Below are 111,249 nucleotides of genomic sequence, written 5' to 3' on the forward strand. Positions count from 1 at the left end.
TGAGGACCCTGACTCCCCACCCCAGCAGGTTCACGCACTGGTTATCGTCCCGCTCTGGGCCCTGTGCTGGTCAAAGGAGTTGGCCAGCCCTGAAGGTAACCCGCCCGAGGTACTCCCTGGAGTGCACAGACCCAGCCTGCTCACTGGTGCCCAGGGGGCTGTGACCTCTCCTTAGGAAGGATGTGGTATCTGACTCCAACTTGGGAGGCTGCTGGGGAGGAGCTGGTGTGGAGGCGCGGGTCTGCAGGGAGGACCATGGGGAGGGTGACGCAGGCTCACACCTGAGCTGGCATTTCCCCAGCCCCTGTCGTGGTCTCATGTGGAAGCATTTGGCAAAGGGTGTGTTTTGGTAACTGTCGCCTGACTTCTCTGTTCTATTTGAAAGGTTCTTATCTGGATAAAGTTGTCTTTTGAAATTCCATAATAGTTTTCTGCTTTGTTCGAGTCTCAGGGACCCCTCCTTATGTGCAGCTGTGGGGTGCAGGGCATCCTGGGGCAGCACCTGGGTTCCACCTCCAGACCTTTCTAGCAGGAGCCAAGGGAGGGAGTGCTGGAGCAGGAGAACCAGCAGGGGAGCTACACCGCAGCAGCCTGGGCCACACAGATGGAAACTCCTTGCCAGCTAGGGGGTCGGCCCTGCGGACTTGGGGGCGTCATGCCTCCCGGGTCTGTGTGCAGCGGAGGAGTCTCCAGTCCCATCCCAGTTTAGGGAGCGAGCATGCCAGCTGATCGTAAGAAGGTCTGAAGGCTTCACCTGTTTCACTGCTGGCCCCGAGCCTTGCTTTCAGCCTTATTTGTGCCCTTGGAAGTGAGAAGCAGGCTTGGGGTTTCTGGCTGGACCAAGGGCACCAGTTTTTCCTGCCTGGAAGACCTGCTGGAGTATGGGGTTTTTGGAGCTTCGCTCAAAGCTGGTGCCATTTAACAATGACAAGCCGCAGTCTGTCTTGCTGCCCAGCTCAGGCACTGTAACTGCTCCCCCAGCCAAGTGTGTGGGTCCCACCCCACCCCGGCCGGGCTCAGGATCCTTGGTGGGGGGTGGGCAGGGCTGTGTCGTGCGCCCGCAGGGAGGCCTGGCCTGGATAGCCGCCTCGGATTACAGCTGATCTGCAAGCGGAGCCCTAGATACTGTGCTAGGCCCGCACCGTTGCCCGCTCTAGCGCCCCGCTCCAGATTCTCCGCGCCGGCTCCGGGCTCCTCTGTGCCTCCTGGCACAGCCCGCCCTCCCGAGCGCACCAGTGGGGCACCAAGAAGCCGTAGCCAAAGGCTCCTGTCCTGGTGACCCCTGGGGCACTCCTCGCACCAGAAGCCACCTACATACACGAGTTGGGAGCGTTCAGTATCAAGGCACATGATGCTGTAGGAAAGCACAAGGCCGGAGGCACAGATAAGCACCTGCAGGGCCCGGGGAACCAGTGCAGAGGGGAGGCTACCCGTCTTCACGCGAGGGCTGCAGGCGGCTGTGTGGTCAGGGGTCCTTCGGCCAAGACAGCCCTGTGGTCACAAGGAGGTGCGTTTAGGCAGTCCTGGGGCGACGCGGTCCTGCAGCTGTGAGCTCATTGCTACATTAGCTGGCACAGGCTAGCGGTGGCCCCAGGTGGCCTAGTGTCCCCATGTTGCAGGGGTGTGGTGGGCAGCTGCTGAGGGACAGGCCAGGGGCGTGGATGACAGGAAGAGCAGGGACTGGATCCTGAGAAGGGGAAGGAAGGCTCTTGCTCTCCTCCGTCCCCCAGGTTTCTGCTGTGGGCATCCCAGCAGCCACCACCCTCCCGTGATGCACAGCACCGTGACGTCTGTGCAGGCCTGTGCGCTGACAGTCTGCACAGCCCAGCCACGGGCATGGGGAATGGACGCACAGACACGGTGGAGGCTGGGTCCCGGCTCTTCCCACACAGAACCGCCGTCTGGCCTCCCCGAGAGGCCACCAAAGAGACAGGGGCTTCAGGGCGTCCAGGGCCCAAAGAGGGGGCGTGCGGCAGTGGGTGCAGCGGCGGCCTGCAGTGGCAGAGGGGCAGTGCGGTGGGGGAGTGGGCTGGGCTGGGGCTTGGAAGGGCCCCGGCATAGAGCCCCCAGCTGCACGTGAAGCCGTTTGTCCTGTTTTTCTTTTATTTGCAGTTTCCCGAGACAGAACAAAATAATGATTTTTTACACTTACAAGGCTCAGAAAGAAAAGACAATGGAACTCAGCAAAAAGAGAGAAGGGGGGGCCGGCCAGCACTGCGGGCAGCTGGCCCTCCGCAGAGCGGCCACACCTCCGACATCTAGCTAGAAGAGCAGGTGTGGCCTGCCCGAGAGGGGTCATGCAAAAGAACTACCCCCGGAAAAATTCCCAATTATCCCAGACAGGCAGCTCCGTGGAAATAACAGGTGAGGGGAGGAGGGGAGGAGGCCCCCGGAGGTGAGGGTGGCCAGGCCACACGCTGTCCACGGTGAGCCTTGCTGCTGACCACGGCCCAGGGAGCCTGGCAGATGTTTACCCTGTGTCCATGGGTGGGGACAGCTGTCCTGAGCACAGCCGTGGACGGGCAGGTGAGTGTCCATTCGGAGTGTCTGCTGAGGGACAGTCCCCTTGGAGACCAGCGTCCTGTGTCCCGTTCCCCACTCTGTGCCCCTCCCGTGGCTTGATTTGTGGGGGAAGATAAAGAAAATCCTTGTTGAAAATGTGAATTAAGGGGCAGGTGTTGGAGTGGCAGGGTCCACAGCTTGGCGATCACAGCCGCTAACCAGCCCACCTGGCCAGCTGCCCTGGGCACACTCTGCTGCCGTCGGACCCCAGTGCCCACCAGCTCGCAGGTGCACATTGCGATGGGCCCAGCCTGTCTTCTCATCCCGGGGTCCCTATCACCCCCGCCTCCCCCACCCCCACAGCAGCCTGGAGAGGCCTACTGGGGGGTCCACCGCACCTTGCCCCTCAAGCCCAGGGTAGCCCTCCCTCCCTTGGCTCCGAGCCTAGACTCTGAAAGCGCCCTGTTCACAAACCCCTGCCGCGCCCGCCCCGGCCTGGGAGCGCAGGGTGCCACGCACCGCCTTCTGACCCCTCTCCTCCTCCTGCCTCTGGACAGGCAGGAGGGCCTGCCTAGGGCCCCTCTGTGGCTGCACCAGCTGGTGAGGGAGGTGGGCGGAGGGGAGCCACCCCAAACAGGAGGGAGGTGCTGTGGGAACCCAAGGGTTCCCCTCCCAACCGGGCTGCCACCAACAGCATCCTCTCGGCCAGACTCTGCCAGTTGGGAAGTCTGTACCTCCCCGGCCCTGGAGCGGCCAGAATGGGAGCCCCGGGCCCACGGGGGCTTCTCAGATGGCTCATCGGGCCCCCGGGGGCCGGCCCGGCCTCTGCACTGCTCATCCATGCTGGGGGCATGAGAGGAAGGGAGGGGAACATCCGTGCTCGGGTCCCCTTGGCCCCAGGTGGCCGACACTCCTGATGGCAGCCATGCACGGCGGGGGGGGGGGGGTATGCAGACCTAACAAACACCGTTCCTCGGCCCGGCCCCTGTGGACAAGGTCACTGCCCCACTGCTCCCTGAGGGGCCAGGAGTGACAGATACGTGGAGCGTGGGTGGGGGGTGCCCGGCGGTTCAAGGCCCCGCAGATGCCAGTGGTTTGTACAGCTTTTGCCTTTTTTTCTCCTGTTTCATCCAACATCAAATTTTTTTTTTTTTTTTTTTTTTTTTTTGGTGGTGGTGGTTGTCATCTTGTTGTTAAAAAGAAATCACATCCAGTCTTGGTTTTCTGCAGACACAGGCACCAGGGGAGGAACGAGGCAGACACAAACATGCGACAGGCAGGCCGCAGGAGGGCGGCCGGGCTCCAAACACTGAGTCTGTCCCACGAAGCCGGCCACAGCTCTGAAAGGTGGGGAGGGTAGGGGTCAAGGGGGAGGGCGCGGGGGGGTGGTGTCAGCTCTCATCTGTCCCCACCCAGGGAGAAGGGGTGGGCGGGGTGTCAGCTCTCAACTGCTCCCCCCCAGGGAGGTAAAGGTGGGGGGTCAGCTCTCGTCCACTCCCCCAGGGAGAAGGGGGAGAAGCAGGGATGGGGTGCTGCCTGCCTATAGTGCGGGGGCGGCTCTGCCCAGCGTCCCCGGCGCACCCCAGGAAAGGGCCCGTGCCGGCACCCACCTTCACTGCAGCGGCGCCACGGGCGCGCCCGAGCAGTGGAAGTGCACGTTCTGCCACTTGCCGTCACGGCGGTGCCACACGCGCGTCTCCTCGGACTGGCTGGTGCGGGGCCGGCCCTGTCCGTCGATGTACTGCGTCAGGCGGATGTAGGCGATGCACGCGGCGTCCTCCCCGATGACGTGCACGTGCGGGTTCAGGATGGTCGTGTGGATGGGCTTGCTGTTCTTGGCGAGCACTATGAGCAGAGGCAGGGGCTTGCTGGGCGCCCTGGGGAACCTCTGCCCAGGGAAGGGGAGCAGGGAGGCTACCTGGAGGCCCGGGGGCCCCGCTGTGCTGTCGGGGGCGACCCCCACGCCCAGCCCTGGCACTCACAGTTCTCGAAGTAGAATCTGTGGAAATCCATCCCTTCAACCAAGTTGCCCAGCGCTTCAGGCTCGAACGAGGTCAGGCCTGGGTCGCAGATTTTCCTGGGGGGCAGACCCAGGTGAGGAGAAGCCCCTGCTGCCTCCTGCCCTCCCTTCACTGCAGGGAAGCCCCCACTCCACCCCAGGCCCCCCCGAGACCCAGCCCAGATGCCCCGCTCACGCATAGGCCTCGAAGTCCCCATTGTTGACCGCCTCGATGAGCTGCTCGGTGATCTTGATGACTTCCTGCTTCCGTGCTGCGGGAACACAGCCGCCCAGTGACCAAGGACCACCCCGGGTGGCCCTGCAGAGGGCCTAGGGCAGAGCGTCCCCAGCCCCCACCCGCTCTCCTCCCCAGGAGGGACCCGATTGTCCAGCTCACACGGCTCCCTCCAAGGTCACCCACAGCCCCCACATTCCCAAGTCCATGGAGCCCTGTCTGTCTTACATAGAAGGTCTCCATGTGATAGAAATACCACGTCTGGAGAACGCAGAAAGGGGAAGCAAAGCCCGCCATGACTGTGGTCCCCAGTCCCTCCGGCCATGTCCCCTGGGACCTGCCCCCTGGCCTCTGCCCACCTAAACTTGGCTCCCAAGCCCCTGCCGCATCCAGCCCCTCTCCAGGAACATCTGGTAAGGGCTGGCTGTGAAGCGGGGAGGGCGAGGGGCAGTGTCTATGGGGCGAAGGCGGAGCAGAGGGCAGGGGACGGGGGACTCAGGAGTCTGTGGGTCTCTCCCTGGAAGCCCATAGCCAGCTGGCTGGCCTCCCACTTGCTTGGGTCTCTACCCGTGTGCAGTCCAGGGCTTGGGCGCCAGCCCCCCTCCATACCCCCCACCCCCAGCATCACCAGCCCACCTAGCACCCTCCGTCCTGGGGCTCTGGGCTTCTGCCCACTTGGCCTCTGCACTGGGACAGGCCTGGCCCCAGGGTGCTAACCTGCGGTCCCCGTTCTCTCTTTAATCACAACTTGTTTCAGAGAATAACGCAGCCGCAACCCACTGCGGATTCAAACCTGGATCACTTTCACGGCCACGGAGACTCTCATAGAAATAAACCAGGTAGAGCTGTGAGTGCCTGTGTTCCCCTAAATCTCGTGCTTCACTCCCCTCCCCAGAGGAGGACTACCCTCCGGTGGGTGCTTAACCGCCTCCATGAGGACATGTACACTCCCAAGTATGCACACACATCGCGTGTGCGCTCACACGGCTCCCAGGGACCTCGGAACTTACTGTGCTCCCCACAGTAAGCCTCAGACCCAGCCAGTGTGGGATCCCATGAGCTCCTCCCCACAGGCTCCCTGCCAGGTCACTGCGCTTCCAGCAGCTTCCCTGGCTCCCCAGTGGCTCTCTGTCCCTGCCACTGGGCATCTGTCTGTACTCCAGCCACCAGCACCCCTGCGAACAGCACCCCCGTATGCTGATGCGTGGGCTCCAGTCCCAGAGCACACACAGCAGGGTCTCCAGAGGGGGACTCCGCATTGGGAAGCATGTACCACCCTGGCATGGGGCTGCACCGGCTCCTCCCCACTTCCGGCACCCTTGGCTGCCTACGTGCCCCCTCCCACCAATGCCCACCTGAACTGTGGGCGCCACACAGTGCATGTGGGTCCAGGCGGGCCTTGTGTGCCGCATGGGGTCTGGAGAGTACGAGCAGCAGAAGCTCCGTGACACCCGAGGGCTCAGGTGCACGTGTGCGCTGGTGTTACAGGGGAGGGCAGGTGCCCGTTTGCACGTGGAGATTCCCGTGGGCATGGACCTGAGAGCTTCTCCAGTCTCGGAAACCCCTCCCTCTGGACCCAGCTGTGTTTGTGCAAAGGCCCCCTTTCCATTTCTCACCCAACTCTATGTCTGGACCGTGCCAGGGTCTGGGCTCCGGGCTGTCTCACGCAAGCCCAGGCCCCACTGTCTGGTCGGCCCTGGAAGCTGGTCCCCAGCACAGTGGGCTGCAGGCTCCAGGGAACCCATGTCCGCCCATATCCATCGGCAGAGCTCTGTCCCTGCACCCACCACACTCTACTCTTGGGCTTGGGACCCAAAGCAGGATGTCATCGGACATTTTGGGTCCCTCTGCATCCCCAGTGTGTGACCTCCCGGCAGCCTGCCCACCCCTCTACCCTCTGCCTGAGCATTTCTGCTTTGGGGATGCTCACCCACTCTCCCAGGTCCCTGTCCCCACTGCAGTCCAGCTTTTCCCAGGGGACCCCAAGCCAGGCCCCTCCTGCCCATGTAGGGGAGGGCAGTGCCTGTGTGTCCAACACCCAACACCGGTTGGGCCCCCTTTCCATATCAGCACCCCATGGGAGCCCTCAGCAACAGCCCTGTGACTGGAATGGAATGACATGTCCTGTGTCTCATGTCCCGTGCATCCCGTACTGTGGTAAGTCCCCAATCTTGCCCCTTAGTGAAGTCTTGTGGCGTGTTTCTAAGCCAATTGTAAGATAAAATGAGAGTAGAAAGTCAAAAGGAGGCATTGGGGTCACAGCACATATCGCCGAGTCCGGGGTTTGGGACCTGATGTCGCCGATCTGCAGACAAGGGCTGCTGCCTGGACCCACCCCTGCCCTGTGGAGCAGCCCTTCCTCTTCCAGAGGGAGTAGGGGCTCCCCGGGAGGTGAAGCCACCGGCTGTGACCTGCCATCAGCTCCCCCCTTCACCCCAGGCCCAGGCAGCTCTGCAGACTGACAGAGTCGTGTGGGCAAGGGTCTGGTGTGGGAGGGGTCCCAGCGGTGGACCGGAGCCCCTACATTCCCTCTCTTGGGACAAGCTAACAGGCTGGGAAAGGGTCTGGCGGGACCCCAGCGGCCCCAGGCTGGCCCTAATCCATGTCGCTTGGCAGCAGGGGCACCAGGAGCCCACAACCCCCGCAGGCAGGCAGCAGCAGATTGGGTGTAATCCCTGATTATGGGGAACACCGCCTGGGCCCGTGGACACCGACCCCATTTACACATGACGACAGCTGGCAGGCATATAACCCTGGCCCCAGAGGTGGAGACGGGGGTTGCCCGGGCTCTGACACCCATGACCGCGGATCTAGAGAGCCAAGTCCCCTCTCCCATCCCTCCCGGCAGACCCCCTGCTCTCAAAGGGGCTGCAGTGCTGGGGACTTGGGCAGGGGCACATGCCAGACCAAGGACGCCATCCCCCGGGGGCCTCAGCTCCCTAGGGCTCCCCACTCCCCTGCCGCTCCTGGCCCCCCAGCACCCCTCCCTTCAGTCCTGCTCAAGGCCCCTTCTTGTGGTCCTCACCTCTACAGCTTAGTTCAGGGCAGACCCCCAAGGTCAGCCCAGGATGCAGTGCTCACGGTATGCCCTGTCCTCAGAGCCCCTAACCCGGCCCGCGATGCAGACTGAGGGCAGCTCACAGTCCCGGGTGGGCAGCCCCCCAGGGGCATCTCTCCACATCCCAGCCTCCAGTTTCCTCATCTGTGAAACCAGGGCCAAGAGGGGCCAGGGAGACGGGCACACGGATGCTGCCAACCCCTCCCCAGGCTCCATTTGCACCCTCTCCCTCACCACAAGACCCCCTCCGCCCCAGCCCTGTGACCAGCCTCCGTTCCCGGGCCAAGGCGGCCAAGACACCTGCACCTGGCCTCGCCCCTCTGGCAGAGTATAGAGCACTTCTGTGGGGGTCCACTGCTATCTGGAGGCTGCCCCGTGCCCTCCTGGCCATTGGGGTGGGCACAGCTTCCCCACAGCCCCTATGCCCCCCACTGCTGGCGAGCTTCGCTCCCCCTGGTCCCTGCCCAGGCCTTCAGGCCCCGCACTCACCCAGCCACTCCCCAGCCATGCCCAGCCCCTGGCCCGCAGCCTCTCATCCAACCGCGCAGGCCTCCCTGCCTGGTGTCTCCTGGCAGGTGGGGGGGGGGCGCTGGGGGCGTGCTGCAGCCCTGGGGTGTCACCCATCCCTGTAAGCGATCCTGGCGGCAGTCGGCAGTCGGCAGACCGGCTGGCGCGACCGGCTCCTCCCTCTCTGCCTGGGGAGGGGCCGCAGCCCAGCGCCGGCCCCTTGCCCCCCCAAGCCCTCGCCCTGGGCCCCTGCAGCCAACACTGCGTCACACGGGCCACAGATCACAGGCGCGAGGCCTTCGTCTGGCCCGACCGCTTCTGATTCCTCCCTACAGGCATTCATGCGCCCCTCCTTAGCCACAAGCTCCTGTTCTGAAGCCAAATGACACCTTCGTGTCGAATTCCCTGTGCTCCCCTTTCCGCCCGCTGCCCCCCAAGCCGGCCCCTTCCCAGAGTGAGGGGGCAGCACACCACAGCCGGGGGTCTCCACACCTGTGAGCCCCCAAGGAGCAGCCAGGGGGCCCCTCAAGGTGCTACTTACACAGGGCGGGTGGGGGGCCTGGGAGACCTGGAGATAGGCAGGGTGGCGGGGCCCTGGGCTTCCAGAGCTGAGCCCCTCCTCACCGTGTTCAGGATGGCAGAGAGCCTGGGGGGTGGGGTGGAGCGGACCAGACAGGAACAGGAGGCTTGGGGGGCAGCACGGGAGACAGAGAAGCTACGGGCCTACGAGCTAAGCCAGAGGGACAAAGAGGCAGAGGAGAACACGGGCACAGGGAGGGCAGAGGGAGATGCTGGGGGGACACCGGGGACGGAGGGAGTGTGGGGGGATGAAGGTGGATGCGAGGACACGAGGAGGAATGTGGGGCCCAGAAAGGGATGTGAGGGACACGGGGGTGTGGCGGAGGGCACCAGGAGAAGTACAGGGGCACAGGGGGATGCAGGTGGACGTGTTGGGGGAAGGACGGGGGAAGTGGGGGACGGGGACGTGGGTGGATGTGGGGGATGAAGGGGGAGGGGGCGGACGGGTGGGACAGAGGGGGACGGGGACACAAGGAGGCACAAAGGGGATGTGGACGGACGGGGGGATGGGGAATGTGGGGGATGAAGGGGGACGGGAGGATGGGGGCACAGAGGAGGGGCTTCAGGAACGTGCGGGCAGCACGCTGTTCCATGGCCGTTCAGCTGCTATGGCAGAGGGTAACCCCCCCCATGGACAGAGGCAGCCCGGCGTGTGCAGAGCCCAGGGAGGACCCAGCTGGGCAGCAAGGCCAGGCCTCCCTCCTCTCGCCCGCAGCCATGGTCGGGAGAGGCTACGCCTCCGTAGGGCCCCATGGGGTGCTGCAACCGGGAAGGTCAGGCAGGCGGCGTGAGGGAGGCGAGACTCACGGAGACGCACCGTAGACCGCCCGGAGGGCCCTGCCCATGCCCAGGCCTGGGATACAGCGTTGGGGAGAGGCCTGGGGCGGCCTGCAGAGCTGGGGGAGGGAGAAGGAGGGGAGGGCGGCGGCTGGGAGTGCCCTGCGTGGGGAGTGCCAGGCGGTCAGCCCAGCCCAGGCCCTGAGCCTCGGGCAGCCCGGGGGCGGGGGCAGCTGAGGCCACACACAGCGGGCGCAGGAGCCACTCGGCAGCAGGGCAGCAGGCCCAGGGGCGCTACTTACACAGAGTGGGCAGGGGGCCCTCAGCATCCAGGGCTCCCAAGCCCCTCCCCACGGAGCTCAGGATGTCAGGGCCCCTGGGCACTGGGGTGGACAGGAGGCCGAGCGTGAGCGGCCCAGGGAAGCAGTACCATACTCGCTCCCGCCCAAGCAGCCCCTGGCCAGTGTCTGGAGTGGGGGGGGGGGGGGGCTCAGGCCGGTGGTGGGGGGAGGGGAGGAGGCCACCATGGGGGGTTGGGGACAGAAGGGCCGAGGCAGCCCTACAGAGACAGGCTGCTGCAGGGTCCTCCAGGCAGACCCCGCCCACAGCGGGGCCCCCCCGACCCACTGACTTACGCGGAGAGCACAGGGGGCTGGCGGGAGGTGGGCGTGAGGTAGGGGGTTGGCTTCAGAGCTCCAGGAGCCCCTCCTCACACAGCTCAGGGTGTCAGGGGCCCTGGGGGTTGGGGCAGACAGGTGAGACACTAACAGGAGACAGGAGGGGGCATGCGGGAGAGACAGGGACAGCACGAGGATGGGTGGGGTGGGGCTGGAGGACCTGAGACACAGCTCACAGTTGGGTCCAGGAGCGGGACACAGAGGACTGGAGACGGCAGGAGGGGCAGGCCTGGGCCCTTTAGGGCCCGCCCTGCTGCCCAAGGCTGCTCTCCCAGCCCGATGGCACACTGGGGTCTGGGCCGGAGCAGGCCGGCCAATGCTCCTGCAGCCTCCCACAGAGCCGGGATCAGGGCAGAACTGCAAAGACAGGGCCTCGGGGGGGCCTCCGTGCTGACAACAAGGGCTTGTATCGGTCTGTTCACGGAAACCACGTGAACATCCATTCTCCCTTCATCCAGGGGCCTGTGCTCACCTCTGTTTTGGCCCCTGACACCACTGTGTCCCCCAAACTTGCAGAATGGCTGGCCATCGGGCCCTGGGGCAGCGCTGCAGGCCTTCAAGGCCGAACTGTGACCATGTGGCCCAAAGGCTCCGGCGGGCCCACATGCCACCTGCCCTCCCAGGGGAGGTGGACAGAGCTGGGAGCAGAGGGGCCCTACTACACGGGTGCAGCCCACCCACCCTCAGGGGCCGTGGAAACACCCAGAACCCAGGCAAAGCCCCTTGCTGGCTGTTTCCTTAGTGGCTGCCAGCCAAGCAGGGTCACCAACTTCAGGAAGTTCAAGAGAAAAAAATCAAAGCAAATTCAACCATGAACTTGTTCCCCTGCAGGCTGGGAGCCGCCCCGCTGACCAGGGCACCGGTCTCTTGGCCCGCATGCACTAGGCAGGCCATGGGGGCTGTGGCCAAGCAGAGCCAGCGCCCCGTGGACACCCCTTGTCCGCATCCCAGACGCCACACCGTGCCATCTTCCAGATGTACCTTTCGTGTCCTCGTCCTCTATAGTGGTGTGAGTGCTGTCCGATGACTCCTGGGGGACACATGGAGACAGCGGGTCAGGATGAGGTCTCTGTCCCAGCCCGCCTCTGTGGGGCCTGGAGGTGCCCATCCCGGAACCCCACATGCGGTCACCCAGCCCCAGGCCTCAGCCGCTCACGTCCGCAATGGCCAGGGGCCCAGACGCGCCTTCTCCTGACCAGACACACTTGGAGGAGAGACTCCCTAAGGACTCTTCCGTAAGAGAGGAAAACGGGCTGTCTGGCACTCCCAGCGGAACGGGAAAGCTCCCCCAGCCTGTGCACTGTGGCAGACAGGACAGGAAGGCTCCAGGAGGGCCTCAAGAGACTGGCCGTATCCACAGCTCCTGCCCCAGCAGGGGCCGCCTGCCCCTCAGGCCTGGACTGTCCAGCCAAGCCCAGTTTCCCCGCTGTGAGGGCCTGTGAGAGTAGACCAGCAGCCCCAGCACCTCCGACCCCACTCTAAAATCAGCGGCCTGTCACCTGTCAAGGACTTCCCAGGAGGTCCGCCTGCTCCTGAGGTCCTCCAGGGCTCCTCCTATACCCGAGTGAACGCCCTGTGCTAGGCCCTGCCCAGCGATGGGGGTGGCCTGAAGCTTGTAGGATCGGGGCTCGTACCACAATCCCCCAAGGTTGTCTAGAGGCCCCTTGCAAGACAAACAGGAGCCTCACCCCAGACATAGGGCCCAAGGAATAGCTGCCCCGAGCCACAAGGCAGGAGGACACCCAGGCCCCTTCTGGTACGTTGCATCTATGCTGAGAGCCACTGGCCCCTGGTCCCGGCCTGCAGCCAGGATATGAGGGGCCCTTTGGGGAACTCGGGGTGAGTCCGACTGCAGGCTGGGGCGGGTGCCGATCCTAGAAACACAGCTTGGCGGCCCTCCGTCCCTCCCGCCACCCTGAGAGCCAGCCCCTTCTCTGGCCCCAGGTGTAGGCGCCCATGCAGCGGGAGATGCTGGGCGCGGAGCAGCGGCAGAGGCAGGCTGGCCCGGCTGGAAGCACTGGGGGTAGAGGTGAGTGATGGGGGCGGCCAGGGGCATCTGTGCTGCTCCTTCCTCCCGGCCCACGCCGGCTCTCCTCTCCTGGCACCCCAAGGCAGCCCTGCATGCCTGGCTCCCGGCTCTGCTGCGCCGGCCTGCAGATAGGGCTGGATGGACAGCACGGAGGTCCTGAGAAGCGGACCCTGCTCTGGGCCCCCACTGTTAACAGTGACTCGGTACAGCCACACCTAAGATGGCAGCGCCTGGGGCCTCATTCTGAGGGGGCGGCCATGGACCTGTGGAACTCTGTCCTGCCTCAACAAGGGTCCCTATACACCTGCCCCCCCAACTCTCAGTACAAGGGCTGCCCCGGGTCAGTGCCCCAGACCTGCCCCTGGCCAGGGGCCTGCCTCCTGCCTGGGCACAGGCTCCCAAGGGGGCCAGTGGGTGCAGTAGTACCTTGATCCCGTCCACGGGGTTATGAATGACGGTGGTTTGAGGCTCCTACAGAAGAAGGAAGCACAGAGGAAGGAAAGAGGAAGTGAGAGGAGAAGGTGGGTGGAGGGAGGAGGCAGCCGAGCGTGCATGGCAGGAAGGCAGAGCAGTTTGGGGAGGCCCAACAGCCAGGAAGGCCAGAGAGAAGCACGTGCGCCCACGGAGTGCAGCACAGAGCATGGGGGCGCTGGGCAGGGAACGAGGTCCTCCTGTCCACTTGTCTTGCCACCTGACCCTCTGCCCTGGGATGGCCGGCATGGTTTTGAAGATGTCATGGGAATGAGGGTGGCATATGGAATGGATGGGGTCTGAGATGGGGCTGGCTGTGTGGGACCCTCCCCTCTGGGGCTGAGGCTGCCCCCGCGTGCTGGACGGCCACTTGGCGAGCCCAGCCTTCCTGTGGGCATACAGGGCTGGGCTCCGCACGATCTCGAAACCTGGGCCCCGGGAAACCCCGATCTCTCGGGGCGGCCAGCCCTACACAGGCCGCCATGGGCACATAGCTTGCAACATCACAAGCCACGCCACCAGCTCGGGGGGGGGGGGGGCCCTGGCCAGGAGACATCCCCTGGCCTCCCGACAAGAGGGCCAGAGCCGGGCTCCTCTGAACTTGTGTCTGCCCACGCCTGCCCAGCCAGAAGCCCCAAGCCTCCTCCACCCCTGCTGGACAGCCACAGGCCAGCACAGCCACGGGGCTGTGTCTCCCGGCGGCTGGGGGCCTGCGGGGTACAGCTGCCCACAGGAAGCTGCCCTGGCTGCTGCTGGGTCATCACCAAGCCAACTGCCACAGCGGCTCGTCTCCCTCCAGATCACTGGGGGGCTCCACAGCTAAGACCAGCCCCACCCATGGTTCCTGGGAGACACCAGAGCCCTCAGCTCCAGGGTGGCGTGCCCCTGCAGCAGCCAGGAGGCGTCTCACCACCCAGCCAGGCCCCTGCAGGGTGGCCAGGCACAGACGCTCCGGGTGGGCCTGCTGAGGGCAGAGTTGCACAGGGCAGTGCTCCTGAATGCCTCTCAGAGCTGACCCACAGGTGGGACACTAGGCCAGGCCCCTGCGCAGCCCCGAGACCCCCCAAAAGGGGCTCGGCCCTAATTCCACACCCGAGAGCAAGGGGGAGCTGGAGGGCCAGGCACCGTCCATTGGAGGTAGCTGGGGCTGCACCCCACCGCACCCCAGGCCTGACAGGTGGCCACTGCACAGCCAGGCTGTGGTAGGGCCAGGGGGCAGGGGGCCAAGGAGCGCAGTACCAGGGCAGCCGGAGGAAGCGTCCCTTTCGGGCTGGTGGCAGCGGCGCTGTTCTTGGTGCTGTTTGTCTGGGGCTGTGGAGAGAGGAAGAAGTCAGGGGGGAAGGAGCCACACCCCTTCCCAGGGCCTGCCCGCCAGGGAGGGTGGGCAGCACGGCCACAGGTGGGCCCCAGGGCCAGGGCACTCACCTTCCCCGCGTCAGCCTTCTTGTTGAGTAAGCTCTTGGCTGCTGCATGGGGAGGAAACGGGCAACATGAGCAAAGCACCTGCAGCCCCCAACTACCCACCCCCTCGGGGTGAGCTGACCTCAGGGCTAGCTGGGCTCTGGGGATCCCCAAGAGCTAGGGGGCAGCCAGGGGACCCCAAGTCCCAAGGCAGGGTGGCATCTGTCCTCGGTGGAGGCTAAAGCAGGTCTGCCCAGTTCTGAGCCTGGCCATCCTGGAGAAGGCCCACAGGAGACCCAGTACAGCTCAAAGCTCTCAACGCCAGGACAGGCCCCTTCCCCCAGCCATTCTCCATGATCCTGCAGGACACCATGGTTTCCTGTCCCACACAGGCCCTGCAGCTTGTGGACAGTGTGTAGGCTCCACCAAGGAGGAGGCAGGTGCTCCCCCCACCCTGCACAGGAACATAGGATGGGGCACCAGGCTGGGGTGCTGGGCCATCTGCCTGTCACCTGCCTGTGTTCCCGGGCAGGGGCCGGCTGCAGCTGGCCACCCCCCCACGTAGGGAGGGGCTCATCCCAAGTGCGGATGGCTGCCTGCCATCAGCCTCCCACCCCGCTCCCTGGGCAAACAGGACTCAGCGCCCTGCCCACAGGCCCCCTGGCTCAGCACCCGGGGGCTGCCTTGTTCTTCAGGAACCAATCCTGGAAGTCCTGACCTTGGAGTCATTTCCTGGCCTTACCGGGGCAGCATCGGCCCCAACACAGGCCCCCCGGCCCACCCCTGAGGCCCTGGGGCTCTGATGGGCTCAACAAGGTGCCACCCATGGGGAAGGCTCCAGAGGGCCCCCTCACATCTCCGGCTGCCCACCACCTGTGGGACACCCCACCTGTGCAGACTCGCCCCAACACGACCACACAGAGGTCAGGGCAGCCCGCCACCCCCTCCAAGTCCCACAGCATCTGGGCCCTCCGCAGTGGACAGCGTTTGTAGAACAGCTGCCAAACCAAGGGAAGTCGGCTTACCTTCCAGGGAAGGAAAGGTGAGGAGGGAGGGAGATAGTAGTAGGGAAAGAAAGAAAACAAGATTCACGTGGTCAGGCAGGAGCGCAAGCGTGTGGCCCAGGACCCCGCCCGCCCCACCAGCACGCCGGGCCCAGCGCTGCCCCACCTGTGCAGGGCAGAGCGCCGCATCAGGGGCCGAGGCCGGGGGTGGGCCCCCAGGGCTGCTGCAGCCCCCCACCCTGCCGTGGGTCCCCAGCCTCCAGCTGGCCAGCCGTCCCTGCAGCCCACTGTGGTTCACGGGGGGCAGGGGGGGGGGGACTCTTGATGGCGGGAAACATCCCTGGAGGCCGTGGTGCCGGGCTGCTGTGCACACCGGGACCCAGGGAGAGCCGCAGTTCTTCACAAGGGGTCCCCACACTGGCAGCCTCAGCGGCAGCACCCAGACCCCCCCACACTTCCCAGGGGTAGTGGGGCCTCTGTTCTAGGGGGCTTTAATGCTGCTTCGGTTTGAGACCACCATCAGGGTCCCAATCCTCTGGACTGTGGCCCATCTTTCTCTCTGGGAAGGTCCCTTTGCCACCCTCCAGGCTCTGTGCAGGGACATGGGTGATGTGCTCGAGCAGAGAGCCCTGTGGGGCTGTCCAAGTGCCACCCCAGGGTCGGTCTCTCCCCACAATCTGTCCACTCTCTCAAAGGCTTCCCCACCAGGAACCATGGGGCTGCGTGTCACCAGAGACCTGCCTCTTGGCCCATGCCCCGGTCCTGCAGGCTTCCCCGCCACGAGAAGTATCACAGGATCCCAGTCAGTGCAGGGGTGACAGGGCCCCTCTCTGGCCCACCAGGCCTGCCCGCCCTGCAGCACACCCTCCCGGTCTGGCGAGGCTGGATCAGGACCGTATCCCAATGCCTGCAGGCCCAGACCCGTGAGCGTCCCAGGACCAAGACTGCCATCTCCCAAAGGGCCACTTCCCCTTGTGGGGACCCTGGAAACCACCAGAGGTCGGCTCCAACCCACCTTCCCATAACCCAGCATGGCGGGAGAGCCCAAACCTGTGGACATGGGAGCTTTTGCACCTAAACCCCGCTGACCTCAGTCCCCTGCTCCCTTCCCCAAGTCCAGCGCACAGGTAGGCCACCTCCCCCAACATGGGAGTCATGCTGAAGTCGCACAGCCCAGGGACCCCATCCTTGCTGGCTGACCAGCAGGGCCAGGGTCCTCCAGGGGCCCGGAGGAAAGAGGCGTCCAGCCCAGCATCCCAGAGCCATGCATCCCCACAGAACCCGCACAATAATGCAGAGCGTCCGAGCCGGCCCGGCGCACCGAGGAGACACAGCCTGCCCTGCCTGGCCTTCCTCTCGAACCGAGCCCTGGTGAGAAGCGGACGGAGACCCTGGGGCAGGCCTGGATCTCAAGAGAGTCCCCCTCAGTCCCTGACTCTCCAGACCCTGCTACCCGAGACGACAACACCCCAGCAGACTCAGACGGCTCCGGTGGGGCCCGGGCTCCAGAAAGCCTCACAGCAGACACCCAGCCCCTTAACCGATCCCCAAACACCTCCCCTGAGGAACTCCCTTGGACCAGTGGCTACAAGACACAGGACAGGCCCCTCCTGAAAGCAGCTCCTGGAAATTCCTTGCCTCCAGGGCCCTGTGGACCCCGTCTGTACTGGCAGTACAAAGCACAGGGCACTCCCTCCACGCTTTCTCAAGTCAGATGCGCGAGTTGGCAGCAGGTGCCCTGGGGGGGGTGGACTGAGCAGGTACCCCAGACCCGTGGTGGACAAGCAGAGACCTCAGGCCGGCCATGGCTGCCCTACAACCCCAGCTTGCCTGCCCCCTCTCGGGGAAGGCCGAGACGCTCTGACGACCTGCGGCATCCATCTCCACAGAGACCCCACAGGCTCCTCTGGCCAGGGCGCTGCATCACCCAGGAGGCTGTCCCCTATGGAGGAGCCGTGGCCTTGAAATGGAGAACCCCGCCCAGTGCCACTGGCTGAGGTGGGCTGACCTCAGCCCAAGGCCCAGCATCTGGCTCATCCCCTCGCCGGCGGCCCCAGACAGCCATGCTGGGCTCCGTCCGCATGCACTGACCGCCTCGGGGACCAAGCAGCCCCGGGCGCCCCGCAGGGCTGGGCATGCACGCGGCGCATGCATCCGCGGCGCATCCACGGTCCACGGCAGCTGGGCAGGCGCAGGCAGGGGCCCCGCCGGAGGGCAGCCCGGCGGCCTCGCTCACTGCACTGGGCAGCCGCGTTTCTCCAGGAGTGCCCAGGCACCCTGCCCTCCTCCCCGCCATGCGCTCCGGATGGCCCTCCGGGGGCTTTGCCTGCCGGACATGTCTGCTGGGCTCACAGAAGGGCACAGACCATCCTCCCAGAGGGTGGCCCTGCCCGGAGTATCCCCAGGAGGGGGCAGCTAAGGAATGCACCCCTGCAGGACCTTGAAGCAAGAAATGGGGTGGACGGCTGGCTGGGGCCAAAGCACAAGGCACCAGCAGAAAACCGGCCCCCGCGGCTCCGTCCAGGGAGCCCTGGGGTCGGCCCTGGGCTGCAACAGGCTCTGTGCGCCCTATGCCTGCACTGGCCTTGGCTCGGGCTGGGCTCCTGGCAGTTCCTGGGGTCTGCTAGCCCTCAGGGCTCTGGCCAGCTCACAGGGGGATGGGCAGGAGCTGGCCTGAGGCCCCTGGGAGGAGCAGGGTCCAGAGAAGCAGCCTCTCTGCTCATACATTTGGAAGGAGGCCGGGGGCCTCACAGGAAGACCCAACAGGACATTCTCTGGGGGCTGAGGCCCCCGTCCTGGAGCTCACAGGGCAGACATGTGCACCTCGGACCCACACAGACCTCCAGCTCCAAGCGAGTGACGGGAGCAGCATGGTGCAGGTGCTTGTGCACGGGGGCGGGCCAGGCGGGGAGTGCGGGGGGCTGGCAAGAGAGCTCTCATGGTGCAGGACCTCTGCCCCCAAGCCTTCTTCCCCAGAGCCCCCATTCAGGGTTCAGACCCAGCAGCAGCCCTGAGGCTTCCTACAGTTGGTCAAGGTCACTCTGAACGGGAGTCATGACAGACAAGCAGGGAGAGAGATCACAGAGCACAGGGCTCTGACCAGAGGGGTCTCCTGACCCCCAGACTCAGGGGCCAGGACCAAGGTCCAGTGAAAAGCATCTGGGGGGAGGCATGGCTCGGGTGTCCCCTAGCCTGAACCCTCCTTCAGTGCATGGGGTCTGAGGCTGCTGGGACAGCGGGGGCTGCCATGTGGGATCTGTCCCCGGCGGGAGCGGGGGCTCCCGGGGCCTCGGGGGCAGCTCCGGAGGCCCGGCCGGCAGCTGCGTGCAGCGAGGGGCTGCATGCCAACAGGCGGGACCCTGGGCAAGAGCATCTACCTTGTTCCACCAGCCCCATGGTGGTGCCGGAGGCCGCGGTGGACATTGTGGCCGGAGCGGTGGTCTGTCTGCCCACTGTTAGCACCGGGTTAGAGACGAGGGAGGGGCGGACACAGACGGGGCGGGCAGGGGAAGGGAGGGGAGAGACAAAGGAAGCAGAAGAAGATTAGAGTCCACAGTTGGGTGGCGGATGGTTCCAGAGTCCCATTCACAGGAGAGTGGGAACAGGACTGGGACTGACGGACAGCTGAAAAGGGTCTGCCTCCTTTCTCCTTAGAAAACCCCAGCGGGGGCTTCTCGCGCCCAGTGGGCATGCGCACAGGACAGGACCCGTTAGTGTTGGTGTGACACATGCCCCCCGGTCCCGGCAGCACAGTACCACAGCCAAAGGAACAGGATGGGGAGCTAGATGCAGACGAACAGGGATGGACCCCAGACGCTCCCGCACCCAGTGACGCGGGCGACACACAACCACAGGACAGCCAAGGGGCCACCTGCCCCGCGGGCGACGCTCTGCCCAGTGGGCCTGCCAGGGCCCCTGGCCTTGGGGTCGCTGACAGATGCCCCCGTAGCAGCCACACGCCCCCCCCCGCCCCGCCCACCCACAGCGCCAGGGCGGGTGGCCGCCAGTGAGTCCAGAGCTTGGTGGAGAAGTCCCGGGTCCTCCTCTCCCCTCCCACACACAGAACGAGTGCTCAGAGGGCTCAGGACAAGGCCATGGAGGTGGCGACCAACACCTGGACAGACACACAGGGCTGCGGCCCAGACGGCAGCGAGGACACAGACCCAACACGCAGGGACAGGGACGTGTGCCGGGCGGCCTCCCAGGCCGGGCTGGGTCGGGGTGGGGGCAGACCCTGGGGTGCTGCCCAGAGTCCAGGCCTCAAGGTCCTGAGCAGGCAGAAGGCCGCTGCGCCATGGGGAAGAAGGGCCGGGGGGAAAGGGGGCGTGAGAGGGGCGGGCTACCGGCAGCGGCTCCCTGGGAAGCCTTCCCCTCCGCGAGCTGACCGTTCTCACCTGAGAAATTTCTTGTGGCCAGCATGGTGGTGAGGATCGCACCCTGGGGAGAGACACGCAGCTGAGGCCAAGCTACCGCAGCCCAGACCTCAGCCCGGGGGCACCCGCAGGATCTGGGTCCCGGCCTGGCACCCCAAGAGTCTACCGGCTCTCCAGCTGCTCAGGGACCGGCCCCCACTTCCTGAGTGAAAACAGAGGCTGCCCGCTGAGCACAGCTTCCAGGGGCCTTCAGGACCCCCAGGGCTGCTGCGGCTGGCCTCCTCCTCCCCCTCCCCGCCCGGCCACCAGCGGCTCAGGCTGCTGTCCACACCAGGCCTGCCAGGGTCCGAGGCTGCCCACCCACTCTTGCTGGGGCACGGGGCAGCAACTGGGGGCACCTGCGCCTCCATAGCCCTGGGGGGTCCCCAAGCGCCGCTGCCATGCAGGGCTGGATCTGCCTGACCCATCTGCTCTGGGAGGGTGCCAGGATCGCCAGGACCCCGTGCCTTCCCTCACCCAGCCCGCCGGGACCCCTCTGGCCACTCCTGGCCTGGGGCCATCAAGTCACAGGCAAGCCCCCAGTGGACGAGCACGCGGACTGTGGGATAGGTGGGCTGGGCACTGAGGCCCAGGTCTTACCTTGAGCTTCCTTCGGGCGTTGAACTTTTTCAAGCACTCCACGGTCTCCTGCCTGTGCATCATGGAGGCCACCGTGGAGCGTTGCTGTGGGGAGAGGGGCCGTCACACCCTGCTAAAGGCTCCGAGAGGTCTTCGTCCCTCAGGGAGAGGGCTCAGGACAGCAGAGCTGTGCCACGGCCCTTGTGCCAAAGCCACCAGCCGCCCACTGCAGCCAGAGCTCAGCTGTCCCCCCCCACCGGCTGCCCAGCCCTGAGCCCACAGCCCCTTTCTACCTGGAACCCCCCCACCCTCCTGGCTCTCCCGACGGCCGTGTCTCCTACCCAGGCCGTCTGCCTCGACACTCCGTCCCCTCACACACAGGCCGGACCAGAGACGGAGGCCTTGACAGCCCGCAGTGGGTCCCAGACCCCTGAGGCGCACAGCCAGGAGACCCGGGATGTGCCAGCAGCGGGCGGAGGACCCCAGGGTCTGCGTGCGGGGACTTACGCAGACCCACGGGTGCTTCAGCGCCTCGTGGGCTGTGATGCGCTTGGCGGGGTTGATGGTCAGCATCTGGTTGATGAGGTTTTTGGCTTCAGGAGTGACTGTGTCCCACTCAGGAGATGGAAACTAGAAACGGAAGCGACAATGAGGGAGTGTGAAGCCCCCTCCCCAGACAGCAGCCAGGGTCCTCTGAGGTCTCTCACGTGGGCCTGCCTCCCCGAGCTGAGGAGGGGCAGAAAGGGTCCAGCACTCACGTCGTAGGCTCCCGCCTTGATCTGCTGGTACAGCTTGTGCTGGTCCTCGTCCCAGAAGGGCGGGTAGCCCACCAGCAGGATGTACAGTATCACCCCTGCGCAGAGCAGAGCGCTGGCCTCATGCACTGCCCTGCCCCCACCCCTCCCTCAAGTCTCCTCCCCAGCCCCCCACTCCCTGCCCCCTAACACCCCTCCACCCCCCTCTCTGCACCCCTCCCCCAGGCCTCCTCCCCAGACCCCCACCTCACCCCCAGCCCCCCACTCTCTGGATCCCCCTTGTAGGCTCCACCCCTAGCCCACCCCCATGCCCTCAGAACACAAGGGTCACGTCCAGGGCTCAGCTCCTGCAGCGACCCCACCACAGTGGTCTGCATGAGGTCCCCCACCCACCCCACGCTGTGCACTCCTTCTGGCCCAGACCTCTCTTCTGGGTGCAGGGCAGGCACTAGGGTGGTGGGCTTCAGCCAGGTGGGCCCCACCAGGGTCACATGAGCAATTCTAGTCTGGGTGGGGAGGGGGACTCCTGGCGGACAGCAACCCCGAGTCAGCCCAGGGGCAAGCCTGGGACGGGCGCAGGGCTCCCTCCACCGCGGCCCCGCGGCCCCACCCCACCTCCACAGAGGGCTCACCGCATGCCCAGATGTCCACTGGCTTGCCATAGGCCTCCTTGCGCAGGACCTCTGGGGACAGGTAGCCTGGCGTGCCGGCAAACCCTGGGGACAGGGCAGGGGCGGTGTGAAGGCCAAGAGGGCAGCAGACCACCACCCTCGGTCCAGGCGGCCAGGGGTCCCCACTCACCGAACCATGCCTGCTGGTCCCCCTGCACCTCAATGGCCAGGCCGAAGTCCGCCAGCTTCACGGCCGCCCCTTTGCACTTGCTGGCCAGGAGCAGGTTCTCGGGCTGCAGGGAAGACGACACGCCAGTATGCGTGAGGGTCACGCCACAGGGCACTGAGGGGAGGGGGCATAGCAGATGGGATGGTGGTCTGCAGGCTGACACCCTGCCCGGTGGGAGCTGCCCCAGCAGATTCCTTGTCACCCAAGGGGGCAGAGGGGAGCTGTCACACCCAGGCCGAAAACTCAGAAAGTGGCAGGCAGACTCTAGAGCCCCTCACTAGCCCGGCAGGCAGTACGCTTGCTGTGTCCCACATCTGGGTGCTCAGAGTCGGTGGGGGGCTGCCTGAGGAATGGCGCCCCCCCACCAGAGGACCAGAGTAAGGAAGCAGCGCAGAGCATCTGACCGCCCCATCCCTCAGCCTCGGGCCATCCAGCACCCCCAGTGGGAAAAGGCCCCTTACATGCCCCCGCCTCAGGAGCAGTGCGCTTGAGCAAGCTGAAGGGACTTCGTCCCCCATCCCACAGGAGCACCACAGGGCGCTCTGTGCCCTGTGCCCTGTCCCTGGGCTGCCCATCCTGGCCTGGCCGCCTTCAGCGGTCAGTGCAGAGCCCTCAGAGCTCTGGCCTCCAGCCTCCCTCGTCCCTGACCGCCAGGGGCCCTCAGCCCCCTCCCCAGGCCACCGTCCCAGCAGGCAGGCCATTGAGAGTACAGCCGTGGTGGTGCCCCAGGAAAGACCCTGTTAACAGTGCTGGGGACCCTGAGGTGGCAGAATGTGCCCATGGCCCCTGGAACCCATGAAGGATGCCAGCCCCGTGGCAGAGACCAGCGCTTCCCCGGGCTCCACACAGCTGGCCGGGCCCCATGTCCCCAGCACGTCATCTGTGTGAGATGTGCTGTGGACATGGGGTCCTGCTGCCCAGCACAGCCCAGAGGCCCCCACACGTCTTTGTTTGGTCAACGTGAGTGGGACTGGGGGGCCCCCAGTCCCCTGAGCCCCCACCTCCCCTCGCACCCACATCGAGGGGTCTGAAGTGGCCGGCAGGACTGCCATGGATGAGGGCTCAGCCCCAGAGAAGAGTGGGGGACCCCTGCTCCCTCCAGTTCCCTCACAACCCCCCAATGCGGTGCCAAATCCCTCTGCTCTCCCCACGCAGCACTCGGCTGAGCACAAACCCACCACGGGATGGCCTTGGGGGTCTGTCCCCATCAGGGGACAGGTGTCCTCTCTGGAAGAGGAGACACCATCTGCCCCCCACGCCCGGCAGGAGGCAGAAGGTCCACTGTCCTGCCCTTTTCTTCTTTTCATCAGGCTGGTGTGGCCCAGGACATGCCGGGGCCGGGGTGCGGGGGCGCACATATGTTCATGCCTCACGGGCTCCATGGCCATGGTGGGGGGCCCGCTGCCACGGGACGCAGCTTCAGACCAAATGTGGTGCCCGGCAATGAGGCCCACCGCCCGGGCACACAAAGCAGGCAAGGACACAGGACCATGTGGGACTTGCAGAGACAGACGGAAAGGGCATGGGAGGGGACCCTGGGCCTGCTCCTGGTGCGACACCATCCCTAGAGCAGCCCCTGCAAAGACCAGCACCATCCTCAGAACAGTCCCTGCAAAGATCAGGGGCCCAAGGGAGGTGTAACCCCATTCAGCCTGGGAAGGTCGGTCTCAAGTGCCACCTGGGGATTCTCGGCAGGAACGACAGACCCTTCCCCCAGAGCCCAGCCCAGAGGAAAGTCCACTTTGGAGACAATGAGAGGCAGGGAAGCTGGAGGGGGTGCTGCTCCCCCTGAGGCCACGCGGTGCCCTGCGGGGGAACAAACCGCTCTGCCTGGAGTGAGCCCAGGGCAGCAGACTCACAGGACAGGCTGGACACCGGCAGAGGCCAGCGGGGCCGCCCTCCCCAACCCTGCTCCCCTGGCATCTGCCCCACCTGTGTGCAGGTCACCTGTGTGCCACCCCCGCTGGGTCTGTGTTCCCCCCTGCAACCCAAACACCCCTAGTGGACACGCGCATATACACACACCCCTGCCTGTGCCCCCACACGTGCTCGTCCTCGCGCTCCGGGGGGGGGCCTTCTTGCAGGACGCGCAGCTGCCAGTGGCCAGCTGGCCCAGAGCAGGGTTGGGGACTCACCTTGAGGTCCCTGTGGACGACCCCCATCTGATGGCAGTGCAGAACCGCCTCCAGGATCTGCTGGATACAGTGACTGCAGCGAACAGCAGGCGTGTTAGTGAGGGTGGCCACGAGAGGCAGGGGTGGGGAATGGGGTGCTATGTGGCACTGGGCTCGCAGGAAAGCAGAGTCAAGGTGCCGCCTGCCGCACAGGGGAGGAGATGCCAGCTAGAAGGGGGTCCCCTGTGGCCAGCACAGGGCAGGGCCAGCCCCCACGCCCCACCTTCTCCTCTGACCAGGCCCACAGCAGCAGTACTCAGAGGACACACCCCTGTTCCCCCGGCTCAGGCCGCCCAGGCCTGACCCCGCACCAGACATCCTCTGGGAGGAGGACCAGGGCTGAGCCCACACCCCTCTGGGCAGGCCAGCCATGTGGAGCGGGGTGGCCACCAGAGGCCTGCGGTCCTGGCGCAGCGGCAATCCCACAGCTGGCCATACTGGCTGCTCGGCCCCGGGGCAGCCCCGTGGTCCTGAAGGCTTCCTGCCTCTGCCCCGAGTCCTGAGCCAGGGAGATGTAGGGGGCCTCCTGGGCACGCCTGGCTGCAGGGAGAGCTCAGAGCTGCCTTCGGGCTCCTTGCACACCTGCATATGCTCATCACTCACGCCCCAAGCCCCAAGGACACAACACCCTGGGGCCCGAGCCTGCCTCCTCCAGGTGCCCCGAGGGTGGCCACGGTCGCCGGCTGCCCCAGAGCCAGCCCTTGCCTCCTTGGGGTCCCAGCCACCCCTGCAGCATGGCCAGCCACAGGCCGCCAGGAGCCCCCTGCCCAGGACAGCACTCACAGCCCCTCGGGCGGGGGAGGGGGGGCGAGGCAGGGAGGCAGACTGCTTCAGGACCCCTCCCACCACGCCCGGACCTGGCAGGTGACTGAGGGTCAGCTGTTCTAACCTCGAACAGGGCATGGGGTGAGGGACCAGACTGGGTCCTCAGGTAGCTCTGGGCACAGCTGGGAGAGCACACACCTGAGGGACATCTACCCGTGGCACAGGAAGGAAACCCGAGCTTCCTCCTCACACAAGCCAGGACCTAGGAACCCTAATGACAACAGTGCCTGAGCTCTGCAGGGGGTCAGAAGGAGCGGGGCCCAGACCTGGGGGAGGCCACCTCTTGTCAGCGCCACCACGGGCTGGAACCACAGCCCCCTCATGCCCTAAATCTCAGGACCTGGGGTCTCCTGTTCTTGTGTACTGGCCTAACTCACCCTCAAAACCTGCCTCGTTCTTATGACTCCCACAAAGCCCTCATCTGCCTAGAACCATCCCCCATGGTCCTCATCCCCGTCCTGATGGCGCCAGCCCCCCGTTACGGTGGCCATGCGCTCAGCACCTGTGGGCTGACCCCCACGGCAAGCTCGCTGGGGGGACCACTCCACCGGGGGCCCTCCTCTAAGGTTGGGGTAGGACGTGGGGTGCAGGCAGGCCCGGGGTTGTCAGCGCTCATACCCGGAGCTCCGCCACCGGTCCCTGGGCCCACCTCGCACTGTGGCATTGGCAGGGAACTGGGGGTGATGGGGAGCCCTGGCTGACCAGCCCCCTCCAAAGCTGCTGCGGCTCGGTGCTGGCCCCACTGTCCCGTAGGAGCCTGCCCTGCCTGCACCAACAGGCCTCGTGGGCCACAGGGGGACATGGCCTGGGCCTCTGGCCGCTCTGGTGGGCCCTGGGGTCCCTGGCCTCTCGTCAGACCTGCTGAGCCTGCGGCACAACCTGCTTTGGCTCTGGGTCAAGCCCACCTTCCACCTGCCTGCCCCTCGAGACCCTTCCTTGGCTCTGAGCCCTGACAACACCCTCTGGGCCGCCCACCACAGTCCCACAGTCCCACAGCCTCTGCAACAGTCCCGACGGGGTTCTTTCCTCATGATAGGGCCGTGCCCAGCAGGGACAGGTTCCGAGAATGTCTGCCGGACCCACAGGTCCGTGCGCTGCAGGACAGACTGGGAATGTTGGCTCAGACTGGGGGCTGCACCACCGCTTTTCTCCTTGTCCCTTCCTGGGAACGCAGGGCCCAAAGCAGCACCAGAGACGTGAGCCCACACTCCCAGCCAGCGTGTCTCTCCGAGAGCACTGGGGGACCAAGGACAGACCCCACTCCAGGGCTTCACGGGCGCCAGGAGGGAGAAACCGGCGGGCAGGAGGGAGCTGCCTAAGCTGGGCTCCCCGCCAGCCACATGGTGGTGGGGGCCTGACACCGCAGCTTGCAGAAGCCCTTTCCAGGAGGCCCTGGCCTGGGGGGCTCCCGGGCACTTCTGGCCCCCTGCCCACTCCAGCCTGGGAGCACAGACTGGAGACCTGCCCACCTTCCCTCCTGCTCATACGGTGCCATCTTCCTGGTGGGGCCTTTTGGGGTCAGAGTTGTTGCCAAGAGCATTCCAGATGCTGACTGGGTCCTGGACACCATTCTCCTGGTACCAGGCTCTGGGGTCACCCCAGCTGCACCCCTGCCACCGCCTCCTCCTCGCTGGGGCAGTCGGATTCTCAGGGGCCCTTGAAACATCTCTCAAGCTTTCTAGGGTTCTAAAAAACTGGGTCATAAATATTTTGACCTTTCCCTGCTTTGGAAAAATACACTCCACGTTCCCCACAAACCACCACATTTCTCTGAAGTGGGATCAGGAAAGAGCTCAGAACAGCAGCGCCTGCCTTCCTCCCGCCCCCACCAGAGACTCGCCACGATGGCAGCCCCAGCACGCCCCGCCGCGAGCAGCACTGGCTCTGGCAGGCCCCAGGGCTGGATCTCCCTGCCTCCGCACAGGGCCAACGACCCCTCTCAGGGGCAGATCCCCAGAGCCAGGTAGCCCTCCCAGGATGGCAGTTAGCCTGGGCACCCCCGCCACGGTTCCTGACGATGCCCGTGGGCGAGTCTACGGCAGATGGTCAGGTCCTCCTGCCCGGAAACAAAGCACCAGCACAAAGGTCAAACGCAGGGCCAGAGCTCCAGGGACAAGAGGTGCCCAGAGGCACTCCCTGAGAGTCCTCTCGTCGCCTTCTCCACACTGGGCAATGAGCAAGGCAGGCTTCGTGGGAGAAAACGAGGCATTTGTGGGGAGAACCCCAGCTCTGTCTCCTCTGGGCCAGTTCCAAGGGGCCCCTAACACCAAGGGGGCCCTTCCCGACAGGGTCCCCAACAGGACTGGGGCCAGAGGGATCCCCGGGCATCAAGCAGCAGGGCCAGGGCCTGGAGGGGGTGTTGGAGACAAGGCCGAGACGCAGGCAGGAGGGGCAGGCAGGTGAGGGAGGAGCTCGGAGGCCACAGGTGTCAGGGAGCATAGGGTGTGTGCACGGCTGGGCGTGGGCGGGCCGGGGTGGGGAGCAGCACCCAGGGGCTCCCAGCCAAGAGGGAGTTGCAGCCATGGGCCTTAACACCCCTGAATTGGGAGCACCTGCTGCGGAATGCAGAGAAGGGGCCAGGCTCCAGGCAGTGAAGAGTGCTGAGGAAAAGGCCCCAGAGGCAGGGCGCTGCCGGTGGGGACACAGAGGGCCGAGAAGGCCCGCGGCCCGGATGCAGGCTGCCACGTGGCCATGGTGGCAGAACTGTAAGGCAGGCCTTCCTCATGCTGGCTTTGCCCTGGTGGTGGGCCCCGGGCCCTGCGCCAGCCAGCAGGACCCTGCCCACCTGGCCTCCCCAGAGCTCCTCCCACGCCGGAAGAGGTCAGGACAGCCCAGGCCTGGCAGGCAGGCGCCCACTCTGCGGACATCCCACCCTGGCCCCACCGAGCCTGGGCATGCGGCTCAGCTGCTCTCCCTACCTTTCTTAAAGGAGAAAATGAGGACCAATCTGCTCCCGAAGGGGACCGGCCACTCCCAGGTGAGCAGACGAAACAAAGGTCCTTCCTCGTGGAGCCTTGGGAAAGCAGCCCATGCCCCTGTGCCCTGTCCCTGACACCCCCCAACCCCGGCCCCAACCCCGGAGGACCCAGGAGGCCCTGAATGGGGACCCAGGCCGCTGCGGGACTCGCTCGGGCCGTTGCCAGCAGGCACAGTCGCCTGTGGGTAAAGAAACGAGTCACAAAAAGCTACTTTAAAAAATAGTATTCGGGGCACCTGGGTGACTCAGCCTCTGCCTTCGGCTCAGGTCATGGTCCCAGGGTCCTGGGATTGAGCCCCACATCGGGCTCTCTGCGCTGTAGGGAGCCTGCTTCCTCCTCTCTCTCTGCCTGCCTCTCTGCCTACTTGTGATCTCTGTCAGATAAATAAAGAAAAAATCTTAAAAAAAATAAAAATAAAAATAAAAAAAATAAAAAATAGTATTCAAGGGACACCTGGCGGCTCAGTCAGTGAAGCAAACACCTTCGGCTCAGCCTTGATCTCAGGGTCCCTGGACTGAGCCCTGTGTCTATGGGCCCCTTGCTCAGAGGGAAGCCTGCCTCTCCCTCTACCTCTGCTTCTCCCCACCCCGGCTCATTCTCTCTCTCAAATAGATAACATCTTTTTAAAAAAATTAAAATGAAATAATAATATTCGTTTTCTGGACTAGAAAAGGAATATATGCTCATTAATGAAATTTTTAGGAGCAAGTAACATGAAAAATTAAAAATAAAAAGCATCCATAGTGAACACCAGCACCTAGAGTGACCAGAGCAGCCTTCTGTCTTTGTCACAAGAGGGGTTCTGGGGCCCAGCTGTCCTCAGGCTGAGATGCATGGGCCACAGCTGCCAGCTGCCCGCCAATGGCATCCCTTCCAGGAAGGAGGGCCCTGTGTCCCCAACAGCAGGCTGCGGCAGCCCCCTGATGTCCCTGGGGCCCTCATCCCCTGGGATGGCTGACCCCAGGGGGAAGGGCTGTCCAGGGGCCCCCCACAGGAGCCTCAGCCAGAGGGAGCCTGAACCCCTCCATCACTCCACACAGGGCCCTGGCTTCCTGCCCACAATGGACAGGCTCTCCCTTCCTGTCTGCCCTTCCTGCCTCTGGCTCTGGAAAGACGGCACGGAAAGGGACCCCTGACCCATCTTCAGAAAAGCATTTGGAAACTGCCCATCTTCTCGAGGAAGGCCCTGCCAGGTGCCTGCTGTGGGCCACAGACAGATGTCCAAGGTGGGGGCGTGGGGAGCACCATGACTCCCCCTTCCACCGCCCACCCCCAGCGAAAAAGCCCCTCTCTGGGCCATCCCCACCCCAGGGAAGCAGAGCTGGCCCAGGCACTCCCTGACTCCGGCCGGCTCTGATCTGGGGGAGGACACAAAAGTGGCTACTCCTGGGACGTGCTCCAGGCTCCCAGCAGGAACGCCGCCTCCGGCCGGCAGACCGTCTGCCTCAGCTGTGTGAGCCGCTCTGCCCACAGGAGCACACGCGGGCCCTGGGGGCCGGTGGCGACCGAATGAGGCTGGGTTGGGAAGAGAAGGGAGCCGGAAGGACAGAGGCCTGCACACCCACCTGGCATCCGCCTCGCTGTAGTACTCTCGGGCCACGATATCCTCGAACAATTCCCCGCCCGTGACCCTGAAGACAAAGCACAGGTCACACATTCTGAGGACCCCATCGGCCTCATCACTCCATCCCTGTCGTCACTGCTGGCAACATCAACTCCTCCTCCTCCCCCTTCTCTACCGTATTCCCTATCGTCCTCATCTCCCAGGACTAACCACCGACTGAGTCCTTACACATGGTATCATTTCACATGTCCACTCTCACAGCTGCTCTGTGACACGGCACTGTCATGCTCAGAAAATGGGCTCTTGACAGGGTGGTGGCCAGAGTGGGCAGCACAGGAGTCTGACCCAGGCCTCTGCAGTGTTACCCAGGCTTTGTCATGCTAACACTGGGCCTGAAGAGATCTGGATCCCTCCTCATGACCCCTGGAACCAGAGCTGTGTCCCCGCACAGAGCAAGGGGCCAGAGAGCCAGTGCCCAGATCTGGCCTCCCTCGTAGGTGAGCCTGTGAGGTGTCCCAAGCCCCATCTAGGAGCAGGGAGGGATTTCTGTCTGCACACCCACTTGCCATGTGTCCCTGCTCAGTGAAGGCCTTACAATCAGAACGGTCGCCCAGACAGGAAACTGCCCGGAGGGCTTATGAGAAACCCGAGAGACTCCAGGCTACCCGGGGCCCTTTGAGTTGGAAAATAAGGATGGACAGAAAGGTAAAGACAACAGGGGTGAGGCACAGATGCAGGGGGAGCAGGGAGGAGCCCTCTCGGGGCCCTTCGCAGCCCCTCCCCCAGCTCCACAGGTTCTGGCCAGGCATCCCACCACTGAGACGGGCAGGCCGAGAGCTGCCTCCTTCTGCAGCCGTGCTGTCCCCAAGGGCTGCACCCTCTCCATCTGCATTTCTGTTCACGAAGGTAGGAATTGTGTGGGCCTCATTTCTGTGCCTCTGCTTGGGCAGGCTGGCTTGTGGCAGGGGCGACAGGCACCGGGCCTGCTTGAGTGGGCGCCCCTGGCGTGGGTCGATGCTCCCTAAAAGTCAGACGGCAAGACACACAGGACCTGTCAGAGCTCAGCATGCCCCTCTCTGGCAACACACCTGCTTCTGACGCCCCTGGACATGCCAAGCGCTTGGGAGAAAGGAGCTCTTGGCTTCTGACCTGCCACCAGAAGACCCCAAGGCTCAGAGCCAGCAACAGCCTAATGGAGGCTGAGCCTTGCGGGCATGTGCACATGTGTGCCTCGGCGTGTGTGTGTGTGCCAGCCTGTGCCACAGGCGCGTGCATGCACACCCGTGTGCACATGCACGCATGTGTGTGCCTGAGTGTGTGTGTCCATGTGCACACGTGTGTCCATGTGCACGTGTGTATCCATGCATGTGTGTGTGTCCATGTCCGTGTGTGTCCATGTGCATGTGTCCATGTGCGCGTGCGTGTGTCCACGTGCGCATGTGTATCCGTGTGTGCATGGAGCGAGGAGGTGCAGTCAGGGCTCCGCCCAGGAGAGGGGACTCACTGTTTACCTCCCCGCACCCGGACTCCCAGGCGAGGCTCTGCAGACCCTGAGTCCGAACCCAGGGAGCCCCCCCGGGAGCGAGACCTCGCCTGGGCTGGGGACAGGCCTGTGGGTCCCCGCACCTGGGCCATGCAGTCCAGAGCAGCAGGGCAGAGACTTGGCTGCTGGCAGGGGGAGGGTGACGTCTCATGCAGGCGAGAGGCAACCTGACCCAGAGGCCAACATCTCCTCCTGTTCCCCCCTGGCCCCAGAGGGACAACATGGCTGATGTGCAGCTGTCCCCAAGTCCTTGTGACATTCCCAGGGGTGGGAGTGGAGAAACATGTCAACTCCTGAGTCCACACTTTCCCCAAACTCGGGGCCTCTGGAAGGTGACATCAACCCAGGCAAGAAGTGGTTCCCCGGTTCTAGTGCCACATAGCGGGGGATGCTGCATGGCTGGAGGGGCTGTGGTGGGGCAGGGCCTATCCGACACTCCCCGCTCCCTCCCAGCCCACCCCAGAAGCAGCTGCTTGAGGCCCCGGGACAGAGGCCTCTGCAGGGTCAGGACCACCGCAGGCCTATGGGCCACAGAGGCTTTCAGGGAGGGCGTGCAGGGCCTGGGCCCTTCCCCTGCCCCGCCCCCCAGAAACACCGCCAAGTACTCCTCTCTGGGCTCCCCACACTTGCCTGTCATGTAGGCCAAGAAACATGAACCCACACATGTGCAGACACACACACAGTTACACACGTGCACCGCATGCAGGAACACACGAGCGTGCACACAACACCCACACCACGTTCCCTACCTCCTGTCTTCTGAATCACACCCACCCAGCTGTCTGCCACCAGGGCCCAGGCACAGCCGCCCTCTAGCCGCATGGCCGCTACACTCCCTGTGACACTGGGTGGGTCTAGGGGCACACGGGGTGGAGGGACAGCAAGCTTGTCCCCCTCTGCAGGGACCATGGGACAGACCTTTAGGGCACAGCCTCAGCCTGGCAGTGACAGCTGTGTCCCAGCACAGCCTGGGCTGCCTCAGAGCACGGTCTGGTGGGACACTGGGGGAATGAGAGAGGACCAAGCCCCTCCAGGGACAGTCCTGGCCCCTCTCGACCATGGGACCCAGAGGGCGCGGAGGGCTCTGTAGCTATGGCGGCATCTGTCCTAGAGGGAGGAGCAGCTGCCCCAGGCAGGTGTCCCATCACACAGGTGACAGCACCCTGGCCTTGTGGCCATCAAGAGGCCACTAGGGGCCGCCCGAAGCCCGTGGCCCCTGCCCACCCACTTCCAGGGCCCCAGCGGCAGTGACTCACGGGCAGCTAAATATAGCCGCACAGTGGGAGCGGCCAGGGACGGACAGGGATGAGCTCACTGCTCCTGAATCAGGCAGGAAGGAAGAGGCACCAAAGCCCGCACGTCGGACGCCACACACGCACACGCGTGGACACACAGACACACAGACACACATACGCGCACGCACCCCCAGAAACCGCACATGATCACGAGGACACACACACTCACGCCAGTCGGCTGTGATGAGGACCCCAGGGAACACCTGCAAAGGAAAGGCCACGACCACCCCTCGGGTCCTCCCCTCCCTCACCCCTGCGCCCCGCCCAAAGGACCCAGGGGCCAGCCCCAAGCTTGTGGGACTCCAGACACAGCCGGTGGGGAGGCTGTGCTGGTGAGCCTGGAAGGGAGGAGGCCTGGGAGGCAGGGGCTGTGGAAGCCTCGGATGCCCCCCTTTCCGCCCCTCCCCTGCCCACCCTCAGAGCCGTGCAGTGGAGCGTCCCCAGCTCAGACACTTACAGATCAAAGACCAGGTAGTGGAACCCTTCCTCAGAGATGCTGTCGTGCAGCCGCACTGTGGGGACAGAAGAGGCCGTGAGGGGCTGGCCCAGCCCAGGACCCGCCCTCTCCATGCAGCACCCCTCCTTCATGGAGGGGGCCCACCCATCCCGACAAGGGCCTGGGGCTCCCCACGGGAGGGGGGCACTGCAGGACAGAGCCCAACGGGAGAGCCGTGGGTCCCAGGCGGACATCCAGGGGGCTCCAGGTGTCCAAGGTCCTCTTTCCTCTGCCAAAGACTTGGGCCCCTCTCAGCCCCTCAGCCAGGGGACAGGGGGCCGCAGGCAAGGTGGGGCCCTAGGGTTGCGACTCGCTGGACCAGGCCCTGGAAAGGAGCCACTCACAGGACAGGAGCACCGTGGGGCCCTGTCATCTGCCTCTTGGGACAAGTGAAGGCCAACCAGTGTGCCACCACTTCCAAAAGTTCAGGCCCTGGGTTTGGGCCCCAGGTGCTCCCCAGCCTTGCTGGCCTGCTGTGCGCGTCCCTGAGCCTGGAGCAGCGCCCGGCCCAAGGGTGCCAGCTTGCATCCATGAGCCAGCAAGTGGAGAGCATACAAGGCCAGCACACGCCCGCCACCCCGTGGAGCCAGAGACACACCCCATGCCGAACAGCACGCATCTCTAGGAACGGATCACTCTGGATACTGCCCCCTGTGCCAGATCCTGCCTCCGGCAGATGCCGCCCTGAGCACCCCGCCTGCTCACCAGCATGCGAGGGGCCGTGCACACAGCGGAGAGGTGCGGTTCCCCGAAGACCAAGCCGTGTGCAGAGTGGGGGCTCAGAATCCCCAGGGCTGTGGCTCCTTGGGCCTCTCCCCGCAGGGCAGGCCGCCAGCACCAGGAGGGTTCGCCACAGCCCATTGCTTGCACCCTCCATGCTGCCCTTGTGGCCTGCCCTGTAGGCCTCCTACTTCCTCCCTCCATAACCTTCCCGGGAACCCGGCCGCCAGCATCTGCATGCCTGGAAGCACAGTCTGGCAGCAGCGGTGGCTGACCCAGGCCGAAGTCAGGCACCGAGAGCGGGCTCCTGCCCAAGCAGTCAGAGTGTCTGGTCACCGGGAAGGGGCACCCGTGCCAACTCCGGGGCCAGCTCCTCTGGCAGCTGCCCTCCCGTTTCTGGCTCTGTGGCTCTGCCTGCCGTCCAGCCTTGTCCTATTCGGCTTCACCTCTCCTGGCCCCATGATCGTGATGTGAGGTCTTCCCAGGTCCCCGGCCTCCGCCAGCTACCTGGGCTCCATCCCCTCTCCCAGGGATGTCACGGAGACTGCTGGGTGCGCAAAGCCGATACTGACCTCCCTCCTGCCCACTGATGCCCTCAGGCTGGCCTAATTCTCCCCAGCACCCAACAGAGCCCTGCCCACAGCACCCTCCTTCTAGGACTGTCTTGGAAATCAGTGCAGGGAACAGACGCTCACCCCCTCTAGGTGTTGCCTCCTCGGCCCAGACACCTGCCCTGGCACACCAAGCAAGGCAGGCCCAGGGTCCCCGGAGGGACATTCCTGGGGGCCTTCCTCGCCTTCCCTGGGGGATCCCCAGTGGTCCAGGAGGGCTGTGGGAGGCCCCGGCCTCCAGTGCTGGTGGGAGGGGGTCAGGCTCTTAGGCCTGCTGGCGGGTCCAACCGCCTCGCCTGGGAGACACAGGGCACCTGGGGGACGTGGAGGCTGTGTGCACTTGAACCCTTTTCTTTAAAAAAAAAAAAAAAAATTTTAACATTTAACAAGCAGTCGCACATTATTTTAACGGTTTAGAAGGAAAGCGATTTAGCACATCAGACTGATTCCTGACAGAGCCGAGGCTACCGAAAGTGACTTGTCGCAAAATCCGCCCAAGTAAAGCAGGACACTTGTGATACTGGGTAGGGCGCGCGGCTACGACACAGTCCTGTGCACTCCCAAGAGGCCAGCCCGGAAGCCCTGTGGGGCCGCCACACAGAGGGCACAGGGGTGTACCCAGGATGCTCCCCTTGCCATGGCCACAGCTCTTCCAGGGCCTGTCCCTGAGTCCCAGGCCAAGGCGTTCTCAGGGGGAGACCCTCCAACTCTCCCAGGCAGCCTCTGGACTGCCCTGGGGATGCCCTTGCTGCCTGCGGCAGGAGGGCCCGGCCCAGATGCATAACTTCACCAGCTGCGGGGCTGAGCAGCGGGAGACCGGAGACCCTTCTCCACTGCCCAGGCAGGAGGTCCCCCCATGGCATGTACTCCTTGGTGCCCACCTGCCCAGCTCAGGGGTGAACCACCCAGCAAAGAAGCCCACCCCAGAAACCAAAGGCAGAGACTTGCCATCACTGAGCCAGGTCCTGAAAATAAAAGGTCACTGCAGAGGCAGGCTGAGTGCAGGTTGTGAGGAGGCTGCTGGGAGACTGGGGAGAGGCTGGGATGAGACTGTGGGAAGCTGGAGGGGAGGCTGGGGAGGTTGAAGGGAGATCGGGAAGGCTGGGGGAGGTTGGAGGAGAACAGAGAGAGGCTAGAGGGAGGCTGGAGAGTGGGGGAGGCTGGGAGGTTGGGGGGAGAGTGGGGAAGGCTGGGGGGGTTGGAGGAGGCTGGGGGGACACTGGGTCAGGCATCCCAGACACCCATCCCTACTCCCGTCCCCACAAAAGGCACTGCTGAAACCAGGCCACACAGCTGCGTTCTCTGTGCAGCAGCCCCTTGTCTCTGAGGGAGAGCTCTGCCCGGATGGTGGGTGACAGGCAGCTGGTGATGGGCAGCTGGCCCCGTGAAGCCCGCTCCCAGCATGACAGGTCAACAGAGGCCTCAGGTGCCTGCGGCGGGGATGGGCCCCCGCTGCACGAACAGCATCGCTCCCTCCCCTCCCCTGCAGCAGGGCTGTGGCGCGGCCCCCCGAGGCTGGCTCGAGGAGCACGGTGGGCCTGCAGAGTGACCCCTGCTGACCGGCCGGTGACCAGCCATTCCACTGCTGCACGTGTCACCAAAGAGGGAGCACGGGAGCCACACGGGTGCCCAACCTCCGTGCGCGGCCGTGTCCACGGCAGCACCGTGTGCAAGGCCGACAGGGGGCAAGAAGCCACGGTTCCGCTGTCGGGTGAGCGGAAGCCAACCGCGCTCCGTCCACACGACCGGCTATGACGGAGCCTGGAAAAGCAAGGAAATCCCGTAACTTGCTTCAACAGGGACGGACGCTGAGGGCACGATGCCGAGCGGAACGAGCATGGCAAAGGGACCGATGTGTGATCCCACCGCCATGGGGGTCCTCATGGGACCGACCCACACACGCAGCGCGGGGCGGTTCCCCGGGCCTGGGCGGCCCAATGGGAGGTCATGTTCCCCAGGCGCAGACCCTCACCGGGACGATGAGAAGTGCGGACACAGGGAGCGGCAGTGACCACGCAACGCTGTGAACACACACACTGCCACCGAACCCCACGTTCAAAGGTGGTCAGAATTCTCGTTCTCCCTCCCTTACCCATCCGGCTCCCTCTGAATCCCTGTCATTACGCACTCTGGGGACCTCCTGCCACGTGCTAAAGACACGCACGTGGTCCTGATGAGACCCTGGCAACCATGGGAGCCACAGCCTGCAAGCAAACCCCAGACACGCAGGCAAACCTTCACAGACGCAGCTCAGGCTGGTGTCCACACTGCATAGGAGCCCTGGAGGAGCCGCCTGGGCCCAGGCCCAGGCCCAGGCCCGTCCTCCTTTTCGAGCCCAGCACAGCCATTCTGCACGGATCCCGCAGGCTGCGTACCAGGCCCGAGCCCCCAGCCCCACAGCTCTCGAACCCACAATCAGCGCCCATGGGCTGAGCTTTGCTGCCTGTTATACAGCAGGCCCCGTGACTCATGTGGGTTAAGAACCACAGAAGCCTGTGGCCTGTGCAGCCCCGCTCGTCACACATAGACCCTGCAGGGGCTCAGAGCCGTAGCAGCCTGTCCGCAGGAAGGTTGGGCCCCGCCGTGACTCTGACCCCAAGCCTCCCCAAGTCCCCTCTGCAGGCCGGGGCTCACTGTGCCTGCTGTCCACCTGTCTCCTCTCTGAGGGCCTCCCAGGGACTCCCTGTGAGGGCCCACCCCCAATTCACATATGGGGAAATGGAGGTTCCTTCCCGCCCCACGCTCTGAACACAGTTGCTCCGAGGAACAGCCCCTCCCGGTGCCCCTGTCCCGCACCAGTGGGACGAACAACATCCCACTGCCTGTCCCAGGGGCACTGCGAACACTTCTGTCTACAGTAGGGCTGGGAAGACCCAGGCCTGGGAGCAAGGGGACCCCTTCACCTCCCCTAGACCTCTCCCACTACTCCCCAGAGAGCCCCTCCTGAGTATACAGAGAATATTCCTTCTGCACCTCTGTCTCAGCTCTGCCTCCCCATGTTCTAGAATGTTCCTTCTGCACCCCCATCAGCTCTGCCTGTCCCATGTTCTGGAATGTTCCCTCTGCCTCCCCCGTGTTCTGGAATGTTCTCTCTGCAGCCCCTCCCCCATCTCGGCTCTGCCCCCATACCCCCCATGCTCTGGAATAAAGCTGCTATGAAGACTCAGGGACTGATACAGCTGACCAGGCACAACATGGGCCTCCAGGCAGGGCAAGGAGATGTCTTTTGAAGACTGTCACAAACACCCACCCAGAGAACACCAGGGTCCTCCCCTATTGAAAGGGAATTCCTGACCCACTCTTGGCTGGTGCTCAGACGATGCAGGGGAGGCGACTGGCAAGGGGCGGCGGTGGGGGTGAGCTAGTGCCTGCTGCCGGGCTCCGCCGCACAGAGCGCAACAGCAGGGGCGGCGGAGGGTCTGATGGAAGCCCACTGCAGACCCACGTGCTCCCCCCACCCTGCCAGTGAAGAGTGACTGGGGTCCTGTGGACGTCGGCATCAGAATCACCAGGCTCGCTGGGGAAGGCTCCGGTTCCTGGGCCCACACCAGGCCTCTGAGTCAGAAGCCTGCACGCCAGTGGGCCCAACACACACAGCTTGAGAATCTACAAGTGCAAGTGCCTGGCCCGGGCCCAGGACTGGAGCCGCCTGCAGGCACGGTGGGGGGCTGTCTGGAAGTGGGGGTCTGCCTTCACCGCCACTCCCACAGGTCCTGCAGGGCAGAGCCTCAGGGGGGAGCTCCCAGGACTGGCTCTGAGGAGCGGCCCAGGCTTCCTACAGCCTCCTGGGCTCCCCACGGCTGAGGCCACAGCCTGGGAGCTGGGAGTGGCATGTACCTCCCTGCAGGCCAGGGGCTCCAGAAGTGACCAAGCCACCCCATCTGTCGTTCCTTTTAAACAGAGTCCTGGGCTCTGTCCTGGCCCAACAGAGCTGGAATCGTGGCAGGAGGGGCCCTGAGCCTACCCTGACCAGCTCCCTGGGTGCCCCCAGGGCAGCAAACCCACTGGCCCCTCTGTGCTTCCCGGCTGCTTCGCACAGGGGACTCCTTGGAAGTCCCTCCAGGGCCAGAGGTGGGGCTGGGCAGGCAGGTGGACACACACACCTGCTCCCTGGGGCAGAAGGCAGGGACTACCCCCAAGCCACCAGGGTGGGTGGTGGGGCACGGGGCTGAGTGCAGGTTGAGCGGCCCAAGAGGCCCAAGCTGACTTCCAGGGTCCTGTGGGTGCACAAGGAGGTGATCTGGGCTTTCAGAAAAAGGGTCACCATCCTTGAGGCCATGGCCCCAGGCTCCCCAGACTCTAAACCCCCAGGGCACAGTGGCAATGACCAGCAGGGGACAACGGTGGCCCTCCAGAGTGAGCCCTCAGACCTCAGGCCAGGATGGCACTTGACGTGGCCTTTGAGGTTTTTGGTTCCCAAACGTTTTTCTTCTTAACTGGACTGTCTTGCGGCTTTTCTGAAACCACACAATGTTTCTGCCAGGAATCCAGCTGGGAGTTAGAGTGATGGGCTGATGGGCCGGGACCCATCCAGGCAGAGCTGCACAGGCAGCTGCCCAGAACCCCCAGGGCCCCTGGAGGTCAAAGAGAAAACCACTGCCAGGTGCCCAAGGATGGGACACTTCTATGGAAAAAGCAAAGGCGGCCTCTGGGTGTCCCTCTGCGGTGTAATCTCCGGGACAGAAAGGTCGTTGGCCAGGGGGCAGAAAGATGGCACCCCTGCCCCCACGCCCAAGACGGCAGCTCACCGATGTTGGAATGCTTCAGAAGACGGCAGATCCGAGCCTCTCTCTCCAGCTTCTGGTGATCTGCGGACAGAGAGCAACACAGTGTGACCCCCCCCATGCCCCAGCAGCCAGTAACCCCCCCCATGCCCAGCACTGCCAAGACCAGTGGTTGCCAGACACACTCCCAGCCCGGGGAGGTGCCCACTGCCTCCTTCTGCACGTACCGGCCAACCGCCCAGAGACCCTGGCTGGCAGCACCAGGGCAGGAAGAGGCTGCCAAGTGTTCACCTCGAGAGGCCCACGGAGGCAGAGGTGGGGAGCCCCAGGCGCTTCAGGAAGAGAAAATGCTGCACGTGTCATGGCAGAGCTGACGGCGCCAATCTATCCTTCACCGTGTCCCGATTCCAGACTCCCTGCAGCCTCCTACTGAAGCCTAGCGTGTCCGCCAGTGGCTGCGGGGCCGGCAAAACGTGGCTGTTGCCGGGCAGGGCCCCAGCCAGCGGGGTCCCAGGAGCCCTCCCAGCAACCCCCCTCCCTCGAGGCCAGCGCTTCTGTTCCAGAGGCTGGCTCTCTGAGGACTGAACCACTTACCAGAAACGTCTATTCCAGACAATCAGGGTAGCAGGAAGATTTTAAAATTTAATGGAGACCTTAAGAACAAAATACTGGGAAAACCCTCCTTTCCGTTGACTAGAGAAGGCACAACGAAGGTGGTTATGGCCGCACAACAGCACGCGGCCTTTGGCGACAGCAGCACCGCAGCCCCCAACACATACCAGAGGACAAGCCGCTCACAGAGGGAGACCCAAAACGCACTTTCGTTCGGAGGTCAGCACACACAGGTGGCCGGGCACACACTGTGGCCAGACCGTCAAGAGAGGCAAGGGGGTTCCCCACTCAGGATGGCAGCTGCTGCAGGGTGGGATGCACCCGGGGCGGGGCACCAGGGGTCCTGAGCCCCTCAGAGCAAGGGTGTGGGGCGCAGGGCGCTGCGCCAGCAGGAGCATACCATAGGCCCATCCCAGCATATGCGGCAGCCTTTGCCAGGTACGACAAATGAGCAAGCGACTCCGCACCCTCCCCACAACCTGCTGGCCCCCAGCACGGCCTGGGCTTGGGGGCAACAGACCCGGGCACCAGAAGGCCCTTCTGCAGGAAGGGAGCCTGCTGCCGCATCTGTGGTGGGCTCTCCCGGGGCCGCATGCCAGTGCTGGGCTCGGACAGACTTGTGAACACACCTGTGCTTCTCCTGAGCGGGAATGTCATGCCTGCAGACAGGACTCTCTCTGGGACACCTCCGGTCCAGCTGGCCCCCCCACCTCCCAGCACGGAAGCCCCCAGAAACACTAAGCCCCCGCCCTGTGTGGCCAGGTGCCCTGGCACTGGGAGGGCTCTGGCAGGAAAGCAGGTGGGCACTGGCCAGAGGGCCCGAGCCTCACCCCACCCCACGCTCCCTCCCCTGCACCCCCGGCGCAACACGCCCAGGTGCCACCCCGTCCCCTCTGAGGTGGGAGCTGAGCCCACAGAAGGATGCAGCAGTGTTTGTGACAGCGGGCACTGGGGGTGGGTCCAAGCGTCACCGTCTGGAGGGACGAGTCCAGCACAATTGCGAGAGAACACACACAGCACGGATCCCCGTCTGCCATCGGATGAAACTCAGGACAGACGATGCAAGACGCGGCTGAGGGGCCACATCTCATCTCCCATCTTCGTGGGAAGGGGCTGTCGCCACGGCCAGGACCAGCCCTGCAGGTGCAATGGGAGCGACCACAGCCTCACTTTTTTGTTCCCGGGGCTTTCTCTTAAGTGACTACTCTGAATGGTTTTCAAATCTAGAGAAAGTTGCACAGACACTACCATGTCCTCAGAAAAAGCACTTCTGCATAATCTGCCCTTCCGTACACACACACTTTTCTGAGCATCTGAGAGAAGCCCCAAGGTCCCCATCCTCCTAACAGGCGACAGCCCGGGAACGCATCCTGAGAGCGAGGGCGCTCTAGGGCATGACCTCAGTGCAGAGCATTGAACGCGCTACAGAACGGGAACCAACCCATCCGCGTTCCAATTTTGCCAACCGTCCCAGGACCATCAGAGCCGCCTCCCCTGAATGTGGATGACACGGGGAAGCCCGCCCGCGTGTGGACCGGGGCAGAGGCAGGGAGAGCTCTCAGGGGGGTCAGGTGGAGGGAGCCGGGGTCATTTTCATATATAAAGACAGGAGGAAAATGCACCTGGGAATCCCCTTTTCAGAAATATGCAACTGGAAAGACTGTCTTTTCCTTCTGAAAGCTGTCCCTGAGGGCGCAGCCCCATCCCTGGGACTGGCCGACTCCCAAGTGTGCAGCGGGGAGAGAAGGGGAGCCTAGCCAATGGGCCGCATGCCGGTACCCACCTGTGGCCCCAGCAAGTCCCTGACCTTCCGGGCGGGCTGTCCCCCTCGCTGTCAGGCCGGCCGCATGGGGTGGGGAGAGGCTCTGACACGAAGTCACAACAGGCGTGTGAGGAGCACGCACCCCACCCCTAGACCGTGACCCCGTTTCCCCCTAAGAATCAGAAGGATGGAATCATTAAACAATATATTACTTTTTTCTTTACATTTTCCCCCAACTTGCAAACAATCTCGTGTTCCTTTTATGATGAGGCAAAATATTGTATTTTTAAAAAAAGGGTCTGATCCCGTCTCCAACAAGCACAAAGCCACTGATTGATGAGGGCATGTCCCAAAAACCTGCCACGGCGACATCTGCCTGGGAAGTTCTCATCTAAGCTGACACCCCTGAGCCAGGACAGAACGTCCCCGCCCACAGAGTCAGGGCTCATCTAAGCTGACACCCCTGAGCCAGGATGTGATGGGACGGGAAGCTGTCCCCACACACAAAGTCAGTGCTCCACTCTGCCCTCAGGCTTACATCCCTTCCCGCAGCGGTACCCCAGTTATTCCTTAACTTCTGCATGAAGAACCCCATTGTGGTCACCGTGAAGTGAGTCAAATATAACCGAGTCTGGTCCATGAGGAGCACGTCCCAGCCCTAAACGTTCACCTGGACCAAGAAGGGTGCTCCCAGTCCATTCCATTCCCCAGCGGGCAGCAGTGCCCCTGACCGGCCCCGGGAACTCGCCACACCTACTCACAGCTGCACCCACCTCCTTCTTGGGGCTCTGGCCGCGGGACCTCAGACACCATGGCAGTGATCACTGAGCAGGCCTGGGGCGGAATGCAGCTGAAACGCTGCCCACCCTGCCCAGGGCTCACCAGCACCCCAGGGCCTCCAGCCCAGCACCCTTCCTAGCCGCATCCTGTGCAATGACATCCTGGCTGGGGGCAGCAGGCTACCGCGGGGCCTCACCAGGTACCTGCCAGTGCTGGAGGGCTACAAGGTCTGAGCAACCAGGCCAGCTGACACTGGCCACAACCCTCAGAAGAGCCCTTCCACAGCTGTGGCCAGCTGCCCTATGTGTCTGGGGCACCCAGAATTGCCCTGTAGCCCAGTACCTGCCGCTTGAGGCCCCAGTGCCCCAGTTAGTGTGTTGGTACGGAACGCTGGCACATGTCACAGGACGCATATAGTGCCTGTGCTAAGGTCGACAGAGCCCCAAGAATCTGGCCTGACACCCCACATGTCCCGGCCCCATAGGGCGGCCTCCTCTCCCCAGTCTCCCACGTCAGGCCCAGCCTGCATCTCCTTCCACATGCACCGGCCCCAGGGACGGCACCCTTGCGGCCTTCCATGGATGAGCCTGAGGGTGACAGGGAACAGGATGGGGACAGGAGTGGGGGTCCCAGAGAATGAGGGCAAACCTGCTCATAGAGGGGAGGTCCCTCTGCCCCCTTCCCTCCTGAAGACCTGCAGGAAGCCAGCACGGACTGTGTCTAGGGACCCCAGGCCCGCACACAGGTCCAGGCCACACGGAGCAGGTGCAGCAGTGATGTGAGCCCCGGGGACAGAAGAGGCGGAGGGCCTCATGCGGCCCTGCAGGAGCCTCAAGGGGGCCCCCCATACCAGAGAGAGGTTTTGGAGGAACAAGCCCTCACGGGGGACAGACACGATTGTCACAGTGCTTGGGGACTCCCAAGTTCAACCGTCTCCTCAATGCTCAGACACCCTGCACAAGCCCGTGCCCGCTGGAGATGCCTCTCGCACATGCGACACATGTTTGCACACCTGTGCCCATGAGGACCCGATCTTTGTTCTCCAACCAGAGAGAAAGGGTTACAGATAAGACCAACATTCACTTACAACCCACGACAGAGTGCGTCCAACGGACCAAAACAAAACCATAGCTATGGGGCGCCTGGGTGGCTCAGTGAGTTAAGCCGCTGCCTTCGGCTCAGGTCATGATCTCAGGGTCCTGGGATCGAGCCCCACATCGGGCTCTCTGCTCAGCAGGGAGCCTGCTTCCTCCTCTCTCTCTGCCTGCCTCTCTGCCTGCTTGTGACCTCTGTCTGTCAAATAAATAAATAAAATCTTTAAAAAAAAAAAAAAAAACACAGCTATGACCCCACTGCCACCTGCCTGAGATCCAGCCGCATGCACGCATGAGGTTGCCACCGGCAGCCCGTGGCCTGCACCGCCAGGAAACCCTCCTGGGTTTCCATCACCACATCTGTGCCAGGTTCACCCTGCGCCCTCGGTGTTCCCAAGGTGAGTTCGACCAGGCTCAGTGGCTGGGGGCCAGGAAAGGGGGCAGCAGAGCCCTGCACACCCTCCATGGGGCAGCAGCTGCCAGACCTCAGGAGCCCCTTGTGAGCAGGAAGAGGCAGGGGCTGCTCCAGGCTGCCATTGCCAAGCCAGGAGGGCGATGGGCAGCGGCCCCCAAGGATCAGGAAGGGACAGGTGCCTGCCACACGAGGCCACACATGGGAGCCACCTGCTCCACTACACAGCAGGCCTCACCCTCATTCCAGTAATGCCCCAAGAAATGGCCAGCTCCACACAGCAAGTGCCCCCAGGCAGGGTCTCCCCCAGGCAGGCCCCCCCCCAGCCAGGGTCTCCCCCAGGCAGGGCCCCCCAGCCAGAGTCTCCCTCATGCAGGGCCCCCCAGCCAGGGTCTCCCCCAGGCAGGGCCCCACCAGGGAGGGCCTCCAAGGCAGGGTTTCCCCCAGGCAGAGTTTCCCTCAGGCAGGGCCCCCTCAGGTGGGGCCCCCCAGGCCGAGTCAGGAAGCTGAGGGAGGTGGGAGGCTGTACCCACAAGTGGGAGAGGACGCCTGTGGCTCCTGCCGCACTCAGTGTGACTGGCAGTCCCAGAAAAGGAAGCAGGTGCACAGAGGCACTTGGTCCCCAAGGCCAGGATGCGACCCCAGACCATGGGCTCCTCACGGCCCCTCAGGGATGTGGTCCGCAAAGCCCTGACACCCGTCCCCCCCCAGCCCCCACCTGCTTCCCGGCTGTGGGTGACTCAGAGTAGAGATGGGGCAGTGCCAGGAGAAGGGGGACAGGAGGGACGTGCGTGGGCGCCTGGCCCCTCGCCAGCTGCCAGGAGCAGCAGCAGAGCTGTCACTGGCAGAAGGACGCCCGCGAGGCACTGGTGTGGGCGGAGGAGGGATGGGAGGGGGAGATGGCCCACCTGGCAGGAGGAGCTGCCAGCCATCCCCCCCCCCGGCCCTGCCCCCACTCCCTGCACGCCAAGGTTTGGCCTGAGGCAAGTGAGCCACCTCTTGGGAAAACCAGCAGTCGTACTGGATGGAATATGAAATCCCACACAAGAGCCCATATAGCCTGGCGGGCAGCAGGGGCTGAGAGGGCAGCCACTGGACCCCCAAGGACCCCTGGGATGGGACAGGCAGGCTGTGTGGCTGTGTTCACTGGGGAGCCCCGCCAGCACCAGGGCCACCATCGGCTCCCCCACCCTGTCTGCAGGATGACCCAGGGACGCAGGGATGGCAGAGGGCTCGAGCCTGGGGTAGGGAGACTGGGACACGTCAGGAAGCCAGCCAAGGTCACAGGCTACAGCGGCTGCTCCCCAGCATGGCCTACCAAGTCAGCAGCTCCTGGACAGACAAAGCCTGTGGGGATCTGTGTCAAGGTCAGGCCCCGCCCAGGGTCACCATCCACTTCTGCATGGACGTACATGAGTGCCCACCAAGGCCGCAGGACAGGACGGGCAGCCCTCGGGCTGCGGGATTTGGGAGTGTGTGTGTGTGTGCCCTTGTCCCAGAAGCAGACATGGACCAGCACTGGAGGGTCTGGTGGCACAGAGGGGTGGGCAAAGCCATGGGAAGCCCGACACATTCCCCAGCCATGAGGGCCACAACCAGCCAGAGACAGAGCACCCCCCAGGAGAAGGCCAGGTGCTGACCGCCTCAGGGGACTTGGGGGAGCCGGCCCCCTCGTCCCATCCTGCATTCAGCTGTGGGCTCCACAGGGCCTGGACTGCCTGGGATCCTGTTCCCTCCAAGATAAACCAGCCAGGAAGCTAAACCAGGATCGTGGAGCTGGGGTCTGCCCATGTTCCAACCTCCGGTGGACGTGGGGACCCTGGAGCAGCCAAGCCTCGCTCTGAGTCTGTTTCCCACATGCAGAAAGGGTGGGGGATTCCAGGGAGAGGACTCAACAGACACGACACCCCAGCCCCTTGTCCTGGCCCCACCTCCGTCTCCCCACTCCCAGCCTGCCTTGAAGAGCTGAGCACCTGGCCTGTTTTCCTGCTTCCCTCCTCCAGCCCCATGCCACAAGCTGCTTGAGACCCCGGCAGGTGTCCTCGATCCTCGATCCACGGACAAGATGAGAACCCGCTGCCTCCGCTGACCCACCGCACTGGACCCTGGGACGTCATTCAGAGGTCCCTCCCCTCCTTCCCACCCATATACATGCCTGAACCATCACATGGCAAGAAGGAGCCTTCTAGAATCCTAGGAGGCTCACAGATATCCACATTACCCATTGCCCCAGACCCGTGCCATCCAGCATCACCCCTGTAACTCTCATATTCCCGAATTCTCAAAATCTCCAGGGACAGAGCCAGCCCCCTTGTGGCTGAGCCGCTGGATGCCCTGGACACTTACACTTGCAGGGTCGTGAGGAGCGGGAGGGGGGTGGCTTGGGGAGGGAGTGGGTCAGGGAAGACACCTATTCGAGGTGGGGGATCCCACCTTGGCTCTGTCCAGCTGACAGCATCGGGTCTTGGCACAAGGCTGCTGGCCGCCGGGAAGAGACCACTCTCAGGAAGGACGTCCCTGAGTCAGAGCTTCCACAGCTCGAGTCTGCAGATGGGACTCACAGGGAGACTCCAGGGGCAGCTCAGGGTCCTGCCGGGTCACCTGGGACCAGCACCTGCTGCGCGCTCAGCACAGGCCCCGAAGCTGCCAAGGGCTCCTACAAGGTAGGGCTACGACGACCCTCGCCCCATCTCTGAGATGGGGGGTGGGGCCCAGGGAGGCTGGGGGGATCGGGGGGCTGCCATGTAGGCAGCCATGGGGGGAGGCCCCCACCGGCCCACAGTGCTTCCATGGGGCACCCAGTCCTGCTCCGGGCGCCCCAGGGTGCTGGCAGAGCAAGGAAGATGAAAAGATCCCCCGCACGGACTTCTGTGTGAGTTTTATTTCAAAAAGGCAACTTGGCAACCAGCAATTACTGCGCCCACCCCACAGGGGTGTCTGTGCCATCCTGCAGCTGCCACAGGGACAAAGACAGCCACCAGGCCCTCCCCCCACAGCACACCCAGGCCTCTGAACTGTGCGCAGGCCCCGTGAGGCTGGGGGATAGCTGGGCCCCCAGCGCCCTCCCTCTCCGCCCTCAGCTGGCCTCCCCTGGACGGAGGCCTTCCTCACCCCGCCCCCGGGCCCACAGCCATCACCTAACACAAGGTGCAACTCAGCTCAGAAACGGGGCCCACATGTGAGGTCCCTGCTGTGCAGCCCCCTCGCCCGGGGCAACCTGCCTCCCAGGGCAAGTGCCCTGGCCCCAAAGCCTCTCCCCAGGCACACCAGGCGCAGGGCCCTCCTACCCCATGCCAGAGAGCAATCATTCAGAGACACTGACCACATCCCACGGTGGAGACCGGGGACTCTACTCTCTAGTCACTCCGACGCCTGCCTCCCGCAGCCCAGGCTGCTCCCGTGTCCCCAAGTACACCCCACAGGCCTGCGTGACATGCAGCCCGCCTGGGCAGCGTAGGCAGCTGTCCGTCTCAGCTGTGCAACATCTGGGTCCTGGGCTGGGTCATGTCTGCAACCACAGGGCAGGACTCCCAACCTCCCCGGTAGTGACTGTCCTCTGGAATCCTCTGTCTCGTCAGCTGTCAGACGGGACACAGCTACCTTCCAGGACAGGAGGGTGTGGTGACGGGATATCCCGGGACTGCCTCCTCTTCCACTTCGTCTCTAGCCCTGGTATCACAGGTCCTACTGGGTAAGGTCCCATCCCCGCCCACCCCCGGTGGCAACCTCGACGCGGCCTCAGCAGCACAGCCAGCCCATGCTCCTGGCGCTGAGCAGAGACTGTATGCCTTCCTTACAGTCTGGGCACAGCCCCAGACAGTGCAGGGCTCACCCCCACAGTCCTACTCAGAGATGACACCCAGGCCCCCCAACGCCCCCAGGACCTGCCGAGCCAGAGGGCTGGGGCCAGAACCCAGGTCCTCAGACCTAGAACTGCCCCTCTGAGCCTGCATCCACCTCTGGGGGGCTCCGGGTGCATGTGGGGACGGGCAGAGGTGCTGGGAAGGGTCCCTTCAGATTTCGGGAAGGACAGGGCACAGGAGTTCACGGACATTCCCTCCTAATGACCTTCCCAATCATCCCGGGCCAGTCCACCTTCCAGGGGGCCACTGCCCCTTCACCCCTGGTGCCCCCCACGACCTAGTGGGGTGGGAGGCACCACAGCCACCTGAGCCCCAGAACGGGGAACACCAGCACTGCTCAGACACCAGCCCCTGGGACGAACTCCGCCTTCACAAATGCCACCGTGCTCCAGAGTCACCCGGACCCCAGAGGCTGTGCTCTGCACCTCACCTGTGAGCCCACCAGGACCCCCACTGGCCTGGCCTTTGCCCCTTCTCTGCCCTCGTCCTGGACCCACCCCCACCATTTTCAGAAGTTTCAACTTAGCCGATCTGGTTCATGAATTAACCACGAGAACCCATTCTTCCAACAGCACAACACAAAATGCCCAGCTGAATTCGGGTTCCGGATCACAACAAAAACTTTTTTTTTTTTAAATGTATTTATTTGACAGAGAGAGATGACAAGCAGGCAGAGAGGCAGGCAGAGAGAAGAGGAAGCAGGCTCCCCGCCGAGCAGAGAGCCCAATGTGGGGCTCGATCCCAGGACCCTGAGATCACGACCCGAGCCGAAGGCAGCGGCCTAACCCACTGAGCCACCCAGGCGCCCCAACAAAAACTTTTTGTGTCAGTATGTTCCGAAGTCAGACACACCGCGACGCCCTTTCTAGCGTAAGCATGGCCTATTCCGTTTGCGCCTGATTTGTACTCAGGTTTCCCTCACAGTCTGTCCGAAACCTACAGTACCTGCTCCATCTGCTGGCGCCCCGGTCCCCCTCCTCCAACCCGGGAATGAGGGTCCCTGGACAGGACCTGAGAGCCAGGGCCCGGGAGCAGGAGGGCGCAGAGGGAGAGGCCCCCATTCCCACGCCCTCCAAATCCCCGCAGGACCCCTCCCACCGTCCAGGGTCCCCTGGAACCCCCACATGAGGGCCGAGTGGACTAAAAGTTGGTTGGGGGTCTGGGACACGCTTACTCTAAAAAATTAACGTTTATCTGGAATTGGGACCCGCTGACACTGTAAGACCCTGGCTCAGCCCCAGGGGGCGCTGCGAGCGCCCGGGGAGGAGCCCCGGGGTGCCCGGGTCAGTCGGTCAGTCAGGGTCAGTCAGGGACTCCGGGGCTGGGGCTGGGACTGGGGAGGAGCGGGGAGGGGGCAGGCGGGAGGGGGAGAGAATGTTAAGAGAGGAGAGGGAGGCGGATCCAGAGGAGGGGAGAGGGAGGGAGAGGGAGGAAGGAACGGATAGTAGGGAGGAGAGGGGACGGTGGGGAAGGGTCCCCACCTCGGAGCACAGGGGAGGGAGAGAGAGGGAGGGGCGCCAGCTGCGCATGCTCAGCCGCCCCTGCAATGCGGCGCTGCGTCCTCCATTAACCCAGTTCCACCGAGCCCGGGTCCCGCTGCCGGGCTGTGGTCATGGGGGGGCGCCTCACCCCCCAGCGAAACCTGGGAAACCTGGGACCTGGGACCTGTGCCAAGGGGGCCCGGTTCAGCTTTCTGGTAGGAGGGGGCTGTGTCTGCCCCGCCCCATCACACTTTCGTCGTGCAGGGGTGCCCCAGGGCACAAGGAGCCACGCAGGCCCTAGGGAAAGTGTAGCCCGAAGTGACCCAGGAAGGAGCTGGGGGTGAGCCAAGCATCAGCTTGCGGGTCCCAGGAGGCTTACAGGCTTACAAGGCTTCATCTCCTCACCTGTCACCTGTCACTCAGTCCCCTCATCCAGAGATGAGCCCCTCCCCTGAAGTGAACCCCACCTGTGAGCCCCACCTGTGACACCAGCCCCTCCTCTGTGGGGTCAGCCCCATGCCTGACCCTCATCAGGCCCCCCAGCTGGGTGGACCCTAAAGCTGCCCATGCCCCAGGCTCTGCTCAGCACCACTGGGGGAACCTGAGCAATTCTCCTGACTTCTGTAGGACTCAGCTCCCTCATTTGTGAAATAAGGTGCCCAGCCCGACCACAGGGGGTGAGGAAGGTATGCCCAGCCTGACCACAGGGGGTGAGAAAGGTCATGGAGAAGCCTCGTGCAGATACGGTGCTGCTGAAGGGCAGGGCAGGCCCCCCTCCTCGGCAGCTCCCTCCTTCCCTGAGTTTAGCCACCACCCAGGGTCTCTGCCTAGAGGCCCTGACCCCAGGTGATTCACGTCCCTCGAGCTGCTTCTGTGAACAGTACCCAGCAATCCAGGTGTGTTCACTGTACCCCCCCTTGGAGAGACAGGAAGCATTACAGCCCCCACAGCACATGGCACCTGTGGGGGCCACCTGCAGTGTCCTGGCACTCCCAGGAGCACCCGTGACCGAGCAGGGCAGGTGACGTGTGTCCAAGGCCTGTATGCTCCTGGCCACTGTGTGTGGCCGGCCACTTCTCTATCACCAGAAGCCTCAAAGGAGCTAGGCTGCTGCACCCTGTGGGGGGGAGTGGGGACCCCTCCACAGTGCACTGGACCCAGCAACAGGTGGACAGGACAGTGGGGGACAAGGGCTCTGCGTCTCCACTTCCCACCACTCCTCTTTCTAAGGCACTTGCCCTGGGTCCCTCCCCTTCATCCATGGGCCCCTCTCCATCCCTCCTCCCAGAAGGACAGCGGGACACAGATCTGGGAAGTGGTTTGGCACATGCCACAGAACAGGCTGGGTGCCCTCGCTCAGGACACGTTCTGTGACCCGGCGGGATTTAGTTACGGAGTGGCCACCAGGCTTCCCAACCACGCTCGGGTGCCCGGACGTCCCAGATGACCAGGGGCATGCCCCACAGGCCCAACCCAGCAGCCCAACCCTCTAGATACCTCCACCCCATCCCCACCCGGCATCCTATCTGGGAGCCTAACCCATCTCCAGCATACTCTTGTGTATGCCCCTCACCAAAATGCATTCACTCCATGAATGTAGCCATCCCCTCCACACCACTTCTGGAGCGCTGGGCTCTGGCCAGAGTGGGAGATGTGGTGGGGAACCCAGCGGATCCAGGCCCTGCCCCCAGGGCCTATAAGTCTGGTGGCAAAGACAGCCATAGTACAAAGAGGGTGCTTGGGTCCCACATTCTACTGAGGCAGAGAGCAGACACATTGAAGAAATGTCACCAACAGTTTGGGAAAATCATTTCCAGAGAGAACAGACACGTGCAAAGGCCCAATGGCATGAGGCACTGGACGAATCCAAGGGCCTAAGGAGAGCTGGTGGGAGGGAGCAGACAGGGCCAGACGGTGCATCAGGCCAGGGGAGAACTTGAGGCCTATGGAAAGCTGCCTGGCAGCCTGACAGAGGGTCTGGGAGCAGGAAGGGCACAGAGCTGATAGTGCCCTCCAGGAACAAGCCATTGGCAGAGAGATGCCTCCAGACTTGGGGGGTTTCCAAGCTGGGCGGGAGGACCCAGGGCAGCTTCACAGAGGAGGGGGCCTGGAACCTACAGGCTGGGTGGCCAGGAAGGGGAGGGAGCGAGGCAGAGAGGGGAGGTCTTGGGCAGCACTGTGCCTGTGGGCCACTCCTAAGCACCTTACTTCCCACACAATCTGGAACAAGTACACACTAATTTTATCCCTGTTATGGCTGGGGACACTGAGGCATGGGGGGAGAGGGCTTGGTGAAGCCCCAGCCCACTGTTGGCCCACGCTGAGCACGAAGGCGAGAGTCTGCACAGAGACCCTGTCCCCTCAGCTAGGAAAGCCGGGAGGGACTGGGGAGGGCCTGAGGACCCTGAGGCCTCCGCAGAGGGGAGGCGACCAGTCATCTGTGTAGACCGCTCCTCCCTCGGACATCCCTCGGACAGATGTGCTAAGCAGCAGGGCATCTGGGATGGGCTGCGGGACAGGGGTTACAGATGAAGCAGAGTCCGCGGAGAGTCGACAGTTGTCGAAGCTAAGGGACCATGCTGTCCCCTTCTCTCTATTTGGGGATGTTTTAAAGTTTCCCTGATAAAGAATTACAAAGGAAACAAAAATGTCCCAGACCCCCCGCCCAGTGCTGGGCAGTGCAGAAGACTGAGCATGAGGGGCAAAGTAGCAGGGGCCCCGAGGGTAGGTGGGACGGGGCGGGCCAGCCACTCTGGCTCCCCACAGCCCTGCTGCGGCCCTGCTCCCACCACCCATCCCAGGCTGTGCCCAGGACACGTGTGTGAGGACATGGGCAGGAGCAGGGCTGACGGGAGCCCCAGGGTCCACATAGCTCCCCAGCGGCACGCTGGCAGGGGCTCCAGGGGCCTGGCCTCAGGGACACAGAGGCAACAAAGCAGGCCATCAGGCCAGGAAGGGGCGAGAAGGTGCACTCCTGCAGGGGCAGAGTGAGCAGGTGCAGTGGTACTCTCCCAACACACCTGCAAGTTGAAGCTTCTGCTGGTCCTGACCCTCCCTGCCTGTAAAGCACGTTGAAGGCACCCACGGGGCAGGGGGGAGGGGACTGCAGGGGAGCCGCGTGATTCCACAGAAACATATCCATGTCCATTTCTGCTTGGGCCTCACAAACTCCTATGCATCCCTCAAGACCCTCCTACTGCTCTGTGCCCTCCCCCCTGCTCATGCCCACACCTGGAGTTGCAGTGGCTTACGAGGATGTTTGCTCAGTGCCAAGCGTGGGGAGAGGGACTGCTTTGACAGTCTAGGGGACATCTGAGGGGGGCCGCCTCTCCTCCTCCCATGGTCTGGAACAAGCCTATGTTCCTCCTGCCTTAGGGACTCCACCCCTGCAGCCATATCCTCCCAAACCTCCAACAGCCGGCATCCACTCGCATCCCCCAGCTGGTGGGGGACCTCAGGAGCTGCGTGCATGCGTGTGAGCTGCTTGCATGTGTGTCTGGTCTGCATGTGCGCTGTGTGTGCATGTGTGCTGCATGTAGGCACGTGTGCTGCATGTATGGTGCATGCTGTGTGTGTGCTGTGTCTGTGTGTGTGTGCATGTGTGTGCGCTGCGTGCGTGCATGAGTGTGTGTGCATGTGTGTGCGTGCCAGGGCACACTCCGTGGTGGCACCTTGTCCAGGCACACGTGCTCTGGGCTGCCTTGGCTCACAGTCGCAGCAGATCCACAGCATTCCCTCTCCCAGCCCAGCCACCACAGCCAGCCCCACAGAGGCCAGCAGAGCCCACCACTGTCCCCCTGGGGAGGGGGTGGGCTGGTCATCAAGGGACGGTCGGGAGCTCGTGCTTCTGGGTCTGCCCAGAATCTCCCTGCTCATGCCCGCATGGGGGCAGCAGGCTCTGAGGACGTGGGACTGACCCTCTTCGCCGGCCCTGCAGGCCCCCCACCGTGAGCTGGGACAGGAGAGCCCACCCCTGGAAACAGGTCTGAAGAACTCGCACGGGGACTCAACGGTGTGCCCTGCAGGCCACCAGACTGACCTGCAGACCCCACAGACTGGACCCCACATCTCGGGGGGAAGGTAAGCCAGCACTACCCAAGCCCAGCGCCTCTCAGACCAGAGAAGGAGCCTCTCGGCTCAGATCTGTGTCTGGACACTAACCGGGGTTCCCCAGGCAAGCGAGACAGCACCAGACTGGGGCCCAGCTTGACTCCCTCTGCCCAGGGGTCCCCAGCCTCCTCCTGACTGGCCCTGGGGTCCATCGGGGGGCCTGCTGGATCCCTGCCCCTTGCCCCCAACTGTATACTCTGACAAACCTGCTGAGGGCAGCACCCCACCACACATCACTGTTGGACCCCAAGAGGGCAGGGTTCTATTGTGTGCCCAACCTGGGCCACCACCCAGCAAGAGCTCCAGAGGGACAACAAGGTGGACGGGCTCCTGCCCAGCACCACACTCAACCCTGCAGGCCCAGAGCCCTGCCCTACTTCAGCAAACCATTCCCTGGAGAGGTCCCACAGTCCAGTAACCCCACAGCATTGGTCACGAGACAGTCTTCAGCCCTCCGAGTGCCCCCACTGCCAGCCCTTCAGGAGCTCCCAGACCAGGGTCAAGGAGTGACCCCAGTCTGAGCGGATGGGTTCCTCTCCCTGCGGCTGACCCCACCAGGCCGGAGGAGATGCCACCCCCGTCCCGCCACGCTCCAGGCCTACAGGAGCCCGGCCCCCATGGGCGCAGCCATGCCTACCTCTGGCCGACAGCTTCTTGGTGTTGATGATCTTGGCTGCATACTCATGGCCGGTGCAGAGCTTGACACAGCGCCGGACCACAGAGAAAGCCCCCCTGGGGAGGAAATGGGGGACAGAGACAGAGGAGAGTCGATTAACCTCCCTGTGAGCATCTAGCACCCGACCCCAAAGCCCAGCCTGGGCTGTGACCTGTTCCGGGCAGATGCTCCTGGCCCCTGTGCTGGGCGCCTGCCAGACAGAGACCCCCTGCCTGGGGGAAACCCAGCTCTTGCTAGACTGTGGCCTTGCCGTCCTTGCTGGATGAAGGGCCTGCCTAGGGTCTCCCAGTGTCCTCCTCTAGCTCTCTACACCAAACCGTGAGGCCCAGCGAGTCCTCCCCAAAGCCATGAACCAGCCCAGCTCCAGGCAATGTAGCTGGGATTCATCAAAGGTTCTGGAGGGAGGGAGAAGCGTCGTGCCACTAAGCTGCCCAGCTGGAGGACAGGGCCCCTTCCGAGTTGCACGGCAGTGCTGGTGCTTCTGAGAGCAGGGGCATGGGGGGCGGCACAGAGGACCCCAAGCAGGCCGTGTGGGTGCCATTGGGTCCCGTGTGGTATTCCACTTGTCACCAGCCCTAGTTTAATCTGATTTCCTAATAACATCACACAGGTTCCTGAGAGTCGGCCGGGAACAGGAAATGTCTCAGGAACGGTCTCAGTCCCCTGGGAGGCCACAGGGGACAGGCAGGCACAGTGGCCCTGTTGGGCTGAGCACACCAGGCCAGGCAGTGGCCCCTCCAACCGTCTTCCTCCCCAAAGGCCCCGCAGGCATAGGCCTCCCCACCATCCACGCAGCCTGATAAACCCACGGCTGCTGTGGGCGCGGGGAACGCAACATCTCCAACAGAGAACACTTGCCCTAAAACAGTCCCCCTTCCTCCTGGCTTTGCTTCCCGCAGAGTCGGGGCCCCACACCCAACCGGAAGGTCATGATCTCCAGACATGCGGTCCAAAGGTCAGCAGTCACCTCACACCATGTCCCCAGCCTGAGCCGGTCACCTGCTCACGAGGGCTCGTCACTCTCTCGCCCCGCGTTGTAAGCCAGTGCACGGAGACAGCATTCACACAGCCTCTGCTCCGACAGCCTGCTGTGACACAGCTCTCCCTCGCAAGCACGTACTGAACCCAATCCATAAACAGCCTAAACCCAGCGTGCGCACACAGGAAAAAATCATGGTGCCCTCGGAGCTCAGAACTCCGCGCAGCTTCAGGCGTCCACTGTGGGCCCTGGGACATGTCCCCGCTGATGAGGGGGCACCACTGGATCCTTTCGGAGAAAAAACTTCATTAAAGCGTTCACTTTCCTAAAAAAATGTGAGTATTGCACTAAATCTAACAGCGCAGCTCCTTGTGACCAACCGCTCTGTGCGGGGCTGCGTCCTTGCGTTCCTGAAGTCAGCTGGAAAAGCTAGTGGGGGCTGTTTGTGGGGGAACAAGCAGGCTGGGGACGCACACGGCTCCGTCCACGCCCTCAGCCCCTGTGCTCCTTCTCACTATGTTAGAAGACAGGGAAGAGAAGGATGATGTTTTGACCCTCATGGGAGGGGAAAAGCCAGAAGCTTCCTGCCCGTCTGGGTTTGAAAGCTGCTCTGTCCACACTGCATAGCTCTCTCTGAGCCTGTCTCCCCTGGGCTGCAGGAGCAAGAGAGGCTCCCAGGGCCGCCCAAGGGCTGATCGAGGCCTGCATGACCATCTGCCCCCACTGCCTTGGTCTCATGCTCACTGACTGCTGGAGAGGAACCCAGCCCCACCCACTGCTGGCCCACGATTACCCAAGGCTCCATGAGCCTCCGGGGGACAGTCAGGACTTCCTGTGCCAGAATCTGACCTCATGGCCTAGGCCTGAGCCCCACCTGCAAGTTGCCAATGGCTGGGGCAGGGTGGGCCACAAGGGAGGCCCCCAGGGGACGGAGGTGGGATCATTCTGGGACCAGGGAGAGTCACATTAGGCCCTCCCACCAGACAGGGTAAGGACAGGATAAACAAGAGTGAGCAGGAGTCCCGCCTGGCGCACAGCAGGGAGGGCGCAAACAAGATGATGATGAGCCTACAGCCAGAAGGCTGGACCTCTGGACAGACAGCTCTGCGACTGTGCCAGGGGCTGCCCCTCTGCCCCACATCCGGGGGCCTGCTTCCTCCCGGGGCACAGAAGATCTATGCCCGGGACCGTGAGGACCTGTGTAAGGCCAGAGGCAGGCAGGCAGAGGCCAGACACTAGACTAGGAGGGAACAAGGAAGGCAGCAGGCACAGTGCATCCAGCAGGCACTCAATACTGGACACAGACCTTTTTCCCCCCAAGGTCTCACCTACCAGGTGAGGGGAGGGCACCTCTGGGAGCCCCTCTGGGGTAGTCCCTGTTGCCTGGCCTAGAGGAAAGTTCTAGAAAGGGCTGCCCCCACCCTTGTCTGCCATTGGGCACCTGCACCCCAATGCCCATTCAAACCCAGTCCAAGGATGAGGGGCTGGGCAGGGGGCTGGGGTCTCCAATGGTAGATGCTGTGGGAGTCACCAGGAGAGGCTTCCAGGCACTCAGACAACTCCCCACGTGGACTCGCCGGAGGGAGAAGCCGGCCATCAGGCAGCAAGGCAGGACAAGCACAGGGAAGCTGTGCAGCCCCCAGGAACCACCACCCCTCTGGCCTCTGGTCATGGCAAACCCAATCTCATGGCCCACACCAGGCATCTGCCCCCTCCCCTTGGGCTGGCCCTGAAGGACTGCCAGGAACTGCGCCTCCCAGATGGACCACCTGCCCTCCCTGCACCTGGACTGGGCCTCAGCCTGGCATCTCAGAGCAGCTGCCGCCTCCTCCCCTTGCCACCAGCTCAGCCAGTTGCCAGACCCTGAGCAAGGAAGTCCCCCAGAACCGCAAGTATGCTGAAAAAAAACGTGCTGTTCAGGCCACCCGCCAGGGGTCCCAACATCCAGGACACGGTGGAGAGAGGTGAGGCCAGCAGCGTCCTTCCTTGGGACTCACCCCATCCTGCCCCCAGAAATATGTCATTGAGAGACATCTACCTGACCAAGAGCCGGGGTCTCTATTCTGACCCCCCTAGGACGGCTTTTCTGCTACTGAGGTCCCAGTAAATGACGGGGTCATTTTCTCAGTCTCAAACCAGCAAGGACTCAAAAGACATTCTCTTTTTTTAATCAGCTTGACTTGACTCTTAAAAGCCCCACAGCGCCCTTGGTGCTGGGGGCCTCAGAATCTGAACACTCATTTCTAATCACTTCGAACAGGAACCGTGATTTCCACCAGCAAGAAGGCCCCACCCAGGCAGGCAGCAGGGTGACCTCCTGGCTCAGAGCGGTCCCTCAACCAGGCCTGCCCTCTTCCCCTCTCCTCCCTGCCCTTCCCTGCACCCTTGCAGCTGTCCTCCTGGCTTCTCCCCTACAAGCCAACGTGGTCCACGGCCCCTGGAGCTTCCGGCCACAAAGGGCAGCCTCACCTGGGTACAGTCCAGAGACCATGCCGGCCCCTGCCTGTCTGTGGCTCTCCGTAGCCTGTCCTGGTGGGGGCCGGGGCCCCCCAACCCGACCCTCCTGCTCTGCTCAGGGGTCCCACGGACTCAGCCCCGCAGGAAACACCCTTCATCCCGCTGCAGATGCCCCCACCACCTCCTGCGGCCTACTCTCCGAAGTCCACCCCATCCCAGTCTCTCGCTCTTTCTGGGGACCGCCCCTTCCCCTCCAGCCGCACAGGCAAGCCCACTCGTCCCCCGGGGCGGACGCAGCGAGCCAGCAGGCCGTAAGGGCCCCCGTCAGCCAGCGCAGGGGCGCAGGGGTCGCGTCCTCACTCACCTCCCGCTGCTGCCCGCCCAACCTGTGGCCGCAGCAGCAAGGTCCGGCCCTGCGCTTTCCTCCAGTCTCTGAACCGCCCCAACATGCCGCCCCCCACCCAACGCCTCAGGGAGCCTGCCCTTGACGCGCACCACCTGCGCCCGCCGAAGCGCCCGCTCCCCGCGGCACTTGGCCACGAAGACCCGCCCCTCCCTGCTCCACCCGCTCTATGCCCGCGCCCACCTGCCCGCCCCGCCGGCCCCGCCCCGCCAGCCCCGCCCCGCCCACCGGTCCGTCATTGTCGGCCCCGCCCCTACCCCAGCCCCGCCCTCCCCGCCTCTACTGGCTCTGCCCCCTCTGTCAATCCCACACCGCCCCTCCCCCCGCCCCTGCAGCTCCGCCCCCTGTCCCTGTCAACCCTTCAACTTGCCCCTGCAACTCCAGCCCGCAGCTGCCCCTGCTTCTCAGCTGGGCGGTTCGGCTCTCACCCGGTTTCCTGGCAGACCCTGGGGGGCAGCGGCGGCCCCTCTCCCGGCCGCCCCCACCCGGCTCACGTCCCGCCTCACCCCGCCCTCCACGCGGGGGCTCATCTGCTGAGCCGCACCTCGCCAGGTTTGGGAAGGAGTCCGGGGGTCCAGCCCACACCCCACAGGTGCCCCACGGCGACCCGGGGGCGGGCCTTCCCACAGCGAGCCCGGCTGCGGCCCAGGTCCGACCCACCGCAGTGCCTGCAGGGGGTCGCTGCGTTCCCGCAGGTCTCAGAGTTCACAGCCGAGCAAACCAAAGCCTTGAGTCAAAGCAAAGGACCCAACCATGGTTCATCTGCTGGCCCAGGCACCCCGCAGCTGGGGACGGAGTTGGGGGTGGAGGTCTGCTCTGGATGGGAACAGCCCTCTTGAGCGCCCCGCCAGCAGGCCAACCGATCCTTCTGGAACAGGCTGGGCAGGCAGCAGAAGCAGCTGGCCGTTCCTCCAGTCTCCCCACTGCACACTCACCAGTCGGTGCTGAGACCGGCTGGAGCGGTACCGCGTTCTCCCCAGCCTGGCCGGGCCCAGATAGACTCAGCTCAGGGGGTCCGGGCCAGGCTCCGGTCGAACCAGCCAGGGACGCCCTTCACTTGTTCCCTCCCCTTCGTTTAAACTGAATCAAGCTGCTATTTGTGTATTAGGGGGATGCCCTTTTCCTACCTCTGACTGAGACTAGCTCTGGGGAAGGAAGAGAGGGGTCCTTCTATGGTTTCGATCGACTTAGGTAACTGGGCAGGAAACATTAACTTCTACATGAAACGGAGGGCTGCGATTGTTGTTATGTATTTCCTGCTTATGCTATGACTACTGCGACCGTAGTACGCATTACCCATGCTCCTGGCAGAAAACGGAACCAACGAGGTAGTTGGAAGAACGCGTGGAAGGCGCCCCCACCTTTATGACCTGCTGGGGGACCCGCACCTGTTTACACTCTGTTTTCCCCTCCCTCTCGAACACACTGAACAACCCTTCCACGTGTGGCAGCTGCAAACTGCTCCGGCAGAGGACGCCAACTCCGGGGACGCCAGGAGGGAATGTCAGCCTCCCGGCCTTCCCGGCCTCCCCTGCCTCCCTGGCCCTGGGGCTAGAGCCAGAGGGAGAGCATGCTGGTCCCCAGCAGGATTTGGGCAAAAATGTGTCCCACTGGGCAGGAGCTCCGGGTCCTGCTGCAGGAGTGATGTGCAGAGCCCAGGCCCACAAGGGCCACCAATCCCCAGTGACAGGATGGCTCTCCCTCTGGGGACCGCGTCCCACCGCCGTCCAGGGAGGACACGGGGAAGCAGGTCTGAAGAAGCCTGGCTGGAGACCAGTGTGGATAACACTGCACCGTATCTGTGAACACCCGTATCCCTGTGGCCTCGGCAGTGTCCACGCAAGCCACACGTGCGAGAGCCTGGTTTGTGGACTGCCTTCTGTGTCGAGTGTCACCTCACACACAATCCCCACGCTCTGACCTAGATCACGACTTGTCCTCTTCGGAGCAGACAGCATTCCTTCCAGGGGTCGCCGAGCACTTTCTCAGCCGACAGGCACTGGGGATGTGTCCGATGTCCCTCCTCAGAAATGGCCTGCCATGAACATCTCGGTTATTTCCATAGAGTTATTAAGGCACATTAGCTGGGCGATTCACAACAACTTACCACACCACCAGTGATGAAAACGGCCTGTTCTTCGGCTGCCCTGGTGTCCAACCCGGGCCCTTCCCAGGCCCTTGAAATCCCGGTGGCTCCCAGCCCGGTCCTCTGAGCCCCTGTAAGAAACTAAAGCTCTGCACCATCCCTGCTGTGCTAATGTCCTGGGGCCACCTCAGCAAAGCACCACAGACTGGTGGCTTAAACAGCAGAAAGGTATTGTCTCCCAGGCCCAAGGGCTAGAAGTCCAAGATCAAGGTTCCGGTTCCTCCTGAGGCCATGAGGGAGAGTCTGTTCCGGCCTCTCCCCAGCTTCTGGGAGTTGGCTGGAGATCCCTGGTGCTCCTTGGTCTGTAGAAACATCACCCTGCCCTCTGCCTTCATGTTCACATGCCGTTCTCCCTATGTGCCTGTCTCTGTCCAAATTTCCCCTTTTTAGAAAGACACAGTCATATTAAATGAGGAGTCATCCTACACCAGGATGATTCATCTTAACTCATTACATCTGCCACAACCCTAATAAGGGTCACATTCTGAGATCCCGGGGTTAGCACTCCAACATATGAATTCTGAGGAGACACAATTCAACCCCCAACACACACGGGCCCTCACCTCAGCTCCACCTGATGTGCCACTGTGTGCACCAGACAAACATTTCCCAAATGATGTTCCTCAGACTTTACCTCTGCAGGAAGTCAACAGATGGTAGGTACAAAGGGGGCTTTTTAGGCAAAGTTTGAGAATTAGTAAGTTAAATGGTGTTTTCCTTCCTTCCTTCCTTGCTTGCTTTTTTTTAATTGCAGGACTTCTCAGAGCCTTTAATATGGTCATCTGTGCTAGGAGTGTCCAACTAGGGAGTCATGAGGTGCAGCCTCTCCCTAATTATTTCACCACAGCTTTGAGCAGTGGCAGTATCGTAGCCAAAGAGGTTTATCCAAGGTGCAATTATTGCTAATTGAAACCTAATTATTTCACCACAGAAATCTTTACTCAAGAAGTGTCATGAGGGCCAGGAATGGGGGGGCAGAGGGTCTTTGAGTCTCCAGGCCTCAATCCTGACCCCCTTCTGAAACCCTATGAGGCCCGCCGAAGTCCAGCGACAGATGTCTGCTGAATGAACCCCCACTACAAAGTAGGAAACGGCGAGGAAGGGCAGAAACACCGCCGCCGCCAGCCAGCGTCCACCGCCCAGCCACAGACACACACCCGAATGTGAGAGAGGAACGGCTTCCCCAGGAGTCCTGCGGGCGCAGCTCAGAGGAAGACCCCGGCAGGGCCCCGCACGACCACTTGTGCCAGGTGCCCTGAGGAGATCTGGGTGTGAGTGTGCACAGTGGTGACTAATCGTTGTGACTTTCTGCAGTCACACCAAGGTCAGCCAGTCCCACACAGATGAAGAGCCTGACCTTGGCACGTGTCTGCAGCGTCAGGTTTCAGTCTCACAGCTCACACCGTCACCCTCCTGCACTCCCCTGCGGCCCAAAGACACCCTCGAGCAGCTTCCTGGAGGGCTCCAAGCAGCAGAGGTGACGGGCCCAAGACGGGCCTCAGCCCAGGGGACACGGTGAGGTCTGGAGAGGGAGGAACATGCTGGGACAGAGCTACTGTGGGAAGACGAGAAGGTTCTGGAAAGATGGTGGCGATGGCTGTGCACACCGCAAATGTCCTCAGGCTACGGAAATCAGTTTAAATGGTAAATTTTATATTATGTGTATTTTACCACAAGGGAAAAAACAAAGGGATGGAGAACACGGGAGCAGCCGCACTGATTTCAGAGGGAGCAGAGGGAGCAAGGGGGTTATCAGGGTAAAGAGAGGCCTCACACGCGACAATCCTTAGTGTGGACACTGAAAGTGCATCAAACGGCACGAGGAAAACCGGACAGAACTGTAAGAAGTCGATGAGTCACCACCCTCCATGGGAAGCGGACGCACCCAGCAGGCAGAAAACCACGAAGGCCGGCGCCACACTCGCCGGCACCCTCCGCCAGCTAGGTCTATGGGACATTGACAGCGCCTTCGCCCAGCAAGAGCGGAACACACGTTCCCGAGCTCACACACACATGCACCCAGACCACATTCTGGGCCATAACACACTGTACCACACTTGTTAGATGAGACGTCATACACATCGTGCTCTCAGATCACAGTGGGATCACACTGGAAACAAAAGCAGAAAGACCGCTGGAAAACCTCCAAACACAGGAAGGTCAAACTACACACTTCCAAAAAACACACGGGTCAAAGAAAAAAATTCAAGAAAAAATTTTAACTATTTTAGTTAAATGAAAATGAAAATAAAACCTAACAAAATTTGCAGGACTTACTAACATCAGTGCTTAGAAGAAAATTCAAGTCATTGAATGCATATAGTAGAAGAGAATACTTAAAACCAATAATCTAAACTTCCACCTTAGGAAACTAGAAAAAGAAGAGCAAATTAAATACAAAGCAAGCAGGGATGCCTGGGTGGCTCAGTGGGTTAAGCCTCTGCCTTCAGCTCAGGTCATGATCTCAAGGTCCTGGGATCCAGCCCCGAATTGGGCTCTCTGCTCAGCGGGGAACCTGCTTCCTCCTCTCTCTCTGCCTGCCTCTCTGCTTACTTGTGATCTCTGTCTGTCAAATAAACAAATAACATCTTTAAAATAAATAAATACAAAGAAAGCAGCAGACATAATAAAAGAGCAGAAATCAATGAACTTGAAAACAGGAAATAAATAGAGAAAATCAACGAAACCAAAACTGATCTTTTGAAAAGATCAATAAAATTGATAAGCCTTTAGCCAGGATAAGAGAAAAGGAGAGAGGGCACAAATTACTAACATCAGATATGAAAAGGGGCCAACACTGACCCCCGGAAATTAAAGGATAATAAAGGATACGATGAGCAACTCTACGCCCAGAAGTTGGCGACACAGATGAGATGGACCAGCTCCTTGAAAGACATAATCTGCCAAAACTCACACAAGAAGAAACAGATGATCTGAAGAGGCCTATATCTGTTAAAGAAATTGAATCAACAATTAATAACCTTCCCAAACAGAAGGCATCAGACCCAGTGGTGTTTGGCATAACACCAAATGGATATTCTTGTGGGTTCCAGTGGGTTCACTGGTGAATTCTACCAAACACTTGAGGAAGAAGTTATACCAATTCTCTACAATCTCTTCCAGAAAAAAAAAGAAGCAGAGGGACTATTTCCTAACTCATTCTGTGAAGCTATCATTACTCTAAAACCAAAACCAGACAAAGACATTATAAGAAAAGGAAACTACAGACCAACATCTTTCATGAATACGGATGCAAAAGTCCTTAACAAAATCCTAGCAGAGTCCAACAATACACTCCACGGCCAAGCAGCAACGTCTCCCCAGCAGGCAAAGCTGGCTAGTTCAACATTTGAAAACCAGCTCACATAACCATCACACCCACTGATTTAAAAGGAAAATCACATGATTGTATCAACAGATACAGCAGAGCCTTTGACAACATCCAACATCCATCCGTAGTAAAAATCTCAGCAAACTGGGAACAGAGCTACCGTAACTTGATGAAGAACAAACACTGCATTGGCTCAAGATATCAGAGTCTAGATGGCTTAAAAACAGGAACTTATTTTCTCACACTTCTGGAGGCTGGGGGTCCAAGATCAAGGTTCCTCGGGGTCTGGGCTCTTTTGTGAGCTCTCTTCTCTAGACTGGCAAGTGACCACCATCTCCCTGAATGCTCACAGGGCCTTTCCTCAGTGGGTACACAGGAAGAGAGAGCCAGTAAACTCTCCGGCGTCTCTTCTCATAAAGACCCAATCTTATGACCTCAATTAACCTTAATTACCTCCTAAAGATCTTATCTCTAAATACAGTCCCACTTGGGGCTAGGGCTTTAACCTATCAATCTGGAGGGCCGGGCCACAGTTTAATCCTTAGCAAGAACCTACAAAAAACCTACAACTAACCTCATACTTTTGGAGAAAGTAGATGCTTTCCTCTTCAACATTGTACTGGGAATCCTAGCAGATTCACTAAGACAAGAAATGGAAATAAAAGTTATACAGATTGGGAAGAAAGAAATAGAGCTGTCTTTCTTTGCAGATGAATGATTACCTATGTATAAAGTCTCCCAAATGGTTAAAAAAAACAAAAACAAAAACCACAAATCTTCCTGGAACTAATGAGCGATTATAAAAAAGTTGCAGGATATAAGATTCATATACGAAATTAACTGCTTTTCTACACACCAGCAACAAGCAACGGAATCTGAGATTTAAAATGCTATACTGTTCCCATCACCCCCCAAAAATGAACTAACGATACTTGGGTATCACAAAACAGGTGCAAGATTTACAGAAGAGAAACTCCCAACTTCCACAAACGAGATCCAAGAACGAAATGAATGCAGAGACGTCTCACGTCCATGGGTAGAAGACCGTCCTGCTGTCAGGACGTCTGTTCTTCCCCACGTGGCCTAGCTTCAACACAGTCCTGATCAAGATCCCAGAAAGATGGGGCGCCTGGGTGGCTCAGTGGGTTAAGCCACTGCCTTCGGCTCAGGTCATGATCTCAGGGTCTTGGGATCGAGTCCCGCATCGGGCTCTCTGCTCAGCGGGGAGCCTGCTTCCCTCTCTCTCTCTCTCTGCCTGCCTCTCCGTCTACTTGTGATTTCTCTCTGTCAAATAAATAAATAAAATCTTTAAAAAAAAAAAAAAAAGATCCCAGAAAGAACCGAAACTGCTACTAAAGTCCATTTGGAGGCAAAAGACCCAGAGTAGCCGACACAAGATCACAGAACGGAGTCGGAGGCTGATGCCATCCGGCTTCAAGACTTAGTAAGAAGCTGCGGTAATCGAGGCCGCGTGGTTTGGTGGAAAGAGAGATAACACATCAATGGAAGCAAACAGAGAGTCCAGAAAGGGACCCACACACGGAGTCAACCGACTCTTGGCGAAGAGTAAAGGCAAGCCGGCGGAGGAAACCTTCACAACAGATGGTGCTTGCTGTGGTCTGAATGTTTGTGTTTCCCAAATCCACACGTTCGAATCTGAGCTCCCAAGGTGAGGTCTCAGGTCTTTGGGAGGTGAGGGGGTCAGGAGGCTGGAGCCCCACCAATGGGACCAGCGCCTTAGAACAGAGACCCCGGAGAGATCTTGCCACACTTCCACGGCAGGAGGACACAGGGACAACAGCTGTCTAGGCTGTGGACTCTCCCCAGACGCTACATGTGTGGGCACCATGACCTTGGAATTCCAGCCCCCCAAACCGTAAGAAATCATTTTTCATAAGCCACGCAGCTTGTGGTATTTTGATCACGGTAGCCTGAACAGACCAAGTCCTAGAACGACTCACTCTCCAGATGCCAGAAAAAGAGAGAGAGAGAATCTAGACACAGACATTACATTTATTACAAAAATTAACTTGGGGCGTCTGGATGGCTCAGTGGGTTGAGCCTCTGCCTTCAGGTCAGGCCATGGTCTCAGGGTCCTGGGATCGGCCCCCCCCCATCGGGCTCTCAGCAGGGAGCCTGCTTCCCCCTCTCTCTCTGCCTGCTTGTGATCTCTCTCTCTGTCAAATAAATAAATAAAATATTTTTTAAAAAATTAACTCAAAACGGATTGTAGACCTACATGTAAAAGGCAAAATTATAAAAGTCCTAGAATACATTGTAGGAGAAAATCTACGTGACCTTGGGCTTGGCAATGACTTTCTCAGATACGGTACCACAAGTGTTTCCATGAAGGACACAAATGACCGAATGGGCTTCACCAGAATAAAACCTCTGCTCCGGGACAGGTTAGGACACTGAGAAAATGAGCCACAGACAAAAGGAAGTATCTGCCAGACACACATCTGGGACTGGACTTGCATTAAAAATACACAAAGAATTACTGAAGCGCAACAGTAAGAAAAACAAACACTCCAGTTTAAAAATGGGCCGAAGACAGGCACAGACACCTCGTCCAAGACAAAGTAAGCACGTGGACAGACACCCCACGTCCAGTGTTGTCAGGGAAACGCAGATTAAAATGACAAGGAGATGGGGCGCCTGGGTGGCTCTGTGGGTTAAAGCCTCTGCCTTCAGCTCGGGTCGTGATCCCAGGGTCCTGGGATCGAGCCCCACGTCGGGCTCTCTGCCCCGCAGGGAGCCTGCTTCCTCCTTTCTCTCTGCCTGCCTCTCTGCCTACCTGTGATCTCTGTCTGTCAAATAAATAAAATCTTTAAAAAAAAAAAAAATGAGAAGGAGACTCCGTTATGCCCCGATTAGGACGCCGGAGATCCAGGACCCCGACACTGTCCAGTACTGGGTGCAGAGTGGCGGGAGCGCCCTCCTTGCTGGTGGGGCGCAGACGGGTGCCACTGCTCTGGGGGACACTGGGGATATCTCACCAACACTCTCTTACCATAGGGTCCAGCAATTGCACTACTGGGTATTTACCCAAAGGACCGCCCATGCCCCTGCCACTGTGGAGGCAGAGGGTGAGGGACGGAGGGCAGGGGGACACCCACGGGACAGGAGAGAGGGCCCTGCTGAGGCTGCCCTCCGTGCAGCCTGTCCGGCCACCCTGCGTGCTGCCTGCTCACTGTCCCCCGCTGTCCTTCCCCCCTTCTCTCCAGTAACCAACATTCTCCAGGACTGTCCAGTGACAACCACACTGGGTCCTCGCAGAAGCCACGGACCGAACCCAAGCACCAGGGATGCATCAAGCAAAGACCAAAATCAGGACAGAGGCAGGGCAGGAGAACCCCAGCACCACCCAGGACGGCTGCTCCCCCCAGGCTGGCTAGGTCAGATCTTCGTCTCTGGCATTCCTCTCCTGTGGGTACCGGGAGGCCTTGGCCAATCCAGCACCACCCCCGCCCCCGGCTCCCAGGGCCCATGTCCCGGGCAGCAGGAGGGCTGAGCCTGGAGGCTGGCGGTTTGGCCAACAGGGAGAAGCATCTGTGGGCCTGAAGCCCGTAGTGGACCCAGGGTGAGGCAGCGGGGCTGGGGCTGATGGCATCCCTGTGTCCACGGGCCACCAGGGGCTTGCACCTCCTTCTCTGTAAGCGGTCTGCTTCCACTGTCAGCCCCATGTCAGTGGGAAGGAGGCTGTAGCAGCCCCTCTGTGGGGGGCCATCACCCCTTCACAGCTCCACCTGAAGGGGGCAGGTGCCTCACATGTTTGGGAGGGAAGCAGCAAGGTGAGTTCTGAGCTGTCCCTTAAAATGTACCTGGACACTGCGTCTGCTCCCAGACCCCGGATGGCAGGGATTCCAGTTTGCTGTGGAAACTGGTCATCAGCTGTGGGCCAGGCACAGAGGCAGTGACACTGGGACGGGACGGGTAAGCCCAGCCAGGCCTGGAGCCTCCACCACACGGCCCTTCTGTGCCTTACCCAGGCCCTCGCCCTGCCTCAGGGTGCCTACACCCCGCCCTGGCCTGTCCCCATGTCCACTCTGCAAGGCATGGGACAGGTGAGAGATGCAGAGAAAGGGGGGGTGTAGGCTCTGGCCACGGCCCAAGGACTCAAGAGGTCCTCCCCCTCAGAATCCTAGTCCAAAAGGAAAACTCCAGTGGGGCAAGGCGCACGCCCCGAGGTACCTGTCCATGCTCTGTGGCCTCCATGGACCATCAGGCCTGGTGGGCCCAGGAGGGTCCAGCAAAGGCCCCGAGGGAGCAGGTGCATAGGGTCCTGGGCAGCAGGTGCTGAGGCTGCCTGCCCTGCATGGGGATAATGACAACACGTCCAGCTACTGAAATCTCAAGAGAGGGTGCCCTGGCCTGCAGCCCACCCTGTGCCTCCGTGTCCCACTGCATGCCCAGGGGCTGCCCCCAATAGTGCCTGAGCCTGGCTCCATGTCCTCGGCCCTGGGATGGGCCCGGCACCCTCCCTGGAAAGGGGTCTGTGTCGCTGCCCCACTAGTGTGACCAAGGACAGATGCAGAAGCCCACCGGGAAGAAACAGGCCCGCCACAGTGATGGCTCTCCACAAAACGACACCTGGGACTTCTAGCTGGGGCTCTGCAGGGGCCAAGACACAGGGCCACCCAAAAACACAGGGCCAGGCAGTCAGGGACAGGGACAGAGCTAAGCCAGACCCCTGGAGAGAGCCCTGAGTGACTGCCCAGGTCACTCCTGCAGCAGCCACCAGAGGACGGACAGCAACAGGGATGGCCAGTATCTCCACTGGCTCAGGGGACACACTGCGTGCTGCGCACAAGCCCCCAGAGCTGCCCAGTGTCTACTGCATGGCGGCAGAGGCCAGAGGGGTGCGGGAACTGACAGTGACTTGGGCTTTTTCCTGCAAGGTGTGTTTCAATTAAAGCTTTAGGGACTTGGGGCGCCTGGGTGGCTCAGTGGGTTAAAACCTCTGCCTTTGGCTCAGGTCATGATCCCAGGGTCCTGGGATCGAGCCCCGCATCGGGTTCTCCGCTCCACGGGGAGCCTGCTTCCTCCTCTCTTTCTCTCTGCCTGCCTCTCTGCCTACTTGTGATCTCCGTCTGTCAAATAAATAAATAAAATCTTTAAAAAAAAAAAAAAAGCTTTAGGGACTTGTTTTTGTTTTATGTTTCAGGTCAAGCAGAAGTCAACCCTCTTTAGTTTTCTTCTCAAAGGGTACAAACATCCGTGTGATAGGCTTAGGGGCCCTGAGCTTCTAACAGGTAAGCTTTGTGGCAGGTCTCGGAGCAAAGGTGTGGGTTTCCACAGAACCAACACACGGGGACAGAAGAGACCCCAGAAAGTCCCTGCCCTAACCCTCCTGGTTTGTAGAGGGGGACTGAAACCAGCGACGTTCGATGGAGGCCCAGGGCCACACAGCCCAGTGTCACACAGTTGTGGCCAGAAGGAGGACACCACGTGAATGTCTTTTAAACATGTCCTGTGCACAACCTGTTCACGGCAGCTGGGAGACAAAGACAACCGGAATGTCCGGCAACAGATGAACAGAATGTGGTCCGTCCCCAGCCTGGAAGAGGAAGGACCCCCTGACCCACTCCCACGTGGCTGACCCCGGAGGCTGCCACGCTGAGTGGAAGGAGCCGCACACAGAAGGACACGCTGTAGGGTTCCAGCTCCGGGAGATGCTGGGAGGCATCCAACCCACAGGGCCGGAGAGCAGACGGGGGCAGCAGCGCGGGGCAGGGGATGGGGGCTAGTGTCTCCCTCGCGCGGGACAGTGCCGGGGAGAAAGTTGTGGGAACAGACTGTGGTGGTGGCCGCCCCCCAGAGTGGATGTGCTCGATGCCACTGAAGCGTTCGCTTTGAGCCAGTGAGGACGGGGAGAGTGACCTCGCAAGCATCTCACAATAGACTGTCCTCGTGCTGTGCGCAGCTGGGTCTCCGAGAAACAATCAGGGGGAGGGTAGAGGCTGGTGCTTGTAACACTTTCTTGACAACCAGGTTTTTCAGAAGACTTCCCTCCACACGCATCGGAAGAAGGCGGTGGGGGTCCGGGCAGAAGGCCAGGAGGGGACGGACGGCAGCAAGCATCTGTGGGGGCCTGGCACGGGCAAGGTGGCGGCTGGGCCCCATCGGCAACCCGGTTTGGGCACAGAGGAGCGGCCAGTCTACAGCGCCAACCACGCTCGTTGGGGGCCGGGGGTCTCTGGCTCTGAGCCAGCTCCTCTTCCCAGCCCCCCAGGGAAATGCTGCCGCCACCGGAGGCTTCAGGACCTGGGATGGCACACAGGGGACATGCCACAGCCTGGACTGGGACAGGCGGCCACGCAGCCAGCTCCTGGCATGCTGTGCGACCCACCCTCACGACAACTGGGGCTCTGAGGCGCCCCTGTCCACCCACAGCCCCACGGCCAGCCTGTGCGAGCCCCGCGAGGCCCACAAACCCACAGGCTATGCAGAGTGGGGTCCCGGGCACCTGGCTGGCTCCATATGGGGCAGGACACACTGCTGTGTGGGTGGAGGCTGGCACCCTATCTGCCCGACATGGGACAGCACAGAAGACTCGGATGAGGCCAGGAAGCAGACATCCTGACACTCGGAACAGCAGCTCAGCCCCGACGGAGGGACCTCGATGCCCAGCGCAAGGTCAGGGGCCATGAAGCCCGCCACACCCCTTCTGAGGAGAAGCCGTGGTCCCTAGGAAGGCATCAAGGGGGGACCCCGAAGGACCCTTCAAAGGCAGGGAAGGGGGAGTGACACAGAGGGACAAACCCAGCCCCCAAGCCCCCAGCAGGGAGGGGAACGCCAGTCCGTTGGTCGGCACACTCTGAACTGCTGTGGGAAGAGACAGGGGAACACCCCCCACAGGGCAGACTGTCCATCAGGCGATCAAGACAGGCGCTTGCTCATGTCCTCCAGGAAGTGAAACGTGCCGTCCCAGCTGGGCACCTCGAAGTTGTGTATCTCACAAGTCGCAGTGCTGCCACAGGACCCCAAGCAGACCCACCAAGGAGTGGGGGGAGTGCAGACGAGGGCCCCTGAGGAGCAAGGCCCTGGCCCGGGAGCCCCCAGATGGCACAGTCCAGGGCTAGGGAGGACAGAAGCCACTGGAGCCCCGGGACGAACCCCAAAGGCAAAGTATTTCGGAGGACCCCTCCCTGACACGTGCGTCCACCTGGCAGCTGCACTCAAGACAAGAGCGCCCCAGCTCAGGCCCTGCTCTGGGGAGGCTGGGGGAACCTCAGAGGGTGCTTGGGGACAGTGGGAGCCTGGAGGATGGGCAGGGGGAGTAGAGAGGAGGTAAGGAGAGGTACAGGAAGGGAGAAAGAAAGAAGAAAGCCCTGCTGAGGACCCAGAGAGGTGACCATACATCCAGGAATAACAGGACCTGGGGTCTGGGCTCCCTGCCGCCCCCACTCCAGCCCTCCTGGCCCTGTCATGGCCAACCCTGCTGACAGCAATCCCCTCTCTGAGGCTGGTCCCACACACCCTGGGACCCACTCTTCCTGCTCCCCAGGGAGCCTCGCCCTCCAGAGGCAGGAGCACAGGCCTCCCACCACCCCAGTGCCTTCCAGAACCAAGACACGTGGGCCTTGGCCCCAGTCTCGCCGCTCTGCTTGCTCTGAGACCGCTATGGACCAGCGCCAGCTGGGCCTGGCTTCAGAAACACGGAGGACAAGAGGCTCCGGCCTCCGCTGCCTCCACCGGCGCCCCAGCGGGCAGAGGGCCATGGGAACGGCTCACATTGGCTGGGCCACGGCCCCACACGGGCACGGTGGGGACAGCGCCAGGGAGCTGCGAGCCAAAGCCGCTCTCACTGCAAATCTCACTTCTCGGCAATTTGGGGGTTGAGAGCCAGATGCTAGAGTTCTCTCTTTTTTTCTACGTTGGTTTTATTTAGGTTTAAACATCTTTATTGAGATAGAATTCATGGACCAAACAATTCACCCACTTCAAGTGTATAATTCAATGGTTGTTACTACAGCACAGAACCGTCCGTCCGTCACCATGGACGGCGTAAGCTAAGCTCACATTCCCATCACCCGGCACGCGCTGTGCCCCCACGCTGCCCTCTGTGCAGACGAGCCACCTGCCCCAGATGCGTCAGGTAAAGGGACCATACGACACATGGGCCTCCAGACTGGCTTCTCTCCACACTCCCTGGGCTGTGCTGCCGTGCCGTGTACTGAACACACTAGACCTCATCGCAATCACGTGGACACGGCCTGTTCTCCTCACTCATTCATCAGTCGATGGGCATTCGGGGGCTTCGACTCTCTGGCTGTTAGGATTCCGGCTCCAAGGAGCAGGATTCTGTGTGGACCTGTGCTTTCCTTGCTCTTGGATACATGTCTAGGAATGGAACGTTTGGAGGCACGGCTTTCTAGGGCAGCTGCGACATTCCACATCCCCAGAAGCAGCGTGAGGGCTCCAGCCCCCACCCTCGCCGACGCTGGCCACTGTCAGCCTTCGTGGCACTCGCCATCGAGTGGAAGTGAGGTGGGGTCTGCTTGTGGTTTTCGCTGGCATTTCCCCAAATGCCTCTCTTCATGCACTCCTCGTGCACTTGGACATCTTCTTGGGAGAAATGTCTATCTAGGTCCTTTGCCCAATTTCTGATTGGGTTGTCTTCTTACTGTTAGACAATACATTCTTGGACTAGTCTAAACACGAACTCCTTATCTCATATGTAATGTGCAAATATCTTCTTCCGTTCTGCAGATTATCTTCTCACTTTCCTGAGGGTGTCCTTGGAAATACAAAACTTTTTAATGCTGATTATGTCTTTTTCTTGTTGCTCATGCTCCTGGTGTCCTACCTAAGAAACCATTCCCAAATCCTGGATCACAAAAATTTACTCCTGTTTTCTTCCAAGAATGTTATAGGTTTAGCTCCTACAATTAGGTCTATGATCCATTTGGAGATCATGGTGTTATGGTGTTAGGTAGGGTTCCAACTTCATTCTTTTGCACATGGACACCCAGCTGTCCATTTGTTGAATGGACAGTAATCTTTCCCCATTGAGGTGTCTTGTTGTCCTTGCCAAAAATCCAACGATAAGATACATGGGTTTATCCCAGACTCTCAGTCCTATTCCCCTCTATTTACCCTTATGCCAGTACCCATACCGTCTTGATTGCCGTGGCTGTATAGTTTTGTTTTTTTTTTTTAAGTATTATCTACCCGCAATGTGGGGCTCAAACTCACAACTCAGAGATCAAGAGTCGCATGCTTCCCCGACTGAGCCAGCCAGGCGCCCCTAGTTTTGAAATTACCAAGTGTAAGTCTTTCCATGTTGTCCTTCCTTTTTAAGAATATTCTGGCTCTTTCTGGGTCTCCACACATTTCTATATGAATTTTAGGATCAACTTGTTGATTTTTTTAAAGGCAACTGGAACTTTGACAGGTATCACATGGAATCTGTAGGTCAGTTTGCAGTGTCCAGCTGTCTTAACATTCAATCTTCCAGTCCATGAACATGGGATGTCTTTCCATTTCCTTGTGTTTTCAATTTCCTCCAACAGTAGTTTGTGGTTTTCAGTGTTCAAGTTCTTACACTCCTTTTATCGATTTATTACTCAGTATTTTATTCTTTTAGATATTATTGTGAATGGAATTATCCTAATTCCTAATTTTATCTTGGGATCAAACATTGCTAGTGTAATAAAATATAATGGAATTTTATATCTTCATCTTGTGTCTTGCAACTTTGCTGAATTCATTTTTAGTTCTGATCATCCTCCTGGGACTTCCTTAACATAATCTATATATAAGACCATGTCAACTGCAAACCCAGAGATGGGTTTACCCATTCCTTTCCAGTACGGGTGCTTTCATTTTTCTTGCCCAGCTGTCCTGGCTAGAACGTCCTGCACGTGTTAACAGAGGTGGAAAGAGTAGATATCCTTGTCTTGTCCTGACCTGACATTGACCTTGGGAGAAAGCATTCAGCTTTCATCGTGCAATATGTCAGCTGTGGGTTTTTCATAGACGACCCTTATCAAGTTGAGAACATTCCTTTCTATTCGTAGTTTTTTGAGTATTTTCACCAGGAAAAAATATCAGATCTTGTTGAATACTTTTCTGATCTATTGAGATAATCAGATAATCTCTCTGCTTATTCTATTAATATACTGTATGATGGTGACTGAATTTTGTATGTTGAACCAACTTCCCATTATAAACTTCCTTGTTCATAATCTATAACCGTTTTCTATGTTGCTAGATTCATTTTGTTAATATTCTCTTGAGGATGTTGCATCTATATCCATATTGGTCCATAGTTTTCTTTCTTATGGGGTCCTTTTCTGGTGTTGGTATTAGGGTATTACTGTTTCCACAGAAGGAGTTGGAAAAAAATTCCTTCCTCTTCTATTTTTTTGAATGACTTTGTGAAGGACTGCTATTAATTCTTCTTTAAATGTCTGACAAAATTGACCAGAAGCCTGGGCTTCTCTTTGTGGGAGATTTCAAAATTTCTCGCTCATCAATGAGTCTGTCATTGTTATAGTCCTATTCAGATTTTCTGTTTCTTCTTGAGTCATTTTCAGTTACTTGTGTCCTTCCAAGAATTTGTTTCATCCAAGTTATCCACCTTGGCACACACTTCTGCACAGACTCCCTATAATCTTTTCATTGCTGTAGGGTCAGTTGTATTGTCCCTTTTTCATTCCTGATTTTAGCAGTTAGCATTTCCTCTCCTTTGACATGCCCCAACCACCCCTTTTACAGCTATAGCCTTCCTCCTAAATGGCACTTCCGAGTCTCTGTACTTCTTCCTGGAGCAGCGGTATTAATCACCTTCTACCACATCATTATGTCTGTGACTTGCCTCCCCGACCAGTATAAGATCCTTGGGAGCAAGTACCTTTTTTCACGACTTTTCCCCTGCACCTAGAGAGTCTCGTAAACAGTTAAGTGTCCTAGCAGACTTACAGTTTGAGGAAGTCTGCAGAAAAGCAAAAGAAACCAGAAACATTGCCAAATAAATAAGTAAATAAATGATGGCCTTGATGCCCTAGACATGCCCTGTTCAGTGTGTGACCACAGCCTACAAGCAGCCGTAATGACCTGAGATTGGTCCAAATGGAGATGTGCTGTAACATGCAAAACAGACTTCAAATACGTAATATTTTTTTAAATATAAAATACTTAACAATAATGTTTGCATTGATTTAGTGTTGAAATAATACTCTGAATACACTGAATTAAATACATCTGCTTATTAAACTTCCTTTCATCTGTTTCTATTTACTTTAAGTAGTAGAAAAATTTTAAGGACACATGTGACTCACATCTGTGTCTCTTTTGGACAGTGCTGCTCTAGGCAAACAGGATCAGGAGTGACATGGCTGCGTGCTCGGAAAAAGGAGGCCAATTCCCCACCCGTGGTCAGGAGAGGCTCACACAGAGCCCAGGGAGGGGGAAGGAGCCTGGGCCTGCCCTCGAACCTGTGTCTGCGCAGCCCGCTGCAGCACCGGAGACCTCATGCCCCTTGTGTCTGACCCAGCGGGTCTGGGGTGGGGTCCTCACTGTGCAGCCAGGGCTGGGAACCGCTGTGTTGGCCACCTCTTTGGCAGGTGCACTCCTCACTAGACAAGCACTCTTTACCCAGAAAGCCCTTAAGAGATGGCATGGCATGGGCACCTGGGTGGCTCAGTCAGTTAAGCATCTGACTCTTGATCTCAGCTCAGGTCTTGATCTCGGGGTCATGAGTTCAAGCCCCGTATTGAGCTCCACACTGGGTGTGGACCCTACTTAAAAAAAAGAAAACAGGGGTGCTTAGGGGGCTCGTGGGTTAAGCCTTGGCCTTTGGCTCAGGTCATGATCTCAGGGTCCTGGGATCGAGTCCCACATCTGGCTCTCTGCTCAGCAGGGAGCCTGCTTCCCTTCCTCTCTCTCTGCCTGCCTCTCTGCCTACTTGTGATCTCTGTCTGTGTCAAATAAATAAATAAAATCTTTTTTTAAAAAAAGAAAGAAAACAGAAACAGATGGCCTGGCTCAAACCAACAACTGAGAACCAGGCTGCACCTCAACATACAAGAACAGGAGCTACATGAAGAACTTTATTAGACATGGAAAGAATGTTGCAAACCCTCGAGGTCAAGTCCACAGCAGGCGCCTCTGAGAAGCCCAACCTGCAGCCACACCTCACCAGGTAACAAGACAGCGGCCCCGCAAGCCAGGTGTCTGAGCGTCCCTGGGACCAGCAGCACCTCCCTCCTCCCCCCCACCCACAGGGCGAGGGTGCCAACGTGCAGCCTTCGAGGCCACTGCACTGGGCACCAACCAGGTGCCTGACTCCAAGCCCTGGAATTCAGGGTGGGCTGGAGAATGGAGAGGCGGGACGGCCCCATGGCTCCTGCTGGAAATGCGTACCAGCCAAGAAACTGGCCCCCATGGAGGGTGTTACCTCAGGGGGGACCCGGTCACTCTGCTGTTTGAGGTCAGGCCCCCACGAGCTGCTCGTCAAGTGGGAAAGGTGGTGGCTCTGAAATTAGACCGCCCCGCCCCCCGTGGAACAGAGCGGTTTATGCTTCCTCCATAGAATTTTCTTAAATCTTTGCCCAGCTATTGCCAATCTGTTGCAGAATTCAACGAACGCCTATATCTGGCCTAACAAAGAATCACAGCCTTAGTTATGTCAGGATCATTATGTCCACGCAGAAGAATGACGTGTGGAGGGGGCAGAGCCACTGGCCAAGCTAGCAGCCCACCACATGCCAGGGGACAAGGGGCCCCCGGGACTGGGCAGCAAGTCCTGCCACTTTAACATACAAGGATGTTTTTATTTTAAATAGATTCAGACTTTTATAGGAATAAAGTATACATTTCTATGTAATATGCCAATATGATAATTTTTGGAAAACCAAGTTGATACATAATGCATTTTTATGTTTCTACACTAACAAAGTGACTCGCAGCTGTGAAAGATGCTTTAAAAATCAGATTCCATTTTTGTGGGAGAGAAAAAGGGAATTAAATTTTTTGAAAATATATTTGAAATCTCCAGAAAGGCCACATCTCATGCCTTGAACCAGGGAGGTGGCCTTGGAAAGCAGAGGGAGGGATAGGATGCACCCAAGGAGCAGACACCGTTCCCGTCACCTCCACCCTGTAGGTCCTGTTCAACACCTGTTAAACCCCAGTGGAGCCAACACGGGACCCACATGGGAACAGTGTCTTTTTAGGTGTAAGAAAAAAATCTCTCTCCGTTAGATGAGATAAAAGAGGGGAGGAATCTGGTCTTGGGTTCTTTTTGAAAGGGGTTTCTGTGCCCAGCCAACAACAGACGAAACCCATCCTCCTTCCTACGTAGGGATCACGCCTTCCGAGAAAGCGTGGGAGCCTGCGTATCATCCCCCATCATGCTTATCAGAGGATGGGTCCCATCTTCGGCTTAAAAACAGCAGCCAGCTCACCCCGTGTGCGATGGACAGGCACGGACGGGCCCTGAGCTGTAGGAAAACACTCAGACTGGAGGAATACGGGTGTGAACAGGTGCCAGGAGCAAACAAACTACAGAATCACATGTATGGTGATTCCATCTGTGTTTTTAAAATCAGATACATGCATGACACATACTGCTTGTGTGTACATGAGCATGTGTGTCCTCACGCCAATGCTGGTCTGCCCAGGCTCCTCTGGCTGAGGAACCCATCAAAGAGTCACTTTCACTGCACACACATGTATATTTACTTCCCTTTATGAGAAGATATTGTTCTTTCACTTTGTTTAATTAATGCAATAAAATCCCTGTTTGCTGGTCCAAACAGGGGCAGAGTGTTGGCTGTCGTGGAAGGACAACCAAAGGAAACGAGGCTTTTACGGAGAGGAACGGGGTGGGGGCCGGGGCCATGGTGAGCCACCGGCTGAGGGCAGGCGGGTCCCGAAAAGCCGAGGGTTAGAGTCAACCACAAGCAGGCTGTGAGTCAGCAGGTGGAAAGAACAGAGTGGGGGCATGAGCTGCCACGAGGAGCAGAAGGCGGATGTTGGAGCCCACTACCTGGATTCGAATCCGGGTCGGCCCCAAATGGAGCTCCTCGGCACCTCCGTCCACCTGTGCCATGAACTGGGAATGGTCACAGTGTGGATCTCAGGGATGGAGCACGCTGATGTAATAAGCACCACTTAACTGCTGGGACCGCTACCAGGAGAGAAAGAGTGCAGGTAGCAAGCGCGAGGTATATTCTTAGCTCCCACCAAAGTAGGTTATGGTATAAAAATACCACTCAATAGTAACTAAAGGAGCGTCACCTTCATGTGCATCCTGCCGCAGCCTCGGCGTGTGTGACTTCTTCCCCAAACACCCTCCACTAAGGATGGGACTCCAGCTCTGGGGCCAGTTTGCTCACCCCTCCCTCAAACGTGCAGCCCCACGGGCCGGAAGGGGCCTGCACCCCGCCCGCAGGCGTGGGTGGCTGCCTGCACGTCGGAGGGGCCCAGCGCTAGGGCCAGCCAAAAGCAGGGCAAGGGAGGAGTGGGCCCTGGGCAGATGGGGGGGCGTCTGGGGGAGCAGCCGGGGCAGCAGGCAGTGTTGGCATAAGGCTCTGGGGAGGGAAGTGCTCGCTGGAGGGGGCGAGAGAGCAAACAGCTGACGACTCCTCCCCACAGTCCTCTCTTCCTTCCCTGGCAACCTGGCTTTGCCTCGCTGGGGAGAGACTCAACCATCAATTTGCTCTGAATATCCTGTTTATCTATTAACTTCCTAGCAGGTCATTCACCAGCGGAATAGCCCATGGCCAGTGAGGGCTTGCACCTCAGGACAGGGCCTGCTCCCGTCTGACCAGTGAACACGGGATGCAGTCAAGGACACACCAAGGTCAGCCCTGGGCCTGGCAAAGTTCAGGGGGAGCTGGCAGGGGTGGGGTGCCCAAGGCGCATCCTCCCTGAGCCATGGTTCTGGGTCTGTAAAGTGTGACGGGAGGGCAGCTTCCTGGTCAACTCAAATCAAGTGACCTGCACATCAGAGGTGGCTCCAACGGGGCCACCTTACCTACCCCGGGGGAACGTCCGGAACCCCTGAAACCCGGCCCTCGTGGGAGCTTTCTTCTGGGGACATCGCCCGCGTTTTAAAGGAGAGGAGCCCCACAAGCGGCCGGCTCGGGAGCCTGACACGAAGACCTCTCTACCCAACCGACTGCCCAGCGGCGGAGGTCTGCCAGCACCGAAGGGCAGCACGCCGGGAGCCGCCGCACGCACACAGAGTCACGGGCCCGCCAGCAGCCCCTCCACCCGGGACCAACCCTGCAGAATGCCTTGCGCCTGGGCGCCGAGCTCCCGCGCGACCGGAGAGCGTGGCACCCGGAGCCCCCAGGCCTCCCCGGGGGGCGGGGGGGGGGGGGGCCCGCAGCGGCACCACGGGGCCCAGCCCAGCAGCCACGGCATCAAAGTCAGGGCGCAACAGGTAACAGGTGCGCTTGGCCTGCAGCCGCGTGTACGCGCAGTCCCAGCGTTCTGGAAGTGACGAGCCTGGCTGGAGGCTCCTACCCGCTGGCTCCGGGCGCGCCCCTGGGTAGAGGAAGCGGAGAGTCTGGAAGGAACCGGCAAATAGCGGCCGCGGCTGCGGGGGTTCCCCAGCGCTTCCTCCGTCTTCGCGGGGACGCGCGGCAAGACCCGGAGCGTGAGGTGCGCCGCGCAAAGAGCTTATGACCCCGTCACCGCCAACCCGCCCGCCGCCTCACGAGGTCAGGGCCGCGTGCGTGCGTGCGTGCGAGCGGGCGTGCATGCGTAATGCGCGCGCAGGTGTGTTTGCGCGTGCGCGTACGTATACGCAGTGCGGCGCGTGCGCCGTGAGAACGTCGACGACCTGCTCCCTTAGCAGGTTCCAAGTGTAGCGCGTGATCGGGTTCCCCGGAACCGCGGCGCGGGCCGCCCCTGGGGTATCGACCATCCGCTTGTAATGCTTTCTTCTCACTGAGAACAAACAACCGAAGCCAGAGGATGGAAGAGTCGGAGTTCTAAATGCTCGGCTGAAGGGTTACTCCCGGAGCCGCTCTCCAGGTCTGGAAGCCGTCTGCGGTGAGCGCCGTGGAGAGCGCACGGCTGCCCAGTGCACGTGGGGCCGCGCCTCGCTCCCCTGCTGGGCGCCCGACTGGGGACCTCCCGCTCTGGGTGGCTCCCGACCTGGCACCTGGGCCTTCCTGGCAGGCATGCCCCACCAGGCCTGAAAGGGCAGAGCCCCGGACAAGAGCCTCTCTCGGCCCTCAGACCCTGCTCCCCAAGGAAGGATTCCAAGCCGGACAGGGAGGGGAGCGGTGGAGGCCGTGTCACGCAGGCAGCTGCGGGCCCATGGCCCGGCCGTTCCCGGGCAGAGAGCTCAGCGTCCTCTGACTGGTGCCAGGGGCTGCAGCTTTAAATAAACTTGGACGCATGCACCTGGGGCCAGGGAAGGGACACCCACTGCCTCGGGCAGGCGCTGTCAACAAGCGGCAAGCGGGCACCATGGCCACCTGGAACCCAGCCCTGAGCAGAGGTGCGGGCCTTCTGCTGCCTGCCCCGCCACAGCTCACCCTGCACTTGCTCGGCCTCCCCTACCCAGAACACCCCAGCAGGGCTGTGAAAGGCCCCCCCGAGGTCATTCCCTGGACCCACTACCTGGGGGGCTCCGCAAAGGTGTGCTGGGCCTAGCAGAAAGTTTTCTGGATCCAGAGGATGGGCCCCAGGTCCTGGGGTGTGTTCCCTTCCCCTCCCAGGCCCCTGCCCACCGCAAATGTCTCCCCCACTCCCACTCTGGGCCCTAGCTCCACCGCAGGGCAGGCAACCACGTGGCTCCCTTCTGGAAGCTACTCCCGCTCCTGCTGCCCAGGAGGAATCTGGCCTCTGCTGTGCGGACCCCTCTCAGCCCCTCCCCAAGGCAGCTGAGACCTCCACTCCCCGGTGTGGATGTGGATGTTAGTGGCCAGGATGAACAGTCGCTGCTGGAACCAGAGGCCCTCAGTTGTGTGGGCCTCCCTATGCCCTACGGGACCCACAGAAGCTCCCAGAAAAGTGTAGGGGTGTCAGCAGAGGCAGCATCAGCTTGAGGGAAGGGGTGCCTGGTTAAGGGTCTGCGTGCTCCTGAGCAAGCACAGAAAGGACAAGAAGGTCCCTAGGAACAGTGACTTCCTCCCATGGCCACCCTCTGCCTAGGAGAACTACCTCCTTCCTCTGAGGACCCCAGTCCACTACCCCTTCCAGCTTCTTTCAGGCTGTGTTCAGGACCCCAGGGGGACACACAGAGGGTGTGCTGGACCCTCCCCATCCCTCTGCTCAGCTCTCCAGGCCCCCAGCCTCAAAGCCAGGCACCCAAAGAGCACCCACCCAAGGAATGGAAGGGAGTTTCTGGGCCTGCAGGGCACGGCCTTGCCCAGAACCCCAGGCCAGGGGACTCCTCCACTCCGCCCAGCCCTCAGGCCTGACCCGCATCCTCCCCCACATCAGGGAGAAAGGGGGAATCCGCAGGGCGTCTCAGTCTTCCCAGATCAGGACCCATCTCACCAACACAAGCACTACCACAAACGATTTTTAGAAAAAGAAAAATAAGGCTCGGCGGCTGGATGTGTACGAGGAAACCTCGCCAGCGCCCCCACCACGCCGGAGGGCTGGAGGAGGAGTGAGGACAGCGGGGCTCTGGCCGCGCCAGGATGGAGCCCAGGGATTCAGGAGTTCTGGAGCCCGACCAAGGGATGCCGGGGGGCAGCCACCCTGATTCACCCAGGGGTCAGAGAGCAGCCCCTGAGAGACTCGGAGTCCGGGTGCCCCACAAGAGCACGTTGCAGACCAGAGCCCAGGAGCCACCTGTTCCCCAGGGGTGAGGCCCTACCTGACCCGAGCCTTGGAAGCCCCTCCCCATTTCATCTCCCACCCTCTCCCCTCCCCCCTCCCCGCAGGCGCGTCAATAACTCTCCGAAATCCACCCCCCCACACACCCCTCCCCCGCCTACTTCGATGACCCTGAAATCAGGAGCCCATTCGGCTCCCCACCTCACCCCCTCATCTCCACCCCTGGGACCTGCCAAGCTTCCTGACCTCAGCCCCTCAGCAATCCTGACTCGTGTTTCCAGAAGAATCTGGGGGAAAATCCTCCAAAACCCTGATTCCACTAGGGGCCCGCAGCAGAGGCTGTTCCCACGCGGCCGGGAGCGCAGCGGGCACCCCCGGCGCGGATGGAGCCACGCGGAGGAGCAGGCGCCTAGCAGGTCCCGCCGCCCCCGCGCCTGGCCGCTGGGGTGGGGGTGGGGACAGCGCGGCCCGCGCCAGGAGCGACCCTCAGGCCAGAACCGCCCCCTCCCCCGCGCTCTAGGCCCCGCGGCCGCCCCCGCGCGCCGCTCCTTTCTGACCTCCCGCCGCCAAATGCGTCACGTCTGCCCGGCGCTCCGGGGACACCTGCTGCCGCCCCCGCGGCGCCGAGCCCCGCGCCCCGAGTCCCGGGAGTCACGGCCTCTGACCGGGCGGCCGGGCTGAACAGGGCCGGGCAGAGCTGCGCGCGCCGAGGTCCAGCAGCCTGGCCCAGGGCCCAGGGGTCGGGGCCGCGCGGGGCCGTGCGCTTCGGGCCCCGAGCCCGGAGGAGCCGGGGGCGCGCGGGGCCGCAGTGCGCCCGGAACCAGCGTCGCGGAGGGTCTTGGTCTCCGGGGTCCCAGCCCTCCGCGCGCAGCGCCCTCCCGGGTCCCCGCCCGGCCCGCACGCGCCGCGGCTCTTACTTGCCAATATCCTCGTAGAGCTGGTACTCGTCGGTGAAGCGGGTGCAGGTCACCGTGGTGGCCATGGCGGCGACAGACGGGCTCGGCGTGCGCTCTGCTGCGCTCGGGCGGCGGCGACTCCAGCTCCCGCTCGCGGGCACGGCGGCGACACGGGCGCGGGCGCGGGCGACACCTCGGCTCGCGGCGCCGGGCGGGGGCCGGGCTGGGCTGCGCCGGGCGGCGAGCGCACGCGAGATCTGCGCGCTCCGTCCCCGCCAGGAGCGCGCCGCACACCTACGCGCGGGGAACGCGGGCGCGGCTGTCGCCGCCGCCGCCGCCGCGCCCGCCGCCCCTGCACGCGCCCTGCGCACCCGCACCGCTCCCGCGCCCTGCACACGCACCCGCACGACTCCTGCACCCCTACCCTGCACCCGCACACGCGCCCTCGCCCTGCACACGCACCCACACCTCTCCCGCACATGCACACGCACCCGCACCCTACGCTGACACACACACGGGTCACATCACCTGCACCACGCCGGAAAACGCGCCCGCACACGTGTCCTGCACCCAGGTCCTCTACCTGCTTACGCTGTGCCGGGACCCGCACCCGTGCCTGGGCGCACTCGCACACACACCCCCAGGCACCAAAGCCACCTAAGTCAATTTCTCTGTTCCCTGCCGGAGACCCCTTGGACACTGGAGACTACACACAATGAACCCCGCCCCCCAGTCCCCTGAATGCCCACCTCACCCCAACTGCAAGAGGACACTCAGGCACACATGGGTGGATGGGGCACGTTTGTCACCCTTCAGAGGACATTCCTCACACCACCAGGAGGAGATGCTGCCGGGATCCTTCTGTCCTGTCTCTAGTACTCCACACACACTGCACAGCCTTGTCCCCCCTGGCAGTTGCCCAGGGGCCTTCCAGACCAGTATACACACTGGGGACAGTGGGTAGCAGGATGAGAGGGTGGGGACGGCCTGTTTCCCATGGTCCCAGGGCCCTCTCCCTGGATCCCTGAAGACTCCACGCTGGGGTGTCCCGGTGTAGGCGGAAAGGCAGAGAGCCCTTGAGTCAGGGGAACAGGACTGCTCCAGCTCTGGTAAGTCAGGAGTCCAAATACCCAGCCCTGTGCCCCATTAGGGGGACACGTTCTCTCATCTCAGGCCTAGTCCACCTGCCTGCCCCTGCTCTGGCCTAGAAGAGGGTCCATCTTGAAAGTGACCCTGGAACAGAGGAGGAGGAGAGAGCAGGAGGGAGGAGCAGGAGAGGCTGGGCTGACCCCATTTCCCACAAAAGAGCCTTCCCCTAGGGCCACACCCAGGCTGCCGTCTAGAACCAGGACTTGAGAGCTGGCAGAGGACTCCCTGGGCTCTGGCACCTACACTCTTCTGAAGGGACAGAGCCGGGGTCTGTCCTGGGCAGGCTCTGAGGACAGAAGTTTCCAGCAGCCAGCTCCTGATTTAGGTCGTGCAGTTGCCCTGATGTGAGCTACTTACTGTACTGTGGGCTCCCAGGCATAGGGTGTGGGCCTGACCTGCACATCTCGGTCACCTTGGTCTGTGGCTCACCCCAGAAGCCATAGCAAGTGCCTCTTGAGTCAAAGATCAAATGAAGGTACTCTGGGGTGGGGCAGCCAGGGCCTCTCCAACCCCGGGGGCCTTTGGCACCAGGCTGTCAGGCAGGGGAACAGAGTGGCAACCAGTTCTGGTTCTGGCTGGTTTTGCAGAACCGAAGGGCACCCAGGAGGTGACCAGAGGCTGAGGACTACGCTGGCTTGGAGCAGGGCACCCATGGGGAAGGAGGGTCTGACCTTGACCTCAGTGGTGCCAGGCCAGAGGGGAGACCCCTCTCATGCCTCAAACCAGGACCGAGCATGCCTGGCGCCTGGTAACAGAAAGATGGCCACCCCTCCTGGGGCAGCAGGCACTGTGGGTGTTCACCCTCACAAGCGCTGCTGGGCCATCCACATCCCTCTGAGAATCCCTCACAATAGAATACAATTAGCAAAACAAACAAAACGAAATTGTACCCCTCGGTCAGTCCACCTCTCCTGAGGCTGCTGCTAGACCCTGTGTGCTTCCAAGGTCAAACACACTCCTGCCAGGATGAGTCCAGGCCAGGATAAAGTGGCATCAAAATCATGGAGACAGCTGGCATTGATTTGCTTACTTGCATTTTACAATTTTACCTCATTTAATTCTCTACCCCACAAGGCATATATTATTATTCCCCCCATTTAACTAGATGGGACAATGGAGAGACAGAGGTAAAGTCACACCCAAGAGGTGGCTGGGACTCGAACCCCCCTGCCCCAGAGACCCTCCCTTGTCTTGTTTATTTTCACACACACACACACACACACACACACACACACACACCTCCTGCAGCCCTTGGCAAGGACAGAACAGCATTCTGGGTGGCCTGTGTTGAAGTCCCTCTTTTCTCTGCTTGGGGAGGCTGCCCAAGACCAAGTTTCCCCAAGAAGTCAGGATCACTAAAGGGTTTGATTTAAGGCCCTTGTTCTACTCTTGTCAGGAACTGAGGTTCGCCCAAGCAGCCCCTCCTTTGGGCTGGAATGTTCAAGGTATGATGTAAGACTCAGTGGAAGGCCAGCAGGGCAGGCTGAGCTACTGAGGGGACCCAGACTGCTCGTGCACCCCACTCACAGAACAACCTACTCTCCACCTCCAGACTCAGAGAACTCCTCCCCAGCAGAGTAGAAAGCTGGAAAGGAGAAGGGCTGCCAGCCATGACTCTTTCTGGAGTCCCAGGCCCCAGAAGCCCTGTCATCTGGCTCTGTCCCCCCAACCCTCCTTCAGGAAGGGCCCTCTTCCACCTGCACCCCCACATCATCTCTGCCTCCCACCTTATCCTCTCTAGCTGACTTTCATCAGCAAGGAGGGCTCTCCCTCCCAGGTGGCAGCTGGGGCGGGTGTGGGGAATATCAGTTCTGGGAGGTTATTGTTAGGACAGTCACCATGGCAACAAGCATCACATCTGCAGAGCCAAAAGTGCTGCACGTGGGGCTCATTCTCCCAAGGAAAGACACAGCCTTTCCTGTCCCCCTCACCTCCAAGAACGGATGTCAGTGCCACCACCTTTCCCAGACCCAGCCATCTGCCTGGAGGAGCAGGCTGTGGTTCCCCAAAACAGGAAGACCCTAATCCATCAGTCTCCAATCACCTGGCCCTTGACATGGCAGCAAGACATCAAGGCAGGTACGTGGAGAGATGACAGTAGTGGTGTTGTTAATGATGATGGTGATGATGATGAAGGTGATGATGGTGATGGTGGTGATGGTGATGATGATAATGTTGGTGATGATGATGGTGGTGATGGTGATGATGATGGTGATGATGATAGGGATGATGAATGTGGTGATGGTGATACTGATGGTGGTGTTATTGATGATGATGGTAATGATAGTGATGATGGTGATGATGATGAAGGTGATGAGGGTGATCATGATGGTGATGATGGTGATAGTGGTGATAGTGATGATGGTGATGAGGATGATTATGATGGTGATGAAAGTGATGGTGGTGATGGTGATGATGGTGATTATGATGGTGATGAGGGTGATGATGATGGTGATAATGGTGATAGTGATGATGGTGATGAGGGTGATAGTGGTGATGGTGATATTGATTATGATGATGATGGTGATGATGGTGATGGTGATGATGGTGATAGTGGTGATAGTGATGATGGTGATGAGGTGATGTGATGATGGTGATGAGGGTGATAGTGGTGATGGTGGTGATGGTGATGAGGGAGATGGTGATGAGGGTGATTATGATGATGGTGATAGTGGTGATGGTGATGGTGATGATGAGAGCCATAGCTACAATTCAGTGTACCCACTACAGGCTGGAAACTTCTAAAGTTTCTACACCCACCACTTCATATAAACCTCATAGCAACTGGGCAAGATACGGGTTATTTTTATCCTCCTTTTACAAGTGAGGAAACTGAGGCACCAAAGGATTCTGTAAAGCCAATATTGCCATTCAGATCCACATGTCTTTATAGCCAGTGCTTTAACCACTATGCTCTGCTCGTGGGTGACCAATGGCCTTGTTGGTGTGGCCACCATGTAGCACCTCTGTGCCCAGCACTGCCCTGGCATTGGGTCACACCGGGGACAGAGGTGGACAGAGTTGCTGCCTTTGCAGGGCTTATGCCCAAGACCAGCAAGACACAAACCAGAAGCCATCGAGCAGTCATTTTTGTTCTACATAGATTTAAAACGAAGTGATTGGCTCGATTCTGACAGGGCAGCAACTGCAGAGTGGGTGCTGCGGGGGGGTGCTCTCTGAGGAGGTGACATTTCAGCTCAGATCTGAGTGACAGAGAAGGGATGAGGGGAAAGAGCACTGCAGGCAGAAGCAGCAGCTGAGCAAAGGCCCTGTGGCTGGAACCAGGAATGAAGAAGGTGAAGGAGAGGGCTGCGAAGGTAACCCAAGTCCCGCTAATTGTCCGTCTGCACGTTCTGCTCAGCACCTGACTCTGCGAGGGAGTGTGAGCTGTCTGAGCGACTGGCAAACAAGGAAACAAAGCTACCCAGCAAGACGGCAGTGCCCGTGGGCCTGCGCATATATCCTGCCCAAGGCCAGGAGAGCACAGAGCCTGCAGAGCTCCTTCTATCTCAAGAGGCAGCCGAGCACAAGGTGCATGGCACTGCAGGTCCAAGAGGGGCTCGCTCTCTGGCCAGAGGGCATCCCTCCGCCAGACACCTGTGGGGGCTCCTGCTGAGCCCACTCCAAGGCCCGGGACTGGCCCGGCTCCTGCCACTCCCCAGCACCCCACCCAGGCCTCTGGTTGGCCCCCAGCAAGTGGCCCTTCCTGTCCAACTTTCTTCTGGTGGGTGGCATTGCCAGCCTCCTGGAAATTCAGGCCCTGGGACCCAGAAGGTCCGGCATGCTCCCTGCTCAGCGCCCTGACCCAGCATCCGGCTTGCACAATTATCCCCCACAAGCAGAGCCACTCAGGTCAACAGGGGCAGGCAGGATGGCACTGGTGCCCCCGAAGGCCAGAAGGGGCCAGGGAGTCACCCCCCAGCTACTGTTTTCCTCACCATGAACACCAGGACTTGTTGTGGGAACAGTCTCCAGGCATGAATGAGGCCCCTGTGCCCACCTGCTCACCCTCCCCCCTCAAGCTCTGTGGGCATAGGCCACGGGCCTGGGGGTCCCAGCACCAACACAGATGCCCCGTGCTAATCAGACACACATATGCTGCCCTCTCATCGAACAGGCAGGGTGGCACAGCGGGCTGGGCTCTGACCCTGACCTGAGTTAGGAGACCCCCCGTTGTCAGGTTCGACTCTTGTGGACAGACACAAAACACGGTAAGGAAAAGTGCATCAATATGGGACGCCACTCTGGGGAACCCCTCGCTTGTGTCTTAGAAAACTAAACAAATACCTTCCCTGAGACCCACTAATTCCTCTCTTAAGAATTTACCTGAAAGAAGTAAAAACATATATCCAAAAAAAAAAAAAAAAAGGAATTTGTATAAAAACAATCATATAGCTCCACGCGGAAGTCAGGAACATCTGTTGCAGTTCAACAGATCGGCGTGTGGACATGAGAGAGGGGCTCCCGGCTTACCCCACAGTGTGGGTGAGCCTTCGAAGGATGCAGACACAAAGACCACAAGCTGCAGGCTCCCACTGCCACAGAATTCCGTGACAAACCATGGCTGCTGATACAGGAGCAGTGGCCGCGCCCACCAGGGGCTTAGGCTGTGCAGGGATTGACTCCCCCATAAGGGAGGAAATGTGCTGTGTTTCTGAGGTGGACACGTTTGTCAAATTCCCAGCGCACCCCGCAGGCACAATGGGTGCTCTTCTACCCCACGCGCGCCGGTGTTGGAGACCCCTGCCCGCAGTCTCGTCGGGGGAGGCTCTGAGCTTGGCCCGGCATCAGGAGACAAAGGCAATCTCACAAAACCCTACAAAAGCAGGCATTGGTGACAACCGTGCAGTAAAATAAAAAATAAATAGCCAAAGGAACCCACTCAACAGGAAATTTAAATTTCCAACTTTGGAAGCTCTCCAGATGTAGCTTAGGAACGGACCGGAGTGAGACCACCAGGATCATGCGCGGTGGGGACGCAGCCACGCCCGGCTCAGGGCGACAAGCCAGCTCCACTTAGCAGCAAACAAGCACAACTGAAAACACACAAAGGTTTACATCTGAAGAAACTGGGAACATATAACAAAAGGACCCCAAAAAAGCTAAAGGGAGGAGTTTCATAAAACCAAACAGAAATTAGTGAAATGAAAAATAACAAATAGCACAACCAGTGAGACAAAAGCTAGATCTTTGGAGAAAAAAGTTTTATTTTTTATTTTTTTTAAGATTTCTTCTTCTTCTTTTTTTTAAAATTCATCTCCACCTGCAACGTGGGGCTTGAACTCATGACCCTGAGATTAAGAGTTGCACACTCCTCCAAATGAGCCGGCTGGGCGCTCCTGAAAAGAGATGTTTCTAGCAGTAAAACAGACAGATCTTTGACAAGTCGGGTCAGACCCAAAAGTAGGTATGAAAAGGGCAATAAAAGCAAAACAAAGAGATCAAGATTATAAAAGAACAGTATGCACAGCATTTTCCCAATAAATGGGGAAAATACAGTGGAAATGGACATTTTTCTAGGAAAATATAAGTACTCATATCGACTCAAAAAAAGTAAAATGCCATAGAAGAATGTAGAAGCTTTGAAGTTTGCACAACGAGAACGTTTTCACGTGTTACATCTGTGGGAAGGGGAGAGTGTGGATGAGGGAGCGTGGGCCGTGACCTTCTCCTGAACGGACGAGTCAGCACACATTAGGAGCTTCTCCCTCCCTGTTGATTCAGGGTCACATACTACGATGAATCTGCACTCTGGCCCCACCCCACCCCACCCCCCGGTCCAGCAGAGTGAGGGGTCCGCAGGGCCAGGAGGGACAGCTGGGCCAGGAAGCAAGCTGGGTCTTGTCAGCTGCGTGCGCTCACTGAGTCCTGGGCGCTGGGGCTCAAGTTATTCAGGGTTTCAGAGGAAAGAAGGATTTGTAATAAAGACATGAACAGAGGTGCTATTTATAACCAAGAAAACTGGAATCAACCCAAATCGCCCCCACAGGGACCGGCCTGGCAGATCCACAGAGGAGGGGAAGGAGATGCTGGCCACGTGACGCGTGGGGAGGGGGAGCTCAGTGGCGACAGGAGCTCCATGCGTGGGGGGAGCCAAATATAATGCAGTTTGCACACAGCGACCATAATTATGGGACACTGCGGGCTCACACTGACTTACAGGTGTCAGGCCAAGGCTGAGCGGAAAACAGCCAGAGCAGCCCCAGGGGCAGCCCTTGGCCCACAGGGACCTTGTCCCCTCATCGCTTGGCCAACATGGACACGGAGCTCTGACGCAGAGTCAGGGGGTATGGGAGGCCAGTGGTCTGCCCTGGGCACCCCCAGCAGGGCCCGTGGGCAGGCCAGCAAGCCGTTCGCGCAGAGTGCCATCGGCCAGGGCTCCAAACGATGGAAACAGACTTAAAGATCTTGGGCCTTGGCTGAGGGAGGCAACGGCCACCTCTGAGCTCCCTGCCACCTCCACTGGCAATGGGGGTGGCGGGTCCGCAGGAGCAGGAGGGGAGGTAAGACTTGAAGCTCCCCTGAGGAGTCCTCCCCCAATACACATCCTGCTGGAACTGCCCCTCCTCTGAGGTGCTCCCCACGCTCAGAGTTCCAGCTCTGCCCATCTCCCCACAGGTATTCCCAGCTTCTGGACCCACGTCCTTCCAAGGGCCTTGAGGGCAGTGGTGGTGAAGGGGTGGCAGGAGGACCCCCGCCAAGGTGTCTCGGCCTCTGCTAGCTGCTGCCTGCAGTCAGCCTCCCCGTGGGTTTGTCAAACGCTTCCCACATGGACACGGCCCTCCTGTCCCAGTCCCCAGGCCCTACCCCAGCTGCACCCCCCCAACCCACAGGTCCCACACAGCACTGTTGCAAAAGGAGGGACTCCCTGGAGGGCAGGACCTGAGCCAGGGGTGACCATCCTATGGGCCACTCCACCTGCCGTCACCCGCAAGCCAGCGGCCGTCGGAACACCCCAATTCCTGGGCCTGGTGGGCCTGGTCAGCCCCAGCCCCCACCACTACAGGCCCCCCCTGTAGCCAGGGCTCTCTGCCAGGCCATTGACCTCTGCAGGACCCAGGGCCTCCTGCAGGACCCAGGGCCTCCTGAACGCTCCCCGCCCTTCCCTAACCCTCCCCTGCCCGAGAGAAACCTACAGGCGGAGGTCCCAGCCTGGAAACTGCACATACTACCCACTTCACGGTGTTGACATTAAGACTAATAACGGGGAGGGGGGCTAGAAGGATTCATCTGGAAGGGCACTTTGGAAGCAGGCCTTGGGGGCCATGCAGGTGAGCAGTGAGTGTGGGGTCCTGCTCTGCGCAGCGGGGTGGTGAGAGCAATGAAGACGGGAACCAAAGGGACAGACAGGACCATCAGCAGGGGGCAGGAGCTACAGCAGTGAGTGCTACCAGGAGGAGAGAAAAGAGAGGGGCTCTCGGGGAAGCTGGAGTGCAAGGGAGGCCGCAGGAGGGCTGACTGGAACCACAGGAAGCTGCAAATGGAGGATGAAGGAAGCAGCAAGGACATGCACTGGGAGCCCAGGCAGAGGCGTCTCCAGCGGTAGGGCCGTTGCTGGCGTGCAGTGGGGTGCTGGGGTGCAGCACTTAGGGACAGGGGGTGGACACGGAGCACTCCCCCTCGGACACAAAGCAGACGCGTGCCTTTGGCTTACAGACATGGATTCCTGGGCAGCAGACCACCCTCTGGCAGGAAGGAACCTCCACCTGGACAGAATGCAGGAGACACCCGCTCTCAGACATGAATGCCAGACGATGCCAGACTGGGGGCCCTGAAATGGGGGGTACAACTTACAAAGGCTTGGCTGCCACCCGGGGGCAGTCCCTGACGGTAGCTCGGAGCGCTGGAGGTCAGAGGTCACGTGAACGGACGAGGGGCCTCGGCAGCAGTTGGAATGTGAGGGACAGGACACCAAAGAAGGGGTGGCTGTGAGTAGGGACCCGCGGGTCCTCGGCTGCCCACACACGGGGCAGGTCTGGGTTGTGCCCCATTACAGGGCCCAGGGAGCACCTCAGATTTTCCAGGACCTGTGCTAACAAAGCACAAAGCCAAGTTCAAGGTCTGAGCAAGAGTCAACATTCTTCAGAGGAAGTTAACAGAACCTTGAACTTCACATCTTAGCCACCCCAACCATCCACTGTTCAATTAAAAACAAAAACAAAAAAACCACTTAGGAATACAAAGATAGAGGAAGATGGGAGCCCCAGGCAAGAAAAAAGTCATCTACAGAAACTGAGACATTAACCCAAGATGACCCAGATGTTGGACTTTGCTGAGTTTAAGGTCACTGTTACAAACACATTCGAAGACTGGAGAAGCTGTAGCCTTAGTGAATGGACAGGAGTCTCGGCGACCACACAGATAGAGTGGGAATGACGCAACCTGCACTGCGACCAGCACACAGCCTGACCTTGAAAAACAAGGTCACCCGGTCCCTTGCATGGGACCCTGGAGTCTCCAGACCAAGTGTGAAATTGAGGCAGAATAAATGTTTGAAGACATCATGTCCAGAAAACATCCCCAATTTAATGGAAAATATGAATTTACGTTTCCAATAACTCCACAAGCCCCAGTGAGGATAAATATAAAAGAAGAACAGTCACACAAAGTTCCGAAAACCAGAGAAGATCCTGGAGGCCACCAGAGAGTACAGACGCATCGCTCCCAGGGGAGCCGTAGCAATCAGAACTGACTTCCCACCAGAAGCCGCCAGGGCCAGATGGCGACGACATGGCATCTTCCCAGTGCCCCCCAAGTCCTCATCCAGTAAAAATGTCCCCCGTAAGCAAGGCTGACATAAAGGAAACTAAGAGAAAGGCACAGACTCAGCAGTGTGGTCCACACTGTGGACGGCCCTGGCTCCTTCCTGTAGGAAGGAACTCCACTGGGAGCAGGACAGATGGACGCCACCACCACTGACCAGGCGGAAACACAGGGGACGTGAAACAGGACTCATTCATTAGGCAGCTGAGCTCCACCCCTCAAAGCCCGTGAGGCCCACGAGGCCGGGACAGCTGCTGACTCACAGGACAGCCGCTGGCAGCGCAGGGTCCTGGGCTGCATGCTGAGCGGTCAAGGTCACAGTGAAGGCAACAGAGATCCTGGTGTGGGGTCTGCGGAGCCAACGGTGAGAACAGAGCCAGGTTTGTTCCCAATTTCGGCACTTGTACTGTGTTTATAAGGGAAGGGACCGTTGGCCCACATGAGGGCATGAGAGAATAATGGGGCATTGTGCCCCAGCCCATCAGTCAGACGAGTCAGAGAAATGCTCACCAATAGAGACAAAGATTTGTAGGGCAAATGTGGGGAGATGTTGACAATTGGTGGGATTGTGGGAAGAACATATGAAAGCTCGTCTGCATTTGCAGCTTTTCTATATATTTGAGATTATTTCAAAAAGAAGACAGCAGCTTCCTTGGGGCAAGAAGGAAGAAGAGAAAGCAAAAGAATGGATAGGGGCCAAAGAAGGGGAAGTATTTTTGCTGAGGTTGAAGTCCCCACAGACGAGGGCACAAGTCACTGACCCTCCTCCCGCTCGTCTGGTCTGGCCGAGCTAAACAGTTGGAACTGCATTTTCCCTTCTCAAAGTTATGCTGTGATATGCAAACATGTTTCTGTGTCTAGGAGCAGCAGCATTTTTGTTGGTGTAAAGTGTCCGATTGTGTGACTGCTCATCCGTCCGTGCTGCTGGGAACATCGTGGCTCATGGCTTAGGGAGCACACGTGTGCAAACACCTGGGAGTGGGATGTCAGGGTCACTGGGCACAAGTCTGATCCCCTTTCAGGGACCCAGCAGAAAGTTTCCCAAGCAGCAGCATGGGGCTATGTTCCCACAACACAGTGTGGGTGTCCCAGCTGCCCCACCGCCTGACCCATGAGCCCTGGCACTGCGCCAGGTTGGGACATCCAGCCAAGTATATGTCCCATGATAGTCTTAGCTTCCGTTTCCCTGATAACTCAAGGGTGAGCACCTTCTCACGGCTTTGGACCATTTGAGCCTTTTTGTGAAGTTACTACCGGCTGTTTCTCTCTCTCTCTCTCTCTCTCTTTTTTTCTTATTTGTAAGTGGGCTCTACGCCAGCTTGAGGCCCTGAGATCAAGACCTGAACTGAGATCAAGAGTTGAACATTCACCTAATGGGCCACCCAGGCACCCATTTCCCTTTTTCTTATTGATGGGTACAAGTTATTTCTGTAGTGTGGCTCAGAGACCTTTGTCTGATGTGTTTACTGCAGATGGTTCTCCCAGCTCTGTGGTTGGCCCTTTCACCAGCTTGCACACGATCGATCTTCTTTTGACATACATAAGTTCTTCATCTCAACATGATCAAATTCACAAATGCTTTCTTCACTGGCACTGTGCTTGTATATTCTCTCTACGGACCTACTGTCTGCCCTCTAGGTCATAAAGATGCTCTCTTATGTGTTTTCCCTACCTTTTTGTTGTTTGTGCCCCCTTTTGACTTCTAAGACCGTTAGGAACGAGATGTGTGCCCGCATGTGTGTGCGCGTGGGTACGCACACACAAGTGTAGTAAGAGTGGGCCTCAAGAATTGTTCCCCACATATGTACTCCTAATTTTGCGAAAAACACTTCTTCCCCCAATTATAATCAAGTGTCAACTTTGGCCATGTCTGGGTTCCATTCCAATGGTCTATTGTCTCAGCTTGTAATGTAGACACACACACACACACACACACACACACACCAGTATTCTGGGGAAGTAGTATGCACTAAATCAGCTCAGGTCATACAGAATTGAAATTATTTCCGTTCTGAGTCTTCCAACCCATAAGCATGGCATGTACCCTTCCATTATTTAGGTGAACTGCACTTTACCTCAGTAAAGTTCCTAATTTCCTGTGTAGACCTTCTGCATGTCTTTGTTAGATTTATTACTCGATATGTGATGGTTTGAAAATAGTATGGTAAATAATTCCTCTTCAGTTTTTTTTTTACTTAAGTAAACTCCACACCAAACATGGGGCTTGAACTCATGACCCCAAGATCAAGAGCTACACACTCTTACCAACCAAGCCAGATCGGCACGCCATTATTATAAATAATTCTTAGCACATTTATAATTGTTGCTGGTACGTGTAAAACATTTTTCTCAAAAGACTGACATTATAGTCAGAGGCCTTGCTAATTTCACATGTTCTAGTAAATTGCCTAAAATTTTAGGGGATATTCCATGTACACAATAATATCACCTGCAAGTAATGGCGATTTTATTTCTTCTTTCCTAGGCTTTTACCTCTTTACTGAGGTAAAGTGCAGTTCACCTAAATAATGGAAGGGTACATGCCATGCTTATGGATCAGAAGACTCAGAATGAAAATAATTTCAATTCTGTATGACCTGAGCTGATTTAGTGCATACTACTTCCCCAGAATACTGGTGTGTGTGTGTGTGTGTGTGTCTACATGACAAGCTGATTCTGGAAGCTACCTGATATTGCAAGGGACAAAGAACAAGTAAGATGAATTGGAGGATGAGGAAGAATAAGGGCAGCTTAGTTGAAGGCCTTTGGCTGGCAGGCATCACCCAGCAAAGCCACAGTGATTCACATTTTCTTTTGTGCTGGCTACACTCCATAAAACAATGTTGAGTAGTCATGGTGAGAATCTCACTGTGATTCTCAGGGGGAATGTTTTCAGAATTTCACGAGACATACACGGAAGGAGCCATGGTACATGTGGCTCATGTGTCCTTCTATTTAATATGCCCCTTGTAGCAAAGCACAGTGTACTGTTCAGTTTTGTTCCAATTCACTGGAAGAAATTAGTCCACTTACATTTAGTGTGGTTTCTCATACATGTGAACTTACACCCACCATGCGAGTGCTTGTTTTCTGTTTATCTCACCTGTGTTATGTGATTTTAATCCTCTTTCCTGACTCTTCTTGGATTATTTATTATCCCATCCCCCCCATCTAGTAGCCTAATAGCTATCCACCCCTTTGCTATTATTTCACTATTTCCTACACACTCTCCTACTGCTCACTCAGTGGTAGAATAGAACATGCCCCCTTTATTTACTAGGGTCTGCCACAAGCCAGCATGCTTTTTTTTTTTTTAAGATTTTATTTATTTATTTGACAGAGAGAGACACAGCAAGAGAGGGAGCACAAGCAGGGAGAGTGAGAGAGGGAGAGGCCGGCTTCCTACTGAGCAGGGAGCCCAATGCTGGACTTGATTCCAGGACCCTGGGATCATGATCTGAGCCAAAGGCAGCTGCTCAACAGACTGAGCCACCCAGGCGCCCCTGGCATACTTTTGTTTAACCTCATCCCAGGCCCTATAACATTCTATTTGCTGCATTTCCATCCTCCTCACTTCTGTTGTTGTTACTGTCACACGTTTTATTTTTTACATATTTTCCACCACAGGCAGAATTGTTATTGTTATGGAGTCAATATTGATCTCTGTTAACCCTTTCTGTCCGTTGCTCTTTATTCACTCCTGAACTTCTGCCTCCACTTTTGAAGAATATTTTTGCTGCAGAATTCTATAGAATTCTACGTTGTCAGGGCTTTCCGCCTGTCCTTGAAGAGTGTAATTTTATTGCCTTCTGACTATGTGTTTGTGTTGGAGAGTCTGCACTGATTGTTACTGCTTTGTAGTACTTCTTGTCACTCTGGCTTGTTTGAGGCAATCTTTGTGCTTATCCTGGTGGGGATCATGGCGTTTCTTGAATCAGTGGACTCATGGCATTCTCTGATTTTCAGAATTCTCAGCTACCATGTCCTCCAACATTTCTTCTGCTTCAGGAAGAAATTTTTCTTTTCTTGCTTCTTTCTGGGACCCCAGAACTTTTTAACATGTTCCACGATCTGTCACACTCTTCTCTATATTTTCTCTCTCTTCCATCTCTATGCACCAGCTTTGAGATTTCCTCTAGTCCCATCTTAAAACGACTCATTACATTCTAAGTACAAATTATTGTGTTTTCAGCTCTAGACTATGTCATTGAAACTTTTCATCTTATTGTTTTAACACATTAATAGCAATTACTTTAAAGTCTGGTAACTTCAGTATCTGTATCATCTGAGAATTTTTCCCTGTTTTTTTCTTGGTGTGTCTAGTAATTCATAATTGAAAGGTGGACACTGTCCATGAGAAATTACAGAGGATTTCTCCAGAAAGGGTCCACCTTATTCTCCGGGAGCAGCTGGGTGTGGAAGACTCCCTCAATCCTGGTACATGAGGCAGGACTGCTGTCCTGATGTCTGTCCATCCATGGGTCATGCTCATCCCTAATATGTAGCTGTCCCCAGGTCCCAACTCAGATCCTGAGCTCCCATTTTTCTCTTCATAACCATGAAATAGTTGAAAACACCACTGAGCTTTTCACTGCTATCTTAGCTTCTTACCATGTGCATTTGATATGCAGGTGAAGGATTTGGGGGGTAAATGCCTGAATTTGGGGCCTCCAGCATCTTCAGTACTGGCCATTTCAGCACCCCCCCCCCCACAAAGAACTTGCTGAAGCTCTGTTGGCTTCTTTACTTCTTAGCAGTGGCAGCTCTATGCCCAGTTTCCCACCTCTCAAAGAGTTTGTAAACACCAGGAGGGTTATAGTGTGCAAAATGTCCACTCACCAATCTCCATTTCTTTCCTAAGACTGGCCTCCTCAACTCCTGGTCATTTGCAGCAGCAGGTTACCTAAACCAATTTTCTTTCTTTTTTTTTCTCATCTGCGTTTACTAGTTGTTCTCTGTGGAAACAGTGTTCTGCTCCACCATGCCATCAAAACTGTAAGTGGAAACTCAAGGAAGGGTCATTTTACAGATGGCACAAAATTCGATGTCTGTCCAGAGGTAAAAGTAATAAAAATAATGAGAGAGGTGCCTGGGTGGCTCAGTTGGTAGAGCATCTGACTCTTGGTTTTGGCTTAGGTTGTGATCTCAGGATCTTGAGGTGGAGCCCTGAGTCGGGCTCCTTGGGGGGGGGGGTGTTGCTTGAAGATTCCCTCCCTCTATGCCCCCAAAAGAAATAAATCTTTTTTAAAAAGATTTTATTTATGTATTTATTTATTTGAGAGAGAGAGACAGCACACAAGCAGGGAGAGTGGGAGAGGGAGAAGCAGACTCCCCACTGAGCAGGGAGCCCGATGTGGGGCTCGATCCCAGGACCCTGAGATCATGACCTGAGCCAAAGGCAGATGCTTAGTGGACTGAGCACCGGTCCCCCCAGACGCTCCTGTATTTTCACTTTCTTGAACAGGCCTTTTGATGCACAAGAATTTTAATTTTAATAAAGTTTGTTTTATCTATTTGTTGCTGTGGCTTGTGCTTTTGTTGCCATACGTAAGAAGCCATTATCAAATCCAAAGTTAGGAAAAATTCCTTTTAGGAGATTCATGGTCTAACTCTTACATTCAGGTGGTTGATCTACTTGGAGTTAATTTTTGTGTGTGGTGTGAGGTAGGGGTCTGACTTCACCCTATGAAACAGGTGGGTTCACAGGGACAGGAATTAGATTAGTGAGTGGGCCTGTAGGTATGTGGGGTGATGGGAAGTGACTGCTGATGGGTGTGTGGCTTTTGTGGGGGAGATGAAAATATTCTAAACTTAGTGCTGATGGTTGCATAACTCTGTGAATACATTAAAAACCACCGAATTGTACACTTTAAAAGGGTGAATTTTACGCCATGTGAATTATACCTCAATAAAGCTGTTATTAAAACAAACAAAAAGAGCAGCTGGTGGCCCGTGGGAGGGGACAGGCCTGGCAGCCCCACCTCCTGCTTCCAGGGGAGTAGGCATGCTGCCCTCCCGTGGACCCCGTGGCTGCCGGCCAGGCTCCTGCCCTACACCAGACATGTGGCCCACGCCTGAGTCTTCCTTCCCCTCAGTGCAACATGTCAGGTAATAAAGGGTCTTCTTTCATAAACTTTCCTCCCACTTTGGCCCCAAGCCCAATGCTGTCAGCCCATTATCCTGGCAACTCAGTCCAGAGAGTAAGGCCACAAGCAGCCACTCCTGTGCCCGCCTTTCTTCCTGAGGCATGGACGGAGCCCCAAAGAACAGACAGGCCCCAGTGGTCCCACTGGATTCCTAGGTGAGGTGGAGGCTTGGCTGGGCCCCGTGTGGAAGGTGGGCCTGGACTCAGTCTGTCCCCTGCCGTGAACAGAGCTGGCGAGCTATCTGTCTACCTGCTGCCAGGCCAGCCTGGGACATGGGCATGGACTCAGTTTGTGACCAGGCCATCGGGGGTTCCAGACAGGATCTGAGCATTTGGATTCGTGGGCAGCTTCTCAGAAGCCCAAAGTGGTCACTGTCAGTTGCATGAGGCCTCTTTGTGGCTGGTTTTGGGGTGGGAGTATGGAAGTTCCCTCTGTGCAGAGCACAGCATGGCCCCTGGATGTCACAGCCACGGACAACACACTGTCTTCCTGCACTCGGGGGGCAGGGGCTTGGGCAGGAGTCAACATCCTCGCCTGGCACTCAGCAGAGTCCTGGAGAGGTGACATTGGTGGCCTTCCTGGGAAGAGGATGTGTAAAAGGGCTGGAAAGGAGGAGGTAGGGCGCTGGGTGAAGATGATGGCCGAGAGACTGTGTATGGTCCCAGACACACGCTGGCCCCCTTTGTGTGGCAGAGGCTCTGGAGTGGGAGCATAGGGCCTGAGCCAGTCTGACTGGGCTCTCCACACTGGGCCCCAAGGGTACTGATTCCTCCCAGGCCCTGCCTCTCAGCAGGGTGGGGCTAAGAGGAGGCCCTAACACCGAGTCTGAAGGTGTGTGAGGTCACAACGAAGAAGCTGGGAGGGCTGCCCACGTCCTTCCCATCCCCAGCCACAGGCCCCAGGTTGGCTCTGTGGCTTTGGTCTCGAGGCACCTGCCGCTCTTCATCTGGACTCAGCAACTGCTACAGGCCTGCCTTGGCATTTTCACTGCTGTCATTAAGATGCCTCCCCTCGCTGTGGCTGGGTCAGCAGTTCCTGGCCTTTTTGTGCAGAAGCTGTGAGCACCTCAACCTCAGTGGCCTCCCCCAGGGCTCCCGACACGCTGCTGCACAGGGCACAGGCTGGGTCCCCAGGCAGAGGGTCTGGTGCACCTTCCCTGTCCGTGTCCACCCTGAACATCTCAGGGGTCAGGTCCTGTGCAGAGGCCATAGTGAGTGGCTGAGGGCATGAGCACTGTCTTCAAGAAGGCTCCCTGAGTGGTGTGCACCTGTCTGCCTTGTCCCTCTGACCTCAGGACCTCTGCTAGGACACACAGCCCCCAGGGGTACTCAGTGTGGTGTCCCCTGCCCCTAGCCCACCCAGCCAGTCTGGGTATGACACGTACCCGTCTGAGGATAATAACCAGGATGTCCTTTTGAAAGGTGATGAACCAAAGGCCAGTCTCCCTGTGCCCCCTTTAGGGCCTGAGCCCACAGCTGAGCATCTGACTCCCAGGAAAACCGTTCAGCTACACTTAGCACAAAACGGCAGCTCGGGGGTTGAATTCTACCTAGCAGCAAGATTAGCAGCTGACTTTGCAAACTGTTATTTTCATCTCTGGGACTGGCACAGCTGAAAAAAGTGGCCTCCTCTTGTGCCACCTGGGGACCACCACCACCCCTGGACACTCCTGGCCCCAAGGCCTGCTCACCTCCCTTCCTCACTGGTGGGGATCTGTGAGTCCCAGGATGTGGAGCAGAGGGATCCCAAGAGTCTCCAGAGAGGAATGCCAGCCCCCCTGGTCTCCACCCTGCTGCCCTCCCGTGTCCACACCCCAGAGGTCCTGCACTGCCCATCCCATGCTGGGTAACAATAGCCCTGGACTTTGTGCTCCATGGACAAGGGGTCTGTGGGGCTGGGGTCCCTCCCTCGCTGCAGGATGCCCTGGAGAACTTCCTCACCCACCACCTGCCTTCTTGCTGCTGAGGCAGCCTGAACTGGCCAAGCTGTCCCGCAGGAGTGATCCTGTTATGGTCCCTGCTTTTACAGAGAAAATCCTGTGAACGTCCAGCTCTAGAAGAAGGTGCTGCAGACACATCTCCCAGCTCCTCCCCCCTGGACACAATCCAACAGACACTACAAATGGACCCTGACATGGAAAAGAGAAGGCAGACAGGCCAAGGGCCTCAGGACTTGAAAACCAGGTGCCATGTGATGCTGGGCACAGAGGCCTGTGCCCCGAGCTGCCACCAGGTGTCCAGAGGACAGGAGAAGCTGCTCTGGGTGAAGTGGGGGAGGGGAGACAGCATCCAGGAGCCCCAAGCCCAGCCCAGGGGGACCTCACCCGCCCTCACAGGCAGAAGCATGGCAAGGACTCTGAGAACCAAACGGCAAGAACACAGTCCACAAAAGGAGGTCAGAAGCCACATGCAGAAGGGAGGCTGCCTTGCTAAAATAGTGAAGACTGTCCTCACTGAGCAATCGACCCATCAAGGCTACAGGAGGAAGTCCTGCACCCCACCAGAACTGGGGAAGCACAGTGAGAATGAGGAAAGACAGTGCACAGGTGCCCAGGCCAAGATAAAGCAGATGCTGGGAGGACCAGACAAGGGTTCTAAAGCAGTCATCACAAACATATCTCAACAAGCAATTATAAACTCTCTGGAAACAAATAGAGACATAAAATCTCAGCTAAGAAGTTGTATGCTTCTTCTCTCTAAAAAAGAAATGTTCTATAAAGTAAAAATTAATGGAAAGGAAAAATATACTAATGAAGTTAAGCACGTTGCCAGGAGCCTCCACAGCAGAGTAGAGACCACGGAAGACAGAACCAGTACACCTGAAGACAGACCGACACAGGGCACGCATCCTAAACAACAAAGAGAAGACAGACTGGGAAACAGAATGAACAGAGCCTCCAGGATCTGTGGGACACCACCACAAGATCTAACATTCATGTCAGTGGAATCCCAGAAGACAGAAAAAATGGGGGGGGGGGGGCAGAAAAATAATTAAAGGAGTAACATCTGAAAATGCCCCAATTTGACAAAAGACATAAACCTACAAATTCAATAAGCTAAGCAAGCCCCTGCAGGGAACCCTAAAAAGATCCACACCAAGACACGTTATGATTGAAGTTCTGAAAACCAGGGGTACCTGGGTGGCTCATGTGGTTACAAGTCCAACTCTTGATTTCAGCTATAGTCATGATGTCAGGGTCGTGACATGGAGCCCAGAATCGGGCTCCCTGCTGGGTATGGAGCCTGCTTGAGATTCCCTCTCTCCTCTCTGTCCCTCTCGCTCCTAAAAAAACAAACAAAAAAATCCACCACCACCAAAAACAACAAAATGAAAGAACTTCTGAAAACTGAAGACAAAGAAGAAAAACATCTTAAAAGCAGCTGGACAGAGGTGACGTATCTCTAGCAGAAGAGCAACACTGACAAGACAACAGGCTTATCCCCTGTAGTCACGGTGGGCAGACGAGAGCAGCCTGGTCTATGCCACATCACCATGAACACGCCCAGTCTCAGCCCATCTCGGAAACTAAGCAGGGTGGGGCCTGCTTACTTGGACGGGAGAAGTGAGCAGCCCAACTCACCTCAAGTGTCAACAGAAAGGAAATGTCACAATTACACGCTCCACAGCCAGTGAAAGTATCCCTCGGGAGTACAGGGAAACAAAGATAGTCCCAGATGAAGACACTCGGACCTGTCTTTAGAGTATGGCTGAGGAAGGGTCCCCAGACAAATCTTCTTTGGGAGAAGAATGATCAAAGGGTGAAATTAAGGGCAGACATAACAGACAACTTCACATGATGAGATTCTGTCATCTGTCCTATGGCTGAAGTTCTCACGCCATCTAATGGGGCTCCTAAAAGAGAACAAAGACAACTGTAGAAGTAAAATTTTGGAGGATAAAGAGACATTAACAGAAGTAAGGTTTCTACACCTGCTCAAAGTGACAGCAGTCATATGTGTACATGGAGATGCGTACAGAAACCCCCAAATAACAACATGAGGCGATTTACTAAAAACATGACCGATAAACCAGAAGGGAATTACATTAGAGGCTCAGGAAATCTGCAGGAAGGCAAAGAAAACCAAACAGGAATGATGTGAAAAGAACAAACAGGAAGCAAATAACGAAGCAGAATAAAGCCCAACACAGCAATGATTACTTTAAGCACATGTGGTCTAAGCATCCCAATCAAAAGACAGGTTGGCAGGATGGATAAAAACATGCCCTAACTATGTGCCACCTTGGAGGAACTCAGTTCACAGAAAAGCTGAGGGTAAAATGTTGGGGAAATACACATGATGTAATCATTGATCACAAATACTATTTCTGTTAATGTGGCAGGAGTGGTCATGTTACGTTGAGGTAAAGCGGACTCCAGAGCAAAGAAAACTACCTGGGACAAAGAAGGACATTGTGTAAGGATAAAATGACCAAACTGCCCAACAGGTAGAACAGTCCTAAATGTGTGTGCACCAAACAACAGAGCTCCCGAATCCATGAAGCAAAACCGGGACATCGGAAAGCAGAAGCTGACAAATGCGCAGTTAAAGCTGGGGACCTCCAGCAACTTGATGATACTACTAAATCAAGAATGAACCAGGATATAGCAGAACTGAATACCAACATCAATTATCAGGACTAAATGTCTATGGAACACTCTCTCCACCCAGCAGCAGAATACACAAAAGTTCTTAAGTGCCCACTGACACTCACTGACACAGGCAATATCCTGGGTCCTAAAACAAACATTAACAAATTTAAAAGAACTGCAGTCACACAGGCAATAATGGAATTGAAGTAGAAACCCATTAGAGAAAGACAACAGAAAAAATCTCCAAACACTTGCTTGGAAATTTAACAACACATTTCTGAAAGAGGAAATCTCAAAGGAAATTAAGATATACATGATTGAATGAAAAAAAAAATCGAAAGTTGCTGGATGCAGCTAAAGCAGTGCTGAAAGGGAAATTTATAGCATCACGCTTACATCAGAAAAGAAGATCATAAATCAAATACCTAAGTTCCCACCTCAAGAAACTAGAAAAAAAAAAAAAAAGAAACTAGAAAAAGTGTAAAACAAGCCCAAATAAAGCAGAAGGAAGAAGATACAAAAGATAGAAGAAATTGATGAAACAGAAAACAGAAACTGTAGGAAAAAAAAATAATGAAATGAAAAGCTAATAAAAACAAAAGGATTAAATAGCCTCTCTCAAGACAGGATATAATGACAGATCCTGAAGCCAATAAAAGGAGAAGAAGAGGGTGGTGTGAGCAGTTTTTATCCTGAAGCCAATAAAAGGAGAATAAGAGGGTGGTGTGAGCAGTTTTATCCTCAGAAATTGGACAACTTAGAAGAAATAGATCAATTTCTTTAAAAAATCACAAACCACCAAAACTCAGATCAAATAGACAACCCAAACAGACTTATTTTTATAACCATTTAAAAAACTGAACACACAAGAAAACCACAGAAAAATCTCTCATGAACTTCTATATGTAAACAGAATCCTCAGTAAAATATTAGCAAGTTGAAATCAACAGCAAATAAATCAAATGTGATTTATTCCAAGGATGCAAGGCAAGTTCAATATTCAAAAATCAATCATTATAACACACCATATCAACAGGTTAAAGGGAAAAGAAATCATATCATATAAACTTATGCAGAAAAAAGTATTTGACAAAATTCACAACCCATTCATGAAAAGACTCCCAGTGCACTAGGAACAAAAATGAATTTCTTCAACCTCATAAAGAGCATCTACCAAAAATCTAAAGCTAACATCATACTTACTGGTGAAACTGGACAGTTTTCAAGTTCTGGTATGAGGCAAGGAAGTCTGCACTCACCATCCTTAGCCAGCATAGTACTAGCCAGCACAGACAATGCAAAAAGGAAGCAAAAATAAATCAAAGGCACCCAGATTGGAAATAAACAGAACTATCTTTATTTTTAGATGACTGACTACAAAGAAAATAGAATTTTAAGGAATCTACAAAAAACTCCTATAACTAATAAATGAATTTAGTAAGGTCACAGGATATAAGATTGACAAAAGTCAACTTCATTTATATGTGCTAACAACAAACAAGAATAAACCAATAGTAAAGATGCAGTACAACTTACAATTGGCCCAAAGAACACAAAATACTTAGGTATAAATCTAACAGAACATGTACAGTGTCTACCTGAGGACAGTTACACAACACTCACAGAAGAAATGAAAGACTGAAATGTTTGGGAGAGACATACCATGTTCATGGATTGGAAGGCTTAACATAGCAAAGGTGTTGGTTCCTCCCAAATTGATCTACAGGTTTGATGCAATTCTTACCAAAAGCCCAGGGAGATGTTTTAAAGACACAGAGGAGCTTATTCTAAGCTGTTATGAAAAGGGAAACACCCCAGAATAACTGAAACAACAATGAATAAGAGTAACATACAGTGTCATGGCCGACCACTCGGCTCAAGGAATGAAGACAGGGTGGTGATGCGGGGGGCAGACATGTAGATCCACGGAGCAGAGATGAAAACCCAGGAGCAGATCCACAAAAATGTGTCCAATTAATTTATGAAAAAGGGGCAAAAACAATTAAGTGGAAAAGAGAGAGTCTTTTCAATAAATGGTGCTGGAACTTAAGCTCTATTACAAAGCTGTGATCACCAAGACAGGATGGTACTGGCACAAGCACACACACATAGATCAATGGAACAGAAGAGAGAGCCCAGAAATGGACCCTCAACTCTATGATCAACTAATCTTTAACAAAGCAGGAAAGAATGTCCAATGGAAAAAGACAGTCTCTTCAACAAATGATGTTGGGAAAATTGGAGAGCCACATGCAGAAGGATAAAACTGGGTCATTTCCTTACAACACACACAAAAATAGACCCAAAATGAATGAAAGATCTCAATGTGAGAAAGGAATCCTTCAAGATCCTTGAGGAAAACACAGGCAGCAACTTCTTCCTAGACACATCGCCAAAGGCAAGGGAAGCAAAGGCAAAAATGAACTATTGGGACCTCATCAAGCTCAAAAACTTTTGCACAGCAAAGAAAACAGTCAACAAAACCAAAAGACAACTGACAGAAGAGGAGAAGATATTCACAAATGACATATCAGATAAAGGGCTATTATCCAAAATCTATGAAGAATTCATCAAACTCAACATCCAAAGAACAAATAATCCAGTCAAGAAATAGTTAGAACATGAACAGTCATTTCTGCGAAGAAGACATCTGAATGGCCAACAGACACATGACAAAGTGCTCCACATCACTCAGCATCAGGGAAATACACATCAAACCCACAATGAGATACCACCTCACACCAGTCAGAATGGCTAAAATTAACAAGTCAGGAAATGACAGATGCTGGCGAGGATGCAGAGAAAGGGGAACCTCCTACATTGTTGGTGGGAATGCAAGCTGGTGCAGCCACTCTGGAAACAGCATGGAGGTTCCTCAAAAAGTTGAAAATAGAGCTACCCAATTGTACTACTGGTATTTACCCTAAAGATACAAATGTAGCGATCTGAAGGGGCACAGGCACTCAAATGTTTATAGCAGCAATGTCCACAATAGCCAAACTATGGAAAGAACCTAGATGTCCATCAGCAGATGAGTGGATAAAGAAGATGTGGTTCATATATACAATGGAATACTATGCAACCATCAAAAGAAATGAAACCTTGTCATTTGTGACAACCTGGATGGAACTAGAGGGTATTAGGCTGAACGAAATAAGTCAATCAGAGAAAGACAATTATCATATGATCTCCCTGATACGAGAAATTTGAGAGGCAGGGCGGGGGGGTTGTGGGGGGTAGGGAAGGAAAAAATGAAACAAGATGGGATCAGGAGGGAGACAAACCGTAAGAGACTCTTAATCTCACAAAACAAACTGAGGGTTGCCAGGAGTAGGGGGGTTGGGAGAGGGGGGTGGGGTTACGGACATTGGGGAGGGTATGTGGCTATGATGAGTGCTGTGAAGTGTATAACCTGGCAATTCACAGACCTATACCCCTGGGACTAATTATACATTATATGTTAATAAAAATAATTATAAATAAATAAATTAAAATGGAACTTGGGAAAATAAGCAGTGCTGCAGCAACTGCTCAATCACAGGCCAACCTAATCCCAAACTTCACTCTTTACACAAAAATTAACTCAAAACAGATCGCGGACATAAGTGAAAATACGAACTATAAGACTATAAGAAAAAAATAGGAGGAATCTTTGAGATCTACATAAAGATCTTCCATAAAGATACTAGAAAGCATTCATCAGAGTTTAAGAAGCTGGACCCCAAGACACTAAAGCTTTCGTTCTGAGAAAGAGTCAGTTAAAAGGGTAAGACTGATTAGAGACTGCAGGAAACTATTTGCAAGTCACACATCTGACAAGGAGCTTTTATCTAGAATATACTTTATTTTATTTTTTAAAAAGATTTTATTTATTTGACAGGCAGAGATCACAAGCAGGCAGGCAGGCAGAAGAGAGAGGGGGAAGCAGGCTCCCTGCTGAGCAGAGAGCCCAATGTAGGGCTCGATCCCAGGACCCTTGAGACCATGACCTGACCCGAAGGCAGAGGCTTTAACCCACTGAGCCACCCCGGTGCCCCTAAAATATATTTTAAAGAATTAAAAGTTGACATTAAAACAATTGATCCAATTAGAAAACAGGCCAAAGATGGGGCAGACATTTCAGAGAGACACGTGGCTGACAAAGGCCATGACAAGGTTGGTCAGCTGGCCACTGGGGAAATGTAGGTCACACCCTGGCCAGGTGCCAGGACACAGGGGTCAGAAAGGTCCCCAGTATAAGGGTCCTGCTGCAGTGGTGGTCATGTGACCATCCTGGAGGGCAGGGCCTGAGACGGGTGTTGGAGGGCTAGTCAGTGTCCTCACAGCTGGCTCCTTCCAAGGCTCTGGGTGAGAATCCCTCTCCTCACCTTTCCCACCTTCCAGAGGCACCCAAGTTCCTTGGCTCATTGCTCTGGCCATCTTCAATACCAGCCTTAGACTTGCACCTTAGGATTTAAAAGCCTTTGTGATTACACTGGTCCACCCAGGTAATCCAGAATTTTTTTTTTTTTTTTAAGATTTATTTGATAGAGATCACAAGGAGGCAGAGAGGCAGGCAGAGAGAGGGGGAAGCAGGCTCCCCACTGAGCAGAGTCCAATGTGGGGCTCGATCCCAGGACCCCAGGATCATAAACTGAGCTGAAGGCAGAGGCTTAACCCACTGACCACCCAGGCATCCCCAAAATATTCTTATCTCAAGTCAAAGAATTCCTTCATTTCACCTGACCTTCATAGACTCATATGGCCTATTCCTGGGTTCTGAGGACGAGGACAAGGACGTCTGCGGGGTGCTTTCTGCCTGTCACAGCACCAAATGTGGGTAGGGTGCAGCGGAGCTAGAGTTCTCCCATGGCCGGTGGGAGCGTGAAAGAACACAGCCTCGCTGGAAACTCATCTGACAGTTTCTCGTGAAGTTCAGTGTCCATTTACGTGACCCAACAACTGTGCAAGATCTTGGGCATTTACCCCCAAAGGAAGGAAAACTTACATTCACACAAAAAGCCTACTCGGGAACATTCATAGCACTTTATTTCTAGTAGACAGACTGGAGACCACCCAAGGGTCCCGGGGTGATGGGTGGCCCGTTTGCAGCCGAGGTCAGGCAGCCAGCAGGTACAAGAGTCAGCTACTGATACTTGGTGAGCTCCGGTGAACCGCCCAGTACACAAGTGAAAACCCGACGTCACAAAGACACGGACAGTGCATTCCGGGAGCATGGACTGCAGTGGCGGGGAGCCGATGAGAGTTTGCCGGGATTAGGGATCGGGTCAGCATGCCCAGGGCAGACCCCGTGGTTCCATGTCCCCATTGTGGCAGCAAGTGCACAGAGAGGGCCGTGACTCTCACACAGTGCTGCACACGCACGCACACACACCCACTGTGGGGCCTGGAGAACAGGACTCAGAATGAGTTCTGTGGGCTGTCCCAGTGATTGTCGGGCTGGCCCCAGGGGACAGGGACACTCCACAACTTCCTCGACTCTACCACTGACCGCAAACAACACAGGTCTGAATTGCGGGCGGGTCCACCTGTATGTAAATTTTTTTCCGATAAATACAGCAGAAAGTGCAAATGTATGTTTCTTCTTTATGATTCCTTAGTGCTGTCTCCCGGCCTCCCACACAGTGAGAACGCAGTACGTACTACATGACACGCAAAGTGCGTATTCACCAATGGCTACTCTATCGACACGGCTTCGGTGTGGTGGCTTGAGGGGGTCCAAAGTTGTGTGGCTGGGACCCCCTGCGCTGTTGAAGCCCCAACTGTACCTCCAAATCAGAAGTTAGAAGTTGACCCAGAAGCTGCCCTGGACCCCATCTGCTCAAGTGAGGAAGACAGCCCCTGGCTGCGCGTGGAGCTCCTCCCTGCTCTCCCTCTCCCGCTGGCCAGTGCGGACACTGGGATCCAACTTTTCTGAGGCATCGGCCAGTAGGAGGGGGGTGGGGTGGTCAGAGCCCACCCTTCTGCCATCCTGGGCCCTCTACACAGGCTCTGCTGGAGCCACCCCCTCCCACACCACCCCCCTCAACACCCCCAGGCTCTCAGGACCTGACTAGACTGACAGAGGCTCTGCCAGGGCTGTGGGGCAGACGTAGGTCTGGACCGTGGTCCTGGTGCTGGGCGACCCCCGGCCGAGCCATGCCGGCTTGGGATTGGGCAAGACAGAGTACAGGGCAGAAGCCACAGCCATCAGGGACAATCCCTCCATGACCAGAGCCCTCGTGCCCAAGGCAACAGCCCGGCACAGAGGAGTTTCTGGGGCTTCTGTGACCAACAGGCTCAGGGACCTCACACAGGTTTGGCCTTAGCTCTGGAAGAAGGACGTCTGACATCAAGGCGAGGGCACCCCCTTGCCTGCTCTGCTTAGGGACGCATAGCTCCACCCCCCATTTCAAGGTCACGTTTCCTTCTCCAACCATGAGCCTCTGGCCCCTTTGAAGAGGGGTTGGCGAGGACCCCTGGCCTGCCGTTACCATGTACGGGGACACGACCCAGGTTCAGGGGCAGGGGAGACCCTCTCACAGGTCTGCCTCTCACAGCCTGCCACCTCCTACAGACTCAATGCCCCTACTGCCCTCTCGCAGAGGCCGAGATGCAGGGCCTGGTCACTTCTCCATTCTGGGTAGCCCCTCACCTGTCCTGGGTCACGGGCTAGGACCGATGGCACCTGAAATGGAGCTCCAGCCTCCGTGGCCACAGAGGGGACCTGCCACTGTGTGCCTCCTGTGCCGCGTCTGGCCCAGCCCCTCCATCTGCCTGCAACCGAACCCCAGAGCCCTGTCCGCATAGCACCCAAGGCCTCTCCCACTGGCCCCTGTGCCCTGAGCACATCCCTGCCCCGGGAACCTACCTGGGCCATCCCCTAGGCCAGGGCGCCCAGCTGGGCCCCACACAGGGCCAGGCTGGTGGGGGAGAGGCCGCCCCTCCAGAGGTGGGTCACAGGGAAGCCCATGGTAAGCAGGCAGCATGGTGGGGCCGTGGGGTCAACTCTGCCTCTGCCACAGCCACAGCTGCTGGACCCAGCTGGCTCCCAAGTTTACGCAGAAATCAGAATTTTTGGAAAAACCTCATCTTCACCACCAGCAACAAATGAAAAGACACTGTAATGGGTATGGCGTTTCCCTCTGGGAAGATGAGAAGGTTCTGGAGATGGACGGACGGTGGCGGCTGCACCAGGGGAACGTGCTCCATGCACCTGAACATAGTTATGACAGTAGAGAATGGGCCCCGAGGCACAGTATCATTAAGGGCGTGGGTGCCAGGTTCCCTCTTGCCTAGAGGTCGGGGAGGAAGGCAGCCCTGAGCGAGTGGGGAGGGGTGTCCCTCTCTGAAGGGGGTGTAGTAGTGACAGCTGCCCCACACTCTGGTGGCTGGACCAGGGGTCTGTGGGGTCCAGAGGGTTCCTGGAGGCAAGGGGGCAGCATCCCACCCCCATTGACAGTGCACACACCCCCGGGTGCTGAGGCCTCTGTGCGGGATGATCTTGCAGCCAAGAACATGGAGGAGCAGAAGGCCCCTCCACACCTCCATGGTGCCCTCTGGCTTGGGGTGGGGTCAGGAGCCACTCAGGCGCACACAGCTTCCAGGGTGGACGTCTGTATGGTCATAGCACCCGCAGGAGGGGCCCTGGAGGGGCTGACAGGTACCCCTGCAAGACCTGCCATCCCACACACCCGGGCGCCGGCCTGCACCTTTCTGCCAGGCAAGGGCCTCTCCTCTACAGTGCACATCAGAAGCTGCTCCCTGCCCCAGACTTCAGAAATTGGGGTCAAAGCTAAGGCCTGACCCTCGTCTTCAAGTTCTGAGCTGGTGGGACCTCTCCATCCCCACTCCTGGCCCTGAGGGGGGCGGTGCCCCGTGTGACCTGCTGAACCCTCCCCAGTCCCGTCACTAGCCCCGATCACCCGGAGTTCTGATGAGTCACTTACCTCACCTGTAAACACGGGGTGCGCACCATCTTGTGGCTGGCATCAGGGGCGTTGACAATCCCCGCTGAGACCAACAGGTACCCAGGGTGACCTTCATGGCCTCTGATGATGTGTCCGGTGCTCCAGAAACACCGCCTGCCTCGCCTTAACCAAGAGGATTGACACAGCTGTCTAGAGACAAAAGCAGGGACGCACCTGGCTTGTGGGGCAGTCCTGAGGCAGCCAGGTGTCCCCAAAGGAGTCTTCAAGGAAGCTGCCGCTTGGGAGGGGGGAGTTAGGGGGGCTGGGTTGAGTTCTACCACTTTCCCCACCAGAGGTGATCTCCAGTGGTGTGCCCCCAAACCCTCCATCTGACATCTTGGCAGGAGGGTGGTCTGGTCACAGGGTGGGCAAGGCACCCAAGTGCCTAGGGGTTTAGGCAGGGAGGTGTCTGAAGCACCCAGTCTGGGGGAGGGAGGAGCCCACGGAGCTGTGTGGCAGGATGAGAGACCTCTCCCCCAGCCCCGTGGTTGCTCTCACAGCGCGGCTCAGGACAGTTCCCTCTTCCATGCCTCTGCCTCCAGCGGCCCCTCTGTGGACCGCTCAGCACTGGAGGCTGACAGGTGATCCGCAAGGCCCCGCCTCATGCACAGGTGCCAGTGAAGCCCAGCATTCCTTGGGCCTGGCACACACTGGACAGCTCCTTAGTCCCCTGCTGCGGCCCACCAGGAGACATTCCCCAGGCCACAGGACTGTCCTGGCCCCAACCCCTGGAAAGTTACCACCTGGGCAGCTTCTCAAACCCCCTGCCCTGCGGGAGAAGCCTCCAGCTGCTCAATCTCCACAGCCACACTGGGACCCCTCCTTGGGGAGGGGCGCCTGAGCCATTGGTTCACTTGGCAAATGACGCGGGGGGCTTACCCCCCACCTGCAGAGCGTCCTTCAGTGCCAGGCCTGTGCTGCACGGACGGCAGAAGCAGGGGAGTGCCGTGGGGCTGGAGCAAGGAGCGAGGTGCAAGGAGCCAGCAGGCGCCACAGGGTGTGGGGCAGGAGTGGGTCCAACTAGAGCCTCAGGGCATCACTTCTCTGTGGCCATGATACAGCATTTGGAATAGAAATGTCCCCAAAGGTCCATTCGCCTCTGGCAAGAAAGCGTGGGAAGCAGCAGGAGAAAGTCAG

General features: G+C 58.7%; 1 protein-coding gene across 15 annotated transcripts; it reads right to left on the minus strand.

Moving 5' to 3' along the window:
• Window positions 1–2,085: 2,085 nt before the first annotated feature.
• Window positions 2,086–81,711, minus strand: CAMK2B (calcium/calmodulin dependent protein kinase II beta). Of its 15 annotated transcripts, none has more exons than XM_082692074.1 (21): window positions 81,536–81,711; window positions 53,507–53,601; window positions 38,780–38,839; window positions 32,662–32,716; window positions 29,368–29,433; window positions 23,961–24,033; window positions 21,787–21,889; window positions 21,618–21,701; window positions 20,989–21,083; window positions 20,738–20,860; window positions 20,252–20,335; window positions 19,634–19,676; window positions 18,617–18,691; window positions 14,260–14,297; window positions 14,074–14,145; window positions 12,790–12,834; window positions 11,316–11,364; window positions 4,698–4,773; window positions 4,485–4,579; window positions 4,113–4,347; window positions 2,086–3,842 (listed from the first exon to the last, which is right to left on the minus strand). In XM_082692074.1, the coding sequence occupies exons 1-20, from the start codon at window positions 81,598–81,600 to the stop codon at window positions 4,115–4,117; spliced, it is 1,629 nt and encodes a 542-aa protein (XP_082548200.1). In that variant the 5' UTR covers window positions 81,601–81,711; the 3' UTR covers window positions 2,086–3,842; window positions 4,113–4,114. The 15 variants fall into 15 exon arrangements, with proteins under 15 accessions (XP_082548200.1, XP_082548212.1, XP_082548202.1 ...); XM_082692086.1 differs by lacking the exon at window positions 81,536–81,711 and adding an exon at window positions 57,477–57,535; XM_082692076.1 differs by lacking the exons at window positions 18,617–18,691; window positions 81,536–81,711 and adding exons at window positions 54,545–54,812; window positions 57,346–57,529.
• Window positions 81,712–111,249: the final 29,538 nt, after the last annotated feature.

This window comes from Mustela nivalis (assembly GCF_964662115.1).
Source record: "Mustela nivalis genome assembly, chromosome: 12".
NCBI lineage: Eukaryota > Metazoa > Chordata > Mammalia > Carnivora > Mustelidae > Mustela > Mustela nivalis.

What these genes read in the sequence shown, in the direction of transcription:
- CAMK2B (XM_082692074.1), bottom strand. Translation starts at nt 81,600, where the DNA reads ATGGCCACCACGGTGACCTGCACCCGCTTCACCGACGAGTACCAGCTC. An exon ending in CACTACCTGGTCTTTGATCT is followed by an intron (nt 29,434 to 32,661) that starts GTAAGTGTCTGA and finishes CTTTGTCTTCAG; the next exon opens with GGTCACGGGCGGGGAATTGT. An exon ending in CGCTTCCTCCGGCTGCCCTG is followed by an intron (nt 12,835 to 14,073) that starts GTACTGCGCTCC and finishes CTTCTTCTGTAG; the next exon opens with GAGCCTCAAACCACCGTCAT.